This window comes from Pagrus major, chromosome 11 (assembly GCF_040436345.1).
Source record: "Pagrus major chromosome 11, Pma_NU_1.0".
Lineage (NCBI taxonomy): Eukaryota > Metazoa > Chordata > Actinopteri > Spariformes > Sparidae > Pagrus > Pagrus major.
Window position 1 is genome coordinate 4912766 of NC_133225.1, and position 121896 is coordinate 5034661.

The 121896-nt window shown below is 41.6% G+C and overlaps 9 protein-coding genes across 10 annotated transcripts; 3 read left to right on the forward strand and 6 right to left on the reverse strand.

Annotated features, from left to right (window-relative positions):
• Positions 1–28344: 28344 nt before the first annotated feature.
• Positions 28345–30895, forward strand: glulb (glutamate-ammonia ligase (glutamine synthase) b). Its single transcript, XM_073477147.1, has 7 exons — positions 28345–28432; positions 28771–28954; positions 29050–29211; positions 29299–29445; positions 29537–29664; positions 29768–29967; positions 30056–30895. Exons 2-7 carry the CDS (start codon positions 28789–28791, stop codon positions 30372–30374), a joined length of 1122 nt encoding a protein of 373 aa, XP_073333248.1. The 5' UTR covers positions 28345–28432; positions 28771–28788; the 3' UTR covers positions 30375–30895.
• A 13679-nt stretch (positions 30896–44574) lies between these two features.
• Positions 44575–46056, forward strand: znf648 (zinc finger protein 648). The gene has a single exon (XM_073476388.1). The coding sequence runs from the start codon at positions 44575–44577 to the stop codon at positions 46054–46056; it is 1482 nt and encodes a 493-aa protein (XP_073332489.1).
• A 2207-nt stretch (positions 46057–48263) lies between these two features.
• Positions 48264–63914, reverse strand: sec16b (SEC16 homolog B, endoplasmic reticulum export factor). Its single transcript, XM_073476302.1, has 24 exons — positions 63042–63914; positions 62730–62827; positions 62536–62638; positions 61948–62153; positions 61723–61874; positions 61575–61636; positions 61328–61466; positions 61017–61247; positions 60100–60197; positions 57671–57752; positions 57445–57562; positions 57260–57371; positions 57037–57142; positions 56802–56939; positions 56578–56691; positions 56063–56141; positions 54972–55125; positions 54706–54866; positions 54567–54595; positions 53655–53762; positions 53483–53575; positions 53272–53392; positions 51060–51098; positions 48264–50965 (listed from the first exon to the last, which is right to left on the reverse strand). Exons 1-23 carry the CDS (start codon positions 63299–63301, stop codon positions 51082–51084), a joined length of 2781 nt encoding a protein of 926 aa, XP_073332403.1. The 5' UTR covers positions 63302–63914; the 3' UTR covers positions 48264–50965; positions 51060–51081.
• A 2167-nt stretch (positions 63915–66081) lies between these two features.
• On the forward strand, positions 66082–68219 carry gadd45ab (growth arrest and DNA-damage-inducible, alpha, b). The gene is made up of 4 exons (XM_073476578.1): positions 66082–66222; positions 66684–66785; positions 66907–67114; positions 67347–68219. Exons 1-4 carry the CDS (start codon positions 66173–66175, stop codon positions 67458–67460), a joined length of 474 nt encoding a protein of 157 aa, XP_073332679.1. The 5' UTR covers positions 66082–66172; the 3' UTR covers positions 67461–68219.
• A 2370-nt stretch (positions 68220–70589) lies between these two features.
• On the reverse strand, positions 70590–102737 carry gng12b (guanine nucleotide binding protein (G protein), gamma 12b). 2 transcript variants are annotated; one of them, XM_073477193.1, is made up of 4 exons: positions 102538–102737; positions 93337–93399; positions 72816–72936; positions 70590–72723 (listed from the first exon to the last, which is right to left on the reverse strand). In XM_073477193.1, the coding sequence occupies exons 3-4, from the start codon at positions 72906–72908 to the stop codon at positions 72598–72600; spliced, it is 219 nt and encodes a 72-aa protein (XP_073333294.1). In that variant the 5' UTR covers positions 72909–72936; positions 93337–93399; positions 102538–102737; the 3' UTR covers positions 70590–72597. The 2 variants fall into 2 exon arrangements, with proteins under 2 accessions (XP_073333294.1, XP_073333293.1); XM_073477192.1 differs by having other exon boundaries at positions 102651–102720.
• A 632-nt stretch (positions 102738–103369) lies between these two features.
• On the reverse strand, positions 103370–107736 carry LOC141005094 (protein wntless homolog). The gene is made up of 12 exons (XM_073476852.1): positions 107518–107736; positions 107098–107361; positions 106890–107014; positions 106647–106802; positions 106439–106575; positions 105722–105890; positions 105545–105642; positions 105400–105463; positions 105172–105315; positions 104977–105060; positions 104708–104873; positions 103370–104582 (listed from the first exon to the last, which is right to left on the reverse strand). Exons 1-12 carry the CDS (start codon positions 107621–107623, stop codon positions 104482–104484), a joined length of 1614 nt encoding a protein of 537 aa, XP_073332953.1. The 5' UTR covers positions 107624–107736; the 3' UTR covers positions 103370–104481.
• An 80-nt stretch (positions 107737–107816) lies between these two features.
• Positions 107817–112350, reverse strand: dr1 (down-regulator of transcription 1). Its single transcript, XM_073476853.1, has 3 exons — positions 111439–112350; positions 111140–111303; positions 107817–109089 (listed from the first exon to the last, which is right to left on the reverse strand). The coding sequence occupies exons 1-3, from the start codon at positions 111668–111670 to the stop codon at positions 108943–108945; spliced, it is 543 nt and encodes a 180-aa protein (XP_073332954.1). The 5' UTR covers positions 111671–112350; the 3' UTR covers positions 107817–108942.
• Positions 112351–113082: 732 nt separating this feature from the next.
• LOC141005172 (retinol dehydrogenase 8) lies at positions 113083–115657 on the reverse strand. Its single transcript, XM_073476953.1, has 6 exons — positions 115561–115657; positions 114532–114693; positions 114227–114406; positions 114041–114134; positions 113425–113608; positions 113083–113322 (listed from the first exon to the last, which is right to left on the reverse strand). Exons 1-6 carry the CDS (start codon positions 115655–115657, stop codon positions 113083–113085), a joined length of 957 nt encoding a protein of 318 aa, XP_073333054.1.
• A 295-nt stretch (positions 115658–115952) lies between these two features.
• scinla (scinderin like a) lies at positions 115953–120707 on the reverse strand. Its single transcript, XM_073476562.1, has 16 exons — positions 120524–120707; positions 120266–120420; positions 119264–119425; positions 118998–119147; positions 118762–118851; positions 118529–118661; positions 118296–118384; positions 117993–118208; positions 117767–117900; positions 117533–117623; positions 117278–117448; positions 117003–117177; positions 116798–116913; positions 116596–116673; positions 116428–116488; positions 115953–116344 (listed from the first exon to the last, which is right to left on the reverse strand). The coding sequence occupies exons 1-16, from the start codon at positions 120699–120701 to the stop codon at positions 116181–116183; spliced, it is 2163 nt and encodes a 720-aa protein (XP_073332663.1). The 5' UTR covers positions 120702–120707; the 3' UTR covers positions 115953–116180.
• Positions 120708–121896: the final 1189 nt, after the last annotated feature.

The window sequence follows — 121896 nt, forward strand, 5'->3', positions numbered from 1 at the left end:
AGATAGAGCCGGGGTGGTGGAAGGGTCAGCGCTGGGGAGGGCCATTTCCTCGCCTGATTTTTATCCGTCTATTAACACAATACACCACCTGGTAGCTATAAACACACGTAAATGAGAGCGTAGCACATGTTGTGCAAAATATACTTGAGGGAAAAACTTAAATACAAGAATAGTTGAATGCAGAAAAATATAATATGTTTCCAGAATGTTCCTTTCACACGATCTCATTGGAGGAACTGAGTCCCACATTAATCACAATAACTTTGATGACAAACTTTGAAGGTAACTCTTTGTCCCAAGCAACCGTCGCTTTGATTGCATTTTCCTTTTTTATTCTTCGGTTTAATCAGAGGAGCCTTTTCAACAGAGAATTCAATTACTTCACACACCTGAACACACAATGCTTTGGACCTCATTCAGCGCCGGTCATTGTTGGTTTAGGCATCAGCGTCTCTAATAGGAAATATTGATTCAAACTTGCTTGCCTTCTTTCTGTCCGGGCGCCGGCATGTGTTCTGTTGTGAGGCTGAACTGATTCCAATCAAAAGTGAACGGGTGTTTATTTCATTTGGGCGTATTTCCCTGCAGACGAGCAACGCCTCCTTGCAGTTTATTGCTTGGATTATCATCCTGAAAAAGCAATTAGTATGAAATGATCCCTCCAATTCATTACAAGCGAGAGAGAGAGACGAGGAATCAGGGCTAACACGCTAACCTTTTCTATACGGTTTGAATAGCATTTGTAATAAGAACCGGAGCACTGAGAGCTGCTTAATGTTACACAGTTAATATTCTTGACAAAGGTAACCATGTTGTAGCAGCGGAGACTGTAAAAGAATCATAATGGCAAAAAATATACTTAAAGGAATGAATGCCCTTTACGGGAGTGGTGGCATATTTTGTTAAAGGTCAACACGGTGGAGTCGAGTCGGAGAATAAACAGGAGTGCTCCATCCAGCTCTGGAAACAAGCAGCGTTCTCTGGACAGCACCAATTTCAGATTCAGGAGTCCAGCCAGAGCCAAGTGGAGTATATTCATCATGTCCAGGTCTAAAGCGAACAGCGTCTACAAACGACTCCTGCACAGATCACTTCATAAATCTACTAAAGCGCACTTAATGAAGGTCTACGATCCCGGCCGCAGAGATTTACATACAAGTTATGACACTGCAGGAGGCTCCGAGTCGATGCCGTTATCTACTTTCATTTGGTTTTAGCTGGTGCAGAGGGCACTTTTTATCCAAGCCTCTACATGCCAAGTATATCAATTTCATATTACAGGCGGGAGACATCGCTGCAGGGCCGCGCCATAAAAACATTTCAGTGGGTACTTACTTTAGTTGGATGTACCTCGATTTTACTACTGCTTAAACGTTATGTTTCTCATTTTAACATATTCTGTGCTCCCATTAATGTGCTGCAGACTCATCTGTGTAATATGTGACAATTATATATTATTATGTATATACCAAGTTCTCTATCTGTTGCTATTTCTATAAGAGATGTTAAAAATATAAAACTATTGATAATTACTGGGACTACAGTCTGATTAATGAAGTAAGTATTGAGGATGACTTCAAAAATCATTAAGCTCTGAAATTATAAGACCCCTGTATACTTGCAAGAGTCCAGCCTTGGACCAGGAGGGCTGTGGATGTGATTCTCAACCAAAACTTTTACCAATAAATCATTTTTCATCTCATTCCCCAGTCGTGCAGTGTCTCCTAGTTTCAGATCTGTTCTTTTAAAAATGAGGGAAAAGTATAAATACATGTAGATCAGAACTACACTTACATTGTGCATGTTTTTGTTTGAACAGAACAATTGCAGCAGTGATTTTATTTTGAATTCTGTTTCATTTCATATTTGGAGTTTTTTATTTTTCCCTCCAGACCTCTGAAGTGTTTGATTAGTTGGAGAGAGCAACGATCGTTTTTTCAGATTAAGGTTCTGCTCATTGTTTTAACAAAATCTCTATTAAGCTGGTTAGTTATATGATGTTATCTTCTTCAGGAGGTTGAGTTTGCCTTGTTGTCATGAAAATTAGGTTAAAATCTTCCATTTAAAGCAACATTATGTAAAAATTGGCATTTTGTGTAATTGCCAATTACCCGCAGCTAGAAGTCCACACTGGGAGCTCAGAGTGATATTACATGAAAGGATGAGCCGGGGCTAGCTGGTTAGCATGCTAACTTCAGTAGATATCTCGATCAATCAAGTGACATTAAAATTCTTATCGTTTGATAATTTGTTATTTTTGGACATTTTTAAATTAAAATTCTTATAACTGCACCTTTAATGTGAATTCAACATATAATTAGCAGAGATACATTTGTAAAAATGACCATTTATTTTACTCTACAATGATGATAGTCTACCAACGACTCATCCTGCAGTCATGTGAGCTGCAAACTAACCTTATGCTAATCCGCTGAGCAGCAGCGGTCAATAACAGTGAACTAATCAGCTAACTACTTACTATTGAAACACAACGCTGCTTACATTAGCCATGCTACAACTGCTGCTGACTTGTTTATTCATGGCACTATAGGCTGCCCGATACATTATTGTAGGCCCAGTTTAATAAGAATCAGATTTCACGAGTCGGGGGTCCCTGCTCTGTTTCTCTAGACCCCTGTCTTATATGATACTGTATGTAATCGGGGATTGAGATCAGCTGAAGACGACAAAACCGGCAGCCATAAAAAAAAAATTCTAGGAGCCTCATGAGGACAGAAAATCATGCAGATTGACAGAAACCAAAGAAATGAAAGTCATTTTTTTAGTATGAAATCTGCAACACTGAAAATAAAACATCTACTGAATGCATTTTGAATACGTAACGGGAGCAGATATTGAGAGCAAAGTCATCATCGTGTGTCAACAACAGAAAATATAAATACTGGATTTTTTTCCCCACTATTTTTATTGGCAGAGTTATTCCTCTTGGTAACACAGAGAATTACAGTGTCATGTCTACAACTGAGCCTCCCTCAGTGTTTTTCATCCCAGACTAGAGATGCTCTACAGAGCATGTAGGTTTCACTGTGTGTGTGTGTGTGTGTGTGTGTGTGTGTGTGTGTGTGTGTGTCTGTGTGTGTCTGTGTGTGTGTGTGTGTGCAGTCTACCTGCCTCCACCACTGAACCCATTGCAATAGCAGGGAGGAATCCGTGATCTCCCATCAAGCGCTCAGGAGAGCGCAGCCACGCAAGATTGATGACACCCTCCGGAAGAAACAAAAGATCTGCCGCCTGCGAGAACCGGCTTATGAGACCTGATAGACTCGTCTCTTAATAAACATCACTGATATGTCAGCCACGGCATGTTTCACCCACAGCTGCGTCGTGGAGGGTGCAGGGAGGCAACTGCACCCCTTACTGTCACACTGCACTCTCGCAGTAAAAATGCTGTGGTGGTTACATCCAGACCAGACAGGGGGGAAATAATGGAGCATTAATATGAGGTTGAAGCCTTTTTTACTGGGAATATCAGGGGATTTCTGTCCTGACCTGAGACATTATAGGCAAAAATATTTATGTTTTGAACAATTTGCATGTATGCACACATATTGTCAATATCTTTGTGGTCAGGGTAGATGAGGCTGCAGGAAAAAAAGCTGCATGTCACAGAATATTTGCTGGTGAAATTGCCTATTTGCATATATTTGCCTGTGTGACATACTTTATGTTTTTCCAATAACACCTTGTAGCTAAATGGCATACAATCAATCCTCAGTAATCAATGTTCTCTGAATTATAATGTTTGCATTTTAATGAATGAAGCCTGAACAGTCGCCTCTGCTGCTGCTGCTGCATATGAACCCTAAATGACAAAAAAAAACAACAGTAGCAGTGACAGTGAGCATCATTTCCACATGGAAGAGGAGACTGAATGACATCTATACATACATGAGCAGCTCTCCTCTCTGAACTCTACCACGTTTATACACTCCGCTGTTTACAATATTCTGTCTTTCCGCCATAAAAAATGTTGTATCTGTCACAATTCTATCTCCCAGACCTTCCCTCAGTGCTGTATAATGCCTTGTTAAAGTCAGCCGTGTGTGAAATGGCGTTTTAAAATAAATGAAACCGAGCAGGAAAGTGAGGAGAGGGGGAATATTGCGATGTCAAGCTGACAGACAGGCAGTGAAAATGTAACAAGAGCTATCATCTTAAAGAAAACCGGATTAAATAAGAACCCCGGACCGCGGGTGCATCTCCAGCCCTGATATTGACATGTCGCCGGCTAGGGCCATTTTTCATTGTCTCATCAAGACAAAGCATTATGGGAGATCAATCTCACCCCCCCCCCCCCTCCCACTTGCATCAGATAGGCACATCCAGTTTAAAGTGCGGGGTGTTGGTTTTATTATTCCTGGTAATCCACTGAATGTTTTAGACAGTGTAGCGAGAGCATCACTGTCACACTCCAGCACGCCAAGAGGAGGAAGCTTAATTTGAACCTGGAAGGATGTATAGCATCTGTTGTCAGCGTGCAGCACCGAGGCCCAGTGTGATCTTAATCAATAAAACACTGCTGAAATCACTTTGCATTTGTTTTAGCCTTCACGTTGGCCCCCTTGTTTCTAGACAATTTAGTCAATCTAGATAACAATTCAAAGGCAATCAAAGGGGAAGAAGAGAGCTGATGCATATTCATCTTCACTTTTTAAACACAATCTGAGCACAATAATTGCCGGATGTGTTGCGTGATAACATAAATCAGGCAACAAAACAACATTTTTCTCTCTGGCTTCGAGATCAGATCGAAATTTGCGGCCCACAACGGTAACGATGACATGAAATTATACATCCCGCCTTTAACCTCCGGGAGCGTGTATATCTTTAGGGGTCGTTAATTTTAAAAGTCAAACCATTAACCTGCGCTGTAATGTGGGATGAGAGAGGAGGTGTGAGGCAGGTCTCCGTGAAAAACAAACTCACATTGCACGATGCTCCACAAGCAGACAGACACTCTGCATTAATAAAGCAGCAGTGAAGTAGAACTACTGCTACAAAAAAAAATTACTCAGATACAGATGAAAATCCTGCCATGGCTCCTTCTGGGGCGTTCAATTATTATTTAATTATCACAGCTGCCCTAAAATATATGGAGCATTTAAATGTCATGGCTGCACTGACAGGTAGATTAATCTCTAACAACCTATCTTATATCCTAAACTGATCCGAGATGTTACATATAATTAATGGCAGCGATGGAATGTAACAAAGTACATTTACTAAATTACTGTACTGTAGTATTTACATTTTCTGCTAACTTATACTCCCACTCAACTCCACAGTTACTAGTTACTCTGCAGATTACTTGCTGCATCAGAGCCAAAGAGTTTAAAGTAATTGATTTATTGTGGTGGCATCAGATAAAGAAATAAAACAACTGATCCTGATAATCAGGACGATTAATCAGTATCCATACAATTATGTGTAATTTACTTTTACTTGATACTTAAGTACATTTAATATCAGATACTTTTACTTGAGTTTTATTTGTATAGGTGACTTCTACCTTAACCAAAGTAATGTTTAATGCAATATCTATACTTTCATTATAGTTTTTATAGTTTTATTATGTTATAAGTCTGTAGCCAGTGGTAGAATATAACTAGTTACATTATATCATCATATATTGAAGAATATATTTGAGGTCCTTGTACTTGTACTACATACTTCTACTTTACTACATTTATTTGATGACTTTTTATTAGATGTGATAAACTTATAAAATATGACAGATTAAAGATGCTATAAACAAACATTCAGCGACATCTAGCGATTGCAACATTTGCAGATAAACATTATAATATACAGTATTTAACAGTTAATTAACTATCATGCCGACTCTAGCATGTACAGCATGTACCCATCATGGTACTTGCAAGTTGGAGCCACTAGCAGCTCGTAGCATGTAGCTCACATGCACTAACATGCACACATGGCATCAAAACAAAGAACAGAGAAGTTTGAATTTTATTTGGACTTTATTCTGTGTCAGGATGACATCACCCCACTATATCTTTATATAGCATAGCGTTGTTTGCTGCTATATTAATGTTCAAAATCTCATATATAACCTTTAAACTACTAAACAGTATATAAATTATTAATGATTATAACATGAGCTCCAATTTAAGCAGCTACAACAATAAAAGGCATCAATGCATCAGTATTAATAATCTCACAATGTCCTATGTAACAGCAAAACATTCACAAGGGACTTTTTCTGTATTATGAAAACTTTTAAAACGTCAAGTACATTTGCCAGTAATGTTTACACATCACAGTATTGCTTTTACTTACTTAGCAAGTACTTAATTACTTACTTTCACATTAATCTCCAACTATTCTGATAATTGATTAATCAATTAGAGCAACTTTTTAAAGAACAAAAAGTCTAAATTCTCTGTTTCCAGCTTCTTAAATGTGAATATTTTCTGGTTTCTTGACTCCTCTATGACACTAAACTGAATATCTTTGTGTTGTAGACAAAACAAGGACATTTGAGGACGTCACCTTCAGCTTTGGGAAACACTGATCAACATTTTCCACCATTTTATAGACCAAACAAAAAGTCAACAGATTAATAGACAATGAAAATAAGTTGGATCTGAACACTTCAGCTTTCAAAGTATAATCGAGTCTAAAGCACAACGTTTCTCTCTCATATTCAGTAGAGTATAATTATAAAGTGATGAAATTATAATATTAAATGGAAAAACTCAAGGTAAAAGTACTTAAGTACAAGTTTGAATAAATGTGCTCAGTTACTGACCTCCACTGACCCACAGAGAGACAAAGTAGTCCCTCATGCACGATCCTGCACAAAGAACCAACAGATAATTGGTTGATTTCCTCTCGGAAGTGGGAGATTGTTTTCACTCTGACATTTACAATTGTTTTTTTATTTAATCATTAACATAAAGACCAATAAGCTGTGCAGTGAGTGTTCATAAATGTCTGTTGTCTCATTATCTCCGATAACAATTAAATAGTTTTGCCTTATGAGCCTCATGCAATCAACTGAATAATTAGCAGCGCTCTGCAAACACAATCAGGATTTGTGATTGTGAAGCCTCTTCCCCTCCAACTGAACACAAGTTGACTTGAACCAAAACAAACCCTCCGAGCTCCCGTCTCTCCACCACACTGAGTTGGGATCTGGTAGGGTTTTTTTTACCTCGATAGCCCCGCGGGGAGTTAGGTATGAAGCTCTGGCTGCGCCTGTTGATTGCACTTTGACCGATCATTTCCTCTAAGTGCTCCAGAATGTCACATACAAAAAGCATTCTTCATTCAGCACCGAGGAGCCAACGTCCACTGTGATCAAAGAGACGTGAGTGCATTTGGCACTCTCCCACTCTCTCACAGAAACATAAGTCCTCAGTGTTTAGACTCCACTGTCCACGGCTGCGTCAGAGCAACACACACACAAGGATCTCAACACACAATTTTACTTATGGAAGGAATGTTGGACAATTTCCTTTATAACCAAGAACACAGTGCTAAAGACAACAACTGAGCGTACAATCAGTAGAGACTGAGCTCAGTGTCCTCCAGTCAACAGCAAAAAAACTTGATGTGTCCTTTTTACGAGGAGAAAATCAGACCCAGAGCTGTGTTTGTGAGGATTAAGATGTTTGACGACCGGGGCCCCCTGACCGAGGCGGTTTCTGACCACAAATAAACATCAGCCTCAGCGGGTCCCTGTGCTCTGGCCTCTGCACGGTCAGCAACAGGAGCGCATCAATCACAGCTGGAGTGGGGGCTCCCCAAGGCGGGCGCGCTGAAAAAAAGCCCCGGCCAGCTGCCGCCCCAACCCTTCACTCATACACAAACACACGCACATGCACACACACAGGAGTAGACACATAGTGTACACACACACACACACACACACACACACACACACACACACACAGACACACACATAGAAGCTTAATCTCCCTCCACAACTTAACTCTGATAGACACCCCGTGGCCCGGCTGAGACACGGATGCTTCAGAGGCTGAACAAAGAAGAAGAAACAATAAAATACACTCTCACAGTAAATATATATACAAGATTTCTTTCCTCGATCCATTTATCTTTTTATTCATCCAATTAGTATTTTTAATGTTATATGTTCTGTTTGTATTTAGCAACTTATTTGTTAATGATATCACCTTATATACATGAGAGGCAGTGATGAAAGGAGGACACACATCCTAAAATGCACATTTACATGTCAAAGTCCTGCATTTAAAATGTTTACGTAAATAAAAGAACGATTTTAGGTTGACAACTTTTCACTTGGTGAGGGACGACAGATGAAAACAAGCCTCTTCACTCATTCTGGCATATTTACAGTAATCTTCATTAATGTGTACTGTCCCTGAGAAATAAACTGGGTAGATACATAAATAAGTACTATTGGCAAAATATACAAAAATTATATATATATAATTTATATATATATATATATATATATATATATATATATATATATAGATATATAATTTATATATATATATATATATATATATATATATATATATATATATATATATATATATATATATATATATGTATATATATATATATATATCCAAAGTACAAGTACTCAGTATGCAGATTGGTCTCTTTCAGAAGAGATGTTATTATATTATTATTGTTATTATTATTATTGTTGTTAACAAGCTTGGAATACATGTAAAGGGATTATGTAATTAGGAGACAAAAGGTAACTGTAATCAATTAAAGTTACATAAAAAGATGTAATTAGATTACAGATACATTCAGTAAAAAAGGGGTTTACTAACAGGATTATAATTTAAAAAATACAGAATAAAATACAGTAGTAGTCTGTAACCATGTACATGTACACACATGACAACAAAGTATTCTGATGAAATCCACACTTGTGAATCAAGATTAAATAAAAGTCATTTTATTGATCTTCATTTTCTCTTGTCTTTGTTTGCTTATGTTTCATATCGAGGTAATCCAAAAGTACCGGAAGGTAATCAAGTTACATTACTTTAATAGTACTTGGATTAGGTTACTGTTACCTCTCAACCTTGATTATTATTAATGCTTAACATTTAGGTAACATTTTAATTTTGTAGCTTGTCAAGTTACTATAGCACTTTGTACTTTTCCTCCATGAGAATGCATTATTTATCACACATATAGGTGAAAGTAACCAGATATTGTAGCTCTCAAATAGCTGTAGAGGGATTAAATATACAATATTATCCTCTAAAATGTTGCGTTGTTGAAGTATAAAGTAGTATAAATAGCACTTCAAGGGGCCGTATGTAGTTTTGGAGAAGAAACTCAAACTCAGAATTTGAATATTTACAATATTAATGAGGTAATAATACGAACTCTATAAAAATAAGAAAATAAGGTCCCAGAACACTGTTTGAAGCTAGAAAGGTGGCAGGGTCCGCCACATGTAAACAAAGTGAAACAGTATGAAATTGTGTTGTCCTTTAATGTCAGTTTGTTTGTTCATTCATGACAACAAAGAGAGTTTGATTATTTAGTTTGGGTTAGATCTTCCCCAAAACTACATAATGCTCCTTTAAGTACAGAAAATGTAATTAGTTACCTTCAGAAACTGTCCAGAAGGCTACATCTGAAGCAAAAGTACAGACCTGACGATAATAAATGTGTGTTATGGTCCCAGCCTGTATCGTCTCAAAGGCAGGTGATGTTTTGGATTCCTGCTCAGTTTTTTCGGTAATAATTCTGAATAATTTCATGACACTCTCACTTCAACTACGAAGGTGAAAATACATTATGCAGTGATAATAATCCACTGCTCATGTGGTAGTCGCACTCCTCTCTGCCTCAGGAAGTGCTGTGAGAATTATGCAGCTCGTAGTGATACACCGTGTGTGTGTGTGTGTGTGTGTGTGTGTGCGTGTGTTGTGTGTGTTCACATTGGGGATTTGAGACTAAACGTGTAATAAAGTCAGTTTTGTGTGCAGCATCAATGGGTTGAAGTGGTTTATCAAAGCGTCTGCTGCCTGTGAAGCAGGTGTTTGTTTATTTTGTGACGATGTGATCATGAACAGAGCTCCAACTCTGCAGCGGGTGTTTGTACATGTGAGGTGGCTCCTCGACATAAAGGGCCAGTTTATCTCATTCTGTATATCAGGTTGTTTGCATGTTGTAATCAGCGATGGTTTGTTTCTGTTTACCACACATCATAGTAGAGTTTAATTGATATCAGGCAACATATAATTTCAGTCCACTGTTTTGGTTTGTAGTAAAAAAAAAAATACAAATAAATAAAAAACATCTTCTTCCTGATTCTCCTCCCTCGCTGGCTAACATTGCCCCCTGCTGGAAAACAACTCATGTTTCCATCTATAAGCTCTCTGCATCTTCAAATACTGTAGCTTCATCTCAAGCCTTGAAGAAAGATGAAGCTGCGACTTACAATTATCTTGATTAACAATTAACTAAGTGTCCAGAGTCCAGGTGACGTCTTCAAGTTGTCTGTTTTGTGTAGCGGACGGTCCAAAACCAACAATTTATAATATAAAACAGAGAAAAGCAGTTAATAATCACTCTGAGGAAGTTGTAACAAGGACATTTTCAAGATTTTAGTTTAATAATTACAAAGTTAAAAGTAGTTGAGGCGTAATTAACTGTTGATCAACTGATCGATTAATCATCTGATCGCTTCGGCTCCAGATGAAAGCAAATGATGTTACTTGTTGACGTCATACAGGCGGCAGGTTTGGGTGGAGATCAATCGACTGATCCAGGAGACAAAGTAAAATGAGATTTGAAAATATTTTTGTCGGCCGTCCATGTAATTAATTAATTTCTAGTGTTAAGGCTGACATGCTTTTGAATTGAAGCAACGCCAACATAAAAGTCAACATATGTCAGCATTAAATATACTTCTGCAGAAATACGACTATAGCTACCAATATACAGCTAAAACACAGAGGTCATCATGTCCTCTGTGATCTTTCTGGATTTTTCTTCTTTCTTTCTTTTTTTTAGGGAGTGTTCACATTTCACAATTGTAACCTTAAACATTGTGAGTTTACGAGCCAATTCCAGTATTTTGAAGAAGTATCTTAAGATATTTGACTGCTTTAAGATCAATAGATACATCTTAAGAAATGGTTTGTTATTCCTGCATCAGCATTATATGCTGTTGAAACCACATTTTGACCTTAGTGTTGGGAAATACTGTTGGCCTGATAGAAATAATACAAGAAATCAGAATAAACATTTACAGGGGAGGGGTTGCTTTCAGGGGACTCAGACTCAGACTGTCCTGACCATCTTACACCAGATATTATATCTGTGGATCATCATCACACATGTATTTTGGGGTAATGTCGGGCGATGAGCGAATTTAAACTGATTCTGGCTTATAAGACTTTAAGGTGTGAGCCCATGCAGGCTGGGGACGGCTGTGCGCGTAACACAATAATAACAATGTTTATTAAAAACATTTATTTTGAGAAGTTGCCAATAATTATAGCTATTAAATGAATGTAATTTGATTAAAAACTACAATATATTTACGTACTTACATTCCCTCACAATGAAACACTATTGGATGCACATATTCTTTTTCTTAGTTATGCACTTGGTCGGCCGTTAAGACTGTTTACATGTTATCGGGAGTAAAAGTCAGTCTTTAAATTCAAAATCAATGAACAGTTTTCCCATGTTATCTATTTTAATGTGACTTATTCGTATGACTTGAGACTGTGTTTCCCTGGCAGATGTTTTCTGTCCCTGTCTCCCCCATTTCCTGCCATTCATAGCCTGTCCTGTCCTAAACAAGGTTACCAAAAAAAGAAAGAACAGCTGATCTTTGCTGGGGAAAAAGAAAAAGAAAAGAAAAGCCGGCCACCCTGGGTAAAAAAAAAAAAAGAAAGGAAAATGACCTGCAATGCATCACTAAACATTCATATTTTCTGCCTTTTTCCCCAAAAATTTCTCAGCACAACTTCTCCTGTGACGGCAGCGTGTACAGTATGTTGTAGCAAATGTGCTGTAGAAAAAAAAGTAACAGTGCCAGCAAATTAATGTGGTCAGTGTGCATAAACAGCAAAGCTTTATCATCAAAGTGCTGAATATTCATTTCCCAGGACGCCGCGTGAGCAAATTAAAACAGCTGACCTCATCTGTGGATTGATTGATATCTGTCAGACGTGTACGAGCAGCCAGACGGAGCAAAGATTCACCTGACGGGGTTTAAAAAGGCACCGAGCTACAACCTCTGCAAACCTAACCCCAACGTAGCATAAGTACACGTGCAGTGTTATAACCTTTTACCACATTTGGGTCCTCCAGCTTTAGTTTGGAGAAAAAGATAAGTTTTCTGTGGGAAACTCGGCGTTGAACAAAGGCTGAGAATCCTGACCTAGATGTGTGTTAGTGCATGATTTGTGTTATAATTGAAAGCTGGTTAGGGATGCATTAATTAGTCAAGGGTTCTTTCCTCCTCTGCCATTTACAGCCATTATGAACATTGCCTACACAAAGCTCTCCATGTAATTGATATTGTGAACAAAGATCATAAAATCTACCTAAATCAAATAAAAAATAGTTAATTGGCCGACTTATTACATTCCAGAGTCCATTATGTAGAATTATATTATATTCCTTTTCTCTGCGAGGTAATTGAATTTCTAATAGAACATTTAGTTTTTGAAATGACCTTTTTCAATTAAAGCTCTTTAATTGAAACTATATCTTTTTCAATCACTGGATGTCATTTAATTAAACTATATGAGATATATATAGGACACCCCGCGTCTCAAATTGTGTTCAGTTTGTGACACTTTTGGGAAATTTTATTTGATTTTGGCAAACTGACATCTGACAAAATAATATTCACATCAAACTGTCATTAAATTATTAATTGTGGTAAAATAGGGATGTTACAGTAAATCTCATGTTACATTATAATATATTATACACTTATACTACTGATTACTGCCATCGATGTGGATTCAATCAAGTTGTGAGATATTATTTATATTATAATAATCATAATAACAGAGTAAGCCAGAACAAAAAAATGAGACAGCTACAAATGTTTAAAGATATAATATGTAACATTTCTGCATTAAAATGTCTGAAATGTCTTTATGCACTTACTTTATCCCAAATACTTTCAACGATGTTCAAACCAGAGAAATCCACAGTTTTACTAAAAGTAACTTCCTGGAGAGAGCCAGACAGTGAGGAAGGAAGTCAGCGACTGAGACTAAAAGTAGCAGAGTAAAACTTTACGCTTTACTTTACTTTGTCCGTTGATTAATTGTGTGTTTAAGGCCGACTCACGCAGGTTTGGACTTCATTCATGTTACGCACACCAGTGTTTATCAGCCCCAAACAGCCAGATTGCTTTAGCGCACATTAGCCGTAAGCTAGTGAGCAACTTCACACAGAAAGTTAAAATAGAAGAAATGCTTTTGAATAAAAATATATTTTAATAAGTGATGCTTAGTATTGGTGAAGTGAGATGTCTGCACAGAGCATCTGGCAAAAGATACAGAAGTATCCGCTGCCGTACCATCAGACTACAGAGCAGGTTCAATCCCCAGGCCTCAATTCAGCCTTCAGCCTCCACTGTTTGTGGTTTTCCCTGTGAATATAGCATAAAAAGACTCAAACCCAGTTTTGTTTTTGAAAACCTAGCATTGTAAAAAAAGTTACTTTGTAGCTTGTACAGATTTGGCTAGCCTTAGATGCTCAAGCGTCCATGAACCAAACCTGAGGTTCGTGGACCAAAAAGGCCTCATCAACTAAAAGGACAGTGACAGCGACACTGCGATGTTGTCCACATCTGACTGAAGGATGATTGTACCATCCTATAAAACCTGGTTGTCAAGTAGCTTGAAGTAAAATATAACAGCCAGATTGTGAGCAAATTCTTTTTGTTTTGGATGATTGAAGAATAACAACAACAAAAAAAAGACTGTAAAGGAAGTCTTATAGGATACACATGAAAAAAAGGAGGACCCAATATGTATCCTTGGGGGACGCCGCAGGTGAGGTAGGCTCGCAGGAAGCAGTCAATCATTGGTCTCGACTTTGATTACTATTGTTTGTAAAAATTATTAATTGTAGAGATACACTGGGGGAAAATGATATTTCTAACATAATCTAAAAAACAAAACAAAGAAAGGAAGGCGTTTCTTGCTTGTAGTAAAAAAAAAATCCAGTTTATTTCCTGAAATGCTACTTTCTAAGTGTAGTGAGTTGGTTTTGACCAGAAATTAGATGAATATACTTGGTAAGACTGAGTTTTTGCATTTTCAATACATTCACTGAAGTCATTTAACTGTTTAATCACCCATTACTTTATCGGTTAGCTGGCACTGACTTTTCATTATCGAACAATAAGCAGCGATCTCTCCGGGTGATTGCATTTGTGTGGGCTGCCATGTATGTGAGGACGAAGGTTGAGTTGAGGAGAGAAAAACAAGGCGGCGCAGCGAGAAATCCATCAAACACAACAACATCTGACAAACAAAGCGCACACTTCACCCAATGCTGCTGCTGCCGTGAAATTTTTTTGTGCTTTTGTCTCACCTTTTCGGCATTGCACTGTAATGCTCCATCCCTGTCTGCTCCCTTTTCTTTGCAGCAGCTGCCGTTGTCCTCCCTCCCTCCTTCCCTCCCTCCCTTTTTTTCCCCAACCCCCTCAAAATCACCTTTTCTTTTCGAATCAAGTTCAACATCTGGAGGAGGAAGAAGTCCCCGAAACTGCTTTTGTTCTCTGCGTCAGAACAGATTTCAGACGGGTTGAGGCACGACTCAGGGCAGCTGCGATGATTCGTCCTAAATAGGGTGGATTTTTTAGCAGTGGCGACCAACTACTGACTGTTACTGCATCCGTCTGTATTCACAGGGATTTTTTTTTTTTTTTACATTTGTATTCCCTAAACCGCAGCACATCCAATCTTCAGTGTGTTAAGTTTTTGAATAAGACACACTCATCTCACACAAATCATCCTTGTCATCTCATTAAAACATTTTCTTCCACTCTCCCCTGACAAATACCATTGAATAAAAAATTGAAAGGAGAAGACTTGACAGCATGAAATCTTTAATGATACAGCATAGGTACTTTAATCCAGTGGTAAATTCAGACTCGGCTCGATAAAAAGGACCCAACAGTAGGGCCCCGTGTTGGATTATGTCAACTTGAGGGCGAAACTCAACTGTAAGCAGTGCAGATCTGTGACAGTATCTGACCAAAAGGGACTAATAACTAGGGGAAAAAAACAAACATCAGGGTCGCACAGCCGAGCGCAGATTGTTTGTTTCCAGCGTGTATCACCCCTCAGAACACAGGATGCCTTTACATGCGATGTGACAAGACTTCCTCTATTCTTAACTTCTGCTTCTGTGGCTGCTGGGGTGGAGGAGAGCCGGGTCGGGGGCATGAGAGGGGGGTCGGCGGGCTCCTGGCAGTGGCCTGACGGAGGAACGTCTGACACAGCCTCAGCCTCTCCGCTCCACCACTCTGTGCCTGCAAGACAACATGCAGCCATCTGCTGGATCCCCACCACCGCCACCACACCCAAGACCCTCTCCACCCACTACCCCATCCGGATGCTGCTATAACCACTGACAACGCAACAAGCTAATTAGGAGATTTACTGTCCTAATTACACATGCACAGAAGTGTTTCTGGAGATTTCTATTCGGGGCTTGGCTCCCGCACACGATTTCCCCTCGATTAAAGGCAAATGTAGCATGTAAAAACTGTGTGATTGTCTTTTACACCCCTGCGTGACGCTGATTCACAATGACACCCGACAGACAGCTGGAATGGCTGAGGGCCACCTGACTTCTGAGGGCTGTAAGAAAGAGACGCGCTCCAAGCCCCTGCAACCAAAGTGAGAAATGAGTTGCGCGGCGCGCTGAGGGGATGCTAGACTGGAGATAACACCCACAATCCATAACATCCTGGTCTACTTTCTCTGTCAATTAAGAGACAAGCACCAACATGACTACAAAGACATACAACAAGCCTACAGTGTGGAACGCCTGCCCAACACAACCAACTGTTTTCTTTGATATCAAAGTCAGGTTTTCAAAAAGTTGCATGGAGCCCCTGAGGAGAAATCAAATGTATTCTCCAGAAACGGAAAAGGCAATGTTATTTTCAGTAACCTTCCCCTGAATATTTCACTGTTAGGTACTTAAAATACTTCAGGTGAACACAAAAATGATATATAGTGCTACACTCTGTGAACTTCCTTGAACTGAATCTCCTGAAATAGCTTCCAAGTGCAACAAATGCTACACTGTACTTGCACATCCATCTCTAAACACAATTTGTGCATTAAATTGTGCTCGCTGTAAACACAACGTTGACGTATTATCATCTTGCTTGGCAAACAGTTTTTTACTTATGTATCCAGCAGACACAGAGCAACATGATCGTTCATTTGGAGTCATGTTTCTGTCAACCTGATGTATTTAAGACCAATACTCACTCTCCTTTTAGCTCTGGTTTGGTCTCCACCAACTCCTGAGATAAATATTTGGCTCTTTAGCTGCTAAATGCTGCACTTTGTTCACCAGCTGGTTTCTAAGTGTGTCTGGTGGCTGGTTGTTTGGTGCTTGCAGAGTACTAAGACAAAGCTTTTTGCTAAAAACAGCAGCATTACATAACTGGAAACAATGAGCTGAAAGACGGTAAATTAATTCACAATCATAACAATGTTTTTAAGGAAAAGAGACGTTTATTCTGCACCTTTCTACAAGCTCTGTAGAAAAAAAAAGATTTGTCAACATATGGAATTGCACAGATTGAAGTCTGTAACTTCTCTGTTGCCATAATTAGTGAATACAATGTCGACGGTACGCTGTCAAATATTTTCTACAATCTTTTCTTCACATTCAGACGCGCTCTCTCACAGATTTACGAGGATGATATAAAACCACAGGCTTTGGGATTAATCATTTTAAAATCTTAATGACCTTTATTTGAGCTCATACAGTTACAAGATTAATGGCTCGGAACAAAGCTAGAGAGCTAAACACTTTTAAAGGTTAAATGTAACTTTTTCTAGCCGAGAGATCCAAAACTCTGTACCACATATCCCTCATATTCAGTAGGAGATTTGTTCATTTTTAACAGGAGGAGCTAGCCTAACCCTAGTGCAATTACTTTTAATTGTGCCCTGTCCCTCTGATTAAAAAAAGGAGACATATTATGCTAATTTTCAGCTTTTGTTTTAGCTCCTGTCTCTTTAAGGCCCTCCCCTCCCGAATACCCAGTCTGCTCTGATTGGTCAGCTCGTACATGCCTGACCCAGCGGCGCAAACAACAACAGAGCAGCTTTGCTAAATCAATTCTTACGTGCCAGACTAGCAGCTATGCATAAATGATGCAAATGTAACATAGTGTGATGTCACAAAGTCACAGAATTAAAGGCGGGACTACTGATGAGGTGTTCAGGATCAGTGTTTTCTGTGGGAGAGAGGAGCTCCTGTTGAACTTTTTAACTTTAAACATCTTTTACATGCACAGGAACATATTTATTCCAGAAGTACCAAGTGCATTCAGGATGATCCAGAGTATCTTCATCATGCGTACACTAACTCTGCCTCTAACAAGAGCCACAGTCATTTAGGCGCTGCAGCACCAGCATGCCGCCCGCACCTTTGCCGCCTTATTACTGGCAAAGGCCGAGTGGAGCTGCGAGAAAAGCCCGGGAAGCCCACAGGGTCTCTAAATATTAATGAACTTCTCCTCACACGGGAATCGCGGGAGCATCTCCCTTTCTCTTTTCTCTCCTTTATTATGCTCGTTTGTTTAATTAAAAGAGTGTGTTTTAGGGAAATGAGCCGGTGCCGACCGCCTCTGGGGTGGTTCTCCCCGGGAAGCAGGCTGCTGGCATTTAGATGGAGAAGCCAGGTGACATTGATCAGACCTGAGACCTGGTGAAAACTGCAGTTTTTGGCCTGTTACACCTCATTAGCTGGTTTATAATTTGATAATCTGATCACATAGATATATAAGAAGACACTATAGATAGTTAAACAATAGGTTATAATAAAAAACAACAAATAAAACATTTTTTTTATTTCAATAAAAACATCTTTTAAATGGAAACACAATGCTGTAAATCCGTCATGAGACAAGTGTGGAGGATGTGTGGAGGAGAAATACAGTCCAGCAGCATAAAAACACGGCCTGAGGCAGCTTTTAAATTCAAGCCGCACAGTCCCTCATCATTAATAAGAGCGGGGTATCAGATAAGCTCATCTCTTCTGTAACAATAACACGAGTAAACAGGACCTCCTTTGGCAAGAATCATCCCCGACTCGGCGTTCGAGCCTCCAATTTCTCAATACTTTCTCCTTTCAGAATCCAATTCACTTCAAGGCTTCGACATAAATGAGCCCGAGCTTCAGCTGGAGCAGATAGCAGACATAGAGCTTCTTCTTTTTTATTTCCAGTATATAATACTGACAGGTTGGTGGAGAATACGACCACACTCGAATCCCTGTTTTAATTGCTTTTCAACAGCGGTAACAAAGGAGTAATTTAGACCACATACAATAGCATTCTCAGCTGGCCTGCCCTAGTTATTCCAGAAAGAAACTTTTAATTCAAAGTGCTGTGTAGATTAATTTTCTGATATGTTAAACATTGTTCTGCATACTAATTGACACCATTTTTTATTGTGCAAAGCAAGTCTTTTCACGGCGGCGTAATTAAAAGGGCTGGCAGGGCTTTTATGGCACACGTTAGAACAGAAATTAGCCAATTACCATTCCTGTTTGAGGGGTGAAATGACCATCACTGCGCCGGGCTCTCTTTTATGTGGCCCACTTAATGGTTTTTTAAATCCCCCCCCAAATATTTAGTATTCCGAGCCAAAAGAGAGACGGAGAGCAAATTACCGAGCCAATATATCCGTCCTCAAACATGAATTACTGTAAAACTCTTCCAATAAAAAGAGAATTTTCTACTTGCGTTTTCTGTACTTGTAGCTATGTTATCAAGCAAAAAATAAAAAATACTCTTTTTGAATTTTCCTGCCAATGACAAACTTATTTATCATGCACTGTAGAACATAAAGCTGTCAGTGTGTCGGGACTGACAGATCGACTTCTTCAATCAGATTCATTCGACACAATAAGGAGGAAACTGTCCCTGATGTTTCAGGCTCTCATCAGTCTTTCAGAGGAGTTAAGAGTAAGAATACTGTTTAGACTGTAGGTGGAGTAATTACACCACCTTGTGGTGGGAGTGAATACAACACGTAGAGAAGTGGACCTTATTCCTTTTAGGCCTTTTTCATGGCTTTATTGGACAATCCAGCTGAAGACCGACAGGAAATGGGATGAAAGAGCCTGGATGAGATGCAGCAGAGGGCCACAGGTCAGATTGAACCCTGGGCCGCTGCAGCCTGGACACAGCTGCGATAAATGGGGTGCACACTCTACCAACTGGGCTGCTAGGAGGCCAGAAGAGGCCCTTAACCTTTTTATAAGTGCTTTGTTGGGGGACCTTTTTCATGCCTCTACTGGACAGAACAGCTGAAGAGCGACAGGAAATGGAATAAGAGGGTCAGCAGCCTCAGACCGTATGTTTTTTTTTTTTTTTACCTTTTTCACAGCTTTATTGGACAGAACTGCTAAAGACTGACAGGAAATGGGATGGGGACGGGCAGCCAAGTGCCACAGATCAGATTCAAACACTAGGCCGCTGCAGCGAGGACACAGCCTCTGAATATTGGGATCACGCTCTACCGACTGAGCTACCGGAGACTTTATTCATCCTCATGCAGTGACTGAACTCATAAGAATGGCTAACTCAAAAAGCTGTTTTGCCTATTGCATGATTGACTTTAAACATAGGTGTCATTTGCACTAGGGACATTCGGGACATGTCCCCTCCACTTTTTAAATGGCTGATTTGTGTCCCCCTTTATTTTTAGCAACAGTTTTTGGGCATTGTGCACATTCTCAAGAGCAGTTCCTGAAGGGGACACCCCCTGAATGTTTTTAAGGACGACCCAGGACATTTTCTAGATCGTTTGTTGTGACAAAACCAGCTATTTGAAGCTAAAACAGCGATTTTTGTGCTTAAACCTAAAACTTTGTGACAAGAGAAAAATAGCACCTCCAGTGAAAAAGTTCACCCAAGTGAACTTGTGCAAAAATATCTACTTACTATGGTCCACCAGCACCACCAGCACCACCAACACCATGCCCAGAGACCTCCACAGGGACAGGTGTGTGAGCTGCAGGTTGATTGGCAGTGGACCAAACCACTGTTAGGCACACGGAGGGGGAACCAATGTTTAGAAACTTACAAACAAATTGTTCTGCATTTCTAATTTGCACAAGTGTTTTAATTGCATATTATTATATATTTTCAAATGATATGTTTTCACTGATAAAGGTTATTGAGGGGGACAAATCTCTTTTTCCCAGAAGCAAAACTTAAAAATATAACTTCATGGCAATGTCTGCCTGAGTCACATGGATATATTTTCATCACCGATGGTGGTTGTTTAACAATTAAAACAACAAGTCACATGATCCCATACTACTAACATATTTTATTATGATTGAGAGCAGAAGAAAGCAGAAATTACATACTGAGCATTTAAATCTCAGTTTAACGTGGACAAGTGAGAAGTTTGAAGATAATCGTCGTCCAAAATGTAACGTAGACAAGTGTGATGTCGAAACTGTGGATATTGTTTTCATCAGTTGAACTTTTGAAACAAAACTCATTAGAGTATTCCTAGATTCTTCAGTAATTTAGAAGGATATATGATATTAAGATTTCTCAACTAAGCCACTGAACATCCAGGAAGTTTTAGCAACAGGCGACCGAATGAAACACACCGTTACCTTGAATAAAACAATGTATTTCTCCTGGTTTGAACATTGTTGTGAACGTTTGGGAAAATGTTGGTACACTTCGACAATCAATGAAAGGTCTAGTCTACACGTACATATTACCTGTTTAAAGCTGAGGGTGTTTTTCATCTTTAAACATCTGCTTAAGAGTCAGACATCATGTCAGGTTCTCCAAAGTGCTCCACTGGTTGATGACATTGTGCATCAAACTCTGGATGCAGTATAGACCATCTGCTGTGGGAGTCAGATACGCAGTACATGTAGGTGACAAACTAATGGAACAACTTGAAGAAATGAATTCAGACACACTTGGAGAATCTATGACAAGAAGCACTGAAGCTATTCTGGGTGCTCGCCGTGGAACAACAGCTTACTGAGCGTCTTTATGTTGGTTTATTCTTTACGTTGTCACTCAGACCTTTTTTTTTTTAAAGTGCTGTCAGAACATGTCTGTGCAGACCAGATTTTGTGATATGATTTTTTTCCACAGTAACAGCAGTTTGTTGTAGCAGCAACAACAGATATCATTCGTACTTTGCTCCCTGCAGAAAGTGAATGCAGGAGTGATATAACATGGATGTGAGCATCAGTCTCTGAGCCCATCGATAAACATCACAAACTCAAAGTCTTCATCACATTCAAAGAAACAAAAACTAAATATTATGTTACTCAGTTTTTATTAAAATCTGCTGTGAAATGTTTTTAACTACCATTATTAAATCACTCAGTGCAGATGTATTGTTGCTTGAGGGAATAATAATCTCTACTGCAGCTGATCTGGAGAAAAAACTGGTTTTGAAAAGTTTTGTGGATTCACATGAAAATCAGAAACAGTTCAGGCTGCCTGGCAAAGTGCAACTTAAAGGGTAACTCCACCAATTTTACACATTAAAGTGTTGTTTTCATCACTTTGTGTATCTCTTTATTTTCTTTCATTGTCACAATGTACAGACACCAGCTGAATTATTCCACTCTACAGCTTCATTAGTGTCCTCAGAGGCTTTTATATGCTGCTGGTTAAAGGCAGTCAAATGGCATTATGGCCCAGTTACACAGCCTGTTACACAGACAGCAAATGTAGAACTCAGCCAAAAATAAGTATATCTTATCGGAGGAATCTGTAAATGTACATGAGTGAGACTGATTACTTACAACAAACTGCTGTTTGCCAAAAACACTGGTGGGAAAATTCTTCATCAAATCCTGATGTCTGGCAATGTTTTATCTTCAGAACGTCAACAAGAAACATTTTTTCCACGTCCTTCTCTGAGTATAACAGATGTGACAAAGTATGTTTCAGTATGTATGTTTCAAAGTATGTATCTTTTTCTGCAGCCTACGTGTCTTTCTGAAGGACACTTCAGAAAGACATGTAGGCTGCTGACTGCTCCTGCTCCACCAGTGTATGAGTGTGTTTGTATGGATGGTAATTGCTCCTGATGAGCAGGCGGTGAGATGCACGGTGGCCTCTGACACCAGCGTATGAATGTGTGTGTGAATGAGTGAATGCTGACTTGTACTGTAGAGCGTTTTGAGCGGTGGATAAGAGGAGAAAGCACTATATAAATACAGTCCATCAACCATTTATGTCTGATGTGCTCCATAATGTGGACTTTTATGGATCCTGAAGTTTTTACTACATTTCTCGAGCAGAAGATCCATTTATTTGATGTATTTTAAATGCAATTGTAACATTTTCTTAAAGCTTTAATGTCTTATTTTAATGCATATATGTCTCTGTAATGTGTCTGAATGATGCTATATACTGTAAATAAACTTGCCTTGCCTTGATGTGTTGAAACTAAACAAATACCATGTGGATTTCAGTGAACTGTAGCTTTAATAAATAATATAAGTATAAAATAAATTCTGCCTTCTAAGAGTCTTTGACAGGGGAAGAAGTAATTAACTACATCTGCTGGAATTACTGTAATTAAGTCACTTTTTTGAGTACTTGTACTTTTATATTTATTTAGTAGTATTTCTTCAAGTTACTTTTAAATATATGACTTTACGTTGAGTACAGTCAGATTGTAGTTGTGGCTTTACGATGTGGAAACAGTGATTGCAAGCTCATATTTTCTTTCGACAACTACACATGGTATTCTACATTTCAGCCACTAGGTGTCGCTGTCTGACCACACATCTTTTGCTGCAATTGATAAAGTGTTGAGGAAACATTGTTCAGTGATTTTCCAATGAAAGGAGATTGAAATGTTTTGTAGTTTTTAGATAATTATATAATTCCAACAATTCTTTGTTTGGATTAATCATCTTGTGAACCATGTGTGACACAAAGCTCTGGTTATGTAGGTCTGCGTGTTAGAGGACATATACAGACATGGACCCCTCCATGAAACGCTCTGGGAGCTCCTGCCAAAGGGTCAGCAGCTGCAGTGAGGCCTCCGGTCAACAAACAAGGACACACACACGACAAGCTGTCAGTGTGTGTGTCACCATAAGTGTACTGCTGTGACAATGTTAAAACAACGGTGACTAAATACCACTTTGCTACAGGTGTGTGGACTCAGCTTGTTCTGATGGCTTCATTTAACTTAGTTTACATAGACCGAATTAAGCTTGTTTACTTGCTTGTATTGTTTATTAAATTGGTCAAATCGGTTGTTTTCTGTCTGTACACGGCATTAGTTGTGAAAAGTTGGGCAGGTTGGCACTACCAGGGGGCTCAATCCTCTTCTCTCAGCCTAAATCTGTCTCTCTGAGTCTGGCTTCACTCCCCGAATCACAAAATAAAGAGGCTTTACACAGATTTGGTGCACATGTTTTTAAATTGGAATTTATTATGTGCAAACATTACCGTTCTGTGTTAAACATACATCTATTAATAATCTGTTAGTAGTCTCGCTGCTACCATTAACAACCTTACAGGTGCAGAGAGCTGCAGAAACACTCTTTTTGGCGCCTTTTCTTTCATCACTCGCTGCCAACATAAAGCCACTGGCAAGAGAAACTGGTAATTTTTCCGCTATTGGAGCTTTGAAGAAGAACAACAACACTATTGTTCCTTCATTATTAGTTTTCTGCAGCTTAGTAAACAACCTTATGAGTGAAGGTCACTCCTTTGTCTTACAGCAACCCTTTGGAGTGCTTTTGATTTGAAGGTATAGATTTGTTGGCATCTCTGTATGTCATGATTTTATGTTTCTAGTCAAGTTTGTGCGTGTTTTCTTATTGTAAATATATTAGTTGGTTATTTGGGAGCTCCAGTATGTAACGTGTAACTTTGAGCACCACTAATGCAAATATTTTACTCCAAAAAACGGTTTGCAATTTTTTATTTCCACCAGTCCAATTTTAAAATCAACAAAAAATATCAACAGAATGTAAAATAATAACAGTTTCGCCATTACAACATACATATTATGTATCTACAATTCTATTTCTGTTTACCTTTTTATTATATTGTTTATTTTTTACTATTATCATTGTTTGTTATATTGAACTCTCCTTTGGCTGCTGTGACGCACAAATTTCCCCCATTTGTGGGACTAATAAAGGAATTCTGATTCTGATGATACATTATCTATTTATTGTGTTGCAGAGGTATCTAATGAGCCCGCCCAGTGTACAACAGTGTACAAACACTAATGCTGTTTTTCCCATTACATCTGCCGGCCCGGCTTTACTCGGCCAGAGTTTTGCATTTCCAGCACAACTGGTCTACCTGCTTGAAGGTGTGTCTTAAACCAGTGACGCACTTGTCCCGATCCCCGCAGTCCAATTGAAGATTCCATTACAGGAAACGTTGTGTTTTCACCAGCAGTCACTGAACACGACTCCTGAAACAGCTGAAAGTGAACACGACGAACCAGTAATACACAGCAGATGTTCAGTATCGAGTTTAGGAGGAGACGGGTGTTTGTTTCGGGTTGGACACAGTCGCAGGACGTCACCACGGCTTGGCCCGACTCCGGAGCAGCTGGTGATAGAGAAGCAAATCAGCGCGGCTCGGTTTGACTTGGGGTGGCCAAAAGTGCTCGTGGAAAAAATGGCACAACACTCCCCAGGTCCCCGAGCTCCCAGTATGAACCGCTTACTGCACAGCTAACTGAGCTAAGTAGCTAACAGCAGCTAGAGTTAGCAGCAGTTAGCGGTTTCTCAGGTGATATGCTGCCCCCCCCATTTGTTTTGAGTATGAATTGGACAGTTGGCCAATTCTTACATACAGCACCTTTAAAATTTTGACTTGAACTTTTAGACCTAAAACATCCTGTTGAATTTAAACCATCAGGTTTTTTTTCTTTAATACTGAGTGACTGAGTTTCACAGTCAGGTTTCAGTTGCTGAGACGATTAGGATTATGAAGGCCTTTCTTCGACTCCGTGTCCTCAGCTTGTATCTGAGCCTCGTCGTTCTGAGCCAGAAAAGCACCACCGAGTGCACCAACCTGGCCCGACTTGCTTAACCATCCTTGAGCAATACATTAATTACATTAATCCTTCTGCTGCCAAGCTGGAAGGCAAGTGAAAACACATCTTAAACGTCGTCTGACACTTTTTCATAACCTCTCACCGTTGCCATGCGAGACTAGAGGCCAACACAAGTTCATTGGCAATGAAACTTCCTATCAGCTTACGGTTGTTCATCCAGCTCGAAGTGGACAAACTTGTTTTTAGAGGAGCCTGTTGTCTGCTTACAGGTAGCAATCTCTAAGTGACACGTCTGCCAAGTGTTTTTCCACTCATCCTATCCTGTAAACGCTTGTGTACAACTGCAAACTATAATTAGTTCACTGAAGAACAGCTTGTCTTGCACTGGTGGTAAACACAATATGAAATGAGGCAAATACATTGAGAATTAAAGACTCACATCAAATATCTGCTTGTATGTACAGATGGCATTAAGTTTCCCAGCAGGGTGTTGGTCCACCAAAAGCATTGTGTAATATAATACAATGGTACATTTGCTCTACTTTTTGAGGTATAAGTACTTTGCTTGAGTGTTTTCATTTTATAAAGACATTATTTTTCAAAGTATTTGCTTTATGTAATATGTATTTGCTAATAACTTGCTCAAAACAGCACTAGTGTCGAGTGGATTCTCTCAGATTTAAAAAGGGATATTTCACATGGTATTTTGTTAATGTAAATCTGAGCAATAAATTCATATTCACAATTTAAAATGACCAATTTGTTTAAGTTTAGGTAACAAATAAAGTTGAGAGGAGCCAAACGCAGAAACACTCTCAGGAGGCAGGATGAGGAATTAAAGGCGAGCTTTTATTAACAAAAGCTGAAATAATCCGCGGCGTAAAATCCAAAAAACAAGAAGTTTAAATACCCAAAGTAGCAAAAAACATTAGGAACAAAACACCAGGAACATACCATGGGGAGACACTGGAGAAGAAACGGGATAAACTCAGGACAAACTGACAAAGACAAGAGGGAGCACACAGACTATATTCACACACAACTAACAAGGGGATGAGGTGCAGGTGGAGAGAGGTGGAGCAGCACAGGTGAGGGAGATAAACAGAAAAACAGGGAAGGGGCTGATGGGCTGGAAAAAGGTGAAGACACTGGGAGGAGGGAAAGGTTAACGAGGGAGAGCAGGTGAGGACAGCAAGAAAACAGGAGGGAATTAAAAGCAACACACGACACATGAGGGCAACATTTCAAAATAAAAGAGAAAACCAAAAACGCAAAACCAGAATCATGATTTTCACTCTATGCTCTGTTTTTCCTACTTTCTATTTATTTGACTTCACAACTTCTCAGTTCACTGGAGCCATGTTTTAAAGTTGAGCGTCCAAATCTAATCTGTGTGGTCCAGTTAAAACCTATCAAAGCACCGGGAGATAGTCAGTGGTTAGATAAGTCATCTAATCCTGTGAGCTAATACCACACTGTGAGATTCCTGCATTCAAAACCTCACTTAACCAAAAGTAAATTAAAGTATTATCAGCAAAATGTCATTAAAACATCAAGAGTAAAAGTACTCTGTCAGTGTTTTACTATTATTTATATACTTTGATGTTTTTCTGGATCTGTATCACTGCTGCATTAATGTGTATGATGCATTGTACTGCTGTAGATGTTTAATTTTAACTACTTTCTAATCTGTTGAGTAGTTTAATCTTCAGCAATGCATTATATTCTTTAAGATCATCGTTGTAACGTGGCCGTCCTGTGAGCTCAGGAAAACAGCAACACAGTTTCCACCATGTCAAGATGGTTTTTAAATCGTTAACAAGTGTGAATAGCAGAATAATTGATGAATAATTGTGAATAATTCATAACAGTCGAACTGAGGGTCTAAGGGCAGAAGATGTTCACTGTACAGATTGTAAAGCCCACTGAGCCAATGTGACTGTGATTTTTGGCTATATAAATAAAATTGATTTGAAAAAAAATTATTTGAAATTCAGCATTTTTCTGATTATCAGAATCAGGGTTTAAAAAAAAATTAAATACAATTTCAAGTTAATTAATTTAAAAATGATACAGGATGCAATCTGCAAAGTAACTAGTAAACACATGTGATCAGAGAGATGTAGTGGAGTAAAAAAGTACAATATTGTACAATAAAGTACAATAAAGTACAATAGTGGAGTGGAGGCATAAAGTAGCAGAAAATGGAAATACTCAAGTTGGGTACAAGTACCTCAAAATTGTACTTTAGTATGTTAAATGTAATCAGTTACGTTCCTTCGCTGATTAAATATGACACTTCACACTGAATTTATGTAAAAAAAAAAAAAAAAAAAGTAAAAAATGCACATGTAATTTAAGCATAAATATATCAAACCACATGTGGGTAAAACATATGATTATTGATATTTATAAATCATATTCTGCCTTTAAGTGAATATTTGAACTTTCGGGAACAAAAGTTGGAAATTTGGAGATTGTGATGCAGGATTCAATCTGCAAAGTAACGAGTAAACAAATGTGATCAGATAGACAATAAAGTACAATAAAGTATATAAAGTACAATAGTGGAGTGGAGGTATAAAGTAGCAGAAAATGAAAATACAATGGAATACAAACCACATGTGGGTAAAATATATGATTTATTGATATTTATAAATAATATTCTGCCTTTAAGTGAATATCTGAACTTTTGGGAACAAACTGTTCTGAGTGCAGTGTCACGTCTGCGGCCACCAGGGGGCGCAACGCTTGTTTATTCTCCCTGCAGACTTTAAAAAGTGTTTAAAATGTGTCGTTTTCTCTCTTTCATCTGTCGCCTTTCATCCCTTTTTGATTCGCTTTCGCTCGTTTGTTTTTTTTGTTGTCACTCTTCACAGAAGTTGATGAAAGGTTAGCGACGGTGATGAAAAAAGGTCTTTTGTGGAGGAAAAACTGCCTTTTGTTGTTCACCGCGGTGCCTCTCGTCACGGGCTGGTCACGTTTCGCTTCGGCCAATCAGAGGCGGCGGAGACGCGCTGCGGCTCTATAAATCCTCCGTGGAGGCAGCGAGAGAGGCAGGAATGAAAAACAATAGAAAGCTTCACACTGACCACTCGTCTAAAGACTCTTTTAACCTTTTGATATTCTTCTACACTTAACACAAGGTAAGAGACTCACGGATATGGACACATTTATAGAAAAATCTGCAGCTGGGTTTATGTCTATAAGGCGAAATTGGCACTTTGTCATGTTTGCAATTAATGCAATTTAGTGTAATAATGTTCTTTAATACATCTCTTGCTCGTTATTTACAAAGCATGTGCGTGAGAGCAACAGCTGATCAGGTTATAGTCTGAATCACGGATGCTGCTGTTGCCATAGCAGTTTTAAACAACATGTAGTTGCGTCAGCCTCGTGTGTTACTGCTCGACATCCTCTCTGGTTTTAAATGTTGAGGTCCAGTGTGCAGAGCTCATCCTCTGTCCTCTTCTACTCTCTGCAGGCATTCAGGGTCAAGAAAATGGCCACCTCAGCGAGTTCAAAACTGAACAAAGCTGTCAAGCAGCAGTACATGAGCCTCCCTCAGGGGGACAAGGTCCAGGCCATGTACATCTGGATTGATGGTTCTGGAGAGGGAGTCCGCTGCAAGACCAGAACTCTGGACTCTGAACCCAAGACGATCGAGGGTAAGATCCGACTCCTCTATCATCAATGAAAAAAAACACGGTTGAAGATCTTTTTTGTAAGAATTTGAAGTTGACGACTGATTTCGATTGTCCAGATCTTCCCGAGTGGAACTTCGATGGCTCCAGCACCTACCAGTCGGAGGGCTCCAACAGCGACATGTTCCTGATCCCCGCGGCCATGTTCAGGGACCCGTTCAGGAAAGACCCCAACAAGCTGGTGCTCTGCGAGGTGCTCAAGTACAACCGCAAGCCGGCAGGTACGCGCACGAGAACAAACCTTGAAGGTCAAAGCTTTTCTAAAGCTGTCTCGTATTTCAGCTAATCCCTGTCGTTGTTTCCAACAGAGACCAATCTGCGACACACCTGTAAGCAGATCATGAGCATGGTGGAGAACAACCACCCCTGGTTTGGGATTGAGCAGGAGTACACCATCCTGGGGACGGACGGACATCCGTTCGGCTGGCCCTCCAACGGCTTCCCGGGTCCACAAGGTGATTATCGGGTTCTCGCGTTGTTTCATTTAAAACATTGCAATGCTAAAGACCAGCTGAGTTAACATTTGGTGTCTTTCCGCATGGTCAGGTCCGTATTACTGCGGAGTGGGAGCAGATAAGGCGTATGGACGAGACATAGTGGAGGCACACTACAGAGCCTGTCTCTACGCTGGGGTTGACATCTGTGGCACCAATGCTGAAGTCATGCCAGCTCAGGTACGGTCCTGCTGTCTTTTCACTTCTCTGTCATTTGAATTTTTTTATCAAATACCACTAAATAGTCAGTAAATAATGTTAAAATGTCTCTGTTGTGTTTCAGTGGGAGTTCCAGGTCGGGCCCTGTGAAGGTATCAACATGGGAGACCATCTGTGGGTAGCTCGCTTCATCCTGCACAGAGTGTGTGAAGATTTCGGCGTGGTTGCGTCCTTCGACCCCAAACCAATCACAGGGAACTGGAACGGCGCCGGCTGCCACACCAACTTCAGCACGAAGGAGATGAGAGACGACGGCGGACTGAAGTAAGAATACGTTGCTTGGTATTAAATGATATCTAACTGTCGTGTTATTTTGAATTTCGGATTCCTAATTCCCTCTTTTTCTTCACAGAGTCATTGAGGAGTCCATCGAGAGGCTAGCAAAGAGACACCGGTATCACATCCGCGCCTACGATCCCAAAGGCGGGCTCGACAACGCCAGACGCCTCACCGGTCATCACGAAACCTCAAGCATCGACGAGTTCTCGGCCGGCGTGGCCAACCGCGGCGCCAGCATCCGCATTCCCCGTGCCGTGGGGCAGGACAAGAAGGGCTACTTCGAGGACCGCCGTCCGTCCGCCAACTGCGACCCTTACATCGTCACCGAGGCTCTGGTGCGCACATGTTTACTGAAAGAGGAAGGAGACGAGCCCACTGATTACAGAAAATGAACAGTCTAAGGCCAAGTGTTACAGAACTGTAATTAGTTTTGTCTGTTTCAAGACTTGACAGATTGATCTTTACCTTTTTTGGGGGGGATTTTTTTTACTTGACAGATGAAATCATAATCGAGGGGGTTTCCTGTTTTTTACATTCGGTTGTAAGCAGCAGGTTTACCACCGGCACAAACACTGCCAACACATTTAGTCACGATGTCATGGTAGCTGATGATTTGTATAGAATTACAATATTGTAACGTGTTTAATTTGTACTAATGACGAACTGTCCGAGTGCAGCAGGAGTTTGCTGTAGATCTTGTAACTTTGACCCAAAGGATCTCAAAAGCAATTTGAATGTTTTTATCAGTCTTGTCACAATGTTGTTATCATGTTGTGCAAAGACAAGGTGCTGTTAACCTACTTTTATATGTTTTTTTTATATAAATGACGCATGTCTGAATTGTCTGTTTTTTCACTTGTCACATGCCAAAAAGAAGAAAAAAAAAAACTTGAATAAACAGCTAACATTTTTACATCTGACTCTGGACTCCTTTTGACTCCCACGTGCATCCTGTTTTTCCCTCAAGTGAGATTCTGGCACGAACCGGTTGCGACTGTCAGCTGATATGAATCTCTGAAACGTGACCAGAGTTAACAGACACGAGCTAAGTGTCTGCCTGACGCGTAAAAATACAGACGAGATCAAAACATTTCAAACAGTCCTGGCAGATTTACAGTTTTACAGTGAAACGTCGTTGCCTGAATCGCACGTGAGTGCAGACTTCGGCTGATGCCTCGGGGGTTAGCTCAACACGAAAATAGTGTGTGTGTGTGACTTTCTTCCTGATATGTTGTTCAGACACAGGACTGTGTAACCTTTGGTCTAGTTCTTCTGAAGTAGGCCAGGGAGGCAAGACAGGGAGTTCTTCCAAAATCTATTTGAAGACCTGAGCTCTCTTTTAGCACTTGCACAGATGACTGTCTGCCTCAACGTATTGCATTAGCTGCTTAAACAAGTTCAGGTAACTAATGTTGTTAAATTATGTTTGATTAACAGTTGCATAAGAACACGCGGGAGGCTGATTGTTAACCTTGGACATCACATTAAAAAAGCACATGCACACTATGTACTTTAAAGCTCCTCACCGTGTTGTGTGATTGTATCTGACACTGTCTCATTCAGGCCACTGCCTCCGGCTTCGTTTGACGATCAGAGTAAATACTCAGTATGTACAGATCCGAGGAGGGTGAGTCATTTTTCTCACTCACGCTGTTTTCTTGCCAAAATAAATGAATCAGATGCTTTCGAAACATATTTAAACCACCCAGCATATTTTTTTGTTTTTTGTTTTGGTTGTTGTTTTCATTAAATAAAAAAGAGTCTTTACTTTAAAGGACACAAGGACATTTCTTTCTGCATTATCCAATTAAAGCACCGACTTTTTAGTATGTCTTGTATTTCTGCTAATCATTTCTCAAGTCGTGCCGCAGTGTTTGTGATATTTGAATGTATTTTTCCGACCTCGCAGGCAGCCGCTAGTGTTCATTCACTTGAATCGAGCATGAAAATCAATTTTACAAAGATTTGAAACATGCTTGAGAGTAAAATTTGAAATTAAGAAATTAAAGAAATGAAGGTTGCTGCTTTGAACTAATACCACAAGTTTGTCTTCGACTGATTTATTCTTAGCATTTTAGCATTTAGCCTAACGTAAAGATGAACAACCGTGAGTGTTGAAAATGTATTAGCTGCAACCAGCCGCTCCGTAGCTTGTAGCTCTGTTGGTTGTACAGTCTTGTACAGAACCGAGTTTAGGTATTCTGGTGATTGGGTTTGACGTGCAGAGGGCTAGATAGGTAGGTCGGTAGGTAGGTCGGTAGACAGACAGACACACAGACAGATTATGTAAATAAAAGGTAAGGTGATGATAAAGCTAGTTACATAACTACATTACTTCATTCAGGGAGGTGTAGCTGTAGTTTAAGGTGTGTTTGTTGTCCCTAGTTTGAACTAAAATCTGTCTCGAGTGGGGTGAGATTATGGATCAAGGGGTGGATAGAGTACATGTAGATTTGATTAATTACAACAGGAAATTGCATTACAGGTTTGAGAGGCATCTCTGGCCTTTGTAGACAAAAAAATACCTGTGGTCTGGTGATTTTGGTACAGCTTGTTCTAAATGAAATCAGATGTGACCTGTTCTCACAGGTAAGACGTCGGGTTTAAAACCAAGTTCTGTCATTTGGCTTTGAACACAGTAATATATTACACAAGGTGTTGTTAGCCAAACAGTTTCTTCTGTAAAGTTAATGTACAACAGTTCTAGTAAAGCTCCATATTTAGTTTTTTCTTGATTTGGTCTGGATGTCCTTAGAAAAACCTGGAGTGACATTGCGTGTAGTGGTCTTTGCTCGTAGCGATGTATTTGACAGCAGTCTGAACACACACCAAATTCGATTTGTCTCGCGATTGACTGCCAGACGAAGATGTCCCACATCACGTTGGCCTCCTTAAATCATTTCCACAACCTGAGCTCAGCAAATCTTGTTGCACGTAAATGCAGCTTGTAAAGAAACGTATCGGACAAAACCACCACATGTTCAGTCAGTGGCATATTTTGTCAAGTTCAGTCGAGAGACAAATGCGAGACAGAGTCACTGCCAACAAACTCTGTAGTGATACATAAGGAGGTTGAAATGCTTTTCCTCATGTGTGCAAGTATTGTTCTGCATATTGACTGTTGCGCAACCTATTTAAACGCTCCTATAGCATTGCAAGCTGAGCCTCCTCTCAGGTTCTCCTACGTAATCTGACCTCATTGTACTGTTTTGTACGGAGGCGTGTGTAAGTGTGTGAACGCACCACTTTATAACCATTGAAAAGGATAAACATTTATAGACATTTCAGATAAGATAACCTGCACAGATCAAATGGACAAAAAGAGGAGGTCTCGTGAAGGAAAGCTTTAGGCCTTGAACCTCGTTCCCATGGAAACCAGAGTCTAAACCGAGGCAATCTGGTGTGTGGAGGAGAGGCGGGGGTGGGGATGGATACCAGGCTCTTACTTAACAACAGCCGGTCAGGAGTATGTATAGTGCACAGAACAAAGAGTGGAGTTTGGATACTACAAATGTGGCTCTTTTTTTAAAATAAACGTCCAAGTTTAGCATCAAATATTAGGACGTAATCTCAGTCTGCAGTTTTCATCACACAACACCGAGTATTCATGTTAAATAAAGAGCCATCTGAACTGCAGTTTAATCAGAGGCTCGAGACCTAACCAGAGTCCAAAAAGCACATGAAGCACCATCCTTGACCATGTTAGCACTAATCTCCTCACATGACTGTGGTCTCTTCTACCCCAGCTATCACAGGACAACAGGCTGGTTTTTCTGTCTCACCCCTCCCCCCCTCCCAAGGCTTCACCCCCCCCCCTCCAGCGGTGTGTTTGGGGACATGTAGTGAACAGTGTCGCAGCATTGCTGGCCTGATGGTCGGAAAACTTGGGCAGCTGTGAAAGCAGAGCCGCACAGTGAGACGGAGAGGTTAGAGACCATAAAGCCGCATGGACGGAGATCAGACCACCACAAAGTGTGACCGACGTCATCAGCATTTTAAATAAACACATGGCGGTTATGAACTGCCCCGATTAAATTTGACCTTAAAGTAATAAAATGTAACTTCCTGGAAAGAAGATAGTTGATTGCTGAGTTTCTTCCCTTGGTCGTCAAATAGTCATGAGACTGTGCAATCAACTATCTTTCTCCAAGAAGTTACATTTTGTTGCATTAAAGGTGCAATGTGTAACCATTTCAGTTCAAAACATTGAAAAATTAATTCATTGAAAGTTCAATTCGTTATGTCAAAAACGTCTATTATTTTGAAACGATATCTGCTGAAGTTAGCGTGCTAACTAGCCAGCCCGAGTAGCATGCGCCTGCAGTAGGGGAGGCTGCAGTTTCTGGACTGCAGTTCTGGGACTGTAGCTTTTTGCGAATGCGTCACCTACCTAGTTTAATGACCGACATAGTATTCAGCAAGTCAGGTGTTTTAAATTTCAAATTAACTAAAAGTTTATATCAGCTAACCAAAGTGTGAGTAATGTTGGCTCACTGTCAGTCTTAAAGGCACCAGTGTTAAAAACAATCATCTGTTAGCTTAGATAGCTTGCTGCAAAACAAACTGCAAGTGTTAATGAAACCGCAGAGCGATTTTGGCTAGCCCAACTATTGCCGGTTTTCCATTACATCTGCCTCTGTTTGACTTGGCATGGCAAGGATTTTCATTACCACCGCAACTGGGCTACCTGCTTGAAGGTGTGTCTTAAACCAGTGATGCGCTTGTCTCTATCCCCCACAATACTGCTCAGCTGCGGAGGTCCTGTCCATCTGTCAGTCCATAGGTGTGTTAAAATCAATAAATAGTAACTGTGACCAGCTGAACTAGTCTGTCTTACTACATCGGTATGACCCAAAAATTAAGAGATTTCTCTGTGATCTGACTGCAATAAATGGATCAGAAGGACGCCGAAATAACAACATCATAATGTCGTCTGGTAAAAAACCCGAATTCACGAGCAAACAACTTTTAAAAGTCTTGTTCCCTGAATGGAGTTTGGATCGATAAGAGCTGTGCTGTGCTGTGCTAAGACATATTTCCAAAACTTACCAGGTAATCTGACTTTCTTGCTCACTTGCTCACAGTAGATGTGTTATCGTTCAGCTCTGGGTGTCTGCAAACGGCTACGATTAGTGACAATTATCCTCTTCTCCACTGTTGTTCATGTTCAATGTTAAAAAAAAACCTGGGAGCTAGCTGGTCAGCTAACTGACCTTACAGTAGCTACAGTCATGGATGTATAAACAGAGTACAGTTAGCAACAGTAAGCATTTACTACCACATGTGTTGGGAGTATGAATTCAAGGTGGCTCGATTCTTACGTATTGCACCTTTAAATCTTATCAGTGACTTTGATCTAGGGTTGAATCTAATTACTGAAATATTTTCTCCGGCTGGATATTTGGTTCAATGTAAATTAAGCTTGTACTTGTGTGCTTGTCCTGTCCGGTTGGGCAGTCTTAAAGCACGTGCACCACAGCTGATCTGGTACAGTAATAAGAAACATGAGAGCACAGAGCAGAGATATATGCACTGAGCTGAGTTGCACCAGAAGTCATTGCAAACCTGAGACATTGTAAACATGGGGGGGAAGCTCCAGTTATTTTTCTCTTCTGTGACTGACAAGACCGGGCTAGACGAGATTTTTTTTCTTTTCGCTTTTCGTATTTTGCTGGTGTCGAGTTACTAATACACAGCTAGGACAAAGAGTTCTCTCTTTTCTCCTGTGGGTACATTTGGTTCTGCTGCTAAAGTGCATTTTGTTCCTGGTTAAAATGTACATTGTAGCGTTGTCTTGAAGACATCGTCTAAAGGCTCAGCCTGGTTTTTAAGAAGTATTTTGCAACGACTTCACATGACACACAAGTCTTTGCCTTGCTGGACAAACTAATCCGCAGTAAACACCCCGTGAATTATCTTTGTTTTTTGTCACAGTTTATCTGAATAGACTGAATCAACATATAGGATTGATAAGTTTGAAGCAAAAACAACCCAGAACGAGCCGTTTTCACAACTAATTTGTTTGCTTGGACTTTTGTTCTTGACTGTTTCTATCACCGCTGTTCTCTTCCTCCCCAGCTGTCAGTTCCCATCCTGCAGTTAACAATCCCCCCCCCCCAACCCCAAGTTCTTCAGGAACCGTGAAGGCAACACAACCCCCATCCTCCAGCCAACGAAGATAGTGGAATTTTACAAAGGTCACACGAGAGAGCACAGGGTGAGCACAAAGCAGACGAAGCCATGCCTGAGGGCCTGACATGACTAAGATAACACAAAAACACCTCAGTCATCAGTTCTTGGAAAAGGTATCGATGCACCTTTAAGGTTTCCACATAGTTCAGAAAACACGTCATCATATGTGATGGATTTTGTTGAGTCAAAGTGTTTTTAGTGGTTATTTAAAGTCTTAACCGTGTTAATGTTTGTGACCACATGCTGTCCTGTGCTGAGAGAAAACTACCCTGGGACAAATGTAGGATGTTATTGTTTGCCTTAAAGGGGAGGCCAGCTGAAGACAGGATGATCTAAAGCTTCCTTTAGTTTTTGCAAACTTTTGCAAGTTGGATAGTCCTGGTGAAAGCATACCATTTTTTAAACATACCATTTTAAAAAAATAGAAGAAGTGTTGGGTCAATGGGTCAAATTAAAACGAAAAGAACAACAAGTTAAAAGTCAAAAGATTCAGAAACTGTAAAGTTTTTGTTTTCATATTTAGGAAATGCAGATGCACAGATTATTTTGTTCAAAGACACATTCGCACTGTTCATCTCGTACGTATGGTATTATTTGAAATATCCTTACTTGCTTTCTCTGAATCAATATGAAGCCACAGCCAGTGGACTGTTTGTGAAACATAAAGACTAGAAGCAGGGGGAAACGGCTGGACCAGCTCTGTCCAAATGCCGCAAAATCCACCTTCATTTTGGAAAGATGAGGGTGCTATCTGAGACTATATGACCGACTGTACCTTTAAAGCTGCAGTCTGTGTGTAAAAAGTGGCAAAAAAAATGTATGTGATGGTCCTTGTCACACTAAAAACCATCAAAGACAGGCTGTGATGAAGGCCGACTGTCACCTCAACTCAAAAAGCTGCACTTGAACACACCACACAGACTACGGCGAGCAGCCAACGAGCTCGTACATTCTGTGCTTACGTGAGAAGAAGTTGAGGCGGATGCAGTCTGTATTTGTCATTCAACTGGAAGAGTCAGGACTGCGGGTTTAGAGATTGTTATGACAGAGCATTGTTTGCCTCCTGCAGTCGCACCTCTCTCGCTAAAATGTCAGGTAACAAATAAAAACACCTGAATGGAGGACATCATGGATACTACACATGGAGTAAAAGATGCCCTATGTAACAATTTGTCACAGTTTACATGTATCAATCACTTTTTCATTGACCATATGTGAGTGGATCATAAAGTCGGTTGTCTATACGAGCCTGTGGAAGTTGTTTTTTAATGATGCTGGACCGTAGATGTCTTTGTGAAGGACTCGGGTCAGATCTTCTGTGACGTTGTGCATGTTTTCGAGTTTCGAGATACTTATCAGACCAATCATTCAGAGGCAACACACTAACTATCTGGATTTTATCGTCTGATGAGAATTTTCTCTACCTGTGCCCTGATGTGCTCAGCTGAACAGCCAATCAAAGGGATTTCTGTCATCGACCGGCTCATCCGAAAAGCTAACTAGTGCTAGCGTCAACAAGTGCCAATGATGCTTGACACGCCACAGACCTGGTGTGTGTGGACTAACACAAGCTTTAATCAAAATGGTGAAAAACTAGGGACATTTTCCCTCTAAGTGGATTATTCTTAAGTACACCTGCAATTTACTGTAAGCCTTTAATGGCACTAAGTCTGATGCCTGTCAGATATAACTACAGCACTATTAAGTATTTGTTTTTATTCACTTGCCAGTGACAGATTCCAATAACAAACAAAGGTGAATTAGATTCGGGCAAGTTCAGTCTTGCCTTTTTTTTTTAAGCTCCAATTCAGGAAACATTAGTGCCGTCATGACGAGGGCAACGAATGAAAATACATGTAAAGTGAGAAACTCCAGGTGTGATCGCAGCCGGAGGCAAAGGAGGCCAACTGCTGTTTAAAAAGAAACGAGGTTAAAGACGGTGTGATTTACGCTGACAGCTTCACTATGGAGGAACTCGACAGTTTTTAAGTCTCCTGATGCACCGAATTAAGAATTGCTGCCCTGTTGATGCACCATCAGAACTTTATCTCACTTCCACAGTTGTAGGCTAATAATAATTGTGACGAACAGCGTGTTGGAGAGATCAGGATCAGGTCCTGCGCTGCACACACTCCTCTGCTGACCCCTTGTCTTTATTTACTGGCACGTTGTCCTGCAATGTGTTAGTACAACAGGTCAGTTCCTTGCACGTTCCGGTATCATGTTGGAGTTGGCGACATGAGGCCGTGCACGGGCCAAAGTGTCTGCAAGCTGGAAATGACTGACCCAGCAGTCGAGCATGTACTTACTGTCTTTATTTCCGCTGTGTTTCATAAGGAAAGTTGGATCGTACAACGATATTGTCATTACTGGGTCAAAAGTTTAATTTAAATTCAGTTTGTCCGCCTCACTTTATCTTAGAGGTGTTCATTCAACCCAATGATCATCTTTTGAGGGCATTCAGTAGTTTTAAAAAGGGGCACTACATAGTTTTGGAGAAGAAATTCAAACTTAAGAATCTTAATATTTATTAATGAGGCAATAAAACAAACTCAGAAACATTTATTCTTTTCCATAACTGAATAAAGAAGCTGTTCTCAGAGGAAAATAAGGTCCCCTGAACACTGTTTGGAGGCTAGAAAGGTGGCAGGGTCCGCCAAATACTGTGTAAACAAAGCAAAACAGTATGAAATTGTGTTGTTTATTCAGTCATTAAAACAAAGCGAGTTTAATTTTGTTTGCTTACGCGTAAAAGATCAGTCAATAAAGATCTTTATCTTCTGAAAGTGCATCTTTGCAAACTGTTTCTGTTATTTTGTCCAACTTTTGCACTTCTAGAGCCACAATGTGCAGCTGTAAAGACATAAAGAAAATCCTCCCATGTACATTTTAATTGGTGCAATGACGCAAAACGAATAAAATCCAATGTTTTAATACAATTAGGCGACAAAAACACAAGAAACACTCGACCAAAAAGCCAAATCTTCACAGGGAGGAACACACTGTATTCTTGTATAAGTACGTCAAGCCCTCCATTTTGAGGGGGACAATGTGGGTCAATGTGTTGTATGTTAAAAACTTATGCAACTGGATGCATAGTGGAGCGAATCCAACAATTTCCATACCCGGAGAAACAGAGTTCTGTGGAAAATTCCAAGATCGGGGTATGTTCTCAATTAAAGAGCGGCCTCCTCCACCGTGAAACTCAAGAACCACCTCCACAATGACTCGGCACTTTTTCTTGTGCAGCGTGCCAGCGAGTTATGTATACATCAGTGACATATCCATTCATGTCCAACTAATTCTGGCAAAGCATATAATTAAACTTCTTTAAAAATCTGTTGGTATTCACTGCTGATCCTGAAGGATGGATATAAATACTGTACTGATGTGAAGCTATAAGACTTTCAGTGTAAGCGAGCGTGCATGTGTCTTCCCTTCATTCCTCTGAAGCAGTCATGAGGGAACACTCTCCGTAGGAACACAAACACCCAGTAAACTAACAAACCGCAGCCTTTCTAATCCCAACAGGGACTTCCTAGGTGATGCTCCTGAAGCTTGTTGTTAGTACAGCTTCGCCATCCGGGTTCGTTTCTTGCGTCACCGCCGAAGACACTTACGTAACGCCCCACCACAGCTTTGTTGTGACAGCTTCCAGTTAACAAACATAAAGTCGGGAACATTTCAACGCCCTCTGATCAGCTTTTATATCACTTGTCATTTAAGAACAAAGAGGTTCATGTTTGGCAGTTTAAAGCACGGTTTGAACCTGAAACCGTAAGTGTCCTTTAAGACACAACTTAAGTTTTGATTTTAAAAAGTCAGACTTCATTTTGAAACTGGAAAACGGTGTTATACGACAACACACATGCACAAAGACAGAGTTATGTAAGCATAACGGATAAAATCAGAAGGAATCAGGTTTCCCGTCACAATGTCGGGAACGATTCCAGAGGTCATTTTTAATTTCTGCCGCTTCCTTTAATATGTTCATTCTGCAGTTTTTCTGTTTTTACTCACAATATTGTTCAGTATTTTTGAGAGCTCACTTTTGGAAATGTACCCGTATCACTTTGGTTTTTGCTGTCTGGGAAACTGCACGAGAACCTCCGCAGAGACTTTAACTTGATACGCGCAGACGAACAAAGTGCATCTGAATTCAAAACAGGGCTTTGTTAAGGTGAATTGTTAGGTGTCCAGTTTCCAACCTGCTCTCCTGGGGGACAAAAAAAAGCACTGATTTCAGACCAGCAATGTCCATTTCATTATGACATTAGTCTCATGAGATCCTCTCACGCACCCTGTCTGTCTCTACAGTGTAAAAGAGAGGGCCACTGTCTCGTCTGAAGTAAATAAAAAGCCTCCTCTCTGCCCGTCGGCCAGTCATTAACAGTCACAGAAGGATTGTGTCTGATTAGTGACTCATATTTTATGAATTATTTCAGAAAAGAAACACTAGAATAATAGGAAATCCACAAACCGATGAACACACATTGTTGTTATGAATCAAAGCAGTAGTCTTGAAGGTTAAATTTACCACCAGTGGATTCCCAGAAACTCCATCCTCATCACTCATTGCCTCCAGGATTATGTTGAATGGTTACCAAACATCAGCAGTGAAGGGAAACCAGGCCATCTACCGACAAAACGACCGAACTGCAGCTTATTTATCTGCTGAGACCGAGAGGTGCACACGGTGTTCTCAAACTCTGTCACACTAAATTAAAGCCAGTCCCCATCTTTTGAGCTTTTTTTATGCAAATACTGGACACATACAGCAAGTAAAGTTCTTCAAGATTGGAAATTTAAGACAAAGACCCTTTGTTCAGGTGGAAAGAGATAAAAGGAGCTGATTCACATCCTTTTCTCTTTTCCAAAAGATAAAAAAAGAAAACCTTCTGTTATTGTTTAGGAACACACATGTCCACACTGAGATGTATTCAAAGATACTACTGCCTCTGAGGTTTTTTGTTTGTGTGGAGCCGGTGATTTTCCACAGTCTGTGGTGCATGTGTTCATCAGATAAGAGGTAAACAGCGACATGCAGAGGCCATAACAGGACATTACACGTGAAACTGGAAAATAGAGTGAAGGCTCCTGTGATCTGAAGTGCATCATTAGTAAATAGGCTGTGGTCACATGCTGTAGACGTTATAAAGCAGGCAGTTCAATAGAAAATGATAATTAAAGTCTGATTATGTGCATGTGTGGCGTCATAATACACAGTTTAAATATCAATACGCAGCCAATGTGTTACACCAACATGTCAGAAGAACAGAAGTTGAAAAGAAAAAAATACTTAACTTTACTTAACTTTCCCCTTTTGTAACCAGAGGATACTCAATACACAATAAAACATATTTATTTAATCTTTTACCTAAACAATAAAAGAAATCACAGAAAAGATGGAGGCAGATCTTTGGAAAATGAATAATAATATAGACATACTCACTTTAAAAGGAGGAGACAAACACAAACACCTGGAAGTATTTATTAAATTATTTTATTAATTTTTTGTAGGTCTGTCCAGTTACATGACAGCGTTTAATTAACAAGGTTAATCCTTACATAGACATGAATGAAAACATGTAACGTGTTTTCAAATATGCAGGTTCATAAATGTATTTATAGGTGTGGCCATGTGTATATAAATATGTGGATAATGTAGTTTTGTTTTGTTTGTTTTGATTCTTGTATGACTGGGTGTATAAAATATGAAAAAAATGAAAAAAATGATCGTAACTGTACTGACATATGAACTTAATGCAATAAAAGTAACAAAAGAGAGACTGTTATACCAAAAATATGGATTTTATTGGCTATTAAAGAAATAAAAGACTGTAGAGTTTCAATAGAAGACTTAAATACAAACCATTATAAATGAGTTATGGACTAAATTGTACATTTAATACATAAATCATCAAATCAACATTAAATGAAGTGAGGTCAGTGAGGAGTTATTCATGAGGTCACAAAATATTGAGGGATATTACAAATAAGTCACCGCTCCACACGGACCAAATCAAAACTACACTACATTTATTTGATACAGTTAAGTAATTAGTTACTTTGCAGATTGGAGGCTGCAGCAGGCTGCATATCTAAAAATCAGCCAGGTCAATAATCAGTCTACCCAAAGTATACTCGAGTACTATTCCTATGGTAACATATTTTTGACTTGTAACTTTGACTTTGTGAGACTCAAACAACACGATGTAACACACTTTCAAGTTGGATACTCACATACCACTCAGTCCCGCTTCAACACAGCAGAAATCCCCACAAGAAATATCAAACAAAATCTGGTTGATTTAATTGATTAGTTGAAGTAAAATCTACTAAGTCTGGAAAAAACGGTGGTCGGTCCTCTGTAGTGTCTTTATTGAAAAAGAAACAGAAGTAGATTAAAAGGAAACTTTCTGAGGAATATTTTACAAAACATGCAATGAAAAAATAAATGATATACTTCTCTAGACTGGAACTCAGACCCCCTCCTCCAGTCGCAGCCATGCAGGTGACTAAGTTTTAGTCCCTCACCAAACATATATCAAGTTATAACACATTTAAAACATATTTAACTAATCTTAATCTAATTTAGTTATTTAACCTAAAGAAATATTTCATAGCTCTACATTTTCACTGTTTAAATCATTCCTTTAAACGTCCAGTATGTGGGCTTTAGTATCATCTAGTGGTGAGTTGCAGTTTACAACTAACCTTCTGCCACAAAACTCAACATGAAGGGCTCTCTCTGGACCACTGTGCAGAGGACTTGCTCTCCCTGTAGATATAAAAACACAACAATTCTTACTCTCAGGTGATTATTATACACTGGTGGCCATGTAATTATGAATATTATATTCAATGTGTTTCAATAGACCCTCCTAAATCCCGCACACTGGACCTTTAAACACATTTTAAAGGAGGAAAAGCCCACGTCACACCCCTTTAAAGTTTCTTTTGTCAGTCTTAAAAAATGTTTAAAATGTAAAAATATAATAAAATAAAAATGAAAAGATGTCAGTATTGGAAGAAAAAGACTTAACAGATACTCTAAGGGACAGTGACAGAGACATCTACTGAAGCTAGCATGCTAACAGTTAGCCCCAGCAGTCCAGGGCTCCTGTAATAAGCAGTGACAACACAAGAACTACACCTTTCCTCTGAGCTTCCAGTCCAGGCATACTGAAGTCAGCTGATAGGACCACTAGCTATACGGCTAACTAAGCTAACTAGCAAATGCCAGCTACAGTTAGCAGTTACTCTGGTGATATACTGCCCCCTATTTGTGTGGAGTATAATTTCTACAGCTGGCCAATTCCGACATACTGCACCTTTAAGCTAAAAAAAACAAGGAACTTTCATTTATTTGTAGGTTCTGGCAACTCCTGTGGACCAAAGCGGTCTCAGCACCAGTGCCTTGGGTCAAAAGATCTTGATCTGACAAACACCTGCACATGTTTTGGACAACAACTTCTGTCATCAGCCTGCCAGACTCCTCCTCAGTTAACCTTCAGCAGCCCACCATCAAAAGTGGTTTTCATTTTATGACTTATCTGCAGCGATAAGTCAGAATCTTAGTCAGTGACAGGCAGTAAAAATATCTTTCACACCTTTATAGAAATAGCTTCTCAGTAATGGTCTAGTTTGTTCATATAGAGGCATCAGCATTAAACTGAGGCAGTTTCTTTGACAGTTGAATGTTCCTTGTAGTATGTTTTCATCAACTTAACAGGAGTTTCAACTTCTCAGCTTGTGATATTGACTGTATGACTTACTTAGCGGGGCTGTACACGAGCGGGTGGTAAGCTAAGCCAGTGAAAGGTAAGCTGAGCCAGGCCGTTAAGATATCACGGCTGTGCTGACTAGCCGGATAGATGCTGACCCAGAGACGGCTGTTGCCAAACCCCGCCTGTTAACACCACTCACTGAACATCTCCCGTAGTGGTATACTGGAGCTAGCATAAATCTCTCCCCTGCTTGGAAGAAGACCGCAGGGTAAGTAGCTTGGTATAATGTTTTCAGTTTGTTAAGTTGAAATCCATGTGTTGTATTTTTATGGAAAGATAAGCAAAACTGTTGAAAGTTTGGGAATTTGGATGTGCAAGGTGCATGTTTATGTGACGAACACACCCAAGATATCTGGTGAAAGCAGCAGCTAAGTGTTGCAAACAGATCTGTAAGGTCATGTGAGGAAATTAGACTTAAATATGATATGATCATTTATATTCGGAAGGGAATGGAAGCTATGATAAAAGCATACCCATTAGGATTAGATGAGGATGGTAATAACATGCTCTGTCTATTGCATTTTCCAGGTCTTTTCAAGGCGGCATCAGGAATTCCCTGAACAGCTTCAAACTCATGTAGATGATTTCGTGACTCGATGCACAAGTGACCATGGCTGATGAGATCTCCCCAGGGATGTCTGACAGACAAGTTGTTGAAAAGAGAAGTGGAAAGGAACATGAAGACAGGCATTGTATCACTCCTTCTCCCCCAGATGGACAGATCTTAATCAGCACTCATGAAATGGAGACTGATTCTGCATTAGGCAGCATTTGTGTAGGTGTGAACTCACTTCCAGAGAGCAGCGACACTGGAATCCTTTATCTGAACCCCCAGGTACCAAAGTGGTGTCTCGTGGAGAAGTTTTCTGAGCTTTCACCGGGGGACGAAACAAGACTTGATGATGACCGAGACTGCAGCAGTCCGGAGTCGTTACAGTGCACTAAATATTCTGAGAGCAACAAAATATATGGATCTAACGCTGCTGCGCAAAAGGAGGAAAGGAAATGCTCGAAGTACCTCAAGAGCCATAAGGTACAAAGTGATCCTCCAGTCAAACAGAGAGCATCAAAGCTCAAAGAGCTCAATGTTGAGAATTATAATCTAGGTGGAGGTGGGAATAAGACCAAAAAGAAGACTGTGAATAGTCGTCCTGTGAAGAAACCGCTTAAAAAGCACGAAGAAGACAAGATGGCTCGACTTCTGGTAGCGATGAAAAAACGCGGTGGAGACGACACAGAGCAGCGTCCCTTCAAGTGCACGCACTGCCACTGGGCGTTCAAGAAGTTCTGCAACCTACAGAGTCACTTGCAGACGCATACTGGCCTCAAGCCACATGTGTGTGATATATGTGGCAAGGCTTACTCTCACCAGGGCACGCTGCAGCAGCACAAGCGCCTACACACAGGTGAAAGACCATATCACTGCCCCTTCTGTGTCAAGACCTATATCTGGTCCTCAGATTACCGCAAGCATATCCGCACACACACTGGTGAAAAGCCCTACGTCTGCGACACGTGCGGCAAGGATTTCATTCGATCCTCTGACCTGCGAAAGCATGAGAGGAACATCCACACCAATGACAAGCCCTTCCCGTGCACGCAATGTGGCAAGACCTTCAATAAACCCCTCTCTCTGAAGCGTCACGAGCGTAAGCACCTGGGAGAAAGACCTTTCTCCTGCCCCGACTGTGGGAAGGCTTTCGCTCTGGAAAGTCGCATGACGGAGCACCAGAAGATCCACAGAGGAGTGCGTCCGTTCGTCTGCTCCGTGTGCTCCAAGTGTTTCACAAAGTCATCCAACCTGACCGAGCACGAGGCCATCCACAGCGGAGAGCGGCCACACAAGTGCACAGAGTGCGGCCTGGCGTTCGCCATGGTTTCCCGCCTTGTTCGTCACCAGTACATCCACAATAAAGGGAAACCCCACAGCTGCACGGGCTGCAGCAAGAACTTTAGCCACCTGGCCGCGTTGCAGCTTCACCAGGAGCAAACCTGTGCTGGGAGGATCTTTGTGTGTGCGGAGTGTGACAAGTCTTTCCAGTGTGCCGCAAAGCTTCAGCAGCATATGCTGAACCACAGGGACAGTGTGTGATCTGTGTAAAGACAGGAACTGTGTGAGTGCAATTTACTCGATTTGCAACTGTAAATCTAAATGCAGTGGGATCATTTTTTCAAATAATCACTTCCAGACTAATCGGATCCGTTCAAGGTCAAAGGTTACCATTTTATTTATGTCCAGGTATGTACATTTGATGACTGTGCCTTAAATGCTTTTAAAACCTGGCTCTTACTTCCAAATGTTTTGGTATAAAAGTTCACCGCAGCATCGACACTGGAGCTGACAGCTTAATGGTGTAAAATTTATGAGCATACTAAGAGAGATTAAGAGGATTAAGAGCATCAAGATTATTATACATGTAGTTAATAATACGCACAACATTGCCACTATAGTTAAATAATAAGGATTTAGGAAACACAGGTAGTTAATAATGATACATGACAACCAGTGATGTAATTGCATGCCTTGGCCATTCATTGTACGGTGGCCAAGGTAGCACATGCTGACTGGTTTCAAGTATGGATGGCACTCAAACGGCCACAGTGGCATTTCAAACGGTCCACTGCTTCATCATCATGAATTTGTAGACGCCCGGAGATTTAAATACCCACCAAATAGCATCACACAGGAGATGACAGCAACAATTATTGGCAGGAAGCTGCTACATTATATTGTCCTGACAGATGAAGTGGACTCTTAAAGGGTAACTCCACCAATTCTGCACATTAAAGTGTGATTACAGGTCTTGGGGAGTGCCACTGCATGTGTGAAAAAAGTAGTCTAATGTCTTTTGTGGCTCAAGAGGAAGCTGCACGTCATCTGATAAAATTGCCTCCAGTGATGTCACTCTGTGGCTAAGTTGCATTGTGGGTAATGCAGGCACCAGATTAAGAAAAGGAAGAAGAATGTGTTGAAAACAAAGGAGATACCTCTGGTTCTGCTCGAGCAATTCTGATCATCAGCAGAGTCATCGTTAACTGTTGCTAACTGTAGCTGCCGTTACGTAGTTTGCTAAGTTAGCCGCTCTGCTAGTGATCCAAACCGGGAGCTCAGAGTTGTAACACAAGTAATGATAAATATTTCTGCATCATAATAGACATCTTTGACATCATCAGAAGTTAAATTTCTTCACATTCTGCTGATAATTTTAGTTCATTTCTGAAAGTTTTAAACTAAAATTATTACAATTCAACAATCTTTAACATTTTAACCCAACATCGCCTGCCATACACATGAAAATAATAACACTGATGCTTATTCGTTCTCGGGTCGAGGCTCTTTTATCGTCCGGTGAGTCGCAGTGAGTTTTGACGCACTTTTTGTCGACACACAGGCAGCGATGGCTGCACAAAGATTTCTAACATGCTCACAGGTCCGTCATAACTTTGCAATCAGGCAATCCCTGTGAAACAGCTGTTTCTGTAGTTTTACAGTTTAGATTCTGTGGTTTAGTTTCATTTATCAGATTCAGGTAATAATCCTGTAACATACGCAATCAGAAATGTGGGGTAAAGAAACAAAATGAAACATGACAGTAGTCCAAAACAGCTTACAGAGGCTCTAACTGCAAAGGTCACTTACTATGACAGCACATAGTATTTACCCCATTATAAAGAGGGAAATTACCCCTAAAACTGTGAACATATGTAGTAAATGTTGTATTCTTATTTTGTTAGTACACTCAACAAGCATGTTTGATTATTAAGAGGGGTCTTTCAAACTTGAGCATGTAGGAGCTCAAGCTGTGGTGGATAATAGGGAAACAACATTGCAAAACCTGTAGTGTGATGAAGTGCAATAAAACATTTTTTTTTAACAAAATGTTCATTTCAGCATCAGTTTTTACTCATGTTTGCTCTCCGTGAACTCATTTAAAACAATAAACACACATTAAATTGATGCAAAGCCCAAACAAGAAGGATCAGGACAGATATTCTGGACACTTTTTGAAACTGTCTTTCATAAAAACTACCCCTATAAATGTTTTTATGCTCTGATATGTTAATGGCAGGCAGTAAGCAGTGGCTGTTGGTAATCTTGGCTGGCTGTCTGTGTGTGTGTGTGTGTGTGTGTGCGTGTGTGAGTGTGTGTGTGTGTGTGCGTGTGTGAGTGAGTGAGTCCCTGTCAGTTTGTCCCATATACACTTGGCAACTGCAGACTAATGGTAAAAGGAGACAGCACCTGTTGTGTTGTCACTTACTCTACATTAACTGAGATGCCCCCATGTGGTATCCCTGCTATTTGTTGGCAAGATGCATTTATTCAATATGTGACTGATGAACTGGTAATTAATACAATACATGTGCCGGTACAGGGGTACAAAAACAGCATTGACATAACACATTAAGCAGAAGCCGTACGACAGATATAAAAAACAATCTCAGTTACATCAGAACATCTTACAAGGTGACACAGTGATAAAAATATTACCTTAAAATATTTTCCATGAGTATATATTACTGTGTGGTTTATATACAATATAAGAAAGCCAAACTAGCTCTGTCGTCACACAAACGTTTACGTAACAGAAATATTAATAACTTTCTGAGACGAAGGCATTTTAAATATCACAAGCACACAAACAGCTTGATCCTACAAGAATCTGCTAGCTAGTGTAGGTCGTGTTGACAGTTTGCCTGGCAGAGGTCTGTCCCTGTCCCCCCCCCCTGCATGTGGTATCATCCATCTAGGCAGCGTGAACCTGAATGCGTCCGACCACTTCTACTTCAGGGTCGGTGCAACAATCTGCTGTTCACAAAATGCCATAATTCACTAAGCATTGCAAAGTCGGCAAACTAGGATTTGAAAATGTTCCAGCAATTTCACTCAGTCATCAACCGTTCAGAATACATAAAATATGTTGGATGTTTTTCGATTAGAAAACAGTTTTAACCACTGACTTATTATATGTTTGATGCAAAACCCAAGTATCTTGAATGATGAACCCAAAAAATGACTTGCGGACCTCCAATCAACTTCCATCCATCCATCTTCTTCTGCTTATCCGTGGCAGCAGGCTGAGCGGGATCATTCTCACCAGAAACACTTTCCACTTCCTGCTGGGGGATCCCACAGCATTCCCAGGCAAGACGAGATTAAAAAAAAATGAGATATCTCTCCAGCAAGTTCTGGGTCTGTCCCTGGGGGCTCCTCCCAGTTGGTTGTACTCAAAAACTCCCAAAGGGAGGAGCCCAGGAGGCATCCCAATCAGATACCCGAAACACCTCAGCTGGCTCCTTTCAATGCAAAGGAGCATCGGCTCTACTCCGAGCTCCCTCCGGATGTCCGAGCTCCTCACCCTATCTCTAAGGCAGAGCCCAGCCAGCGTGATTTCATCCGCTTGTATCCTCAATCTCATTATTTCGGTGACTACCCACAACAGTTCGGCGCAACCCCTACAGTACTGCTGGCGCCGCACCAAACCACCTGTCCATCTCACGCTTCATCTTCCCATCACTCGTGAACAAGACCCCAAGATACTTTAACTCCTTCGCTTGGGGCAGGGATCTAAACCCCCCCAACCACCACTGTTCTCCAGTAGAAAACCATGGCCTTGGACTTAGAGGTGGTGACCCTCGTCTGACCTGCTTCACACTTGGCTGCAAACCGCCCACGTGGAGGTCACAGCCTGAAGAAGCCAACAGAACCATGTCATCGGCATAGACACAACTCTGTGGTTCCCCTGCACCTTGTCATCATGTCCATGAATATCACAAACAGGATCGAGGACAAGGGACAACCCTGGCGGGGTCCAACACACACTGGGAATGTGACTTTGTGCCGAGCATAGGGTCATGGCTCTCACTCTGGTTTTACAGGAACCGGATAGCTCGTAGGAATTAACCCGTTATCCCTTACTCCCGCTGTATCCTCCATGGTACTCCCCAGGTGTTCTCTATAAAAAGTCCACAAGACTGTACGACAAACTCCCTTTCCGCTGCCTGACAATATCCCCAATCCCGGTCAGCAGTTATCATCCCCGGCTCAACACAGCCGGGGCTAAGCACCGCTTACCCTTCCTGAGTCACCGGATGGTTTGTTTGCCAGAATTTCCTTGAGGCCGACAGAAAGTCCTTCTGCTTAGCGTCAGTGGTGTTCAACGACTGGCCCATCAGAACCCAAATGTTAAAATATCAGTTTATATAGAATGTATTTTCTCAAACCACCATTTTGTATTTTATTTTGGTATATTTGATAAGCAGGCATTTGTAATATATAACAAAATGCTTTTGATGTTTTGCACCCATCTCTGAATGTCAGTTGAGACTTAATTTATTAATTATTTATTATTAACATCCCTACGACAAACGTTGCTTGGAAGATCAAAGATAGCTTCTGTGAGGCTATTACCTTTACATTTAAGAGATCTCATCTGTGTTTTAATGTATTTTTTAATTATTGGTAAGTTGTTTTATTTAAGTGCATAGACATGTTATGATCATACTGTACTTTATGCTACTTGAACTCAAGGTTAGCTGATTCTCTTGCATCATATTGAATGGATAATCATTTGCGGGTGACCTGAGCTGTGAGTCCGATGACATACAATACTCTTTTGAAGTGGTCACACTTTGCACTCCCAAACTTTTTCCGCAAGGTCTAATCCTTCACACTTAAATGGATATCGGGGTCAATATCTCCCTGCGTCCACTGGTAAGTTCCCTGCCGTCAGCTTTAGGGAAGCACAACTCAGCTGTTTCAGTCACATATGAGTTACTATGTCAGTCCATCCAGAGTATTTCTGGACCTAATATGGAACATGATGGTGCACAAGCTGGGGTTGTGAAAGGGCATCCTTAAAAAAGAAATGTTGGTGGTGCGGAGTTGTGTGGATCTTAATGGTCTTCATCCAAACTCAGGTGAAGCTCTCATTAGACATGAAGGCGCTGGTAGTGGCAGGTGGAATGATGTCCCCACTTTGGTTTCAGTGGTGTCAGTGGTCCTAAAAATAACAATGTAACATGTTAAAGTGATTAAATCCTTCAAAAATTGAAAAAATGCTAGAGATATATTTATCTGTAAGTGGATTAACTTACCTGTGACACATGGTCATGGTTCCTACCCCAGCTGCTGGCCTATAAAGAAGGATATTTATAGAAAACTATCATATTTGCATAGTTTGGTGTTGGTAAAATGTCACGTGTGTCAGCCTTATCGCTGTTTTAAATTTCAGTGCTTAAAAAAAAATGCAAGCTGCATCTTATTTGCTTCAGCGGAAATATGTAATTAGACACGTTGGTTGACTGTGTCAATGGCAGCAAAACAGAAAAGATCACGGCTCCTCTAAAAGGGTCGTGACCTCACAAATTTCACATTGCACATGAAGAATGTGGAACATGGCCAGGGTTTGAATTACAGGGGTGATTTGGGGGAACTGACCACCCTAATTACGACCCAGACACCCCCAAAAGAGGTAAAAACAACAGGTTGGGAGTGTTGAACGTTTATCCTTCCTAACTATACTTGCAAACATTACCATATATTTTCCATATACTTGCCTAGAAGAATCTTTTAATATGATTTCAGACACTCCTAAAGTGGACCGCACCATTTCTTAACCTTACCTTAGGTGAATGATCTGCCTGTGTCACTCCCATCAGTTGCTGGCCCGTGTTCAAAACGCTGTAGGATAATGTAAGTAGCTATCTAGCTAGACTAACATGTGTCTATGGCTCAGCATTTCCAAAATGTCATCTAATGTTTGCTAAGGGGTCATGAGATGATAGATTGGGTAGAAAAGAAGAAAAACAAACTTCTGCTACGTAAGTTTGGGTTAATTTTTCTGATTTTTCTTTGCACTTTTGTAAAATATTGTAGAGTTTTACCTCTTTGGGGCCTCGAACAGTTATGTGAGGGGAAATGTCTCTTTGGTGGAACTGTAAACAACTTATAGACTAATAAGACAAATCCACACAGATTTTTTTTGTCAGGGCTCACAAGCCGAACAGTTTGTGAACCACTTGTTTAATCTTTAATAAGGCAGTGTGATTTATAAGATTGTCTAAGTAATATAAAGCTGTCAAATTAATGTAGTGGAGTAGAGAGTACAATGATTTCCTCTGAAATACAGTGGAGTGGAAGTATAAAGTAGCATAAAACAATACTCAAGTACCTTAAAATTGTACTTAAGTGCAGTACATGAGTAATGTATTTAGTTTCTTTAGCTCATTATTTCATTTTAATAAGTCTTTTGTGTGGCTGTGAGGGTTTACTGAGGTCAACATGTTCCTGCGTCCATTGGTAAGTTCGCTGCTGTCAGCTTCTGGGAAGCACAACTCAGCTGTTTCCGTCACATACGAGTTACTATGCGAGTCCATCCAGAGCATTTCTGTACTTGATATGAAACATGATAGTGGGAAATATTGGGCACTTTATCAGTGCTAAAAAAAGAGTTAGTTGAAAAACGGCTTAGAGATGATAATGCAACCTATGTTTTGTGTGGTTGTCACGCAGGCCGAATACTGAGCAGGACAGTATGGCTGATGGAGAGTTTTTACACGTATGTGCTGTCGTATCATGGAAGCAGAAGGAGGTCAGAGTCGCAGGAAGACATGAGGATGGCGAGCTTTCAACATCATGGATGACAGGGAGGAAAGCCAAGGACAGTCAAACCAAACCTCTCTGGTCAGTTTTTTAAGACTGAAGACTGAAACATTAGCCTAGCTACTACTTAAAGGCATAGACCACCCAAAAATCAGCAGTTTTCTTAACCTGAAAATAGTCTAATAGCAAGTCCATACAGGATCCATATGTTTCTCACTTCTGAATTAATGCTGAGGCTTTTGAGCCTATAGGTTGAGTCCTGTATATCCATTCATTTTGGTATTGGGACCAGTATTGGATCTACAATGTAGACTGAATGTTAGCCAGGCCATATGTAACATATCTGTCTACCTCTTTGGCATGTTGATGGATTATTTGGTCCTTTGTGCATTGTATGGGTCTGTGTGAGAGTGGAGACGATGGTCTTGCTGGCAGTTTTGATCTACAATACTTTGTTGGTGTGGTACTTTCCCTGTGAGCTGGTGTAATGGATTTAACATCATCTAGACTGCAGATATTATATTGAACAAGCAGGATAGGAAGACTTCAGTTCACTGAAGCGTCTGCGTCGTAATGGGTTCCCTTTAAACCTTCGAGAAAAAGTTAACCCCCCCAACTGTCTTCGTATAATTCACACTCTGAACATGGCAACATATTTATGACTTCTAAGTAAAATAAAATTAGAAAAATCATTTTATAATTCACCTGCTTTCCTTGAAAATGGATTAATCCCTGCAGAGGGAGGCTGTGACGGGAACGTGCCAGGAGGGACGACGCCAGGCAGGGGAGGAGGAGGAGGAGAGAGACTAGTAGTTGGTGGTAGCTTCTGAGAAAAACATATACATACATATCTTACATCACCACATTGAAAACTTAATGACACATGAATACTCGAGCATATTCAGTCTACTCTTACTGTCTGAGCTGGGCCTCCCTGCTCCGGACTCTCCTTCTGAACATCTTTGGGTTTTGATTTGAACCAACCACTGAACCATCCCGCCTTTGCGCTCTACATGAAACATACACACATGTCAAACGACTCGTGCGACGTGGTTTAATATGTTGTCAATGACAGAGGCTCCGCCCACCTGTTGAGGAGGCCCGTGGTTCTGCTCGGAGGCCTGTGGACCCTGCAGGGTGCTGTGCTGGCTTTGCCCCTGCTGACTGATGCCGACCTCCAGCATCTGACCCCCCGTCTTTAAAAAGCAGTTGAAGACAAAGACACACATACACATGACTTACTGGAAACATTACCAACGCTACCAAAAGGTTCACTGATGCAGCAGAAATGTTCTACACATGTAAATCATTACATTATTTGTGTCATCAGTTATAAGCCAATATTTTCTCCTGTAATGTATGATTGAATATAACAACAATATTGCCATTTTTCATATATTGTAAGAAATATTATCATATTTTCCAGGTACATTGTCTAATCTACTGTAATACAGGTTTGTTATCTATCCAATATGTTATCTAGTAAGGAGAGGTTTAATGAACCTGATGACCTCTGTAGTCTCATTTAGCCACTTGTTTAGCAACCGGCTTTTTTAAAAGACACAGAAGCCTAAACATACTTTATGTCGTAGAACAAAACATGTATAACTCTTAACTTGTGGTAACAAACGACCGTATTTCAGGCATCTAACCAAACACCATTCAAAAAACCCATCGCTTTGAGACGAGGGAACCGAAAGTGCTAAATTGCGAACTGATTTCACCTTTTTGGGACTCTTTCCTGCGGCACTCTATATACTGGCATGTATTGTCAAATACACTGTATGTGGTCTATTGTCATGTATGAAAATGTATTTTAAATATATTACATTATGTTTTTTAGTATATGTCAATATACTGTATATTTGTTTTGTAATCAAACATTGAAAAACACTTTAACAGCTATAAAACATTGACATTTTGAACCAATGAACCAGGAGGTTGCCATCTTTGTGTTTCTTGCTTATTTATCAGAACAGGATATTAGACAGATTACTCACTGGGCCGGCTCCAGAGAACAACTCAGCCCCTGTAAGAGCAATGAAATCAAAGTATCACACACACGCCGACTCCCCAGAGTCCATAATAAACATCAGAACAGACACATGCATGCTGTCTAACATTAGGGCTTCTTCTCACCCTCTGCTGCTGATGGCAGATCACTCTGAGGACAATGAGGCGGGGCGGTTGTGACTTCAGCGCTATCTGTGTTATGATAACTGAAGTCTTGGCCCGCGGCCACTGTGGCCGCTGAGGGAGCATAAACCATCGTTACTGGCAGCGGGTAATTGGTGTGTGGCCTGGACGGAGAGAACAAGGAGGGATCAGTGACATAACAGCGTTCATTCAGACTGGGTATCACATGTGGTTGAATTAAATAAGGCAAGTTTCTGAACATTTTGTACCAGTTCTGAGCTCCGCTAGCATCCCATGACGTCGCTGTCATTTCCTCTGTGTTTCCGTCAACTGGATGCTCAAAGGTCTCCTGATCCTCGCTGCCTCTGTAATAAAGGAGCTCAGGCTCTGGACTCTGGATGTCCCGGCTTGGATCGTCCAAGTCTGTAGGACAATAAAGCAACATTCTTACGTATCTTTAAGAGTATTTATTAGCAAACGCTTTTGTTTTTGCTCTCATTTTTCACGAGTTGAAGTAGATTATCTTAAACTAATTTTGAGCATACATTTGTTGAAATCCATGTCAGTGAGCACCTCTCTTTTGTCAAGATAATCCATCCACCTGACAGGTGTAACGTATCAAGATGCTCATTAAACAGCATGATTAGTGCACAGGTGTGTCTTGAACTGGTCACAGTGAAAGGCCACTCTGAAATGTGCAGTTTTCTTGCACAGCACAATGTCACAGATGCATGTCACCAGTTGCTTCATGCTTCTGTCTTGCATAGAGATAATCAGGTTGTTGTCTGTGGCCTGTGGAAGCTCGGTTCACTCCTCTTCAGCGGCTGTCTCAGTTTCACAGCAGACATTTTGACTTGTCAAAGCAGGAAAAGCACAGGTGTGACCGTTAACGATTGCTCGATTCTATGTCTCAGTGTCTCAGACAATCTTGCAGGCGAAGCAGCTGAAGATGAAGGTGAAGATGGGCTGATGTGGTTACATGTGACCTGCGGTAGTGAGGCCAGCTGGATGTACTGCGACACCTTGTGACACCTGCGGCACTGTGTTGTGTGATAAAACTGCCTTTCATTGCGACCGGTCCAAAGCACACCTGTGCACTAATCATGCCGTTTAATGAGCATCTTGATACGTCACACCTGTCAGGGGTTATCTTGTCAAAGGAGAAGCGTTCACCAAATTTGTGCTCATAATTTGAAAGAAATTATTGTTTTCTTTTGTGGAGAGAAAAAGTTTTAGATCTTTTTCTTGTCTCATGAAAAATGAGACCTGAATTTGTGTTGAGTTTGACAGCAGAAGCAGAAGAAACTCCTCTATAAGCCAACATGGAGTTATTTGAGGTAAAGAGAGGATATGAATTTACCTGAGCACACTTTTCTGTCCTCACGGGCATTTCCTTCAGGAGGTGGCTGGTATGTTTCAGTACAGTCGTAACTCCCCGTCTGAGTAAAATAACACAGATATTGTCAGACGAACAAGAGTCTAGAGATAGGGCATTTTTAATGCATGGATCTTGATGGAAAAAAATCAGGTCTATTTAGGTGGCTGATATCTTTGAGTGAGTACAATCTGATGCAGATCTTAGATCTGGTTGGTTTAAGTTATGGTTAAGCAGCTGTGGGTGGTTTAAAGCAACATTATGTAAAAACTGGCATTTTGTGCGATCTGGTGCCCCCCACAGATCCCAGGTCTGTAACAATTTGCCCAACGTACGTAATGTAGGAGCTAACTACAAACAAAACTCATTACGTCATAACAATGTTATGGGTTGAAAAACTTTGAATTTCTGATCAGTTATATTTCATTTTCATATTTTTCCTTTATACTAGACATCCTTCTGAAATGACGGCCCTGCAGCAGCTGGTCTGGAGCTCTCACCTGTAAACTGTGGTACCTCGCACGGAGATGTTTCAGCCAGTCGGGTTCCTGCCCGGCTCCGCTCAGCCCTCCTTCACTGAACTGACCCTCTGTGTGTCTCAGCCTGTCTGACAGCTGCAGGAGAAAGGACGCATACATACAGTACATCAACGTACAACTTAACTGATAAACACCCAAAACACTTTGATTGTATGTTTATTAGGTCCGTGTGTAAATGAACATACCTTAATAACCTCTCCAGTGAGCACAAAGAAAGGCTCCCTGTGTCTGAGGATCGCCTGTCCCACCACCTCACAGTAGTGAAAGGCCTGAGATGCGAGCCCACAGTCCAGCAGTCGACTGGCGTACAGGAACTTATACACCTGAATGCAACATTCATCAGATTTATTTAAACATGACTGCAAATGAGATGTGTATTATTTATTAAAAAAAAACTGATCTGGTGTAAATTGGAGCTACCTGAAAGGACGGTATTGAAAAGCCTTTGCCCCCAAGTGTCTGGCAGTACTCGTACAGCTCAGTGCACTGGATGGCAGGATTTGTTGCAAAGTATTCGAAGGATTGCCTGAAATAAGGAGCAGTGAATGACATTCACTTCTTGCCTTGTGTCTCCATCAAAGTTTTGACTGCATGCACGACAATTAAACAGATAATTAGCATCAGGAAGCACTTTGCGGCTCACCTGTGGCTGCTGCCGAGAAGCACCAGCCTGTCTGCCTTCTGCGTGAACACCCCGAAGGGAGCGCTGGCTGTCAGGTAGCACACGTGGGCGGCGTGTAAGAGGCCTTTGGAGGCTGCAACAGAAAACAATCAGCTTGGAGAAACAACAATACAAACCGTCAGTCAGTCTGTGAATGCGCATCATACCGAGAGTGTCTCCCATGGTGACGATGGCCCTCTGTTGGACGACGGGATCTCCTGTGTCATTGGAGAGCATCACAGCCAGATGTGGCCTCCAGTCTCCCCATTTTTCACTTCCACAGCACTGGGAAGAGAACATCACTATCAAACCTCTTATTCGCTGATGATGTTTCAAGGATACAATAACAGAAATTGTATTAATTCACGTGTGTTTATGTTCTGGTTGTTTTACCGTGGCTACAGCAGGGACCCTCCCGGACAGCAGCTGGAAGATGGTCTGGAGGGGATCGCTGGGCGTCAGCTGGCCTGTAAACCTGCCAAAAGAGCATTTTTTGTCATTGCATATCTTAACTGAGGCCTCGTCAATGGCACAAATTCTGCCACCACTGTCAATTACAAATCAAAAATCAGCCTGGCTATCTGTCAGCCCTCCCCCACACATTCCTCCAGAGTCACGGGAGGACACGTGCTGCGTGGGACATACTGATGAAGCCAAAATAGTCTGTAAAACACAGATTGGGTTACATGATAAATATTTCACAGAAACTGAGTTTTGGAAATTAAAAAGGTATTAACAGAGTTTAATATATGTCGAGCCAGATCATTTACACTCCACAGGAAAGTGTTAATGCTCCGTTATGTACTATAATAAGAATACAGGCTGTAAATTATAAATAACCCAGACGCCAAGATAAACACTGAACTAGAGTTACCAGCTCGCAGATGTATGATTCTACCAACCAGTCAGGTTGTAGTTTACATCCATGTCTGTCCAGAATCACATAATATCTGTTGTAAAGACTTAAAAGCATTTCAATAAAAGTTAATGTAAGTGTATTTTTGTATGATTCCAGTTAATGATTTGTCTGTCTTCACTTAGAGACTATTTTTACAGAGGAGTACAGAGGACTGATAGATAATCAGTCACCTGAAGCTCAACACCAAGGAGCTTGTGGAAGACTGTGTGGGTATCAGTGTGTCACTTCAACCCGACAGCACCGACAGATCGTACAATCAGAAACCGTTTCAAGGTGGGGAGCCAAGATGAGCGTCACCAGATCAGTATCAGACCAGATCTCCCTTTCTGTTCCTGAGTTATGGTGTTGAACAATGACAGAAGAGGACTGTGTTGAATAATCCCCTCCAGGAGAACATGAAGTCTTATTTTTGCCATGCATTCTGTGTATGTTTGAATGTGCGTCTGTGTGTATGGGAGTGTTTTGCGTGCATTCAGTATATACATCATGTGTGAGGTTGCTCACATGGTTGCATGTCACATCAGCCTCCACACCAAGCAACACTGGGGCTGATAACACAATGCACGGGTGAAGTCGCTCCTCTAATCTAAAACTGACCGTCAATCTGTTTACAAGATGTGCAGTTCAGTCATCTGGGGGAATAGATACCATATGAGCCTCCTGAGTTCATTTGTGTTTTTGTGTTTTTGAACTGACGTCACAGTGAAGTTGACCTTTGACCTTTTGGATACAAAAATGTCATCACTTCATCAGTTTATCCTCTTCGACACTTGTGTGAAACGTCGTCGTAATAAGCGTATGAAGTCTTCCATTATGGCCAAAAAGGTGTTTTGTGAGGTCGCAGTGACCTTTGAGGACTAATTTCTAATTATATCATCCTTGAGTTCAATTCAAGTCGATGTTTGTGCCAGATTTTTAAGAAGTTCCCTTGAGGCATTTTGGATATATCACTTTCACCAGAATGGAAAAGTTGGACGACCATTGAACATAAAACCTCCTCGTCTGGTCCGAGGCACAAAAACAAAGTAATAAATAATGACATGTAGTGACCTCAAAGGAACAAGAACTCATTATTGCTTTCTTAATAATGATTGATGCACTTTTGACTACTAAAGGTCAGAAATAGCATAGTTATACACTACGTTAAACACTGGTTACCCTCCTCTAAATAAAGGCCATCATTTTTGGACACAGGACTGTGAGAAAGCCAAAGGACCTGCTGGATCGAGTAGATGTCTTTTCATGTTCGTTGCCACGTGCCACACAAGTCACAAGTCGAAGCATCTGTCTCCCTCGTTTAGTTGCTGTAGGAGTTCCTTACTTTCCTTTTGAGGGATTAGTTAGTATGATTGTCTATGGTAAACCTGTTTTTAGGCCAATGTGTCATCACTTGATGGGCAAGATTAACAGGGCAATTATGTTCTCCAGGACGGCGAAGGCATGAACATCGACTGTATAAAATATGGACAGAGCTCGATGGTTCTGATGGCCAGCAGGGCGACAGGGGGCAAAAATAACTCTGACTGCATGCAAGCTAATGAGAAATAACCAAAATAATGACGGCCGTGATGCCAGATTCGAAGCTTTGAAACGGTTGTCCATGAACCAATGGGTGATGTCGACATTGGGTATGACCCGCCCTTTTCTGCCTCTGATTGGCTTACCCTGATATTCTTACCCTTACACGAGCAGTTCCTTACTTCCTCACTCACACAGGAAGCTGAGGTTATACCCCAAATACAAGTGACGGAAATACTCTCGACCCTCGTAGCTGTCACACACATTCGAAGCAGGCCATAAGTATCTAAGTTTACTTCTTCACACGTTACCACTCGTGTGTAGAGTTGTATAGTGCGCCGACTTCTCGCAGCTGTCGTGTCTCAAATGACTTTAGTTGTCTCACCTGTTCAGCACAGTGGTATAGGACCTGTTGTCCATCTTGCTGGCCAGAAAAAGCGCATGCCCCCACAGGCCGCTGCTCATAGCCGACTCCAAGGCCTCCTGGACAACATATGGGAAGGTGTGAGGGGGACAAACGCAGATGTTACGTAAAGCTTAGAGGCCACTCAGTTACAGAATGTGTCCTTATGAAATGCCTGATTTAAACTATTTCTTCGGGGAGTACACACTGGACTCATATCCTGCCCTGCAGAGTGGTATTTGGAGTGAAGCTGAGATTACCAGTGAAGGAAAGTAACTAAGTATACAAAGTACAATTTACTTTTACTTCACTACACTTCAGACAGAAACATCGCATGTTTTTCCGCACTACATTTATCCGACAGCTTTCGTCACTGGTGACTCGTCAGATTAAGATTTCACATTAAAAGGAGCATATTTAATATATATCCTATTATTACATATTACATATAACACAATGCATTGTTAACAGTTCAACCAAAGTGGAATAACTTCCTCCCTGAACTTCTAAGACAGTTTTATTTTTATTTAAGGGCCCTAAAAGAAAACATCTCCGAGATGTCACCGAAAAGTAAAGATTAAAAAATTAATACACATTATTTTTTTTCTTTCCTTCCCAATGATCCTCTCGTGAAAATATTTCAAGTACTTTTAGTTTTCACACTTTAAGTGATTGTGATAAATTTGTGTTTCTCTGTAAAACCTTTGATGAAAAAAATCTATTTAATGTTTTTGCAATTTCTTTAAAACAGGATATTTGTTGTTTTTACATTATTTTTTTCTTACAGTGTCCTCTGACTTCAGTAGGATTTTTAAATGCACTACTTTACTTGTCATGGATTATTTTCACATTGTGGTATTGCTACATTTATTTAAATAAGGAACTAAATAAAAAAAAACCTTTTTTCTCCCTGCCAGCAGCAGTTGAGTGTAGCTCTGCAGGGCCTTCCCAGAGCTCTCCGAGCTGAAGCTGCTGACGTCTCCCGTGAGCAGGTCGTCTCCTTTACAGGGCGGCACTTCAGCAGTCGTGCCGTCACTGAAGTCGATGAGTGTGGGAGCCTCTGACTCCCAGCTGCCATCTGAGTGTGAGCCCTGCATCAGCAGCTCTGCGATATCTGAGCCAACGATTTGCTGCAACAGTTGGACATTTAGTGACGAGCGTATCAGGGAAAAAACATGATGAATATGATGTTGAGTTACTGTCTCCTTACTCCATTCTGCCTGCAGAGCAGTATCAGCAGATGCCACAGGAGGGCAGCAGACTTCTTATCATGCAGCTGGTCAGCGCTCATGCAGGCAGCTGCCCTCTGGTGGGCAAACTCTATAGCATCCACTTTGTGCAGATCCTCCCTTCAAAACAGGAAAAAACATCCAACACATTTAAAGATTGACTTTCAAAAATAGTCTCACAATTGTATCAGTCATTTTTATTAACATTATTAGGTTATGAAGCAGTACCGGGTCAGAGGTCCTGGGAAGTTTCTCATCTCCTGCTGTTCTTTTGTCTCACAGAGAATGACCTGTGCACACATAAAGACAAAAAAATCATCTCTTGTATTATTCAAGAATATAGTGTTTAAAATGAAGAGTATCTCATCTAATCTACCTCCAGACTGTGGATTTCCAGCTGGCTGACGTTCTCCTGTGTGGACCGGCCCGGAGTGACCCGGATCAGCTGGCCTGCGGGCCCAAAGCTGACGATCGCATGAGGGATTGAGTACTTGAGAGGAGCCGACGTCGGATGCACAGGTCCATGTTCTGAGCACGACAGAGAACATCATGATGATAAAAACTGAGCGAAGAGAGAAAAAAGCTTTACCTGTTCACTCACCTGCAGCGCCGGATGTGTGAACGGGCTCACTGGGCTCGGCTCCGTTAATGTACTGACTCAGCTCGTAGCTGCTGGAGGACAACCCTGAGTTTTTGGAGCTTTCTAGCGTCCCCAGGTAATAAGAGGAGACCTCCTCGTTGTCTCTGGAGGGATTCTCCTCGCCGTCGTTGAGGTAATGCTGGGAGCTGTCTCTCCTCTGGTCGTACCTGAGAGGATTGAAGCAGCAATATGTTCATAGAAATACAAATCCAGGTGAGGAGCAGCTGTGATGTTTCAGGATGAAAAGCACACAGGTATCAGTATGTTACGGATTACAAGACTTTGGCCGTTGAGTGTAAGTCTGACTAAATACAAAAAAGCTTAAGTTCATCAAGGGACTGTCTTACATTCGTCAACAACAGATACAAAAAACAACAAAATTATATTATTCTGATTCTTAAAATACACATTATAGTACAGGAACGTACACATGACATCATTTGATTTCAAATCCTCTTACGTGTGGTGCAAAAACACCAAAATTAATCAGCTTTCTGCTCTCAGAAAAATTACAAATCAATAAAGGAGTTGACTCATCTTGCAGCCCACCTGTACTCCTCAGTGTTGGACCCCGCTGAATGCTCCTGCTTGTATGTTCTGTCATGGTACCGGTCCGTCCTCCAGGAGTCCTGTGCAGCCCACTGACCAGCATCTTTACCATCAGAGCAACATAAGTATGATTGTATTTGTTTGTAACTAATAAACGCTGTGTTGTCTCGCGGAGTTGCTCTGCATCACTGTACCTTGTCGTCCATGTTGTCCTCTGTAGTAGTCATAGTCATAGTACCCGTAGCCGTCTCTGTAGTCCCACTGGCTGTGCGGCTGATACTCGTACCCATGCCTGGAAATAAAAGGAGGTATCAGGTGCTGAAACACTGATTTATGGAGTGTTTCACATCCCTCTTCTTCCTTTAAATGAGCAGTTCACCTAAACAAAGATACGCTGCCCCCTGTTTGTTTGGAGTAATTCAACAGGTGTCCAGTTCTGACATATGGCACCTTTAACTTCTCCCTAAGCACAGGAAAAAAAAACCATGTCCCATGAGCGTACACACCTGGAGTGGGGCCTTTGGTGCTCTGGGTGGCCGTGAACATAAGGGTACTGCTGTGTGCTGTAAGGATCCGGTCTGGCAGGAGGACTGGTGAAGTGAGCCCTGTATCGGGGGTCAGGCTGAGCCCAGTGCCGGTCCCTCTCTCTGGGGTTCGGTGGCGGGTAGCTCTGCTCCCTGTCCTGCTGAGAATACCTGTAGTAGTCCTCTCTGTCTCTGGTTCTGTGCTGAGCAGAGTCGGGCCGGGGGTGACCTCTGTGATCCATGTTGACCCCCTTCACACAGGATCAGGTAAAGTAATGGAGGGGAAAAAGTAGGAGTTTTGTAAAGTTCCTGTTTCTTACTCCAAAGTAAAAAAAAGTTCTGTTTAGGTTCTTCCAGCTCTCACATGCCAGACGCAAAGTCAAAGTGCATCAACGACTGCCACATCATTTCACAGGAAACGTCCCAACATGAGCTGATAACAAGTCAGCATGATAACAGGAGGATAAAGTTCACACATGCAAGTGTTGCTGCTGCACAGGAGGCAGCGCTCTGAATAAAAAAAGTGTAACTAATCACAATGAAAGGAGGGAAAAGAGTTTAAAAAATCAAAGTCAAGTCATTCAGATTATAAATGTGGATAATCCTTGATGTGGGCTCCCGGTCCAGCTGTGAGCTGTCCCACACAGCTGGCTGTAAACACGCCCTGAGCAGCCTGACAGCTGCCCAGAGGAAACCTCGTCCATCTTCAGGAGAAATCCAACCAGAGACAATATTCCCAAACTTGTTCTCTGTCCCTCCACCCGACTGTTGGTTACATCTGGGACAAGAAGCGCAACTTTCAAGTGTTGAGTTTTGCCACGTTGCCGGTCTGGAGGATGCAGAGAGGGACCGTCACGGGCGGGCTGCGGAGAGCCGAGTGGAGCTGAGCTGGTCCCGGGTCAGGTTCTGACAAGGACCGGTGAACAGGAGCGTGTGGAAACTGATCCCGGGTCAGCGGGGAAAACTTCCAGAGAGGAATGTTTCTTGTAAAAAGAAAAAAAAGTCGGTTATGTGTTACATTCCCACCAGAGGGCGCTCTAACACATTATATTACACTCATATATCCTGGGGCTTTATTTTCTGTATATATATATATATATTTGTGTGTATATTTATGTAGTATCAGCCCACTGGTACAGTAATAAAATGTGTTAATAATGTGTTAGAAATGACCTTTTTAATTTAGGCTGCTGTAAACTCAGTAATGGAAAGTAACTAAGTACTTTCACTCAGCTCTGAAGGACAGTTTTGAGGTACTTGTACTTTACTTGAGTATTTCCATTTTCCACTACTTTACACTTTGGAGGAAAATATAGTACTTCCACCTCGGCTGCACTTAGTTGATAACTTTAGTTACTAGTTACTTTGCAGATTACATGATGCATCAGAGCCAGAGTAGTGCATTTTAAAATGAAGTAATGTCTAATCTTACTTGTACTTTTGATACTCGAGTACATTTATTGCCAGAAAATTACTTTTGATACATTAACACGTATTATTAGTAATATTATTTATTTATTAAACTGAGTGTTAAGTAGCTCAGTAGTCCAGAAGTAATCACTGTTATAGAGTTTAAAGAGGAAAGACTTTCTGGTATCCCTGCCCACTTTATCCAATCAGGACAGAGAAATCCATAAAGTTCTGCTCATGAGAACCCAGAGAGCAGAATCCTCCTCTTTACTGCTTCAGTCTGGTGATTACTCTTTTGAGGTACTTGTACTTTACTTGAGTATTTCCATTTTCAACTTCATTTTGGAGGAAAATATAGCACTTCCACCTCCGCTGCACTTATTTCATAACTTTAGTTACTAGTTACTTTGCAGATTACATGCTGACTCTTGCATTTTATTACCTTTATGGTGGCGTGCTGGTGCAGAACCTCTCTAAAGTCCTTCTGCTCATGTTTTATAAGACAGTATTTCGAGACCAGGGCTGCCCACGTGGGGCCCGGAAACCAAAGCTGACCCGTCATAAGGTTCAATCTGCCCCCTCAGATGTTTTGAACCAAAAAATCAAATTAAAAATCAAATTTAGAAATATAGTTTTTGCTGGTTTGCTCTGGTTCGGTCTGGTTCTGGGAGCAGACTTCTAATGAATCACTTGTTTGTGTATGTGCTGGTGTGCATGGGTTAGGGTTACTGGTGCAGAACTTCTCTAAAGTCCTTCTGCTCATGTTTTTTTTTCTTTAAATAAGTTTTAAAAGACTTTTTATAAGCAGGGCTGCCTAAGTGGGGACCGGAGGCCAAAGCTGACTCGTCATAAGGTTCAATTTGTCCCCTCAGATGTTTTGAACCAAAAAATCAAATTAAAAATCAAATTTAGAAATATAGTTTTTGCTGGTTTGCTCTGGTTCGGTCTGGTTCTGGGAGCAGACTTCTAATGAATCACTTGTTTGTGTATGTGCTGGTGTGCATGGGTTAGGGTTACTGGTGCAGAACTTCTCTAAAGTCCTTCTGCTCATGTTTTTTTTTTTTAAAAAAAAAAAGTTTTAAAAGACTTTTTATAAGCAGGGCTGCCTAAGTGGGGACTGGATGCCAAAGCTGACCCGTCATAAGGTTCAATTTGTCCCCTCAGATGTTTTGAACAAAAAAATAAAATTACAAATCCAATTTAGAAATATAGTTTTTGCTGGTTTGTTCTGGTTCGGTCTGGTTCTGGGAGCAGACTTCTAATGGATCACTTGTTTGATGACTTGTCTGTGTGTGTGTGTGTGTGTCTGTGTGTGTGTGCATGTGCAGCCTGCTCCCTTCACTTGACACACTGGTAGACTAATAAAGCTGATAGGTTAAACATTAAAAATTAAAAGTAAAATCCTCAACTCAGAGTTGTTACTCCATCATCTTTGTGATGACTCATCTGAGAGCAGCTGGTTTGTCCTGCATGTTTCCCAGCTGCAGTGTCCCGCTGCGGCCGCAGGGTGTCGCCACACTCACCGCACGCCGGCGCCGCGGCCATGTGACCGGGGCTTTATGCAGATGAGCCGCGGGGGCCGGACGGAGGGTTTCACCGCCGCAGACTCGGGACTCGCCGGCTCACACTGACACGCTCAGCTCGCAGGACCGGTCGCACACCGCTTCGCTCTGGATATATTACTGAACACACCAGCCGCTCGGATGTGCAATATGACTTTTGAAGAAACCAGTGGAGATAATTCATCAGAAAGGTCAGTTTGCGCTGCTTTTTATGTGAATTTTACACCACTTTTTAAGACTTTTTGGATGGAAGAAAAACCTGCAAATGCTTGGACGTGGATATTATTTGGTGTCTCTCTCGCTGTCATTGAGATAAATGTGTTTTTTTCTATTAAAATGTACTTTAATGTGAGCTAACACGAGTGCAACGGTCAGCTAACGTCAAGAAGCTAAAGTTAACTTATGCTAGCTAGCTGTTTTAAGCTAGCGTCAGTTTTTATTATTGTTGAGTGTTAATGAGAAATGTGTGTGTTGTTGTGTGTTGGTACACGATGCAGGTTGTGTGCATCATGCAATGTTACATTATTAGCCCCCACCCACTTAATTTGCATAATATTACCACATAACGTGTGAAATGACAGTTATCCATGTCTGTGTTGAGTGTTTTGTGTGTGTTTTTTATAATAAACGTGTATAAATGTGTGTTTTTCAGGATGGAATCGGTGGCCAAAGCATTGGAGGAGGTCCTGAGCTCGGCATTACCTCAGGGTTGCATCACTGTTGGAGTCTATGAGGCAGCAAAGTCACTCAACGCGTAAGTTAACAGCGAGATAACTGCAGGGTGGCATCAGCTCCAGTGCACAAATGAAGGATGAACCCTGAGATAGATTTTTTTTTTCCTCACACCTCTTCCTGTTTCTTCCTTTTCCCTTCAGGGACCCGGACAATGTGGTGCTGTGTCTGCTGGCCACGGACGACGAGGAGGACGTGGCCCTCCAGATCCATTTCACCTTAATCCAGGCGTTCTGCTGCGAGAACGACATCAACATCCTGCGGGTGAGCAACATGAGGCGTCTGGCCGAGATACTCGGAGGGGTGAAGCCCGGCGGGGAGCCCATGGACCTGCACTGTGTTCTGGTTACTGTAAGTGTCATTACTCATGCCTGCTTACTATTACACTTCTTTGCATTGCTCACTTCCCCTTCAGACTGTGACGAGGGGGTTTGTTTTGCCCACATAGAGCCGGTGTTACTTTTAGCGCCAAGGTCATTGTCAGTACCTGCACGGAGCCGTTGTGCAATCTGTATAATTTGTATCTGTTTGCACTTAAGCAGATGTTAATGCTCTTTGTCCCCCTCCTCCCTTCCTCCTGCAGAATCCTCAGTCGTCCCTGTGGAAGGACCCGGCGCTGAGCAAAGTGAACAGATTCTGCAGAGACAGCCGCTGTTTGGATCAGTGGGTGCCCGTGATCAACCTGCCCGACCGATGAAACCGCTTGGAATATTAATGTATTGTGTGCATTGGGGGAAAAGTAACTGCACAAGGCCTGTGTTAATGTCTGTGTTGGACTCCTTCTTTTGGAAAGTGCCCCAGAGGGAGAGAGAGAGAGAGAGAGACGGAGACGGGAGGGGCAGGAAAAAAAAAGAACACAAGAAAGAAAAAGGAGGCCAAACGTTCCAACAAATTTACCAGGTCAGAGTGGACTCGTGGGCCAAGGAAGTGTGACTCAGCAGTCCAAGTTCCAGGATTTCCAACGTATGACTGCGCCTTTCTCTTCCCGAGAAAGAAGCCTTTACAGGAAACTGAATCATGTGAGCGGACAAGTACACGTGGTGGTGAGCACAAGCGCTGGACTGGACTGGAGGGGGAAAAAAAAAAAAAGCAAAGCAAGACAGAGAGCCTCAGTTGATAAGACTCCAAGAACTGGACCACGCTGGAGTGGAACCAGTCAGAACTCTCTCAGCTTCAATGAACTCATGAGAATTCGACCAAACCATTTCTTTTAACAGCACATTTAATTTAATAGTATTTAAAGATGTGTCACTTTGATAACACAAAAGGGAAAGTTTTCACAGTTTATTATATTATTATTATTATTATTATTATTTTAAGGGCAATGCAATGTTCAGACTTGTCCACTAACTGATGTTTTTATGTGTTTTATTAATTTAAGGAATTATATTTATTGTGCATAGTTCATGGAATTCTGCCTTGTTAAGTTGAATGAAATAAAACGAACGACAGCTCACGCAGTGGTTCTGCCTTGATGATTTCCAGGTACTACAGGTTCAGCTTGCTTGCAGGAAGTCACACACACACCCACATAACATATGAGGCTCAGCATGTCGCCCCACTTGGTTCTGATTGTCTCCTGGCATGTCACCGGGCAGGTTTGAGTATTAACTCGACACATGTCTCTGACCTCTTTCTGCAGCTTGAACCAAAAGCAAGACAGTGTTTTAGGTTGAAATTATTAAATAAGTAACCTGATCGGTGCCAAATCTTTGCTGCTAGCATGCAATTCCTTGAAATCAGCATCGCTCCCTTCATGGGAACTCCTGTAAAATGTGACCTTTTGCACATTTTGAGGATCTGGTTACATTGAGGGGAGGAGAATTCCCATTGTAGTGTGAATCTGAGTGGGATGGGGCTCTTCGTGACAGCTCATTCTTCACAGCCTTTCCGCAATCCACGCCATCAGAGCTAAATTTACTGCTGACCGGATTAAAAATAGCACAGAGGGAAGAAGAGAAAAAAACCTCGTCGAAGACTCGTTCCAGACTGCAAAAAAAAAAAAGAGAAAGCCAGAAATTATTGGTGCTTGCGCAGAATGGGGAGGGACAAAGCCTTTCTACACAGAGGGGTCACAAGACAATGGATGCATGAGTCAGGGCTATTCAGGTCTCCATTGCTAGAGCTGTACAGTACTTTAGCCTCATGGCAAAAAATAGCCCTGTGAATAGAGGTGGTCCCCCCCCCGACCATTCACAATAGTAGCACTTGTAATTAACAGGCAGCAGAGAGGCTGACCTGCTGCAGGGAGATGAAGAGGACAACAGTCCTCTCTGGTGGTCCTATCAAGTGGTGGATGGGGAGAGAGAGAGAGAGGAAACTGGGTCAAAATGCAGAGGACCGGCCGGGAGACGAGGGGAGGAGCGAGTGTGGGTGTGACGGAGTCGCCGGAGGGTTTGTGGTCGTGTTTAATCGGCTGAAGTTAAAGGGTGCAGTTTTGCAAATGTGATAAAAATGTGCACGGAGGACAAAACGTGCACATGTGAACCGAGTTGAGTTCAGATCCACAGTCTGTGGGCAGAACAGTCTAGTGTTCACTCTGCTCTGTGGAAAACATTTTCAGTACCAAGTGCACACCACGCTTTCAGGCGAGACAGAAAAAATGCCAATAAAAAAGGAGATTTTTCCTCGGAAAGTGGAACAATAACATCAGAAATACCAGAGCAGGAAGAGTAAAACGACACCTGGAAGACAATTTGATCATTTAAAAGACAAAAAAACACACGATTTTCCACCTCGACCACAGCCTCCCTTTCACACAGGGGAGGGGGCCGCTGAAAAGCACACGAGATATTGGCGATACTGGATTATTGGCTTATCCTGGAGCTTCTCCACTGCGCTGACAGGTAACACAATCACCGCAAGCATCGCTGCTACAAAGCCAGCGCCATCCATCATCTGACTCGAATGGAGGGGTTTACATCAATGTGGGCCAACAAATATGGCCTGACCTGATTGTGGATGTAACATCACACCTGAGCAGAGTGATAAAGGACAGAAAGGGCTGCTGAGAAGAGCGGGGATTATTGCATAACAGGCCGGTCGTGGCTCCGGGGGGACGTGAAAAATTAGAGCAACAACAAGAATGTTTATGTGCTCCTGACCCGATACCAGAGATACTCATCTACTCATCTGAAAGTGGTGACCTGCGAGTCCCACACCAGAATGATGACTGGTTAACAGGACTGGTTATTGTACTAATGAGTGCAAATTAGGACAACGTCTGCACATTGATACAGCTCGCAGGTGTAGTTTGGCAGAAATAAAATAGTTCCTACATGAAACTACTCACACGTTCTGTGGATTATCTTGAATACCGGGGGCCAAGATTTCTGGAAAAGAGACATTTCTGTTGAGTTTTTTAACTTTTTAGCTCTGTTTTGGTCTCCACAATTCTAACATATCCGGCTCTTTAGCTGCTGAATGCGACGCTGTGTTCACCGGCTAGTCGGTGTGGGAACTGGGGATGTTAGTGGACGGTTGGTTTTCAGAGCAGCTGTCTGCTGTTGCTGGAAATAAGGTTGATAAGAGCAGTAAAGTAAGACCAAAACAATGAGCTGAAAAACACTAAAAGACCCCCTTACAATCACATTTTTAATGAGCACGGAGAAAATTTGCACTTTAAGCAATGAATGTGAAAAACAGCCTGATGGTGTCAAACTCTGCACGTACATCTTTCTACACAGTGCAGCTCAAACATCCGATTCTCCCGTCAGGGTTAGTTATTTTCTCTTACCTCGACTCACCAGGTGTGACAAACCACATTCATGTAATCATCTCTTTAATAAAACACACACGGTAAAAAAAAGGCCAAACACACCATTAATCCAAACAAAACAGTTTTAATTCAAAAAGTTGAATTAATGTCGCAGAACAGAGATTAAAAGCTGAAGTTCAGTCCTACAAAGTGAAAGCAAAGAGTTACAAGCAAGCACATACTGTGGTTCATGGACGAACATCCTGCGCTACAATATTTATGGACGTACAGTTTGAGATATGCTATTAATTATTCAACATATGATGCCATACATGGAGTTAACAGCCTACAGTTAGAAACACTCCCTTCACCTAAGGGCCTCTGTTATTCACAGTATAAGACAACAGCACTTATGTGACTCAAAGGTAGTCGAGAGTTGAAATGGGATCACTTCATCTTTAAGGCCCTGGCTGGTTAAAATAGCAAAAAAAATTAGTTGCTAATAGTTTTTGCGTGAGCACCAACACACAACTGAGATACAGTCACAGCTACACGCTGCCAGTCACACGTCCTCACAGTAAAACATGGAATGTTTCAAACTCCAGAGTTTAACAGTCGTTTTCAAAGTGCCTGGATCGTACCGCAACGAGCCTCAGCTCGGACACAACACACAAAAATCGGGACGCTGAATTTTTTTTAATAGTGACACTGAACAGGCAGAGCTGACAGGATGGCACAGATTGATCTCAAATCCTCTTTTTTTTTAGCAATCATGGCCGGATCATGAATATTTCTTTATATAAATCAAGGAATACCCTCGATTATGCAAGAAGGTGACGCACAACGTGCAGTGAAATGGTACATATTTGTTCCATTTTTAGAGAAAGACAGAAAGCACCGAAAGCTTTACATTCATTATTAAGGCAAATGTAAACAAAAGCACAAAAAATAAAGTGTTTTGACAAGAGAAATCCTCCTCTGGTGTTCAAAGGATTCAATTAAAGTATATAACAAGAATGCAACTAGCTCAAATAATCCCAACATTACAGGTCGACACTGTAAGTAAACTTTACTACATCCAAAAGCAACGACAGAAGAAGAAACTCCCGATATCTGAAAAATAAAAATCCTCTCAACATTTGAACTGAATCATTTTTCTGAGGAAGGATTACATCATACTTGTCAGGACAATCTGGACCAATTTAACTGCTCTGTCTATGACAGAGTGTGGAATAATTTAATATATATGAAGTATATGATTAAAAATCTGTTACTGATGACGTTCAGCCACCTGATGTTGCACGACATCTCCCCCTTCCACTGCATTCACGTCACAACACCCCTGTTGTTTTTAATCATCTGCCCCCTTAAGTGGTTGCCAGTTTGTGCACTAGCTAACATTGCTAACGCTAGCTGGCTAACATTAGGGCAGTCCACAAACTGGCAACCACCAAGACGCAGATATCACCTGATACCAGCGGCGTTACAATACTGTCTGACAAACCTCAGACAAGCAATACTTTTATTCTGCACCGTTCTTCAAGCTCTGTATATGTAGTATTTAAACTTTATGTTTTTATATTTCTGACTGTGACTAGCTGATGAACTCCAAAGCAGGAGACGTGCATCAGTTTGTCTTCACGTGATGGACGGCACAGAGACAGGATGTCATTATCTTGGCTGCTCATTATCAGCAGCACACAAACTATAACAACTGTTTCCTGAAGCAAAGCCTGATTAAAGCAAGAGGTGAAAGCTGAAAGCCTGGATCTGATTGGACCAAATGATTGAGGGGGGGTTGTTTACGGTCGCTGTGATAATTAGAGAGTCGGGAACTCTCCCATTTTCAGGCCGAGGTCTGTGGCCCTCTGCGTCTCAGCTACACTCAGCTTTACTCATCTTTGTTTGAGCTGCAGCTTCGACTCGAGGCCGCAGCTTCTGACTTCTGCCTGGTCTTTGGTGTTTCTGTTATCTGACAGCAAGACAAAGAGGGAGTCGTTCCTTGAACTGCAGTGGGCTCGTGAAAAGGTTAAGGGGAGTGCACTGGCCTTAAGATAAGTTGTGAACAATATTCCTATCAGCTTTTTTTTCCTCACACAAGAATGAAAAGGAAAGCAGCAAGAGTTCAGGTGTTCCTCTACAGAACAGTGCAAGGCTTCTTGTCCTTGAAAGGGTTTTCTGAAGCGGGGATGCCCATGAGCAGCGGGTCGTTCTTGGCGTGTTCTCCGCAGTAGCGCATCAGGTCCGACGAAGCCTTGGACACCTGCGAAGACATCAGTCCACAGAGTGATCTACCTCGACATACATGTAGTAGAAGCAGAGCAGTCGAGTCACGTGAATGAATATGAAAGCTACCTTTATCCTCTCGATGCTGGCCTCTATCCTCAGCTGGTGCACCGTCCGCCTGGCCTGAGCTATGCTACTGGAGCTCTGCATTTTTGATGACATCGCAGTCTTTGGACAGCTGTGCTCAAACCTAGAACAGAGAGAAGAAACCGTGCTCACTGTATTTGCATTATTAGAGATGTGGATGCAGATACGCAGTTGACATTTTCACAAGGGAAACCAACAAAGCCACAGTGATGACAAATCTATTCAAATGATTCCCGGCAGCAAGATGCTCCTGTGGCCTTTAACAAGCGCAGAGGTCTGGCTGCTGCTGAAAGTACTGTCAACAAAATCATTGTATCCCATAGTTTTTCTTGGATTTGAGTTTGGTATCGGTTTCACATTGTTAGCTAGTAGCTTTATTTAGATAGCATGATCTCTTTTCATATACACGTAGCTTGAAAGCTGTTTGAAATCCATCTGATTAAAAGTCGTCACAGTACGAAGTCATCCAAGGTTAGCGGTATAATTTAAAGGTTAAAGTTGCAATATGCAAACAAACAAAGGGGGCAGTGAACCACCTGAATGTCTGCTGACAACAGAACTGGGCTCAGCAGCTACTCGGTGAACGCGGCCGGACCACAGACTCTGATCCAGTTGCCTACGATACAGCACTTAGAACGACACCTATTACACGCTGATGTTTAGCAGACAATGTTTACTGTCGTCCCTCCCTTAGCCAAGTGTGTTAGCATGCTGTTATTTGCTAATTAGCCCCTAAAGACAAAGTACAGCCGGTAGGAAAGTCATTGTATTGGACAAATTAAAATTTTGACATTAAAAATGAATTTTAATGAAAAGTCAGAGCATCCCCAAATTAATCATCCTGTCTGGGAAATGCATGCAAATTTTATTCAGACATTTCACAGGATAAGTGAAAACCATGAACGTCTTCACAACATTTCATGGTATTTCATTGAGTATTTGCGAGACGTTTAAGTGGTTGGCTGTGTGGCAACAGCACGGCTAATAAAAATGTATCTACATAATGAAAAAGTGATCAAACTGCACCCTCGGCTGCAGCACTTAACTTAATGAATGAGCAGCTTTGCACAGTATTGTAGAAATGATTAAAAAAAGTCAAGTTACTACAGTGTTACTGCACACATTTCTTGTGTATATAGCCGTGCAACTTACCAGAAGTGACAGTTGACTTATTCTGGAATTGACTCAATGTGCGTAAAAGCAGTGGCCCAACCTAACGGACTCTTGTTTCACAATTCCCACTTCCAGGACACAATGGGCTGCTGTTACAGGCTCATTACGTCACTCCCTGAACTACTTAGAGGAGAGGCACAGTCGCAACTTGTTTTATGCACAAACATGATTTCTTAGAAGAATCAGGAACAGCTTCTCCTGCAAGAGGAACACCATGTGTGCGAGTCGAAGTAGAACACGGTGCACATGCGGTTGAGCAATAAATAAAAAGAGTTACTCTGTGTACCCAACAATTGTTCGGCCCTGGGAACTTGCAGCTCTTGTTCCTTGAGCAAATCACGAAAAGTACATCCAAAAAGTGGCTCTGTGGGACTGACAGAAACAATCTCTGACATGTGGTGTGGTAAATGTTTGCTCTGTGCTTTGGTGCAGGATATTACAGAGGAGGGGGACACGCTGAAACGGAAGAGAGATGAAACATGGACTATAGAACCGACTACAGAAGGGAGACAAGACCATGCATCCCTTTAATCCCCCCACACACTCCCTTCCGCTTCCTCCACAGGAAGCAGCATCGCCAGTTAGCCTCTACAGTATAAATGATAAAATATGGGGTGGAGGTTTTAAAAATAGGAGCTACACATGCAGGGCAGCGACCAAGGAAACTGAAAGCATGGCTGCTGAGGGACTATTTGAATCAGACATTAAAACAACAGTTGCTGCTTTCGTAGTTTTTGCTTTCTTGACCTGTGCGCTGATCTTTGCAGGGAACTTAACACTTGAGGCTCTCTTATCAACACAGCTGTAGTTTGTAAGTCCTCAGCTGCACCGGCGAGGCATGAGTGGATACAGGAAATGGGAGAGCTGCGTCACACAAGGGTTGGTCCTTAAACCCCCCCCCAACAACAACGTCTGCATGGACACTGAGTGACGCCAGCAGCTACTATAGAGCTCTATAAGTTTGGGAGGAGGCACAAGAGGCGTAATGAGCTGTAAAACACATTAACAAGGCTGAGTGTTTTCTGTTTTTACTGCTCCATTGTTGTGTCTGTGGTTGTTGTGTTGTCTTTAAAGTGGCACTTCTGCAGACTGGTAACATGGCAGCTCTTGATCACAGCTGATACACACTCAACTTTTATGTTTTGGAAGATAAAACAGTGCAAGCTTACAGATTAAACCTTACACATTACATTTTTAAGATGCCATCCGTAAAAAAACAAACAAAAGGTTTTGACATTGTGACGTCTGTTTATTGTGTTGCAGAGAAGCAGCTAGCCCCAAGCTGCTGTGCTAGCACTGTAAATACCAACACACAACTGGTCCTTGAAGCTCCCAGTCTGGACCACTAGCTGCACAGCTAACTGAGCTAAATGAGCAACTAGCATGTATGTATTCAACAGGCGGCAAATTCTTACATATTGCACCTTTAATCACCCAACTCGTGTCTGCAGCTTGTTTCCTTTGAGCGCTTCTTCTTTATCTCGTCACACTGTCGTGTGCATTTATCTGAAGCTGTCCCACTGAAGCTGGATGATAAAAGTTGCAGTGAAACATCCCATTAGGCTTTGTGCAATCATATCTCAATAGCACTGATTTCAAGTTGTTGTCAATAGACATGTATGTTCATGTTGCAGCTTTTACTAGAATTGATGCTGATGAAGGTTCTCAGTCATCCAGGTTGTGGTAAACAGCTTAAAACAGCAAACAAAACAAGTCCAGTTGCCTACGATACAGCACTGTGTACAAGAACTGATGCAACAAAATAAATAATTGACACAATCAATTCATAGAAATTAAGCTGCCACAGCAGCAGTCGCAAAATTGGGGCCTGTGGAGACGCTCCCCCTCAGGCGGGCGACGCCAGATGTGGCATGTCGTGTGCAGTAAACAGTGGGGCAGAGGTGAACGAGTGCAGAAAACACACACTAGCGTCAGGATTGGTTCGTCCCCGTGGTGTGGGCGCACACAGACTCTGCTGTGCAGCTCCCCTCAAGAAGCTGTCTAATCCAGTGAGGTCCTAAGCCTCAAATGTGCTGAATTTTCAAGTAATCCTCTGTTTCAGGGAAATGTGGTGGTCAGTTTTACAGTAACCCTGCTGCGTTTGAGGGATTATAACATTCTCAGAGACTATATCTACTTTTAATGGGCCTCATCAATGTGCACTTTTGGTTTGTCTGATGTTGGTGGGGGGCATTTTTCCAAGCAAAAGAAGCTCTCATTGTTCAGGTTCTCATGATTTAATTTGGTTGTGGGCTTGGCTCCACCAGATGAAACAGAAAATAGTATATGCTAGTTTATCACAAAAGAGGTGTGGTGCTCTTTTCCAAATTACATTTGGCAAGAGAGAACAATGACGTGCTGATGTGGCTGTTCTGTTTTGTGCAATCTGTTTTTAAGCTGTCTCTCAGCTCACCCAAACGACTGTGCAGTTGTCCAGGTGTGACCGAGGAATATCAATCATAATAGAAGACGGAGCACAGACAGAACACTTCCTTGAAGTTGCAATGCTTCCCATCATGGAGGTAATTAAGTCAATTATCTTATATAACGCAAGCTAATTTGGTCGTAATGACCTGCTCAGCTGACGTCCCATCAAGAGACAAGCTGAGAGCAGTGGCATTAGCAAGAACATTGTTACTACCAAGGCATTGTTCAGTGGTAATTCTCATCTATTTAATAATGCTGTATGCAACTTACAAGCAGCCCAAAGCCCAGCCTTTCCTTTCCTTCAGTGTTTTCTTCTTGTGCATGTAAAAGAAGCTCCTCTCTCCCACAGAAAACACTGCTCCTGAAACGCCCCGTCAGTAGTCCTGCCTTTAATTCTGTGACTTTGTGACATCACACCATGTCACCATGTCACACATTGCATAATTTATGCAGAGCAGCTATTTTGGCACGTAAGAATTGATTTAGCACAGGGTTTAGCACTCTGTTGATGTTAGCGACCCAGCTCAGACGTGTGTGAGCTGACCAATCAGAGGAGACTGGGCCTTAAAGAGACAGGAGCTAAAACAGAGCGTTTCAGACAGAGGGGGAATACAGAGCTGCAGCACTGGACAGTATGAGAAAACTGATGTGTTTTTTGAGTATTAAGGCGCGTAAACCTGTTCAAGTAGTGACCCTAATTAAAATGATGAAAATGAACATATGTCTCCTTTAACATGTTGAGTCTCTAATGTTGATGAAGCACAGAACAAGGTTGAGTCGTCAGCGTACCGCAACTTGCCGAGATTACGATGAATATCTATAGGCTACACTAAGATAGAAGTAGGCAGCTGGTTAGCTTTGTTTATCATTAAGACTTGAAGCAGGGGGACACAGCTAGCCTAGCTCGATCCAAAGGTTAAAAAAATCTGCCTTCCAGCAGCTGTGATGCTGTAAAAAACAACAACTGGTTCGTGGTTTATGGGGACTTATGAGCCAGGCTAGCTGTTTCCAGTCTAAGCTCAACTCTCCAGGATGAAGCAAACATATGAGAGTCATAGCAATCTTCTCACTGTAACTGTTAAACTGACTATTCTGCATTAAACACTGCAATAAACTATATTTTAAGCTATTGCCATATTGTTTAATTTTGAAATCAAGACCTCAGTCAAACAAATGCATGTGTGAAATGAGTGTTAATTCCAGTAAGACGAAGGCAAACAAACAGAGAACGTTGTCACTGCAGGGTGTGTGATTCTTTGTGTGCGGACTGAGCCTTTAAAATCCTTCCAGCCAAAAGAATGTCTGCTATGCCTTCAGCTGTGGCGTGCCTGTCTGCATCCAGCATGTGTACTTATGTGTGGTGAATGTAAACATGTGGCACACTGAAAGCATTGATGAAAAATATATTTGAAGTCGTACAGCGGAGCGATTTCTTTGATGTGGCTGCGGGGGTTTGCACAGGTGGGCTGCCAACACTGCCAACACAGAGGTTCTGCAGAGTTTATGACAGTAAGTTCTGCCCTGTGGTGTGAAACTGTGCAGTGCTTAGATCTGCTGCCAGAACAAATACAGTAATAACTTAGTTAGACCGGATTCAAATCAACAGCGTAACTGGATTTTGTGCGCATTTGTGTGCTGAACAGTCGGACAATGACAGAAAACAGCGACAAAAGGCGTCTTCTGACTCTACACGTCTCTGGAGCTCAACTCGAGGGATGCAACAGCACTCCCTAATTTGGTGTTTTGATGATGATGTTAGGGAGTGCTATGTGACATGTTGCTCCAAAATCTCCCACTGGTGTTCAGTAGGATTGAGATATTGTGACTATGAAGGTCATGGCATATGATTCATCATTTTCATATTCATCAAACAGTTCAGTGAGCCCTCGTGCCCTATAGATGGGCGCATTGTCATCCTGGAAAAGACAGCTTCATAGGTTAAAAGGTGATCCCGAACAATGCCAGAATAACGCCCCCCCCCCCAAATCGTAACAGAGGCTATCATTAGTTGTTTTTCTCCACTCATACATTCAGGTCTTTTCTTTCCCACTGAGCAAAAACATTTCCAAAAGATGTCAATTCAACGTTGCTACTGAAAATGCTGAAAAGACGTCCAGTGGAGAGCCAGAAAGAAAGCTTTTAAATGTTCACTGGTGAAGTCAAAGTGACATCCTTACAGGGTTCAAAATGAAAGTTTACAATATCATTTTAGACTTCATTTCAGCTTCATTCACAGACGTCTCGAGAACTCGTTTTCACAACGTTGTCAGATGAACGCAGAACTAAAACGCAAAGCAAAAACTATTCAGCTTTTAGCAAAACTGTTGTAATGTGAACAGGGCCATAATTTCAGCGCTACCCATTTCATTTATTACAGAATAACAAAACAATAAGTCAATAAATGAAGCTGATCGTCAGAAAATGTATCAAAAACAATTTTGCATGCAGAAATGCAAAGTGTTTCCTGGTTTAGGCTCTCAAACTGGCTGCTCTTCACTTTTCTGTACAGTTTTTCATGTTCACTTCAACTCATTTTACAGTACTGATTGCTCAATGTAATTAGTTATTGCGGACGGACCAGGGACAAATGAAGCAAACTATGTTGTTGTGCATGTTGTCATGTGAGTAATGTTCTGAGACAGCCTTGATAAAAAACGCGAGTCTATAAATGCAACAAACTCTGTTGCGCTATTATGCACTACATCTGACTCATCTCATCCAAATATAAACTCCTTGCACAGATTATATTTTTAGTGCACTGAAAGACAACACAAACAAACAAACCAAGGTGTTTTGTGCTCACAGATTACAGAGGTGTTGCTCAGGGTCTGATTAACAGACGGCAGACGGAGCGCTGCAGCCTCAATGATTAGTTATCAGCTGTCCAGTTCCCAAAATGTTGGGCCATGGGACGCTGAGCAGCTCCATTATCTGTCCGCTACACTGCTAAACTGCCTGGCAACAACAGCGACAGGCTGCACGAACCCGCTCCTGGACCGGGATCTGTGGCTGCCTCTACAATAAGCTCCGAGGCTTAGGCACATTTGAGTGGCACGGTGACAATGCAGACAGGCTATCAGTATTGTGCCACGCTCACAATTGCTATTTGGCATTGTGTGGAACAGAGGCACCGGGACAGGAGTCCAGAGCTTTTACAAGTTTAACTGCGCCCTCATAAGCGCTAATCTCAGACGGGCTGATGCTATCTGGGAGCCAGACTGTCCAGTGAGGCGTGCAGAGGAAAGAGACAGAGGCCTCCCAAAGAGAAACAAACACACAGCGTCACTCCTGAGTTTAGGTGGAGACGAGCTCTATGACTAAGGCTATAAAATGCCAATCTTTGCACGAACACCATCGATTACCGAGCTTTGATGGTGACAGATTGTGAAGTCGCCAAACACGTGTGGTCCAAAAATGCTTTGAAAACCCGCTGTGTGAAGCCGACTTGAAAAGAAAACACAGGAGGCGTTGGTGTTTCCGCAGCACACCAGATCAGGAGCTGAGCGTTCCGAGCCGCTGAGTCACAAACCGTACACCTTTCACCTGAGCTCTGCAGCGGCATGCAACACCTTTGCCTTGGGTGAGGTCAACTGTAGGACAACAGATTCTCACTCCAGTTTCTGTCATCCTGTCCTTTTTTTTCTCCCACCTGGGCCCCATGTGCAGAAAAACAGGTTCCTCTGAGTGGGTGTTAGCAAGTGTGTGTGTTCAGTCGCACAGCTTGCAGACTGACACTTTTAAAGTTCAAAGCTCTGAGTAATGTGCGTCTGATTCCCTGAGAAATAAGCTCATCTACAGTGAGGTACAGTGAATAACATGCGTGGATTAAGGCCCTCTTTGAAGTCCTGGTGACTTTTCTTTCATGTGTTTGGAAGTCAACAGAAGACAAGCAGCTAAAAAAAGAAAAAAGCCCTGAACCAGGTGCTGCTCTCTTCTGCTTACACCTCATCGTGCATGTGTTCAGAGTTTCTTCACTGCCCGGCTTTGATTGTTTTCCAAGAAAACTGTGGATTTGGCTTGGAGAGATATTGCTTTGATTTGACTGCACAGAGAGGAGAAATGAAAAGCTGACACAAAGAAAATGCTCCAACCGTGTCTGCAGCTAAAATCTGGAGGGGCCAGATGCAACGCATTGTGCCACCAGCTGCTGCTATTAATAAAGAAAAACGCTGTCATGCAGATGAATGTGGGCGGGGCGGGGGGTGATCACGCAAACCTGTTGCATGCCGAGCGCTCGCTTTGAACAAGTGTAATAAAAAGGAGGTTTCGAGGCAGCTCTCTTGCAAGACCCTTAAATTCTGTGACCTGTGTTTTTAGCCACGGCTCCACACTGAAATATCACTCTTGGGTGGAATGCCATGATATTTTGTTCAGACATTCGTGGTCCTCAGAGGATGGATCCTAATGTCTCTGATGGTCCCTTGATTTGAGTGAAATGCCTTGACTGCTGGACACACAGCCATAAAATTATTTACAAAGATTCACGTCTCCCTCTGTTTGGTGGTCTCATGACTATTTATCTGCCGCCATCATCAAGTGAAAGTTTCAGTGTAACCCATACACCAATATACCTCAGCTGTACTTTGTGTGTAGCGCTATTTAGCAAACGTTAGCATGCTAAACTAAGGGCCCAGACACACCAAACCAACATCAAAGAACTAGCGTCGACTGTTGCATCGCCTCATGTCGTCTGTGTCCCACTGTCGAGCTCTGTCGCTGACTCGCCGACGACAAGGACCAACTAATGCCAACGGTGCGGGACACACCGCAACAACAGGTCCACACAGAAGTATATATAGTTCCTGGCTGACAATTAGAACAAAATAAGCAATTAAGAGAGCTGAGGTATTTTTGTTTCAACTTGGGGACAAGTCAAATCTATGAATACATTAATCGTAGTGCTATTTGACAAAGTTAACTGCCGGTCTATTCTATTAAAGGGTACTGAGAAACAAACCACCATACTATAGGACTAATAATGACCCAAACTAAACTTTGGCTAATTTCACATTCATATTGGCCTGTGTGGGTGAACTGTGTCACTCTTTCTAAACCCTCATTCAAAAACTAAGGTGAAGAACTTATTTCTGAGTTTTCCAGACTGTATTATCTTCACTTAGATATTGGAAACACACAATAACTCTGCTGTCATCACTTCAAATCCTCCGAAGAGAAGAAACTGTCTCGGCTCCAGTGGAACGGCGCACCGGCTCCAAGGAAGAGCACTCGGGGCACAGCTGAGTGTAACAGTTAATGAGCCCTTAGTCAGCCCTGTCTGCCTCCTGATCCGGTGCTGTGGGAGCCGTCACGCCGCCTGTCTTTGCCTTATCTTGCTGTACACAGTCACTCAAAGACAATAGAGCTTACAGAGTGGCTCCACAAACAGACACCTAAAAGATGACGCTTCTGCAGTTTGATGCCAGGTAAAAAAAAGTAGCAGTTTGTACAGGATCCTACACAGTGTAGTGAGTGAGTGTGCAGTGTGTACATCTGTGACTGTGAATGGTTTTGTGTGCAAGGTGGGCCAGGGCTGCTATTTCCTGCCGAGTGGGAGACATGAAAGCAGTGAGATTTTTATGCCGTTGATATCTCCACACAAACGCACCAAGCTGTCTCCACCCTATCATGGGAGAAAAACTCCCACCACAAAACAAAAAAGCCCGCTCTCAGCAGTTGACTGCATTCGTTGAAATCCCCCGAGGAGGGAAAAGTGAGCAGGGAGAGAGAGAGAAAAAAAAAAAGCCCCACTCTCTCCCACCAATACTTCCTGGAGCCCGGGGCAGTCCTGGATCTGCATGGGTCTCCCCGACAACTGAGCTTTGTCTAGACAGAAACCAATGCTCCACTCACCGGATAGGAATTCAGTAAAACCCACAGCCCCTCATTCTCACACCACCTTTAGCCTGCCGCTCTCACACCGCGCCAAACAACCAAGTCACAGCTCTCATTGTTACAAATAATCCAGCATTTACCCTCCAACTAAATGCACCAACCCGTCATTCATGAAAATAACAGAAAAATCGGTGCAATTTTACAAGACAAGGTGCATACTGTGCAAGAAAATCAGCCCGTTGTGCTTCCGACGATGTGGCAACACGAAACAGGCTGCAGAAAATTCCTCTCATTCCATCTTTAACTGCAACACACGCCGATCACGTTCTGCTCGCTCCAGATCACGCCTCGCAACCGCTAACACGGGATGCAATCAGTGTGATGTCGAGGGCGTTAAGAAGTCAACGTGATATCAATCGAAGACACCGAGGCGCTTTTCTGACACGGTCTGTTGCTTAAGGATAACCATTAACAACTCTTCCTCCCCAGACTTATCATTACACATGGAGCCGATGCTTTCATGCCATTCCTCCAGGGTTACTAACATCTAGTCTGCTCACCTTTTCCACACTTCCCCACACTCACAAGTCTAACGACAAAGCCCTGCAAATACTCAAACACACACTCAACCTTTCACATGCATGCTGGGGTTTCTTTCTGTTATTGATTCTGTCTCGAGGGAAGATTTATTCAGGTTTTCCTTCATGTTCTAGCAGAATAACTGATAACTTTTCATGCAGGGCCGTAGCAAGGATTTTGCAGATGCTGTTTACATCAGTGACACCTGGCGGACACCCAAAAGAACGTTTTACCGCACGTTTTATGTTTCAGCTGCTATATGCAACTATAATTTCTGCATAAAATATAATATAAATCACCACTGAAGGTTTTAAAGGGACAGTTCACCCCAAAAATAAAAAAAAAAAGCGCCAAAAAGAAATCATGACCTGGTTACTTATGACAAACCACAAACCTTCTTGTGAGCAGTTTTATGTAGGAATGAACGTGATGAAGCCTGCATCTAGTCATGGACGAGAGGCTAGCTAACTAAGCTAGCTAACGTTACAGCTCTGCCTCGGAGGACGCCGTGGCTTTGAGCACCGAGTGCCAATTAGCTCCATTAGGTTCAAGAGAAGGCAGATATGTCCACGCCGATATCGCCAAACTCTGCAACTCACTCTAAAACAATCCAGATGGATAATTAGCGCTACAGGTAAAATGAAAAATATGTACTTGGGGGTCCGTCCCTTAAAATGTTGTTTCATTATCTTCTCTACACTGCTAGATTCAGCTAAACTCTGGAAGGAAGAGCTTGAAACTGAGCTTTGTCATGAAAATTGGTGTGAAACTTCAATTTAGGTCACTAGCATGCAATTTAAGATGCACTGACTACATTGGTCTAAATCGAAACGGGCCAAATTTTAATAATTTATCAATAATAGTAGCCGTCGATGTAAGAATGTAACAGCTACCCTTTCACATATGTAGGTCATGCTCAGAGTTAGCTAACTTATGGCGAATAATGGCAGGACCTTCACCTAAATATGAGCAGTTATTTCTACCGCTAATGCTAAAAAACTTAAAGCAGTTACGAGGAACATTAATTTGTGTTGATTCTGGCGGCCCCTGTGGGCGGCAGGAGCACCACCGCCTCGAGTCTAAAGATCCTGATCTAGCTCGCGTGCACATCCGTTTTGAAAGCGAGTGAAAGAAATAAGCAACACATTTTTAAACTACTACTTTTCTATTTTAAACACAGCTGTTTGCAGGATGCATAGCGATGATGTAATGTATCTATTGTATCTATTAACTGCAACATGACGAAGGTGGAATGAAGAAAACTTGCTGTACCGAACTAAAGGGCAGCTTTTTGTTCCTCAATTCATCCTCAGCACTCAACCATGACAAATATTTTACAACCTGGATAAGTTGAAATATGACCCTGTAACTATACAGAAATAACCAGCTCTTCCTGCTGATGGTTGTTGGCTTGTGTAAGTCATCTGGAGGCATCTAGTGAGACTGTATCATAACCAGTTAAAAGTTCCCTTTTCAGTACAGTTCAATTACTGGTAGTTGTTTTTATCGCTATATGAAACTCTTGCATGAGGCCATCTTATCTAAATATAACCAGTTAAATTGAGCTGGTTATATTTAGATAAGATAGGTGCACGCAAGAGTCATATAGCACTAAAACAAATACCTCAAACTGAATGGAGTATCTAGGCAGCTTTAACAGGCTGCATAGATAGAAAATGAAAGTTTCCATGTGCTTTGTGTAGTTAACAAGGCTGATCTAATCAGCATGTGTCCAACACTGAGGTGAAGGTGGCAGAAGGTGATTGTGAGGCTTCTTCACTGCTGCCACCTGACTTCTCTTATCACGACGAACAAAAGACAGAGGGGGAGACAGAATAAGGGGAGGGCTGGGAAAGAAAACACATCCCTCTGACCTCAGTAACAGGAATGACTCTCACACTCCCCCCCTTCTCCTCTCCTTCCTGTGAACTTTGGAGCACCCCAGAGCTGAGTGAGCACTAAACTGCACATAATGAGCAGCCGTGGGGGGGAGGCAGAGGTAGAGGGCTGTGTACGTAAGAGGCGCTGGGGTGGACACCACGTCCAAAGTGTCCTTTTAGGGAGGCTCCACAAGTGGCTGCAGCTTTTGTCTCATGACTTCTCGCTGTCTGGAAGCCACCTGATTGCGAGCCTGCAGTCTTGAAGCATTAGTAATCCGCCCTCTGGCCCCACACGTTATTACCAGGGAAGTTTGCATACACAGTGAGCTGAGAGATTCAGAGCAATCAAACAGGTATTATTAACTGAGAAAGAATCCCAAACATGCACCTCACCCAGCTGTGCACAAGGGTCACGGCAGACAAAGTGCACGGTTTTAGAGCGAAGCACACGGGAAAGTTTCAAGTTCTCCCGCTGAATGCAATCACTTGTTTCAGGGGAGATTTGGAAAATGCCTAAATTTCACAATTACTGGTGACGACTGCGGATTAAGTTTCCTGCATTTTACCTAGAAATGCATATTCAACCGTTGAAACGTGCATTTCAAAATACAGTTGAAATGCACATTCAACTGGTCTGAAAACAGTTGTAAGAGTTGCATGTTTTATGGCAGCGTATACTTACACAGTATACTAATCCTGCAACTCTATATTGCAGTCATAAACAGCATTAACAGTTTCCAGTTAATTAGCAGATTAAAACTTTACAGACAAAAGAGGCGACGAGATTAAAATATGATGCACTTTACTTTGTGTTTAGTGCTAATTATCAAATGTTAGCATGCTAATATGCTAGACTAAGACAGTGAACATACTGAAGATTGTCCCTGCTGAACATTAGCATGTCATCATTGTCATTCCAAGTATGTTAGCATTATGACATTGGCATTTAGTTGTGCACAGGTACAGCCTCACAGAGCTGCTAGCATCGCTTCTAACCAGCTGCAACATTTAAATGCTTCTTACTTGTTAATGAATCAGGAGTAATAAAGCAATAATAACAAAAATGATTTAAAAAAATGACAGTATGCGGTGCTCTGTTGGATGGGTGGTTGGGAGACATGCCACATGGCCACAGGTTTGATTCCAGATGGGGTCCTTTGTTGCATAAACCCTTCTCTCACTCCTCTTGCCTCTATACTGTCATGTCAGATAAAGGTAAAAATGCCAACCAAAATACAAACTCCTGAGGGAAATAGTTGGCACTTAAGCTTGAGTTAAACGCTACTCTATGTTTAGCAGCTGTCTGGTATTTGGTGCTGAGCAGGTATTGGAAGGTAGAGGAGCTTTGAGAGCAGCTTCTGCAGCTAAAAATGACACAATGAGAGCGGTAAGAATGAATCAAAACCGGGGAAGTTGCAGCCTGACAGCTTAACAATGAGCTGAAACTCACAATAAAAGTTAAGTGGAGCTGAAGATTCAGGTGATAATTCTCTGTCGGTTCATAAAAGATCTGAGTACTTGTTCAATCACTGGGGATCTATCGAGTTTCATTTTTAGACGACCAAAAGTAAAAGAGCTTTTGTAGCAGGGAGGGCAAAGAGATAAGAGTCCATAACCAACACAGGTCCTCCTGAGGCTGTTGTGCACATGTATTATGGTGAATTCCTGCAAAATGAAAGAGGACGGAGAATCTGACTTTCTTGAGGAACTTGTTCGTGTATATTCAGTCTAGACCACTGTGCATCATCAGGGTGTGACACTGTGGTACAAAAGCCATACGAGGACAAATGTGAAAGGTATTTCCTCTGCAGTACGTTCACTCGGGCACACAGGCACATGTTTAGCTCATGCATGCAGGATGCTCAGTAGCAGAGTGCAAACACGTGCTACTGAGGGCGATTTGCATTTGCGCAGAAGGAATGCTGCACCTTAGACATGTGTGTATGATAATCTAAAGGGCTGACTGCATGCATACCAACAACCACAACCCGTGAAAATCCAGTCACAGGGTTTCTTGCAGGACTTCACAGCTTTAATGTCAACAAGGCTGTCTCTGTTTCTCAAGTGCTCTGACCTGCCAGGTCATTGTCTAGAGGTAAAACTGAACAGCTGTTCTTCAAGACAAAACCAGCAGAACAGAGTTTCACTATGAAAGGTAAACACTTTTGAATCCACGTTATCACACTGCAGTAAATCATTAACACATGAGACTGAGACAATCTGTTCCTTAAAAGGGCACACATCCGTAGTTTAATGCAATGATAACTTGCTGATTATCCAACCCAAAGCTCTGCTTTATGTCAGTCGACAATGACCTACATGATATGATGTTCAAACCTATTCTGGTGCAGAGAGTTCAAATGATGACTGAGCCTTTTTCAGTCATGCATTTTGGAGCATTATAATGCTGTATTCATTCAAAGCACCGACCAGGATCTCACAGGGAAAGTATGTGCGGGCCGGTTGCAGCGGTTTGTTTTCAGAACAGTGTAACTCCAATGGAACGCGGCTGCAATGCCGAGCAGCATACCACCCTGTTTCGCCCCTAATGAACATCAATCAAAGGCGCATTCTTACAGCAGCACAGACCACCGAGTGTATACTCGCAAGGCAATGCAATTAAAAGAAACTTATTTCTGGACTGGAAAATATTTCCTTTGCCACTGTCTGGTGGAGGAAAACGTTTCAGAGAAAAAAAATCAAAGCAGGAAAGAGCCGTTTGTAGAGAAGAATCCCAGGCATGTAACCAGTGGCTGGGCAGACTTTCTGGGCAGGGTGACATCCTGACTGCTACTTGGTCCTCCTTTCTTAACTGCCAGACCCTTATGTTTGTTAACTGGAAGCCGACATTCCCTGGACGGCTCCCGCAGGAAAGATCAGGGTGGAATTCTTGTCTGGCCAGACACGTGGCACAGGAGCGTCTCAAAGTGGACACAGCCGCACAAAGACAGATAAAGCAAGCTGTGTGGACTGTTTATTGTCAGGACCCTGCGGCCATGATTAGAGGGTTTCTTCTACAGACACAGTGTTGTTATGCAGAAGGACTTTTCTCCAAAAAGGCCTTCCATGAACCAGCAAGTTAAATGACAAATAAGAAACGACATAAGACTCAAAGGTTAAGTTCACCAGTCATTATCTACTCGAGTCCACAAAACATTTCTGGACACTGCAGACAGGGTGCGTGCTAACGCTGTTAGCTTAGCAGCTACAGCGACCATTCTGGCTGCACAAAGGGTGTAAATAACATCATTATAAATCAATTTGGTTGATTTGGATTAAGCCAGACGATCTGTGTGGAGCAATTACATTTTTTTTGTTGCCGTTTTAAATCAAATCCCCATCTGCTTCCATTTTTCCACGCAATTTTGCTCAGAAGCACCAGAAATGTTTTGTGGACTATGAAACTTTCTATTGACATGGGGGTAAGTAGATAATGAGTAAATGTTCATTTGTCAGCGACCCTGTCCTTAAAAGTCTACCGCCATGCTAGAGGCTCCAGGAGGCTTTGTGATTTATGACCTACACTGCAGCCATGGAGGTGGGGTGATGGAGGGTGTTTTGGCTTCACTCTTGGGGAACTATCCAAGCACCCAGGAAGAGCGTCTGGCTTTGAAGCCAATCTTCCATAGTGGCCAAACTGTGTAATTACATCAGCAAATGCACAGGAAGCCAAAAAGACTTTGCCTCGTAAGCTTACATTGTGAAAGAAGTAGTTGTAAAACACTGGCTACATTTTTTGACTGAATGACTCATTTCACAATAATAATTTGATTCATTTGGTCTCGATAACATCTGGAAAGCCCAGAGAGCTGCAAAATTAAATCATTTTATCCCTATTCAAGTCAGCCAGGGTATAAATGGGAAGTTAGCCGGCTTGTCGGGCGGAAAGCCTCTAGTGCGCTTGCTCGATGGCCCCACCAACGTGGCGGATTGAGGTAATTAAATAAACTGGAAGTAGAGCTTTTTTGCCTTCATGCACCACAGAACAGCCTCCAGAGGTATCACCAGGGCTCTGCCTCCAACGCTGTGTCCAGATTTGCCTTATTAGATCCAGGGAGCTATCATGTCGCCCATCTTTAAATACGTCAATGGGCTGTTCTATCCGATAATTGCTCATGTTAGCATACAGACATACTGATGTTTAGCATGTTAGCATTTGCTAATTAGCACCATACGCAAAGCAGAGCTGAGGCTGGTGGGACTGTACTATTAGACAAACTGATATTTTGGCCTGATGATGGCGCTGGGTGAAAACTGAAGGGATCACCAAAGCTGTTAGAATCCTTTTACTCAACTCATTAGGCTTCATCGTCAAGGGACTGCAAACATATGCACGACTTTCAATCTTAACACATCCAGTAATCGTTGAGATATTTCAGTCTGGACCTAAATGGTGGTCCGGCCAGTGGACGTCCCTGGAGACATGACGCTAGCATGGCTAAAAACAGTCCATACGTGTAACCCTCCTCGCAGACAGAGGTGAAGTCAGCACCTGGCAGGCAGTTGTGTGAAAATTCTATCCATGGAAACGGGATCTGCAGTGACCTAGTTGTTGAGTGGGCTGATAATATGTCACAAGGGGGCAACAAGAAGGGGGGGGGGCATGGTAATTGCACATGTGAAACTGCAGTAATAATTCATTCACGCTAATGGTTTTGTGTAGGCACGATGTTGGCTCGGACGGACATTCTGTTTTCTTCCCACGAAGCATCACACGGGAAAATGTCCCTGCTAATAAGCTACACGATGGAAACATCTGAAGCATGAGGTTTGAATTGTAAATATTTTTCAAGGTGAACAAGAGAAAAGTAGAGTCGAGTGGCTGAAGGAGCTCCAGCTGCACACTGGTGATACTTTCTGTGCCCTGTGGCAAAAAACTTGATGAGGCTGTCTGTCCTACTTCAAAGGCGACATGTGTCTGCGTTAGGGCTGTGCAGATAGGACGGGCTAATCTCAAGTGGAATCTGCATGCATCCAGGGCACTTGGAGGCCACCCAGCGCACACCGATCCTGGTTTGAATTCCCAGAGTTAGAGGTGCACGTACATAAATAACACGAAGAGCGTAAATCTCCTGAAGTCTAAGATTTATTTTTACAGGAAGAACAGACTTGTAGTTCCCAAGAACAGAAGAGATATTGCACACAGATGAAACAGGGTTTTTTTTCCTACCACTGACGTGTGACACATGTTGAATGAGGGAATTATGCAGCTTCCAGTGCAGACATATGAGCTAATTTCATCCGCTGGAAGCTGCAACCACCAAAACAAAAAAGACAAAGAACACAACCAGTGCACGCCATCAGAACCGGTGATCAAATGAGTATTAACCACATTGCTTCCTGCACAGAGGAAGAGACACTCCCGCCTCTGCCCATGGCTAACCAACATGAGTAGGAGTGTGTATGTATGTGTGTGATGGAGGGGAGTGGGAAGGAGATTTGGAGGAAGAGTGTGTGGAGGGGAGGGGGAGGTGTTGTTCAGGAAGCGGACGTAGTGCAACCGAGCAGAAGGAAGGAAGATGTCCATATATGAGCAAACGCTTATGAAACAGGATGGAGGACATGCCTGAAGAGGCCTCGGATCTCCCTCGGGTGCGACAATAATGCAGTAAATGTGTAAACCTCCTCCTACATGTATAAACACACACCCTGGCTCTCCAGAGCTCGAGTTGCATCGAGCACAAGGTTTCATTCAGTGACAGTCCTACTACCTGAGACTCACTGCTCGCCATCAAATACAGGCTGCTGGTATCAGCGCTGGGTTCATTAACAGAGAGCAGGTTTCTGCCAGCTGTGCAGAATAGGCTGCAACCACTTAGCAACACACCTGCACGCCTGCAGAAAGAGCCTCTGTTTAACACCTGCATGTGCACTGGGTTCACTCTCTTGTTTAATTATAAGTGGTGTTCATGCAATCAATCATACCAAAAAGCTGTCTCTGGGAAAAATCATCCCGTCTCCTGACCTGAAATTGATTTGAGGAATTATAACACTACTTTTCTTGTTCCTCACATGTTGTTAAGTGACTGACCTCCGACTAATGACACTTTATTCCACTAAGTGTTGGAGGAAGTATTAATTAAGCATAAAAATGTAAAAATTATGCGTAAAAGTTTTTAGTTAAAATGGCAATAAACAAGTTTTTTCCCTTGATTGCACAATGTAACCACTGCGTTTTTGATTGGTTGTCTATAAACTGCACTTTCACGATACAATTTTGCCATTTTATTATCAAAATGTCTTTTCTCATCTTACTGAACACTCAAAGTGCTTTACAACACAAGTCAGCATTCACCCATTCATACACTAGTGGCAGACGCTACCATGCAAGACGCCATCTGCTCATCGGGATTGATAACCACTCACACGATGGACGAGCCACCCGATCAGTATCTCGCCCAAGGACACCTCAACATGTAGACTGCAGGGACCGCTCTACCTCCTGAGCCGTAGCATCACAGCCCTGAGATGCCTGCTGGTTATTTTCTTGATCCATCGGTTTATTCGATGTCGTAGTCACACTTACACAAAGCTCAAAGGTATCCTTATGCAAAGAAGCTTGAGTTTTATTGTGTTGTAGTCATATACTGTATGAGTACGCTACAGGTGAATAGGGTAATTCAATTTGCATCGCTTTCCACAACAGAAATCTGAACCAAAATAAAAACCTAAATGTGTATTTTGTGCTTTTTCTTTCCACTAGTGTGAAAGAAGACGTGTTATGGAAGCAAAATAGCCCAAAATCTCAAAACTGGCTCATGCATGAAAACATTGTTTTTGCCTGTAGCATCTTGTCCTTAATTAATACATGTACAGTTAGAGACACTACACTGTAGTAATGAGCCATTGTGCTTTAAGCAAAATATGCCACCACAGTTCTCGACACATAACATCCAGACAACCACAAAACAGAGTCAGACACTACAGTAACATTGTTGGCTGCTGCTCAAGAAACAGACTTCTCTCTTGTTCACAGTTCAGCAAAACCCCGACCATATATGTACAACGACAGAGGTTGTTTGGCTAGCATATCAAACTGAGTGAGTTGCCCAATCATTTACTATAGTGTGCAGTGCACCGCAATGATGGAGGGTTATGTTTAAATCAGGGGACTAATCATAATAGACTGCCCAACACTGCCATCATGTGGAGAAAATGCATTAGCACAGGACACAGGAGGGTGAGTGACCTCAGTGTGAGCAGCATCATGTGCTGATGAGGAGATCTGAGGAGGGTTTGGATGAACACACTGACATGTCATTCAGAGCTTACACTGTAGCTCTTTGAACGCTGGTAACATCCTGTACTGACAACAATCCACGTCATACTGGAGTCATTTAAAGGGCTGGTTCACATGTTTTCAATCCTATCTTAAAGGAGACCTATCATGTGTTTTTTTTGTTTTTTCCCTTTCTTTCAGTGTGTTATATCTGCCCTTGTGCATGTAAAAGATCGTGAAAGTTAAAAAGGTCAAAGTCCGCACCTACAGAAGCTTCTCTCTTCCACAGAAAACACTGCTCCTGAACGCCTCGTCAGTAGTCCTGCCTTTAATTCAGTGACTTTGTGACATCACACCACGTCACAGACTCAAACATTTGCATAATTTATGCCTAGCGGCTAGTTTGGGCACAGCTGCCCTGTTGTTGTTAACAGTGCTGGGTCAGGCGTGTATGAGCTAACCAATCAGAGCAGACTAGGTATTCAGGAGTGGGGCCTTAAAGAGACAGGAGAGTTTCAGACAGAGGGGGAATACAGAGCTGCTACTGGACAGTATGAGACAACTGATGTGTTTTTTTTTTAGGATTAAAGCAGGTAAACATATCCTAGTAGTAACCCAAAATAAAATTATGAAACTGAAAATGAGCATAAGATGTCTCCTTTGAAAAAGAAACCTTTGATTTTGAATGTGTGGATCATAATCTAACCTTTAATCGAGCTGCTAGCTGAATTAGTTGGGCATCAAGTTTCCTATAGTAAAAACTCAATAACAGAATCAGTGAGCAACAACAGCTCTTACTATGACTTCATACAGAGATGTGATGCAAGTCAGTGTGACTTGGACTTTAAAGTTGGAAGTTGAAGACTAATGACCGGACTTGTCTGTGCTGATTATATTTCTTATTTTCTTTGATTTCAGTTTAGTTTTAGTTTTTAAGTCTTGAGTCACATGTCTGAAGAACATATACTGTAGCTAGGGAACTAACAACAGACAAATATACGTACATTTCCTATAATGCAACCAATGAGTAATACTCCTCCTTAGGTAGTGCACTAGGATGAAACGACAAGGGTAATTTTCCACCAATACGACAGATTTCTTTTTAAGAATACAAGAAGAAACTTCAGCAGTTTGTTCGTTCATCTACCTACAGGATGACATAGAACATTTGCCAGCAATGTCCAAATATAATTTGTTTTCCATTTGTTACCACCAGACGGCAGCACCTAGCAGGCTGGAGATATGAAAGACTTAAGGGAACTGTGAGTGATTAATAATGGATGGACTGGTGAAGCAATGTTTGTTATCTGATCCATCTCTCAATTACAGTAAAGGCCGGGGACGCTTGGTGGTAACAGCTGACACAGATGGGAGCCAGTCTGCTGACACTGACCTGTGTGGGAAGAGATCTCAAAGAGCATGTGTTGAAGTCGCAGTCTGGGTGAACAGCATTAATCTGGAAAGAAAAGCAAAGAGTGTTTACATTACAAGCGAGCCATGACAGCAAATCAAACAGTTACATATGAATGGCTATTTAACACCAGGGAGTCAAGCTTTTTCAGAGTGCACTGAAGTGGAAAGGTGGTGAAAACATATTTTTGCTAATTTGTTTTACCTAATCAGAAACACTGACAGATCTGTGTGACTAAAGGAAACTGTTCATTTATTACAACCGTGAGAGCCTGAGCCCCCACAGTGTGATGAATACCAGTCCACTGACACGAGTTTCCTCATCGTTCAGGGAGAATGTTGAGTGCCGCCATGAGAAAATCTGCTGTGAATGAAAATACTCCAGCTTCTGCTTCATCTGCATTCACCGCCACACTCCAGTGAAACCAGTTAGATGGCCAGTCCTTCGGTCTGAGAGCTGTGTCTCCATACAACAAGTGGAGGTGGGGTCTGGTGGTGTGAACCACAGAGCCGACAGACTAAAAACACTGTTGAGCTTCTTCCTGCTGTTTATTTGTTTACAGCCTTATATAAAGTATATTAATGTGATGTTGCACAGGGCACCTTCCCTGCAAAGATGAGTTGTCAAAATAACTTTCATGACCTCAGGGTCAGGAGGTCATGAGGTCATCTGCTTGATACTAGCAACTTGTTAAAGCTGCGATAATTCATTTTGGCCACTTGGGGGCAGAGGAACAAACGTATCACATTATGAAGCTGATACAGCAAATTTCTTTAGCATTAGCATTAAATATTGACATTAGCATTTATTTGAAGTCATATTTCTAGCCACCTCTAATATTTACACTGCACAGTTTGGTAGTGTACAGTGGGGATGCAAAAAACAATTATTTTCATGATTAATTGATTAGTCATTTAGTTTAAAATAATTTTTTTTAAAAACAACAACCTAACCCTAACCCTAATTAAGGGTTAAACTAAACTTCATATTGCTTCTTTTCCAACCAAAACCCAAAGAGTCTTCAGGGCTTTCCACACTGCATATTCTTGGCCCCGGGCCATCCTGAGCACTAGGCTAAAAGTTGACTCTGGGATAATTTAGCCCCCTTTCACACACACATTTTTAACCCAAGCTTTACCCCACAAACTCAGGGCAAATCCTGCTCCAGACCAGTGAGAGTAAGCCCTATGCTAGAGTCGGGGCTAGCCCACTTTGAAAAAAGTGCCAGGATTGTGCCAGTGTGAACACTTTCTTAGCCCGGGGCTAAGAAGTTTCTAAGAATACTTTTAGCCTTTGCCTTCAGCTAAGTGCAGTGTGAAAAGCCCTTTCAATGACTATCATGTATGACAAAGAAAAAACGCAATTCCTACATTTAAGAAGCAGGAAACAGCAAATATTCAACATTTTTGCTTGAAAAATTACTGAAAACGATTGATCAATTATCAAAGAGTGGAGCCAATTATTTTCAATCAACTAATTGCTGCAGTGTATAATGGGTTAATTAGAGCTGCATAACTTGTAAAAACAACTATCAATGCTATCACTGCTGACATGCTAACATTCTCCACACACTATTAATTACATAAAGTCAGTACACTATTAATGTTTTCAGGAAGTCGATCTTTCACTGTATATGTGAGTAAACCTAATCATTAAATGGTTTTAAATATATTGAATGTGTCTTTAAAGTCAAAAGCTGTTACTGTCACAGCCGTGCTGGTCAGAAACTTTCTGGCTGAAAAAATAAGCTGTGTAAGTTCTTTCTGTACATTTTAAAGAAAAGGTAGCATGCTGGACGAGGACAGAGACGAGCTGTAACTTTATAGTTTAACTGGAGACAACAGCTTGGATGTTTGTATGTTTGAGAATAAGGGAAAACTCTGGCATCTCTGAATTATTTCAATCTAAAGCGAAGGTGAAGGAGAAACAAATTAAATCAGGGTACGCTACACAGAAAATATTACCAGAGCAAACCGAGTATAACTGCTGATCTGTTAAACCAACACTCAGAGGTCTGTTAGTGTACAAATATTTGTGTTAATTATCTGCTGTGTTTCAGTTGCTAAGCGATCTCTTACTTCCTTGTGTAGTTCATCATTTACCATCCTGCCTAGTGTCCCTGCAGGTTGGTGGAGAGTTCAGGTCAGTATAAACAATAATGAAGTCTAACGGGAACTTAACACCATATAATACAGTATATGACTTAATTTTAAAGCTTTATACAATGAGTATTTAGAAATCTGTGCTGTGCACACAACAACACATACTTATCTTAAGACTCACTACCTGTGAAGTCATCATGACAATAACACCTTTCCTCACAGGTGAGACACAGTCACAGTATGGGTCTCATCAACAATATCTGTCTTGCTTCCTCACTAGCTGCATCCTTCTAGTTATTTTTCAGTCATTCATTCATTTGTGCATCTTTTTTATTGAAATAAACCATTTAATATGCAGGTATAGAACATTTATTAATACAGGACAAAGCTTGTGTTTGCTTCTCACTTATCGCTGTGTTGGTGTTGATCTCTGCAACTGACAAATCATGTTGTGTTGATGTCATAGGTTTGCGACTTGTGTTGCTGTTGTTTCTGGAACACCATCATACTTAACGTTGTTCCCGTTGTTCCATCAGTTCAACTTACGAGAAAAGCGACAAAGTCCACGTTTAAAGCGAGCCGTTGTGACAGACTGGGTAAGTACTGGACTTTCACCCAGGAGACCACGGGTCGTATCCCGCTTGTTAACCTGTTCACTTATTATATATACACTCAATTCACTAATTATTTTTTGGTTTGGTTTAGGCAACAAAAATGGTTGGTTATTTTTACGAAAATGTTTGGTTAGATTTAGGAAAAGATGGTTTGAGTTAAACTAGATCCTCTCACAACCCCGTGTTAGGAAGGATAAACTCTTCCACGCGTCTATTTTTATGGTCTTTTGCCTCGAGCAGCAGAACTATGACATTACAAAAATGTGATTAGTCCGTTGCAATGACGGTCCTTGGGCAACATTAATTATGATACTGCAGGAACAACACCAACACGAAGATATCAGATGATGCTCAATTTACACATCCTGTTGTCATGGTGGAAGTGAATGATGAGGAAATTATTTTTATTTTTTTGTATATTAATCACGTGCTCCATAGGTCTAGCTTCATTAAAACACACTGAGAGATATCTATAGTACAACCTGACCAAACAATTACATGAGTGCATACCTCACCCACAGGAACCAGTTGACTGGATGAGGGCCTGAAGAGAAGATAATTAAATTTAATGACTGTGGCTTTATCAGGAGACTCATTCCCCTGATGCTGCACAGATGCACCGCAGAGACACGGAGCTGGTTTGTGTAATTGTGTCAGTTGAGCTGCATGTCATGTGGGACCGCACAAAGCACATGTCTATAAATATCCCACTGCAGCGATATGACAGTGTCCCACAGTGTCAGTGTGATCATACCCAGGATGACACTGGCCGGTGACCTGGCTACTGTCACACAGGCCTGCGTGTCTCTCTGCAGGGGGAATGACCTGGGAGCTGTAAGGACACCCTGACACGGAGGACGGGGAGAGCAACAGTGAGGCAGCACTTTCTCCTCACTTCTACACATCGGATCAAAGGATGAACTGTGTAGAAAGAGATCATACGGTGACAGAGTTTTCAGTAAGTCTCAGGGTTTCTACGAAAGTTCGTTCATAAATTTTATTAGCAAAATACCATATTTCCTTATATCTGTTACGTCTCAATCAGAGATACACGACCCTGTATGAATGTGTGGCAGTCTGCTAACCCACTAACATCAACGAGGAGAGCTGCAAGACTAATTTCATCTATGCTTCTGCCAGGTTGCTATAGCAGCACTCAGCTATTTGACATCAGTATCCTGCCGCTGCCACACACATCTTTGCCTTTATTCGCCAAAAACTAGGGAACACCCTCAACCTCCATACTGTCCACCACCAGCTGCTGTAAATCATCAGATGTTGTACCGATAAAATCCTTTTCTGCCAAAGTGCTTTGTTTAAAAAAAGCTGAATTAAGGCTGCTTGTAATGTAACAAAAGGTCAAATAGACGCAGAATGAGGAAGGTCACACAGTCTTGTTATACGTGTATTTACAAGCACTTTATTGTTGATATCATCAGGTTTTAATCGCATAATGCAAATTCTTAGGAAAGCAGGATGTTATTGTGTTACCGTCGTGCAGACTTTCTGATTGTATCTGTTACATACAGGTGGGGCTGCAACTGACAATTACTTTCATTATGGGTAAATCTGCTGATTATTTTCACGATTATTCAAGTGTTTCGTCAATATAAAGTGTCATGACTCTTCATTTACGGTCATAAATGAGTAAGAGAAAAGTAGAAAATCCTGGAACCAACAAATGTTTTTGACATATTACTTAAAATAATGACTGAATTGAATCAATTATTATCAATATTTGGCGATTCATTTTCTTTCCATCGACTCGTCAGATTGATGGACTCGTTGCGATCATTTTCAGTCATGAATTTTGACTCTCTCTTCAGATCGGTTACCCTGGAAATAAAGTAATGCACTTGAGCTCAGGAGACTAGAGGCTAAATGCACTTTCAGATCGAGGAATCACCTGAATGCTGATTCATTTCCATCTGTATTATAGACCACAGGACAGAGGTTGACTGTTTAAACTAGTGATTATTTTCCATTACAGAATATTCTGTTAAGTTGTTTTTCAGGTCACTGATTAATTGTTATATGCAGGAAAAATGTCACAATTGCCACAAAGTCACATTAATAGTTTGTCCTGTGTTACCAACAACAGTTTGAAACCCAAATGTATTTATTGTGTTAGAAAAGCAACGATTCTTAATATTTGAGGAGCTGGAATCAGATCAATTTTCACTTTTGCAAACCATTTTTTAAAATATCCAGAATGTTGATGATTAAATTTCTGACTTAATTGATAAATCTCATTTCATGGTCTAAAACTGTCAAACAAAAAGGAGTTAGTCTGACTCGGCAACTTGTGACTTTAAAAAAGACATAATAATAATAATAATAATAATAATAATAATATACTTGGTCACTGCCGGCTCACTGCCACACAAAATGTAGCTTGTTGTTCCATCTCGAATTCGATTTCAGACACTACAGCCAAAACAACTCACAGGGTCCATTGTGAAAGCCTTCATCACTTGTTGATAAGCAGCGATGCTTTGTGTACCAAGCAGACTCACATCTGTGACACATCCACTCGTACTCGCCGAGTGTATAATACCTTCATCACTGGGATACGCTCGAGCGAGGAGGCTGAGAGAGCCTCTGACGTGTGTCAAACAGCAGAACATATTTCACATATTGCTGTGGACTAACGAGGCTCGAGGCCGTCGGCTCCGCTGTGTTGACTAGAAGCATTCTCTGAAGGTCTTTGTGACCAGGGCAGTGACGCACACACCAGCTCCCTGGAGGCTGAGCGTGGAATTCGAGTCGAGGGACAGACGGAGGGGAGGGGGGGGTCGACGCTCTCACGAGATTAAACCATGCTAAGGTCTGCAACCAGTGACTGTGGTGTAACCAGGCAACACAGCCAAACCCACGTCAGCACCAGAAGCCCACTCAGGTAGAATCACTCTGCCAGAAGCCATGTCACTGCTGAGAAGATAAATCTCCCACAAACTGAAAAATAACCAGAGAAATAGTCTGGTATGCCTTTAAAAACACTGTGAGTCCTTCCTTTTACTGGACTGTTTCTCACTGGACTCATGTATTATACCTAAGATTTAGAGGAGCAGATGTTTAAGTAACTTAAATATAAAAGTACATAAATATGCACATTTGATACATATAGTGCTACAATACTGAATAATTCAGGTCTTTATAGCAACTCAACAGCACAGACTTGTAGCCAATGTGAGAAACTTTGTGTATTTCAGTTGTGTTGTGCAAAAATTGCATAAATTTGGTGTGTAAATCACACCAAATGTATGCAATAGATACAAAAAGTTGTGAAATTTGGCCAGTAAATGAAACGTAATCCTTGAGGGCAACGTCAACCGTCAACTGAAAGTGCTGGTTCTGACAAACCACTGACTGCTTTTGTTAAAGTGTAAAAATCCAAAGCTCCATTTAGAAAAACAGTCATTTTATCATCGTAAAAACACACTTCATGGATGCCATATCCAGTGCCCTCTACTCAGTCTTTACACAACAGCTACAACAGAACGCTGTTTGTTGACTTCAGCTCAGCATTAAACGCAATCTCACACATGAGGCCGATTGGAAAACTTGAGTATGACACTCTGCAACTGGATGGTTTGAATTCGGACCAGCTCTGGTTTGGTTATGATAAACCCCTTAACTCATTCAAGTAGATGTGAAAATATTTGGGGGAGGACATCAGAGAACATGAAGGGGAACAACAGCGTGTAGAGCCAGCGTATCTTCATATCTACCTGGGTAAGTGACCAAACCAGAGTTGGTGATTGGTGAGAAGAGTAACAAAGTGAATGATGTATCCTGTTCGCTGATAAGATGACTGTCTGTGGATTGATGAATGGAGTATTGTGGATTTGGAAAGAGCGATAGCAACTGTTCCTGGTTAAACAAAAAGGATCTTACTCATTAACTAATCGGTCTCTCTTTTTTGGGACCATTTAGTAATGTTGTCACACACAAACAATCTGAGCCTGTCACTGGCAAAAACAAGCACTTTTAGTGGAAGGTCACTTATTCATTCACTTACACACCAAAATATGTAATCACAGGGCTGAAGGGTTTAAATACAGGGATGCCCATTTAATGTTGTTTAAGCCAATGTTCCACTTGTGTAGTGAAAACTTAAAAACCTGATGGTGACTTTGGTGAGATGATTCATATGTGGGAGTCTTTTCCTGAAAAGGAACTGATTGAAAGTTGTTGAAACTCGAGTTAACACTTGTGGCTTCTGCTACTCTAATTACTGTCTGTGGAAGAAAACACAGGGCAGCGTGGTTCAGACAGCAAAATAATAATAATAACAATAATAATTATTATTATTTAATGGGTACATCTGGATGCTACAATGTGCTCCCTTATCTTTAACTACACTTACAGCACTAGAAGAATCTGGCAGATAATTACTACCTGTCAAAATGTGCTACCCTACTTTTAACTACATTTATAAAAGTAGTAGTCCGTTGTGATAGCGGGAATTCAGACCTGGCATTAACATTTGTCTTGACATGCAACGATCCCATCCGATTTCCTGCTCTATAAACAAACTGACACGTACGTCACTGGGACAGACGGACACCATGTTTTTTTTTTTACACAAATAAGTTTATGTATGAAGTTTGCCGAATTAACGAGAAGGCCCAAACAGTTCAGAATGTGTTGCAGAAAGTGTTTCACAAAGCTTATAACGTGTCTTCTTACTCAACAACTCACAAAATTGAGCAATTTTAAAAGGGAGTCTGGGGACTTTCTCCACAGAAGACAAAGAAGTCCGCTATATTGGTTCCTGTTTGTTTTATTTGTAAAATTTGACCTGGTTACTGTCAATAAAATGTTGTCTTCTTCATAAATTGTTATGTTGCTACATGTTGTCAGGTAAGACGCACGTTAGAGACAGAAGCAGACAGATGCTGCAACAACCTTCTACAGATACTTTTTACAGGGAAAGAAACCATTTATTGTGGCTATTTTGCAAGGTTAGTAAAGTTTCTCCTCACTTTCCAATGTTTAAAATCACGTAAACTCAAAGGGAGTCTGGGGACGTTGCAGTTAGTTGAGACAGTGACCACAGAATGTGACCACATGCGGCTCAGACCACCTCCGAATGCGGTCTGAGTGATCGGATCACTAATGCTTACTGAATGTGTCCTGGGGATGTTCACACCTGTACTCAGAGCTGTCCACTTGTGATCCGATCACTCTGGACACATGTTGATACCGGGTCTGCACAGCGTCAGTGGCTATTCTTGTATCTGGTATTTTTTTGGTTTCTGGACTTCTGCATGGTCGCCCAGATGATTTATCTAGATTAAAAACACCACTGACTATTTATTTGGATGTACATCAGCGTACCAATGACAACAAAATCACTCATTTGGTTTACAACACGTCAAAACATTATTGGAAAGTGTCCACAGCAGTTTCCCACAACCAGATGCGATGCCTCTAAATGCTTGTTAGGTCCAACCAACCAGTTCAAGACCTCCACATACTCAGTTTATTGTCGCATAAAGCAAAGACACATATTAAATCACTGCATTGTGCGTTAGAAAAACTTGAACCGACTATGAAAAACAACAGTCAATTTACTTTAAATCAATCAAGTTGTTTCCCAAACCAACACATCTCATTTGACGCAAACACACAACCTGAGGTGTAGGAGGTCATCGTTGGATCAATAAGTCCTGTTATAATCCAACAGATCAATCAAGGAGCTTAAATATTGAGCTTTAAGGTTTGGCTCTGGTGTGATACTGTCCTTCAACAACAAGTAGCCTTCATCAGTAGTTAAGTAACTTGAATCTCTCTGATATAACAAAGGTACATTTACTCAGGTATTTAAGTACAATTCTGACACTTGTACTTTACTTGTACATCTCTGAGGGAGATTTTCTGTGACTTTTTGACACTTTAGTCACTTTATACATATAAAACATACACAATACTATACTTGTGATCTACCCAGTAGCATACAAAGTATTTTTAATTGGCTCCACAATGAATTACAGCAATCAAACTGCTCTTATATGAATGTGTTGGTGATCAAAACAGAATAATCCACGATATAAGACTGTGACAGGAGCCACTCTGCATTACTTTTGATATTTTAAGCACATTTCTTTCTTTTAGGCCTGAAACTTACACACTTTTAACTTTTAAATTCAGGACGTGGTGTATCTGCTCCTCTCCTCTGCTCCCTAATTCCTCTTTAGTGTCACTTACTGCTGTGCTGCGTACCAACCAGTGTCACAGACAGGACATATATCCAAACACACAAATCAAACAGGCACCTGTCCACCTGATGAAAACAACCTTCATGCTGTTTTTCTTGACATAAACTGCTGTTGTGATTATAGTGAACGACAGGAGGCCACAGTTTTACCAGCTGGTGTTATTAAAACCACAGCATTATTGTCCTCATGTCATGTTACACTTGGTAAAAAGATTATTCATGTAATCTCTGTGCTGAGACTCACCTGGCCTCTCAGATCCGACTCACTTGTTGTTGTTTCCTTTTTCAAAGTCCAGCCATGAAAACAACAACAACGTCAGAGCAGCTGGTTTCACTCAGACGTGCAGTTTTACTTACTCGTCGCCGCGTCGAGAGAAAAAAGTTTGCCGACGCCAGACAGTGAACATCGAGTCGTGTCGGTGTGCAGCTCAGCGTCAGGAGGAGGACGAGGACTCAGTCAGCTGCTGCTGAGCTGCTGGGCTGGACTCTTATCTGTCTGCTGGCTGAGAGGAGGCGGCAGCGCCCTCTGTCGGAACCACTGCACACTGCACCTACACGCGTTTGTTTGTTTGTTTTTTATTATTTTTAAGTTCTATAAAAAATAAAAATGTTAACATTTTACATTCAATACAAACAAACAAACAAAAAGAAACACATTTTAGAGGTCTGCTAAATAAAAGAAGTAAATGTGACATTTTGAAATGTAGTTTTTGCCAATTTCTGTTTTTTCAGTTGTAAGTTTTCAATAGAAGCCATCTAATAATATAATAATATATAATAATATATATAGAGAGAGAAATATTTTTATAATATTAAATAATATATATTCAATCAATTGTGAAATGCGTGACGTGTAAAAAGGAAATACAGAAATAAATACGTTTGAGGAAATAAATAGGGGCCAAAAGCAAAGTGAAAATAAATTAACCAATTGGGAAACTAAATAGGGAAGCGAATAAACAAGGAATTTATAGAAAGATAAATAAATGTAGAGGCAAATTTAAACAGAATGATCAGTTTTCGTGATACATTTACACATAAATAATCAATAAATATTTATTTCCTTTATGTAAGTGTTAGTAAAAGTACCAATACATCAGTGTAAAAATACTCCTTAACAAGTAAAGGTCCTGCATTTAAAATTGTACTCCAGTATGTCATATTTCAAAACCACAAAGATAAAAAAGGCTTTTTTACGAAGGACAGAAGCACAGCTGTAAATAATAAATTCACTTTCAGCCTCCTGGTATCGGTGGTGCCGGCTCACTGTCGCACCGTCTTACTGGGACACTTGAACAGAACCTCTTGTTCATGTTATTAGGAACAGCTGTGTTTTTCCTACGGTGAAAAGGATGATAAGGACTCCAGTTGTGGCTTTTCCTTTATGAAATCATAACTAGAATCAAAGTGGGAGCCAGAAAGCCAAAACCAACATGCTGCCTGATATCCCAGCACAGCAAGAGGAGGAATCATCTCTTAAAGCTGCTGTAATAACGATAGACGTCACAGATAAAAGGGCTTCTGAAGTACTAAAATACAAAGAGAGAAGTTTTCTTTCAAAAGGAGATTATTTAAAGATTCTTTAAAGACATAAATTAAACATTTCAACAACCATTAGTGACACATAGTTCAGAAAAATATACATTAAAATACAAATGTTTGACCATGCTGTAGTGCTTACAGTGACATCATTGTGCACCAAAGACATTTTGCAGTGATGTCTCATACTCGTTTACTTTGCTCCCAAGCTTAAGATAAAAATCGGCATTATAACACTGGTAGCAGAGTCAGATTTAGGGGCCCGGGGGCGCAAATTTAGTTGGTGGGCCCTGTTAACTTCTTGGCTGCCCCTTTGTCATCCTACTAAGGTTGTTGTTATGCAAGTTTATAATGTGCTATAATTAGCAATAAATGTTTCCATCTTACCAAACAGTTTCAATAAACCAAGTCACCACAGTTCAGTTGCCATGAAGTGAGCATGGGGCATTCAGGGCCCAAGGTATGGTGGAAGTTGCAGTGCTGTTCTAGCAGCTAATAATGCAGCTCATCTATGTTTAACATCAGATGGACTTCACTGCTATTTAAACGTTACATTTTTCTAGACAGTTTACATTTTACAGAAACCTAACTGTTCAGAAACAACAATTGCATAATAAAATGATAGTTTTGATGATTTTGTTCCCGACAGTCACTCTTCAGCCACCTTCCCGGTGATCCTGTAGCTCTCCGTCGGCCCCTGCTCTCCACACGTCAGCCGGCTCTCTTGGCTTTCCGGCTTCACCAGCGTATCTGTCAACAGTGAACATAACCTTAGAAAAACATCCGCTGCATCGGAACATGTCTGATGTGTTCATTCGTTTCTTTGTTTTTTCATTCATTCGATAACTGGATTATGATGTGGTTATGTGACCGACCTGTTTGTAGACTGTCTGCTGACTTGTTCCTGTTGTATTTGTGGGAGGGAGCGTAGAGGAAGATGATGGTGAAGACATACAGGTTCCACATGCCGTAGATCCCTGTGAGAAAAGCACTGTGGACTTGGAGAGTGTAGTCTCCGCAGTGCCAGTGGCCTTCGCTGACCTGGTGGAAAATAAGAAAAGTTGGAATGTTTTATCAGAGCCCAAACATGATGATCATAAAACCAGCGGTTAGGAATGTCGATCAATAGAGGGGAAATACGTACTTGATTTAATATGAAGAAGATGACGGTCATGGCTGCACATGCGAGAGTCACCAGCATCAGAAACTTGAACCTGAAGATAATACCCTGACAACCAGCAAGAGTGGAAAAACGTCCAGGATGTTGTTTTATCCATTTCAATATCCCAATATTTGACTTTTTACTTGTGATTCAGATATTAAAATAAATAAATCAAACCTTATAACGCAGTCTCCTGGCCTCTGGCATTGCAGGAAGTTGCTGCAATTTCCCACCGATGTTCCTGAACACACAATGCACCATGGCACACAGGGAGAGAAAATACAGACTAACAGAAATCCCTGCCACAATAATGAAGGTGATCTGTGATGTCGGTCAAGGAAAAAAGCAAAGACACCCACATTTAAAGTATGTTCTTCTAAGGCAGGATAAATATGTGAAGGATACTGCCACCTTTGTCCCAATTTCTGACGCCCAAACACTGTAGAAAGGGTTGGCCAAATGAACCCCCCTTTATAAGAAATAAAGAACATTCATATTTAGAGAAAAGATATAATATAAAAATATTCTATCAAAGCAGCTGTGTCATTACCTTTCACTCAGGTCAAATATGAGGAGAATAGAAGAGCAGAACACCACCAGCCCGACCTGCCACCAGTACGCTGACAGCCGGTTCCTCTGACTTTGGTCCTGAAGGATTTGTTGTTGAAAGAAATTGGCATGAAGGTATAGACAAAAGCACAGTATGGAAAAAGTAAAAAGTGCAAACCATGAGGTGTTCGCCGCAGAAGATGATCCAGAAACAGAAGAGCGTTGAGTAGAAGACGCCTTGCTGAACGTCTTCAAACAGCAGCATCCACGTCCACTCGAAGCCCAGGGAGAGCCACTCCACGGGTACGTTCAGGAACGTCATGGAGATACCCAGAGCAAGAATCACCCTGTACAAGGAGAGTACATACCGTAGTGACTTACACTTAAACTGGCTCTTAAAAGACAAGTAACTCTGTGCTGCAGGCACAGTTTTGACCTGGTTCCAGCAGGCCAATCTTGCACTTTGGATCAAGCATTTTTCATTTCCCCTGCTCTCCACATGTCCCCCTGAAGCCCTGTGCACCTCTTAAAAGTACAACAGAAGGTTGTGAAGTGCGTTCGGCTTTTTAGTTTGCACTCAGTATTTCAACTTAAGAGCAATGAAGCTGTGTTGTGTAACTTCACTCTACTTTTGAAAAAAGATGCAATAAAATATCTAAAGCCTGTAAAGCAGCATGGATGGAGGGATTGTATGGAGGCCCACTGTGTTATATAACTATATAACTAATAACTACAAACTACAAATAATGAAATAAATAATATGAAATGTCACATAAACACAAACACAAACGCATTATGGGTTGAAGTGGCATTACTGGTGTTATTAAAGCGAAGCAGTTGTTGGTTTGATGAACACATTTAGCCCACTCTTCTTCTTCTTCTTCTTGGCACATACCTTTCCAAAAGGACTGGAGGTCTTGCCATGAGGCCGATCCTGTGCCAGTACCAAACTGTTGCCCCAAATATCCAGGGACTGTACGCAGTCTTCATGCTGATCCACACTTTAGTGAAGCCTCCATTCTGGTGGATGCCCTTAGAGAAGAGAAGACTTTAAACGCAACGCAGCCTTGAATTTTAAATGAAATCATAAGACTTGCACTCACCACTATTTGGATGTCCTTTATTTCTCCAATGCCGATGTTCACCGTGTCGTTCACAGGCAAGCGCAGGTTAATCAAAAAATATTTGTGCGCCACACTTCCCAGTTCCATGAATGGTATGGGCTCACAGTGATAAAAGCGGCCTTCGTTTTCATATGTCTGCAAATGCACGGGCTGTTATCGGTTAATAAACAACATTTGATATCAGTTTATTTGCATGTATTAGATGCTGTCACACAGGTTTACCTTAGGGACTGCAAATGTGCATCTGAGTGGCCGTTGCTCCACTGAGTGAAACTTTGTGGTCCACTCAGATGTTAAATCATCCCTGTAGGCCAGGCCGGCATCAATAGTGATGGTAACATCATCTTCTACACAGCACAAGGACACGATTCAGTTCATTAGATTATATACTGCATTATGTTCATATTTCTGATGAAGACTCGCCTCTTACCGATCTGATTGATCATTTTGAATGCAATGTCGAACTGCAGAACAGCCAGCATGTACTGAAACCAGGGGCTCATCTGCTTGTTGGGAAGAGGTATGTGCACGGCAAAAACAATGTCGTTGGCGTCTAGCATTTTGGCCAGAGGCTCGTCGAAGCTGTGGACCTGCTGGCACCGATCTGATCCCCACGGCACGAGCCAGCCGCGTGCCCGGTGGCGATTAATGCATTTGGTAGCCAAGTAGCGAATGGCACTGGTGGGATTGGGAGCTACAGCAAAGGCGGAATAATCCATCAGAGGCATGTGGTTTGAGTTATATTCTGTGAAGTACTGACAGAATAAAGCTTTATCTCATCACACGGGGAGAAGCCAGGTGAAATTAACAGATTTTAGGTACATAAAGTAATAAAAATCTGTCTACTTACCAATTAATGCTCCAAGTATGATGGAAAGAATTTGGAAAACAAGAATAAAGACAGCCATGAAAGCCAGTTTCTTAGTGCTCATGTTCTCTATGATTGCTCCGGCCATTTTTATAGGATGATCTGGAACAGTGACACTCAAGACGACAAGCCCGTGTTCCCAGTAAGGTAAGTGCTCCTCTGCCGCTAACACACATCTGAGACTCCCACGAGTCAGAAATCATCGTTCAACAGAGTGAGTGCGGGAGGGATGGGGGCTGTGACCATCATGTGGTGCTGTATGATTAAAAAAAACAAAACTGTTGTCTATAAAACATGATTCCTTTATTGCTTAAAGAATACAACGTTGTAGCATAGGTGAGTGAATGTGTGTCACAACTAGGTTACTTGTCTTTACACTGAGGTTTGACCACAGTCACAATGCAAATGTTTGATACTGCACCCGAGGGGGGGTAAGAGGAAATAACAAATTCAGCCTGGATATCAAAGCATCTTACAAAGTCAAAGGTTAATAATCCTTAACATTGTTTACACTGACTTGGCGTCAGCGACGAGAATCACAGTAGCACCTACACCTTTAAAAACAAGAAGAAATAACAAAAACAAACACTAACTCGGAGCTGTTAGTCTGTCATCGATCTTTGGTTCTATGAGACAAAAATATTCTGTTTCTGAAAGGTGTGGCTAATTATCAATACTGTGTGTGGTTCAAGGGAGAAAGAAAATGCAACATAAAGTATCTGAATGTGCTAAAATTAAACAAAATGTCAATTTATTCCTATACTTAACCAAAAAATTCCAATATTCACAACCCCCCAAAAAGATCTTGTGTTGAACAAATATACCAATGGGGGGGGGGGTAAAGAAAATAGTCTCTGTAAAAATGACCATCAAAACCACAAGAAAGGAGAAATCGACTGCTCTGAAATTTTTCTAGAGCAGTTCTCCTAAACCACCAAAAGTGATCTAGTACAACGGATAACAGAAGCTATCTGGTGCAGTACCTGAAGAGCGAACACTTGCTGCGTTATCACCAAAATTCACTGACATATCCAAGGCAATGTCTGCCTTCGGTGTGTCCACATTACATCACATCCAGAAATCTACAAATTACTCACAACATAATGTCAAGACATAATTCAACAGAAGCAACTGGGGGGAAAAAGGGGGGAATAAAGAGATTAATCAAAAACTTCACTAACAGCCTCTCAATCCAAATCATTTTCAGGTACTGGTATCAGAATGTGTGGCCATCTTGAAATCCCCCTTCATCTCTCTCTTCAATGTCCATTCCAATGTGCATTTTCTCATGTTACACTGATGTAATACCAGCGGTCTCATGTCTCTGACGATGACAGCACTGGGAGATTTGTGCGCCAACACTATCCCAGGAAGGGGATTCGGACAAGGTGAACGACGTCCCGGGGATCACATGTCATCCTCTTCGTCTTCGTCCTGAGAGGAACCGGCCTGCTGGGCGGCGCTGGCAGATGCTGCTGCCATCTGTGCCTGTTGGGCTGCCTGCTGCATCTGTAGCCACTCCTGCTGGGCGAGCTCCGCCTGCTGCTGCCGCGCCTGCAGCAACACAGTCGAACCAAAACAGAGACATGAGACAACTGAAGAGCTCGTTAGGCGATTACAAAAGGATGCTGATGGTGAAATCTGATGTCGAATAAGAGCTGAACAACAATAACTGTGTTTGACTCTTAAAAGATATTAGGCTTTTGACTATGGTGCTGCTGCCAGTTTCCTAGTGTAAGTGCTAAATGAAAGTGCCATGCATTATCAGACATCGTTGTGCATTTTTAATGTGTATAAAGTAGACGTGTTTGCTTGGAAAACAACAGCTGAGCAAGCAAACTGTCTGCGCTGGAAATGGCTTTGCTGAATCATAAAATGTAAACTTGAGTTTTGTCTTTTATAAAAGCGTTTTCAGGTGCCAAAACATTTCAGTATGGTCAACTGAAACACAGAGGCAGGCGGGTATCCTCACTGCATGTTTATGGTTGTTTGACATTCAAATCAGAGCAAGATTCAAGGTTCAAGGATTAATTTTTAAAATACTCATATTGCTCAATATTAGGGGTGTAAATCACAAGTTTCATCACGATACGATATATCGCTTCTTTGGACGGCAATACGATATTTCCCGTTATCACAAAGTCTGCCACGATACGATTTCGATTTGATACAGGGGCCTGCGATCGATACGAGATGATATCATCTGCCCATTTAAGACAATCAGTTACATTTATACCAACTCACAAAAAGCAACTAAAAGCTGACTTGACGATTTTATTACTGAACTCTTCAGTGGAAATATTTTTATATTTAATGGAGCTCCATGAACTTCATCAGTGTTCATCATTTTTTTCTAAAAGCATGTCCCAAATGTTTTTTATGTTCACATTGTACACTACAGTTATAAAACCTTTTCTTGCTCAGACAATACATCCATCTGCAAACTTGAGTGATCGCAGTCCTTTTAGTGTCTTTCATTAGACTACCTGTAATTTATTGTCATTTTCATCCTATTAGATGCACATGTTGCCTATTAACTGTGACATTGCATGTTTAAAAGCGTGCCTTCTTCATTTTAGTACACATAACTGCAATGTGTAACTAAGAGTGGAAACAGTGAGGGCAACAGATGTGCTTATAGAAATGCAGCACAGTGGACACAGATATTATTAGGAGTCCCTGTGTCTTTGCATTTTGTTTTGGATCACAGTCTGTTTTAATAAAGCTGCTTGCAACATCTCAACTGTGGCTATGACTCACAACAACACTGAGCCCACGACACAGGAAATACTGAGATATCAATTGTTATGCATCCCCAGTGTAATCATTCATTTAGTCTATAATGGAGACACGAAAGCAGATGGAAACGGCTGCTGACTCAACCACCAGTAAGTTTTCATTTGACAAAATTAAATGGTGAAAGCGAGTTTTATAGAGAACCAGTCTAAACGCTGATGGCATCATTATTCTATAGCAATTACAATGTGACATCAACATTTACTCTATCATGATACTTTAAATCAAAAACTTTGTCTGTGGCTAGATTCATATACTATTAACCTTTTTCCACTTGTGTAAAAGGGGTGACCACGCCAATATGTTAAAAATGTTGTTTGTTTTGCTCTTCAGTTAAACATGTAAACACACCAAAACTGTACTCTTAAAAGGGCACTATGTGGTTTTGTAGAATAAATCAAACTAATATGAATATTTACAATATTAATAAAGGTGTTATCAGGTATTTATCCATAACTGAAAAAACAAGCTGTTGTCAGAGGAAAATAAGGTCCCCAGAAGCTAGAAAGGTGGCAGGGTCCGCCACATATAAACAAAGTGAAACAGTATGAAACTGTGTTGTCCTTTGAGGTCAGTTTGTTTATTCAGTTGTGAACACAAACCTGTGTTTGTTTATTTAGTTTGTTCAGGCATGAACAAAAAAAAGATCTTTCTCTTCTGATTAAAACTACACAGCGCTCCTTTAAAAGTTTACCACATGTTGCTGAATGACTTCGAGTTGCAATCCTAAATGTCCCTGCAGAAACTCATCATCCTCATTGCATTTAACCAAAAATCAAGATTAGTTTAAACTTTGTCCTTGTCGTACCTTGGCAAATAACTCCTGCTGTTGTCTGAGCAGCTCCTCCTCGGGGATGCCCAGGTTCTCCAGTCGAGAGCTCGCCTTCCTCCTCTTCAGGGCGACAGTTTTACACTCCTGCAGCACGTCTTTCACTTCAGTGATGTACGATGCGAAACCGAGGCTCTCCAGGGCTGTGGTTGTGAAAGCAAGAGGGCGAAAGTGCAATAATTACTCTCTGTGGTTGAACATTCATGGCAGGCAGATTGGACACACCCCCCCTACCAAATCCCTCAAAACACTGGTGGGTGAGTAAAAGACGGACTCACCATTGATGACGTGCTCTGGAGATATGGTCTTCTTGTCGGACTTGTTGCATATTTCATTGGCTTCTGAGGATATGAGGTGGATGAACTCCGTGCAGCAGTTGACCACAAGCTCCCTGGCGTCGTTAGCCACTCGTACGTTGGGGAGAGTTTCTTTTATCATCTTGTTGATAGCTGCTCTGGGGATGGTGAGGTCGTCGTCGTTTCCAGAGGAAGAAGCCATCGTGGCAGGCATATGACCACAATTCAAAACAAATGGGGAGAGATAAAAAAAAAAAAAAAAAAGTCTCCGGTTCTTGACTGGGTGGTGAAACACAGACGTCGACACACCTTCTCGAGTCGATGGAGTTAACGTATACACACCCAGGTCAAGACGACACCAACTTAAATGTCATCAAAAATGACGTTTCCTCAATTGTTAGCCGGCGGCTGCTAGCCTGCTAACTAAAGCTAACAGCGTATATACGTGTTAAAACAAAAAAAACGAAGTGCTGTGTCTGCAGTCCGTGACGGGAAATGAGATGTCCGAGAAACGCTCAAGCACAAACAAAAAAAACAAAACACCAAAACCGTCAATACTGGGGAAATTATGCTCAGCTAGCTAGCTAACAAGCTAGCTAGTAGCTGTGGTCCCTGTCGCAAGCGAGCCGCAACCCAGAAGACAAGTGAAAGCGGAGCTCGAGAGCATGGCTAAAGCTAGGCTAACAATGAACTGCCCCTGACTTAAGTGGCCCAAATAGTTTGGCCGGGTTGAATAAAGTCGCCACAACACTGCAGGTTATTCTTTCACGCATCGACCAACAGAGCCGAGCATGTCAAGCAATGTTAAAGGTGCTATAAATGCATTTATATTTGTATATTCTGTGTAGCATTAGCTTAAATGTATGCGGATACAGCGTCAAGCCCAACAAACCGGAAGTGGCGTCACCGGGAGGTGTTTGAGGTCGCACTGCTCGCGGGTACCGCCACCTGCTGGTCATGTAGAGAATAACACATTTCTATTTATTTCCTCTTTTATTGTGTGTTTATTATTTTTTGTTTTTTTGTTTTTTCTGTTTTCACCCTCATGTTTTTATGAAAACTCAGGAAGTCCATGTGGTGTGAGGCTCAGAGCAAACAGCTGAATCCCAGATTAGGCCTGGTGTAAATAGCCCACATAATCCAGTCCCTCAAACATAATAGCCTCGGTCCGTGTCATAACTGGTTTTTGCAAAGTGATACATATCTTTACTGCTCACTTTTAAATGTTTAGACTGCAATAAGAGAAATACAAAACAACCCTCAACTATCTGGATTATCTGAATGTTCATTTGATGCACTAAGTCACTGCCCTTCATAGTTTTCCTTACTACACTACTTACATATTGTGTAATAAAGGGCTTGGGGGCTTAACGAATTAAGAGAGTTATGGTAGTCAGCTGAATGTGTCAGGGTGGTCTGTGGTTTAAAACCACCGGGAGGAGCTCACATAAAAAGAGATTGCATTTTCACAATTATTTATGGCTTTAGTTTTTTTTAATTGTTCACAGTAATCATTGTTTCATCACAAAGAAGCCCTACAGCCAGAAATGAAACAAAGGAAATCTACAAGAAACATTTGCATGGATGAATGTATATCTCCAGGTATAACAAGGATGAGTATGAGCTCTATGAGCTGGCCTTGTCCTTCTCCAAGGTGAAGCTCTTTCGACTTCTCCAGCGCAGCAGTTTGAGGAAGTTCAGGCTGGCGTTGAAGACCTTGTCGTGCTCGAACACCATTTTGTAAAACGTGTCGATCGGGAGGTCACCATTGGGGTCAGCGTATTTGAGCGTGGTCATGGGAGTGTAAAGCGTGTTTGTCTGATGACGGAAAGGGGGGTCGTCCATGGTCATGATCTTGAGAGTGTGCTAGGAGGAAAAAACACAGAACAAAAAACGTGAACTTAAATCGGTGCAGACCATTTGTAGATCAGTTTATCTGAGTGCTTTCAGGTGAAGACAATAATATACCTCTGCTATGTCCTCGGGGGTCTGCCCGAGGGTTTCAAAGATCTGTTTGTAGTTCTTCAAGTAGATGTTGGTGAACATGTCCGCAGTCACTTTGTCAGCATTGCTGAGATCAGTCTTCAAGCCCTCGTCATAGACTTTACGCTCGAACTCTGTGATCACTGGCCCGGGCTCGATCAGGCTGATACTGAGGGAAGAGAGGAAGAGAGGCACATACAAACATAATTTCTCAATAGGAAACTAAAAAGCAGCATGTTATGTTATAAAGTAACTGAATGCTACAAAGCTAATGCTATATTTAGTCTCTTATTGGACACCACCCTGCAGAGCTATTCCCTTTAATACTCGGTTATGTAATGATACTGTGTTAGCGCTTGCCTCAAACCAGGGTGTGCTATGGTTGTTTTCACGATGACTTATTTTGGCTGGCATATTTTACTCTAAATGATAACACAGTGGTGGTTATGGTTGCGCAACAGGAGCATGCAGATGTTTCAGACGGAGATGTGGTTTGCAGGTATGTTCATGTCAGCGCTGAGGGGGAGTGTTGAGAGCACAATTTGAATCTGACTAAGAAACCAGCACAAAATGAAATGACAGAGAAGAATCAGTTTCTTACTTGAGATTAAACCTCAGGGCTTGTACCGCCAAACTTTCACAAAAGCCTTCCACTGCAAACTTGGATGCTGCATAGATGTCATTGAATAAAATTCCTATAAAACAGAAGAGAGTGAGACATCGTTAAAACAATGTTTTCACACTATCAACAAATGCTCTTATGATGATCAGATGTAACCGGCCTCACCCTGGATGCCCATGACACTGCTAATCACCACAATATGGCCCCTTTTCCTCCTCTTCATGTCAGGAAGGACTTCCTTCAGCAACCGCACAAGCCCGAAGAAGTTAGTGTCCATCACAGTCTTCATCTCGTCGATGGACTGACACTCGATGGGTCCAATCAGACCCATCCCAGCATTACTTACTGCGAGAGGAAGTCAAGCATGACAAGAAAAGTTACAGAAAATATGCATATTTGCAGAACCAATACTCATACATAGCTCCACTTGCAGATTTCTGACTGCTTGGAACCAAGTGGTTTGGACTCACTAAGAATGTCCACCCTGCGCTCGGGCAGGCTGTCCACACAGGCTTTGATGGAGTCCTCATCACATACGTCCAGCTGTTTGATCTCCAGAGTCCTGCCCAGAGTCCGACCCGCCGCCTCGACCAGCGCCTCACCCTTACTGAGGTTCCTCATGGTGGCATACACTACAACAAACACAATCATTGATTTATCTTGTTTTTGTTGCTCAGCACGGTTGTAAAAATGGCAGCTGCTAAACTCAAAGTGCAACATCTCTTCCAGAAGCAGTGTCTCAGTCGCTCAGGATGATCTGGAGACATTTGCTTTGTTGAAACTTTCAGCTTTTTATGTTACAACATTATATTTCTATATGCGACGTGCCTCGATCCAGCAAAGATTTCACGCCTACAAAATGTTAAACACTGTCTCAAACGGTCGTCTCTGGCTCGGCAGCCCTCTTGCCCAGCAGTCACACCACCACCATCCTCTCCTCCTCCTGATACGATACACATATTTTAGACACTTACTGATATGAAACATATTAAAACGTACAAACTTAACGTATCGGTGGTTTGCAGAAACCTTTAATACCAGTATTTCACTCTGAACACGACTGTTATTGTTCTGTTTGTGTTGGATATTCTTCACTTCACAGCCATATAATGACATAATAGTATTAGAAGTCACCCATGTGGCCTCACTCTTGAATATTTACCATTATTATTCATCATTAACAAAGATTAGTCCAAATAAGAGACACTTTACTCTCTAATGTCTCAAAATATATCAGTGTTGAATTGATGTGGCTAATAATAAAAACCTGGGAGGTCATAAAGAGGTGCATATATAATTCAAAATCATGTACTATATTAAAATTAACATGTAAATTGTCAATAACCACATTTCACATGAGAAAATGATTGCAAACATAGAATAAGACGTCCTGATCACTGCAACTACCCTCTGTTTGATCCAATAGCTGCTAACTTTTCAATTACTCAACATATTCAGTATTACAGTTTTCAGCTTCTTTCAAAATGTGGCAAATTTACCCATAAACCTCTTCTTGTCATCTTTTGCGATGCGGGCAGCCAAGGCGAGGCCGATCCCCGAGGAGCATCCTGTGATCAGTACCACCTTCTGGCTCATTGTGCCCGCTCAGTGTTTGTCTTGCAGATCCAGCAGCAGAAAGGAACAAAAAGAGGAGACAAAAGATGTGTAGGTAGTAGAGGTAGACAGGCGACGTGGACTCACTTTTAAAGCCCGCTCCTTAATCCACAGGTCTGCAACTCAGCAGAAGCCTTGTGCACATGCGCTACAGATTACCATCCAGCATGGCCTACACATGGTGCTGGTGCCTGGTGAGGATTTAGGCTCATGATAACAAGTTTATTGTCACAGTGAATTGTAAGATGTGGAAAAATATGCTCAATCAGACAAGAACATTTTCAAAATTTTTATTAAAACTGTGTTTCACAATCTCAATTTGTCTTTGCAGTAAAAAGGTCAATTCTACATACAAACATACATTCTTTTGTCGCAAATGCCAAAACCTCGTCTAGGAGACTATGTCGTCACGTACGTTGATTATTCTTTGAAGTCCGGTAATAAATGCTGAATTATGGATGTTTGCAGGTGTCTTGTAGGCGGTTTCTGCTTTTGTGTTTTTCTACTAATTGAGACGTTGTTTCAAGAGCTGCTCGAAGTCTTTGACCCAAAACTTGGGGTCCCAGGCGTGGAACCATCCTGTGAAGTTGAGAGGCTCCTCCTCCTGCTTAATGGTGCTGATGGGGATACCCCTGCGACCAGCGGGGTCCGATTCCACGTAGTCTTGCACTGAAAAGGAAAATGAGGCTCCATGTGTGAACAAAGTCTGGTGTATTTTCTCCTAATTGTCTAATATCTTTAGTTTGTCTTACCGATCTTGCCTGATCCGGTTTTCTCGGTCTCGTTGGCCTCCTTTCCAATCCAAACGAAGATCTAGATTTAGGGATAAGGCAGCAAGAAATATTAGTTCTACATAATCGATGCTGATGTGACACTTTAATGTGTAAAATTGATGGAGCTACACTTTAAAAGCAACTCACCTGAGCCCACGTGTCGAGAATCATGACATCATCCGGTAAGAGATCACTCTGTGTGAAGTCACCAGGCACCTCCTCTACCTAAATACGGAGACACACATGTTTACACAGTAGCCATACAAAAACATTCAAATAATAAGGTTTAAAAAAAACAAAACATATATGAGTGTATGTGTTAAAATAAATAATGTCGTTAAATGCTTACAATCAGATTGCCAGTCTTGTTAGAACAGGAAAACAGTCTTGGGGCTCTGACTGCCATCTGCAGGGTCTTGGAGGTCTGGTAGGCCTTCTTTCCACCCAGTGCTGCCCAGAAAGCAGCTGAAAACAAAGAGAAAACCACAGTTTTTCCAGGGGAAACATCTCACACTGTTATCCTGCACAGATCAAAGCTTCTTTTCAGCTCTCACCTGGCTCCTTGCCCTCCTCCACCTCCGTGGCAGCTCCTCCTAGCAGGCTGGCAACATACAGAGCTGCATCCATCTCCTCTCCAGTCTGTCCCTTCCCCTTCCATAAGTTCAGGGTATCAGGAGTCTTCAGCACAAACACATCATTTGTATTCAGGGAAGAGGCATAGGGCTCCACCTGGGTTGGCGAGACACAAACAGAGAGGAGGGTTTGGTGTGAATCGCTCATTAGAAAGCGTCAGTTTATTCACATTCATTGTGCAATGACCGAGGCTGACCTCAACGGCCCGTGTGGCCTTGGTGGAGGACTGGCGGATGTGGAAGAGTCGTTTGCTGCCAGCCTCACTCTGGCCACCCTCACGGCTTGTCCCACCCAGGTGGATGACCAAAAACTTGCCCTTGAACATGCTCACGAAATGAGGAGGTTCTTGGCCCTGAGTGACACGAACCTGCCGAGACACAGCAGCAGCTAAACATACCGTATATATACCGAAGACAGGGGTGATACATTGTTTTCACAGTAGACATCTTACCTGGGTAGCCACTCCACCCATGGAGTCGTCCAGGGCGATGGTGAGGATGGCTGAAGCCCCCAGTTCATCCCGAGAGCACTTCCGCCCTTGCCTAAAAACAGCAAAACGTAACATATTCACAACTCATTCAAGCGCGCAGTATGCAAACAACAGATGTAAGTAACGTGGGATCATGGGAGTTGTTGTCTTCATTGTTAAACAACCACGACGCCATGGTGAAACGGTTGCACTCACCAGGTGTAGATGATGTGCTTCTCTCTGCCTCCCGTGTTGTAGCTGTACAGCACCAGGTAACAGTCACCTCCAAAGAATTGTCCATGGGTGGACGGGTCCGTCAGTACTTTATCTTTTCCTTCCACACGCCAAATCTACAGACACACACCAATGTTGCATCTACACACGCTGACATTTTTGCAGACATGAATATACAGCATGAGCGTAGTTAGGCTAGTGACCATACCTTGACTTTCCCGGAGCCATCGTCCACCATGCTGTGCTGGGCAGCCATGGCCGCCGTATCGTGGAGTGTGGAGGCGTCGAAGGGAATCTGTTCCACCTTGGCGATCCGACCCATGATGAACGGCTTACTTGGGCCTGTGGTCTCATCCTTGTCCAGCCAGTTGAAGAAGAACTGCTTGAACAGCATGGTCTCAGCCCCTGCTGCCAGGATCTGGACCTGTTCGTGTCAGATATGGACAGAGGATATTCTTAAATACGTAGCCAAACGATCAAGTTTCTGGTTTTCACTGCACGGCCACAGTACCTGAGTATTTGGGTCGTAATTCTTTTCTTTGATGAACTTGTCTGCAGCAGTCCTCGCTGCTTTGCGCTCATCCGGACTAGCTTCTTTCCCTGCAGTTTGGTGTGTGGTACTTTGGTTAGAGACTTCAATCTAAAGTCTTTGAATGAATCATATTCTCCCAGTTGGAGCATTGATAAATGACACAAAACAAACTAAAGAGGTTGCAGAAATGCATAGGTGTCGCGGTCTTTTACCTTTCCACACAAATATCTTTTTGTTTCCACCATTGTCCAAAATGTAGCATTCATTCATGAGGAGCATGTCTTGTTTGAATGGGTTTTTATCAGCCACCTTGGTTGTCTTCATGGTGCCAGAGGCGTCAGAAAACTAGAAAGAACAGAGATGATCAAAACATTTATCACCTGCATTTTTAAGATACTGTAACATCACAGGAATTCATTTAAAAGCTCAACATGTGTGTATTTACCACATAGAGAGATGCATTGTTGGAGTTCTTCACATCGGTGTGTTTATCTTCAGAAGTTGAACTTGGGAGGTTGGGCTTAGGTCCAAGCACCTATAAGTAAACACACACACACACACAGGTTGCATCATCGCACTTGCATTCTTCCTAGCAGACAAATAAAGTCAAAGTCACAGTTACAGCCACAAATATTACGTTTCCTGTATAATAAAAAAAAGTGAGTTAAAAAAAAAGCTCACCGTAATGAGTTTCTCTGGTTCAGAGCCTTCGTCACACATTTCTATTTTACCGCGGCCCCTCAGCTCATTGTCCTTGATGTCAATGGCCAGCTCAGTTGTCTTCAGGCGCTCATAACGATTGCAATTTGAGCCAGACCAGTGAAAGATGTCCTAGTGTTTTTTTTTAAAGAGAAGAGCAGAGGGGGGGAAAATATGGAAATTAAGTTTTGCAACACCTGAAGCCTGTATTAATTCATTAGAACATACTTTGGGTAGATGTAGATCACCTCTCCCAAGACAATGATGAAGCAGTCATCTGTGTTGAAGCTTTTCCAGCACATTTCCACCTCCCTGGCTTTGATGTTCCTACGACCTTTAACGTGCAGGCAGCGTTTCATGTCTGCAGCATTGGTCTCCACTTGCTTAAAGCCGGAAGCGACTCCACCTTTCTTTGGAAAGCAAGTCAAGACAAATAAAGCATCAGAACTGTGAAAACTTATACTACATCTGCATGTTAGGTAGATTTCAAACGATAGCCTAATAATCACAGAGTGACACCCAGGAAATGTACACTTGTTTGCTTTTCTTACCAAGACTTAGATGAGAAGATTGCCACCACTCGCATGTTTGTATGCTAAAAATGAAGCTACAGCCAAGAAAGTTAGTTTAGGTTGGCTTGGAAAAACAGGGGGAAGCAGCTAGCCTGGCTCTGTCCAAGGTTAGAAAATATCTAGCCTACCTCGTAAGGTCACTAATTGACACGTTATATCTCATTTACTTAACTCTTTTCAACAAGCAAAGTGTAAAAAATACATTAACTAGGCTGTTTCCCTGTTTCCAGTCTTTAAGCTTACCTACTGTTCATATTTTGCGTACATGCATAAGAATTATATCAATCTTCTCTCCTAACTCTTGGATAAAAAGACAAAAGACACGTTTTCCGGTGGCCTAGTTCATCTCATCACATCTGCAGCCCTCTGGTGTTTAGGCATTAGAGAGCACCTCTCTGCTCGGCTTGTTTGCCGGTTCAAACTCTCCATGGAGACCTTCAGCAGAAAAAACCTGAGGGAGCAATCAACCCCGGCTCCGAACAGTTCCCAAAACAGCACCGTGACGAGTTCTACTTCCCATATAAACATAACAACACTATCCGCTTCGGTCATTTCATTGGTTTCACTTTGTAATGCAAGTCTTGCTTGTGTTATCTGGTACAAAGACATTAATTACTTGGATTGTGGTTCCTAAAGGGCAGAGGTCATTATTTTTTGTGTGCATAAATCATGTTTCACCTTGTACTGGATGCCTTTCTTGAAGTAGCTCAGAAAGATTCTCGACTCTTGGCCTTGAAACTCAGTAAACTGTGTTGGGCTTCCACCTAAGTGGTCGTCCAGCTGCATCATGAAGATGGCAGAAGCCCCCCTCTCATCCTGGGTAGCTTTCTCACCTGTGGTATAACAGATAATAGTTTTAAAATAAAAAGAGAATTAGATACTTCATTAAACCAGGGATTGCTTTGAGACATCAGCAAAGAAATCTAAGCTCAATACCCATCCATGAGTGAAGGTAGAAAGAACGGTCCATGGTGCAGAGCACGATGTAAGCATCTCCCTCGTAGAAGCTTCCTTGAAGTGCCTTGGGGACGGGGACGATATTCATTTTCTCCAGCCGCCACACCTGCAGGCCGGGCTCCTTCCCTGCAGTCTCGAACTCTTTGTGGTGAACCATAGTGCTCAGGTCCTGAGAGGAGACATGGCTTCATTAACAAGTAACCCATCAGGACAGAGCACGAACACCAAGTACATTAAAACACAGAAGTTCAGAGATTTTGTCAAGTCGTAAGAGGAAGAAAATTAACTGGAAACTGGAAAGTCTGTTTTTTAAGCACAGCATCCAACTTCATTTTTCACTATTTTCAGATATTTTATAGACGATAAGATACTCAATGATGAAAATATTGGATTGTTGCAACAACAGTTTCATACAGATTTGATTTCCGCCACTAAGACTCTCGAAGTCAGGAAACTGTTCTCGTCATGTTTGGATTGGATTGGAGAAAAAAAACAGCCAAAACTGAGAAAACACCCTCCTCATTGCTATAGAAACATAGTAATCCCAACTTCTAATTATCACTTGAGATACTCTTCAAATTCATGCACATCACAAAGCATTTAAATGTTCGCTAAAGTAGTTACTGTAATTTTTTTTTTTGGAGCAATCTCTGGCATCTTATCTTATCTTATCTACCATTCCATCAGTAGTGCATTCTGAAGCTTTTTTCCATTTCAATTACAAGTTCTTGCTCTCCCAGGTCCACCATATATTTACTTTGCAGCATTTGTTGCCTAACCTGTAATACAGGTTGCAGTTGATAATTGGATGAGTGTTGATTTAAAGTGGTGAAAAAACCACCTGATGAACCAGGGAGTGTCCTCTCCTCTCACTGCCAAACTGCAAAGCAAAGTGTCGGTCTGGTGTTCTGGAGGCAGGAAGTGCCACTCCCCATAGCCCAGGACAGACAAAACATCTATCTTATGCTGTAATTATTGCCCTGCGAAGTTTCCACCCAGTTTTAGGAAGGTTTTCCACTGTTTTCTGACTGACTTTGGTTCAATTTTCAATTTCTAGTTACCAATCCCAGAAAAATACACTGCTTTATTCCTGCATTCTTTCTTTGTACTTTAAAAGACCTATTATACACATTGTGCATTGTCAAAATATTTTACTGCCTTCGTTGCAGAATCAGAAACAGAGTTCGTGTCAATGTGAGCGTGTAAGTCTTGCAGATATTTGTAGTTGGAGATTAGCTGATTTCTCAAAAGGTAAAACAAGTAATTTAACAGTAATTTAAAAGATGCTATCGGAATAGCTACAGAGCATTATAATAGTAAGTTTACAGCATTTTGCAAAAAACATGCATTGT

What these genes read in the sequence shown, in the direction of transcription:
- glulb (XM_073477147.1), top strand. Translation starts at nt 28,789, where the DNA reads ATGGCCACCTCAGCGAGTTCAAAACTGAACAAAGCTGTCAAGCAGCAG. An exon ending in TGAACCCAAGACGATCGAGG is followed by an intron (nt 28,955 to 29,049) that starts GTAAGATCCGAC and finishes TCGATTGTCCAG; the next exon opens with ATCTTCCCGAGTGGAACTTC. An exon ending in AGAGACGACGGCGGACTGAA is followed by an intron (nt 29,968 to 30,055) that starts GTAAGAATACGT and finishes TTTTCTTCACAG; the next exon opens with AGTCATTGAGGAGTCCATCG.
- znf648 (XM_073476388.1), top strand. Translation starts at nt 44,575, where the DNA reads ATGGCTGATGAGATCTCCCCAGGGATGTCTGACAGACAAGTTGTTGAA.
- sec16b (XM_073476302.1), bottom strand. Translation starts at nt 63,301, where the DNA reads ATGGATCACAGAGGTCACCCCCGGCCCGACTCTGCTCAGCACAGAACC. An exon ending in CTTCTCGGCAGCAGCCACAG is followed by an intron (nt 57,143 to 57,259) that starts GTGAGCCGCAAA and finishes TCCTTATTTCAG; the next exon opens with GCAATCCTTCGAATACTTTG. An exon ending in AGGGAGGCCCAGCTCAGACA is followed by an intron (nt 53,393 to 53,482) that starts GTAAGAGTAGAC and finishes TGTTTTTCTCAG; the next exon opens with AAGCTACCACCAACTACTAG.
- gadd45ab (XM_073476578.1), top strand. Translation starts at nt 66,173, where the DNA reads ATGTGCAATATGACTTTTGAAGAAACCAGTGGAGATAATTCATCAGAA. An exon ending in GGAGATAATTCATCAGAAAG is followed by an intron (nt 66,223 to 66,683) that starts GTCAGTTTGCGC and finishes TGTGTTTTTCAG; the next exon opens with GATGGAATCGGTGGCCAAAG. An exon ending in GCAGCAAAGTCACTCAACGC is followed by an intron (nt 66,786 to 66,906) that starts GTAAGTTAACAG and finishes TTTTCCCTTCAG; the next exon opens with GGACCCGGACAATGTGGTGC.
- gng12b (XM_073477193.1), bottom strand. Translation starts at nt 72,908, where the DNA reads ATGTCATCAAAAATGCAGAGCTCCAGTAGCATAGCTCAGGCCAGGCGG. An exon ending in CCAGCATCGAGAGGATAAAG is followed by an intron (nt 72,724 to 72,815) that starts GTAGCTTTCATA and finishes ATGTCTTCGCAG; the next exon opens with GTGTCCAAGGCTTCGTCGGA.
- LOC141005094 (XM_073476852.1), bottom strand. Translation starts at nt 107,623, where the DNA reads ATGGCCGGAGCAATCATAGAGAACATGAGCACTAAGAAACTGGCTTTC. An exon ending in CATACTTGGAGCATTAATTG is followed by an intron (nt 107,362 to 107,517) that starts GTAAGTAGACAG and finishes CCTTTGCTGTAG; the next exon opens with CTCCCAATCCCACCAGTGCC. An exon ending in GCACATTTGCAGTCCCTAAG is followed by an intron (nt 106,803 to 106,889) that starts GTAAACCTGTGT and finishes GTGCATTTGCAG; the next exon opens with ACATATGAAAACGAAGGCCG.
- dr1 (XM_073476853.1), bottom strand. Translation starts at nt 111,670, where the DNA reads ATGCCTGCCACGATGGCTTCTTCCTCTGGAAACGACGACGACCTCACC. An exon ending in TCCAGAGCACGTCATCAATG is followed by an intron (nt 111,304 to 111,438) that starts GTGAGTCCGTCT and finishes TCACAACCACAG; the next exon opens with CCCTGGAGAGCCTCGGTTTC. An exon ending in AGCAGGAGTTATTTGCCAAG is followed by an intron (nt 109,090 to 111,139) that starts GTACGACAAGGA and finishes GTGTTGCTGCAG; the next exon opens with GCGCGGCAGCAGCAGGCGGA.
- LOC141005172 (XM_073476953.1), bottom strand. Translation starts at nt 115,657, where the DNA reads ATGAGCCAGAAGGTGGTACTGATCACAGGATGCTCCTCGGGGATCGGC. An exon ending in TGACAAGAAGAGGTTTATGG is followed by an intron (nt 114,694 to 115,560) that starts GTAAATTTGCCA and finishes TGTTTGTTGTAG; the next exon opens with TGTATGCCACCATGAGGAAC. An exon ending in GCGCAGGGTGGACATTCTTA is followed by an intron (nt 114,407 to 114,531) that starts GTGAGTCCAAAC and finishes TTCCTCTCGCAG; the next exon opens with TAAGTAATGCTGGGATGGGT.
- scinla (XM_073476562.1), bottom strand. Translation starts at nt 120,701, where the DNA reads ATGGTTCACCACAAAGAGTTCGAGACTGCAGGGAAGGAGCCCGGCCTG. An exon ending in ATGGCTCCGGGAAAGTCAAG is followed by an intron (nt 117,901 to 117,992) that starts GTATGGTCACTA and finishes GTGTGTCTGTAG; the next exon opens with ATTTGGCGTGTGGAAGGAAA. An exon ending in AGGCCACACGGGCCGTTGAG is followed by an intron (nt 117,178 to 117,277) that starts GTCAGCCTCGGT and finishes TCGCCAACCCAG; the next exon opens with GTGGAGCCCTATGCCTCTTC.